The sequence below is a fragment of the Heptranchias perlo genome, chromosome 3, assembly GCF_035084215.1.
Source record: "Heptranchias perlo isolate sHepPer1 chromosome 3, sHepPer1.hap1, whole genome shotgun sequence".
Classification (NCBI taxonomy): domain Eukaryota; kingdom Metazoa; phylum Chordata; class Chondrichthyes; order Hexanchiformes; family Hexanchidae; genus Heptranchias; species Heptranchias perlo.
Window position 1 is genome coordinate 96238899 of NC_090327.1, and position 137159 is coordinate 96376057.

Consider the following 137159-nt stretch of genomic DNA (forward strand, 5'->3'; position numbering starts at 1 on the left):
AATCTCCTTACATATTTGCTCCTCAATTTCCCGTTGACTATTTGGGGGTCTGTAGTACAATCCTATCAAAGTGATCTCTCCCTTCTTATTTTTCAGTTCTACCCATATAGACTCAGTGGGCGAACCCTCGGATACGGCGGGGAATTTGGTGAGAGTGGAAATTAGGTGCAGAGGGGAAAGTAGGTGCTAAGTAATTTAAACCAAGGGGAAACAGTAAATAAGTAAATATATAATCAGAGTACTGTATGCAATTTTGGTCTCCTTACCTAAGGAAGGATATACTTGCCTTAGAGCCAGTGCAACGAAGGTTCACTCGATTGATTCCTGGGATGAGAGGGTTGTCCTATGAGCAAAGATTGAGTAGAACGGGCCTATACTCTCTGGAGTTTAGAATAATGAGAGGTGATCTCATTGAAACATATAAGATTCTAAGGGGGCTTGACAGGGTAGATGCTGAGAGGATGTTTCCCCTGGCTGCAGAGTCTAGAACGAGGAGACACAGTCTCAGGATAAGGGGTCAGACATTTCGGACTGAGATGAGAAATTTCTTCACTCAGAGGGTCGTGAATATTTGGAATTCTCTACCCCAGAGGGCTGTGGATGCTCAGTTGTTGAGTATATTTAAGACTGAGATCGATAGATTTTTGGACTCTCAGGGAATCAAGGGACATGGGGATCGGGCAGGAAAGTGGAGTTGAGGCTGAAGATCAGCCATGATCTTATTGAATGGCGGAGCAGGCTCGAGGGCTGTATGGCCTACTCCTGATCCTATTTCTTATGCTCTTATTATGTTCTTAGATCTAAGGGGGATAAAATTAAAATTAACTAAATAGACGATACCAACATTAAAGTGATGTTGCATTAAATAAAAATCTGGTATTCATAAATAATAAATAGGAATTAAGGGGATACTTAAATAAAGAAGTAAATAAACATAAAACAAGACTAATTGGTTACAAATTAATCAGAAATCAACCTCAATCCATCTACTAAATATAATCTAGATCTCAAGTAATTCTATTATATCTAGAATTAAATTACTACTAACAAATAAATAAATAAAAACTAGAAATGGCAGTGCAGGCTATGTGTTGGGACAGTGATATGTGGGAGTTTGTGGACAGTGAGACCGTCCCAGGTTGCCACGTCTGCAGGAAATGTCTCTGCCTTAAGACACCCCGGCTCAGAGTCCTTGAGTTGGAGTGCGAGTTAGAGACGCTCCGACACATAAGGGAGGGGGTGTAATTTTTGGATAGTTTTCTCCAAAGCACAGTCACACCTCAGAGGAAAGCACAGGTGTAGGAAGGGGAGAGTGTGACTGTCAGCCGGAATGTTGGGGAACCGAGGGGTGATAGAGGAGGAGGTCCTGCAGACACTAGTCCGATCCAACAGGTACAATGTACTTGATACCTGTGAGGATAAGGAGAAAGACTGCGGGGTGGACAGCCACAATGTGGACCTAGGCACGGTGGAGCAGAGAGCTGTCCAAAGAGAAGAGCGGAGCAGAGCTGTAGTAGTTATAGGGGATTCAATAATTAGGGGGTTAGATCCTCTGCAGCCATGATCGAGCCTCCCAAAGGGTGTGTTGCTATCTGGTGCCACGGTAAGGGATATCTTGATGCAGCCAGAAAGGAATTTGGAAAGGGAGGGGGGGGAAGATCCAGTTGTCATGGTCCATGTTGGGACCAAAGACATAGGGAAGAAAAGGAAGGAGGTCCTGCTGAGGGAGTATCAGGAGTTAGGAGCTAAATTAAAATGCAGGACCTCAAGGGTGGTAATCTCAGGGTTATTACTCGAGCCTAGGGACAAACAGATTAGGAAGGTGAACACGTGGCTAAAGGAGTGGTGAGGGAAGGAGGGGTTCCATTTCATGGGAGACTGGCACCAGTACTGGGACAGGAAGGAGCTGTACTGTTGGAATGGGCTGCACCTGAACTGGGCTGGGTCCAAGGTCTTAGCGGAAAGGATAAATATGATGGTAAAAAGGACTTTAAATGCTGGGGGGGGGGGCTCAGTCAGAAACAATAGCAAAAATTATAGATTAAAGATTTTTAAAAAGGGTTAAGAGCAGAGTTCAGGTCACAAGCAATGATATAGATACTCCAGGTGAAGGGAACTCTAAAATAACTAAAGTAGTTACAGCAGGAGAGACAAATAAGAAACAAATAAACGGTGTGAGAGAGACAGCATCAGGGCCGAAGGACAGGTTAGGGTCTCTTGCCCAAATAAGAGTTTTATATACTTACGCACGGAGTACAAGAAATAAACTGAGTGAATTAGAGGCTCAAATACAACTTAGAGTGAGACATGGCTGCAAACTGGTCATGATTAGGAGTTAAATATTCCAGTTTATAAGGTCGTTAAAAAGGATAGTGAAACTGGAAGAGGATGAGGGGTAGCCTTATTGAGTAAAGATACCATTACAATATTTGTAAGAGAGGATATAGGTAAGGGAAAGCAATCAGTGGAGACTTTATGGTTAGAATTGAGGAATAAGAGAGGACTTAAAACTGTAATGGGAGTTGACTACAGGCCTCCTGATAGCAGCAATGAAGTGGCAGAGTGTATTAATTCATAGATTAGAGAAGCTTGTAGCAAAAGCAGAGTTGTTTTAATGGGAGACTTTAATTTTCATATAGACAGGTAGTGAATTTCTCGAGTGCATTCAAAATAGTTTCCTGGAGTAATATGTTCTAGAACCAACAAGCAGGCAGGCCATACTAGATTTAGTAATGAGTAATGAGACAGACTTAGTTAATAATCTAACAGTGATCAAAATATGATTGAATTTAATGTTAGGTTTGAAAAGGAGAAACTTAAGATTCTAGATATTGGTAAGGCTAACTTTAACGGGATGAGTCAGAGACTGACGACAGCAAACTGGTCAAAACTGTTATCGGGTAAAACTGCAGATGAACAGTGGGAGGTGTTCAAAAAAGAATTTAGCTTAATACAGGACCAGTATATCCCCCTAAGGGACAAGAGCTCTACTTGCCAAAGCAAAGGAAGACAAAAAAGATAGTTAGAGCTGCAAAAAGGGAATACAAAAAGAAACTTGTGGGCGATATCAAGGTTAACACAAAAAGTTTTTACAATTATATTAGAAGAAAAGGGGTAGTCAAGGGTAATGTGGGCCCTTTAAAAAGATATGGGTAGTATTGCAAATGAAAATAAGGAAATAGCAGACTTGTTGAATAATTACTTTGTGTTAGTAGAGGAAGAGGATAATATACCTAACATTCCAGGGAATCTAATAATGAATCAATGAATCCATAAGCAAGAAAACAGTGTTAGAATAAATGGCACTAAGTCCCCAGGAACTGATGGTTTCCACCCCAGGGTTTTAAAGAAAGTAGTTGAGGAAATTGCAGATGCTTTAGCCATAATCTTCCAAAGCTCTCTTGATTCAGAAATAGTCCCTTTAGATTGGAAAATTGCAAATGCAACTCCATTATTTAAGAAAGGTGTGAGAAACCCAGAAATTATAGACTTGTTAGTCTAATATCTATTGTGGGGAGTTTTTGGAATCTATAATTAAGGACAGAGTGACTGAGCACTTGGATAAATTTGAGCTGATTAGAGAGAGCCAACATAGATTTGTAAAGGGTAGGTCATGTCTAACGAACCTAATTGAATTTTTTGAGAAAGTAACTATAGTAGACAGGGAATGCCTATGGATGTAGTTTATATGGACTTCCAGAAGGCATTTGATAAGGTTCCACATAAGGAGATTGTTAGCTAAAATTGAAGCTCATGTGATTGAAGGCAAATTACTGACCTGGTTAGGAGCTTGGTTAGGCGGTAGAAGACAGAGAGTATGGATAATGAGTATGTACTCGAATTGGAAGGAAGTGACCAGTGGTGTCCCACAAGGATCTGTGCTGGGGCCTCAACTGTTCACTATATTTATTAATGACTTAGATAACACAATAGAGAACTATATATCCAAGTTTGCCAATGGCACAAAGATTGGTGGCATAGTAAGTAGTGTAGACAGGAACATAAAATTATAGAGACATTGATAGATTAAGTGAGTGGGCAAAACTATGACAGATGGATTTCAATGCAGGTAAGTGTGAGGTCATCCATTTTGGACCAAAAAAAGATAGATCCAAGCTTTTTTTTTTAAATGGTGAAAATCTTGAAACAGTGGAGGTCCAAAGAGATTTAGGGGTCCATGTACACAGATCACTAAAATGTAGTAGTCAGGTACAAAAAATAATCAAAAATGCTAATTGAATGTTAGCCCTTTTAACTTGTGGACTAGAATACAAAGGGGAGGATATTTTCCTACAGCTATACAAAGCTCTGGTTAGACCACTGGAGTATTGTGCACAGTTCTGGGCACCACACCTTAGAAAGGATATTTTGGCCTTGGAAGGAGTGCAATGCAGATTCACCAGAATGTTACCAGGGCTCCAAGGGTTAAATTATGAGGGGGATTACATAAACTCTGCTTGTATTCTCTGGAATATAGGTTAAGGGGTGATTTGATTGAGATTTTTAGGATTCTGAAAGGAATTGATAGGGTAGAAAGAAACCTTTTCCACTGGTGGGGGTCTCTATGACAAGGGGAATGACCTTAAAATCAGAGCCAGGCCATTCAGGAAAGCAGCTAGGAAACACTTCTTCACGCAAAGGGTGGTAGAAGTGCAGAACTCGTTCCCACAAAAAGCAGTAGATGCTAGTTCAATTAATAATTTTATATCTGAGATTGATAGATTTTTGCTAGCCAAGGGTATTAAAGTATATGGAGCCAAGGCGGGTTGGAATTAGGATACTGATCAGCCATGATCTCATTGAATGGCGGAACAGACTCGAGCGAAAGCAAAATACTGCGGATGCTGGAAATACTCAGTAAGTCAGGCAGCATGTGTGGAGAAAGAAACAGAGTTAACATTTCAGGTCGATGACACTTCATCAGAACTGGAAGAAGTTGAAGATTAAACAGTTTGTAAGCAAGTGCAGAGCCGGGGGAAGTGAGGGGGGAGGGGGAAGGGGGAAGAGGAAGAAACAAAAGGGAAGGTCTCTGATAGGGTGGAAGGCAGGAGTGATTAAATGACAAAAGGGACGATGGTGCAAGACAAGGAGGGTGGTAATGGGACAAGTGAAGAAACAAAAGGTGGGTCTAGAGGAGCTGTAAATGGCAATTCCTTGAGCTGGAACAGCACCCTCTCTTTCGATTAGGCACTTTACAACCTCCGGACTCAACAATGATTTTAATAACTTCACATCATAACCACTGTTCCCCTTTTTTCAGACAGCCGGTGCTGGTAATGGTTCTGCTGTTGCCATTTACAGTTCTTCTAGACCCATCTTTTGTTTCCTGTCCCATTACCACCCTCCTTGCCTTGCACCATTATCCCTTTTGTCATTTAATCACTCCTGCCCTCCACCCCATCAGAAACCTTCCCTTTTGTTTCTTCCTCTCCCCCACCCTCACTTTCCCTGGCTTTGTACTAGCTTAAAAAACATTTAATCTTCAACTTCTTCCAGTTCTGACGAAGGGTCATCGACAGACGCTGAGTATTTCCAGCATTTTCTGTTTTTATTTCATTTATTCGAGTGACTGAATGGCCTACTCCTGTTCCTATGATAAATCTGCACCACCTGCAAAACAGAATGTTTGCCTACTCCTGTTCCTATGTTCCCAAGAGTACCACATACAGCCCAAGGTGCTCCTCCCAAGTCTGGTGGCCAATGTATTGGGCAGCATCCTCCCTTTCGTGCTCCCAGCACTACCTCTGTGTACTGGAGGTGGGAACTCTGATGAGAATACATTTCCTTCTTATCCAATAATTAAGTGAATAAGTCCTCCATCAAATTTGTCAATGCAAAAGACAGTAATTAATATTTGTAGTGCGGATACACAGTTCCTTAAACTATGCCTGACTGCTACTGCACTAGAACACCAGATTAGGACACAAGCCCCACTCCTGAAAATTGAGCACAAAATCCAGGCTGACACTCCAAGTGCAGTACTGAGGGAATGCTGCATTGTCGGAGGTGCTGTCTTTTGGATGAGATGTTAAACCTCTCAGCTGGATGTAAAAAATTCCATGGCACTATTCAAGTTCTCCCCAGTGACCTGGCCAACATTTAAAACTAATTATCTGGTCATTTATTTCAATGTTGTTTGTGGGACTTTGCTGTATGCAATTGGCTGCTGCGTTTCCTACATTACAACAATGACTACACTTCAAAACTACTTCATTGGCTGTAAAGCACTTTGGGACGATCTGAGGTCGTCATTTTTATTTCAGCAACACCACAAGAGTCTCAATTATATGAATATGGTTATAAAAATGTTGCAAACAGAACTACAAATACTTTGTAAGTGTTGAACCCTGCTTTATTCGCATTCAGTACGATAAACAAATCAATGAAAATCAATTTGAACTTTCATCAGCAAGTGTGTGCAAGGCATAGTAAACAACCAAAGCACTAATACGAATACTGCCCCACAGCTCTTTCGTGCACGTGCTACGCCGACCTTGTCTTTCGGCAGCCTGAATTGCAATCATCCTCAACATTTATTCCGTATCAATGAAAAGATAGAATAATCATCAACAGAATAATCATTGAGAGAGAGGATTTTACGAAGACTTGTTGGGGTTAGTAACTTGGTGCTTTACTTTAAGAACACAGTCACGCGGCATTGCAATGGACTTATCTTTTATTGAACCGGTGGAGAAACGTCTAGTATCTTCAATAGAGCGCCTGCTCTCTGATACTGCTGCAATAACTACACATTCTACTGAAAATAGAGAGGGCATTTTTATGGAATATATAAATGCACTGTATGTATAAACACAGCATTGCTCATGTACATTTAGCAGTCACACGGCTCTTGAAGGTGCAGCATACCATTTACAATATACATATAGTTACAAAAATATGCAAAGTACGCTGAAAAATTAAACCATGTGGAAGGACAGTTCTACTCAGGAACACTAAAAGGGATTATATTTTTCCATTACAATATTACTTAGAATTTTATTAAATATAGCAACAGGTAGCTACGTTTATCATTCCATTTTAGTTTATAAAGGATGTACTAGATTTAATAAGAACGAATTGCTGGTGGGACTGAGGCACACTCTTCTGCATCCAACGTTGTGTCAATTACAGGTCGGTACTGCAATGTAACCTAGAATTTAAAACAAAGTTACAAATAAATGCTCAAACAGAAGCATGTTCAGTGCCCTGTACCCTCGCCTCTGCCTGTACCTCTACTTCAATTCGAGCAACAAGTTCTAAGAATTGAGCACTCTCCGAGGCTTTCAATCTTTGGTGTGGAGAATGCCCCACAAATATGGACTTACTCCCCAGGACGCCCATCCACATTCAAAAAGACCAAAAGAAAACAATATTATTTCAGAAAGTGCCAATTAAATCAACAAATAGGGAATAAAATTAAGACAGTTCCACACAGACAGAATTCTGATTAATCCGCCCTCCCCCCCAGTTTGAAAACCTGTGCTGCACATCTAATTGGATAACTGTACACAAGCTGACTCAATGGAATGCAAGTTTAATGCTTCTCATTTACTTTTCACCTCTTATCATAAGCACATGCTCCTAATTAGTGTATTAAAGAAACCCCATGTGGAGTGCGATTAGAAACACTGCATTTCAGATGCTTCACTTTATTCAGACGCTCAACTGCACACGAGCTCTTGCACCGCAAGCCTTTGGCTCAATGGTAGAGTTCCCGCCTGAGTCAGCAGGTGCAGGTTTCTAACCCCACTCCAGACAGTCCGGGCGAGTGGAGACCAGAGCTCCAGCTCTGAATTCTGAATTGACATCCAGCGGGGTACTTACGTTTAGTGAGTGTGAGTGGCCCCCACCTCATCATATGGGTTATGGGAGCTGATAAAATCCTCCTGTCGTATATGACTAACCACCCTATCGGCTGGTATAAAGATAGTTACAGCCATGGAAGGAGAGTTTACGTTGTGGCCTGTCAGACTGTTAATCAGCTTGTGAATTCTTCTCAGATGGAAGAGTGTGAAGATATGAAAAACAAATAGCTTTACATTGCAGGGTTGATTTTACTAAGTAAGCTACTTGCGTGAAGCCTCACTGTGCATATCGTGCAGAGGTGCCCACGATTTTCTGACCATTAATTTTGATGATGGAAAGTCATGGGTAGAACCCCTGTAATTTCCCAGTTTGTGTGGCCAGCAAATGAGGGCTCTCAATGATAACGGCATTTGTAAAATTGACCCTTTAATGTCAAAAACTTGCAATTACAAAAGAAATGCTTTATCCAGATGCAAAAGTTCTTTCAGTAGTGAAGAACACTCAAGGAATCTGCTTGTGCAAACTCTTGTTTCAACAGTTCTCACCTTTCCAGTCTTGGGATCCACACACGAGAGTGTGTGCTTTCTCCAATGTTCATTGAATGTTTTTTTCTCTTGGCCTTGCAATGGTTTTGAAAAGTCATATTCATCGATTCGCACCTAAAATGAGAACAGAAAGAAAGAAAGAGAGAAAAAAAAATTGCTGCACTTTTCAGACAAACGTGTGCAGAAACATCCTTTAGATGAGACATTAAATCGATTTCCCATCTGTCATCTCAGGTGGACGTAAAAGACCACATGGCACTATTTGAAGAGGAACAGGGGAGTTCTCCCCAGTGACCTGGACAATATTTATCCTTCAACCAACATCACTAAAATAGGTTATCTTGTCATTTATCACGCTGCTTTTGTGGGACCTTGCTGTGTGCAAATTGGCTGCCGTGTTTCCTACATTACAACAGTGACTACACTTCAAAAGTACTTCACTGGTTGTAAAGCACTTTAAGATGTTGTGAGGTTGTGAAAGGCATTATATAAATGCAAGTTATTTTTTTTCTTTTCCCACTATCTAGTTTCCAGATACTCAAGGACTGATTTTCTGAATGCACAGTCCAGGGGTGGAACCTCCCCTGCCAGGAGCACATATTGGGAAATCACAGGCGCACTCCCCACAAATTTCCATCGATTCATTTTAAAGGATGGGAAATCACAGACAGCATGCTTGTGATTTCCCAATGTACACTCCCGGCAGGCAATGCTCTCTGTTAGGAGCCCACATCCTGAAAAATCGGCTCTCTAAAACAAACCTCCACTGCAATTTTAAAATGGGTTCTCTAAAATAGACGCCCATTATTTGAAAATCGGCCCTATAACACAGACTCCCCTCTATTTGAAAATACACCATTAAAACAGACCCCCACTGCTATTGGAAAATCACTCTCTAAAACAGACCCCCACTGCTATTTGAAAAGGTACCAAAACCAGAGGGGTAAATCTTTTCTCAGAACAAACAAAAACACAATTAGGAGGACTAGGACGCTTTTAGTAATCATTAGAAATTGACCCTCAGTTTGCTTTCTGTTGCAGTCCCCTCACCCTACAAAAGTGGAGCTTTCTCCCAACACCTTACTACAAGTTTTGTTCGAAATTATTCTAAATTTGTTTCTCTCCTCAAGATGGTGACTTGCACTGGGGCAAGGTTTCCTGACTTTGTGCAGCCCATGTGTATCTCACCCAAGTGAATAATCATCACGCTCGAACCTGGATGGTGCTGGCAGGCTGTTTGACTTTGTCGGGGGGGGGGGGGGGAAGGGCAGGAGACGAAGCACAGATAATAAAGTAACATTGAATTTGAAAGCATTCACATGGTTAAGGAAAAATCTCAATCCATTTATGGGTTTATAAATTCTTTAGATCAATAGCAATGTAGTGTAGAATTAAAAAAGAAAAAGGCTTGCATTTATATAGTGCCTTTCATGACCTGAGGATGTCCCAAAGTGCTTTACAGCCAATGAGGCACTTTTGAAGTAAAGTCACTGTAGGGAAACAAGGCAGCCAATTTGCTCACAGTAAGGTCACACAAACAGCAATGAAGTAATGATCAGTTAATCTGTTTTTGGTGTTTTATTGAGGAATGTTGGCTAGGATACTGGAAGGAGAATTATCTGCTCGTCTTCAAATAGTGCCAATGGATCTTTAAACAACCACCTGAAACAGGCAGATGGAGTCTCAGTTTAACATCTCATCTGAAAAATGGCACATCTGACAATGTAACATTCGCGCCAAACAAGTGCCAGGCAATGACCATCTTCAACAAGAGAGAGTCTAACCCCCTCCCCATGACATTCAACGGTATTACCATTGCTGAATCTCCCATCATCAACATCCTGGGGGTCACCATTGATCAGAAACTTAACTGGACCAGCCACATAAATACTGTGGCTACAAGAGAAGGTCAGAGGCTGGGTATTCTGTGATGAGTGACTCACCTCCTGACTCCCCAAAGCCTTTCCATCATATACAAGGCACAAGTCAGGAGTGTGATTGAATATTCTCCACTTGCCTGGGTGAGTGCAGCCCCAACAACACTCAAGAAGCTCGACACCATCCAGGACAAAGCAGCCCGCTTGATTGACACCCCATCCACACCTTAAACATTCACTCCCTTCACCACCGGCGCACCGTGGCTGCAGTGTGTACCATCTACAAGATGCACTGCAGCAACTCGCCAAGGCTTCTTCGACAGCACCTCCCAAACCCGCAATCTCTACCACCTTGAAGGTCAAGAGCAGCAGGCGTTTGGGAACAACACCACCTGCACGTTCCCCTCTAAGTCACACACCATCCCGACTTGGAAATTTATCGCCGTTCCTTCATCACCGCTGGGTCAAAACCCTGGAACTCCCTAGCTAACAGCACTGTGGGAGAACCTTCACCACATGGAATGCAGCGGTTCAAGAAGGCGGCTCACCACCACCTTCTCGAGGGCAATTAGGGATGGGCAATAAATGCCGGCCTCTCCAGTGACGCCCACATCCCATGAATGAAAAAAAAACAACGCAGCCTCCCTCAATGCTGCACTGAATTGTCAGCGTAGCTAGTAGGCTTAGGAGCTGTAATGGGGCTTGAACCTCAGGCAAGTGTGCACCAAGCTAACTTTTAAAATAATTTTACACACAGCCCTCAGTAAAGACAATATCTACACAACATGGTGCGAGGATTTCCCTTTTATCAATTCCCCATCTCAACCAACTGTTCCTAGCTGAAGAAATACTTTGCATGAAAGGTCAAAGGTGAGAGGTCAGCACTGTTTCATTGACACAGACAGTTATTATCAGTTTTCATAGCTGCCAGCTGCAAACTGCTCCTAAGCAAAGTCCCAATCTTAATTGAGACACCAAGACGACCAAGTAAAAGGTGAGTTACCTTCTTACACAAAGGGAAAGAAAAATCAAAGAAGAGTCAACTCAGTCCACTTTCAAATCAATAACCAGAAGTGAATCATTTGGAATAGGTTGCAAGTTTGAAGTCATCTGGGAAATGGGAAATGGCAGAGGGAGTCAGAAGAAAAGTACCGGGGGGCATGGGGAGGAATAATAACAGTTGGGTAGAGTGTGTAAAAGATGTAGGGTTCTCAGGAGTACTTACATTATGGAGGAATATTTTCACTGTTTGCTGCCGATGGCAAGATATCATGCTAATAAACAGTAGAAATGTTTCCCCATAGTTCTGAAATGATCAATCTTCTATTTGTATTACAGCTTTGAACCTAACCCTAGTTTACGCAGTTTCCCATGGTAGCTCTGTCCCTTTATCCCAGGTATCATCCTGGTGAATCGTTGCTGGACTTCCATAACACTAGTCACGTGGAGTAGATTTAATTATATCTGTTCGGGCTCTTTCTACTCATGGTAAACAGTGAAAAAACACATCTGCATTCAGTAACTGCCAGTAAGTCATTTGATAGTACAGTACTTCATGTACATTTGACCCAGCTAGTTTGTGTTGTACGATCCATAAAACCCAGCCAAACAGATTACTCAAACCTTGAAATCCTCCCTGGCATGTGCTCCCCTGCTCTCTTTGCGAGCTTCAGCACCATATATAGTCTGAACAGCACAGAGCATCAAATTCTGCAGCTCCAAGGTCTCGATCAGGTCAGAGTTCCACACAATACCTGAAACAAACAGCACAGCTCTCGTCAAACACAAAGTACTGGTTTAGTAAACTTGCTGCATGTTTGAACAGGACACAGATCATTGTTTAAATCTGTTCTCTGGTTGTGGCTGTTGCTGATAAAGCTGCACTTAATGCCTGACCCTTGTAACCCTAGTCAGTGGCTTGCTAAACCACTTTAGAGGGAACCAAAAATCAACCACACTGTGTGGTCTAAAGTCACATGTAGCCAGACCAGTTCCCTCGAGCTTTTACAATAATCTGGCAGCTTTCACGGTCTATTTGTTTTCCTGGTGCCAGCCCACAATTTACTAGATTTATTACATTCAATTTCACAATTTGCCATGGTGGGATTTGAACTTGTAACCTCTGGGTTGCTAATCCAGTACCCTAATCACTACACTACCATACCTATTTAAATGTGTTTCATTATGTGCTGTTATTAAAAACAATCACAATAAATTTAGGGCTTCTGAGATGGTGGGGATATATTTTGCCTATTTGAAATAAATATCAGCAATATTGCTCATGAGGCTCGACACCATCCAGTACTATGCAGTCCACTTGATCAGCACCCCATCCACCAGCTTAAATGTCAACTTCCTCCACCACCAACGTACCGCGGCTGCAGTGCATACTATCTACAGGAAGCACTGCAGCAACGCTTCGGCAGCACCGCTGAAACCTTCACCACCTAGAAGGACAAGGGCAGCAGGTGCATAGGAACACTGTCACCTCCATGTTCCCCTCCCATGTCGCACACCATCCCAACTTCAGGCGGTGTGGAAGCACTTCCACACCGCCTGAGGAAGGGGAAAGCCCCCGAAAGCTTGTGGGATTAAAAATAAAATCGTTGGACTATAACTTGGTGTTGTAAAATTGTTTACAATTGTTAACCCCAGTCCATCACTGGCATCTCCACATCATCCCAACTTGGACATATCTCGCCGTTCTTTCATCGTCGCTGGGTCAAAACCCTGGAACTCCCTACCTAACAGCACTGTGGGAGAACCTTCACCACATGGACTGCAGTGGTTCAAGGCGGCGGCTCACCACCACTGTCTCAAGGACAACTAAGGAAGGGCAATAAATGCCGGCCATGCCAGTGACGCCCACATCCCGCAGGATTTTAAAAAAAAGTATACTCATCACTGAAATAAAACAGATAATGCTTCGCAAAGCCACAAAATTGGAACTTGGTTCTGCATTAACTCTTGCAGCGCTGACATAGGCAGAGAATTCTGTGCACCCGGGGCTAGCATCTTTGTAAAAAGACCGAGGGGCTCAGGAATCACTTCTATTGCAGTAATACTAGAGAATTAAAAATTCTAATCCCAACCCTTCACATGCATACAATAAAACTCTTAAACAGATTCAATAATAATTGTGTGAATATCTAATAATAATTGAGGGGTAAATTTGAGTTTTACTGTTGATGTGGAGGCTCGCCAGCAGACTGAGCAGGTTGCAGAATTGGGACCAACACATAACAGCCCGGCAACAAATGTGTGTCATCCAACATTCTGATGGTAATTGCTATTGTGACAAATTAGTGAATTTCAGCAGGCAATAAAAAAGAAAAAACATCTACCTCTGTCAAATGTCTTGATGTCATCCAGAGAACCATACAAATCGCTCAACATCTCACAGCCTTCTTTTAGCACAGAGCCCGTGCGGAACACGGCTGCATGACTCTGCATGCACTGTTAATGGGAGGAATTAAGGGAACATCAATCTCCAGTCGCAAGTACAACCGTTGAAGGAGTAGCGTGAATTATTCGCATAACACGCCCTCTTTTGATCTCTTATTAGACAAGTTCGTGCTTATTAACAAGCAGGAAGATTTTATGTAAAGGATATCAATTTAAACAAAAAAACATTTTATTTAATTTAAAATGATCAACTTACCAGGTCAATTTACACTGAAATGTTTACATGAATTTAACATTTTAATATTGCATTCACTACTGAATATGACTTGATCTGACTTGAGCCAGGGTATCCAATACATGGCTTAGGATGCCAAGCCAAGAGAGGCTGAACTGGAACAGTGAAATGTACAAGGAGTTTATCAGAAAAACTCTTTTGGTAACCATACTTTGGGAGAAAAATTCTGCAGTTCAGCAAAGTGGATTGAGCCAATTTCACTGTATGGCCGGGCGCTGGGCAGCCTCTGACAGACTGAGGGAGATTCCATAATAAAACCTTCCAGAGCACCAGAATTGGCCAGCAAAAAGCTGGCATCTTATATAATGTTAAATACAACTTTTGTTTTTAGACACCAAGGGGTACATTTTTAACTTGCCACAAGTGTAAAATTGGCAAAGTGCAAATCGGCCACCCGTAATAGCAATTGCCCAATTTTCATCTCCATGTCTGGATGTTAGTCTACTTAAATGTTTTCTATTTGTACCTTTATCATGTCTAATATAAATTAATTTTATGTCAATTTCTAAATGTAATGTCAGTTTTCACTTGTATTTTATATCAGAATACCAGGGCTTAGATGATTAAATTATGAGGACACAAACTTGGCTTGTATTCCCTTGAGTATAGGAGATTATGAGCTGATCTAATCTAGATGTTCAAAATGACTAAGGGATTCAATAGGGTTAATACAGAGAAACTATTTCCTCTGTTGAGGGAATCAAGAACGAAGGGACATTCAGGAGTGAGTTCAGGAAGCACTTTTTCACTCAAAGGGTAGCAGAAATCTAGAACTCTCTTCCTCAAAAGGCTGTGGATATTGGGACAATTGGAGCTTTCAAGACTGAGGTAGACAGATTTTATTAGGTAAGGATATCAAGGGATATGAAGCTAAGGTGGGTAAATGGAGTTGAGGTGCAGATCAGCCATGATCTAATTAAATGGTAGAGCAGGCTCGAGGGGCTGAATGGCCTACTCCTGTTCCTAATGTCACTTTATGATCTCTGGATCACTTTAGAATAGACCTAGTTGCCTAAATTATAAGTTATACCACCGAAGAAATGTAAAACCAGAGTCAAATACTTCAGGTTCCTAGCTACACACACCAATGATTTCAAATCACAGTTCCAAACACCAAATGAAGTGTCTTCAATGAAGGCCTGAGATTTAACCAGATAAAATTCTCAGTAACTGAGCAATAAATTCTTTGACTACTTTGTGACAAGTTCTGGCACCTGCTCAATCATTCTGCAAATCATCTGAACTATTGTACTATTATTACATCTAAATCTTATCTAGAAAATTACACGAGTAATTTCTACATCTCAAATAAATGCACATACAACATCACTGAACACTGTGTTAACAAATCAAACATCCACTTATGATTTTAATATCTAAAGACTGGGTAGCACAATATGTTGAAAACTAGGTTTCAAAGGTGGAAGAACTGGGCTCTAACATTGTGCTTCCCAGTCGTTAACGATGTTACATGTATATTTAAAAAAGCACTAATACGCATCATCCTGATGAGCAGAATTTGTTAAAAAATAGCAAACTCTTGTACTTTTAGCAGTGGCATCAATTATCTTGTACAGCACAAAAATTGCATCAGAAATATATAAATTCTGAAAGTTGCTTCCCTTCCCTCACCTTCTGCATGTTAATTCGGAGCTCTGATGTGCGAGTGCCTCCATTAGCAAATCGCAGTCTGTCAAGATTAGCCACCGACTCCTCTCCAGCGTTTGGATTAATTGATGCGACAGCTTCACCTGGATTCAGAGCAATAAAATAAGAATACTTCAGATGCCAAGAACCAATTTCGAAAGCACAGGCGTGATTCAAATTCTATTAGGTAAGAAGAGATCTGAAAATAATTCTTCCACAAGGGAAATAATATTTTTTAGCTGCAACCTCCCCAAAATCTTTCAAACTTGAGCATAAAATGTATTAAGAACAGCAAAGAACTGATCTGTTCTCAATGTCAGAACTGGCAAGATGAAAAACTTGAGCTTACAACAATAAAATCAGTGCAATCACTGCTTGGATCAGTTGGTAAGCACTCTCACCTAAAGAGTCAAGAGGTTGTGGGTTCAAGCCCTTTTACAGACTCCGGCACGTAATCTAGTCAGATACTTCAGTGTATTAAAAGGGAGGTCTGCAATGTCGGAGGGGCTGTCTTTCAGGTGAAATGTCTTGCAGCTCACGGCACTATTTAAAAAGCCAGGAGTTCGCTCAATGTCCTCAACGAACATCAACTGTCTGGTCATCCATTAATTTACTGTTTGGGGTCTTTAATGTAAGCACATTGGCCGCCACATATGCCCATGCAATAGTGAATTCACTTCAAAAATTATTCATTGGTTATAAAGCTGAGGACGTGAAGGGCACTATACAAATGTAAATTTTTCTTTCTTATTGATGAAGCATACTGCTGCCGCCCCGACATTAGACATTGCAAATATATAGACCAATCGTGTGATACAGTAGCAAAAATGTACAGTACAATACCGAGAGCCACTTCTGAGTCAGGAATTTTCACTTACTGTAGGAAAAAGTACTTACGACAATTCTAACTGATTCCAGATTAATTTCTGATCAGTAAGGCTACTGACTGGTCAGGGGAAATATGTGTGAAGATCACAAGGCAGTAAAATTGAGGAAAAACAGTATTACTCGAAATGAAAAGTAATGGGGGGGGGGGAATAAAGGTTATTTGATATACTCCATTAGGAGAGGGGGGTAAAAATTTCACACTGTTCTCCCTCCACTGGTGCTGTCAGCAAAATCAGCTGCTCCTGCAGAAAATGACTCATCAACAATTTCAAAGTCTATTCCATGCTGTAGTTCTGTATAAGATGCTTGATTCATGCTTTGTTTCAATTGATTTAAGGTAATTGGCAAAAGAACCAGAGGGGAGATGAGGAGATTTTTTTTTACACAGTGAGTTGTTATGATCTGGAATGCACGGCTTGAAAGTAGATTCAATAGCAACTTTCAAAAGAGAATTGGACATATACTTGAAAAGGAAAACATTTCAGAGCTATGGGAAAGAGCAGGGGAGTGGGACTAATTGGATAGCTCTTTCAAAGAGCCGGCATAGGCACGATAGGCTGAATGGCCTCCTTCTGTGCTGTATGATTCTATAATTGATTACAGCGACCCCCCCCCACCGCTACAGAGGAGGGAGTCACAAAGGCACCACGTGCTCACCTCCAGCGACGTTGCATTCAACGTGGATTCCGGTGTCCAGCAAAGAAGACAGTTTAAACAGACAGGTGCTCTCTCGATTCTACGATCAGCTGAGATAGGTTTCCAAAGGAATGCCAGGACGTGAGCATTTGCTGCCTTTACGATTGAACTGTATGGCTGGAGGAAGGTGGGCTACAGATTCACTGATGGGACAGCTTCACCTGGCATCCACTCAGTTCAAGTCAAAATAAACTACATCAAGGAAGAGTATTCTAAAGTGTCCCATCTTGGGCATGTGGTATAGCTGGTGACTGGATTTTTTTTTTTGGTATTACTTGGGGACTACAAGTTTCTCTAGGTACCAAAAATCATGGGATGCCATGCTACAGCAAGTCACTCGGCCTGTAGTTCTGTTTCCAAACCATTGCCAATCAACACACTGGCTTAAATGATGTTCCTCAATATTCATGTTTGACAAGATGCGTAAAGATCAGACGTACTTTATTAGTTACCTGTCTGGTCAGCTAAATGACCAGTGCTAGCGGAGCGCCAGAGCAGCGACAAAAGGAGCAGCGAGAGAGGAGAGAGAGCACAGAGCGCGGGATCAGTGACAAAAGGAGGAGCGAGAGAGGAGAGAGGGGGGAGCGCGGGATCAGTGATAAAAGGAGGAGTGAGAGAGGAGAGAGAGGGGAGCGCGGGATCGGTGATAAAAGGAGGAGTGAGAGGAGAGAGAGGGGAGCTCGGGATCAGTGATAAAAGGAGGAGCGAGAGAGGGGAGCGCGGGATCGGTGATAAAAGGAGGAGCGAGAGAGGAGAGAGAGGGGAGCGCGGGATCAGTGATAAAAGGAGGAGCGAGAGAGGGGAGCGCGGGATCAGTGATAAAAGGAGGAGCGAGAGAGGAGAGAGAGGGGAGCTCGGGATCAGTGATAAAAGGAGGAGCGAGAGAGGAGAGAGAGGGGAGCTCGGGATCAGTGATAAAAGGAGGAGCGAGAGAGGGGAGCGGGGGATCGGTGATAAAAGGAGGAGCGAGAGAGGGGAGCGTGGGATCGGTGATAAAAGGAAGAGCGAGAGAGGAGAGAGAGGGGAGCGCGGGATCAGTGATAAAAGGAGGAGCGAGAGGGGAGCGCGGGATCAGTGATAAAAGGAGGAGCGAGAGAGGGGAGCGTGGGATCGGTGATAAAAGGAGGATTCGAGAGGGGGGAGCGCGGCATCGGTGATAAAAGGAGGAGCGAGAGAGGAGAGAGAGGGGAGCGCGGGATCAGTGATAAAAGGAGGAGCGAGAGAGGAGAGCGCGGGATCAGTGATAAAAGGAGGAGCGAGAGAGTGGAGAGAGAGGGGAGCGCGGGATCAGTGATAAAAGGAGGAGCGAGAGAAGAGAGAGAGGGGAGCGCGGGATCAGTGATAAAAGGAGGAGCGAGAGAAGAGAGAGAGGGGAGCGCGGGATCGGTGATAAAAGGAGGAGCGAGAGAGGAGAGCGCGGGATCAGTGATAAAAGGAGGAGCGAGAGAGTGGAGAGAGAGGGGAGCGCGGGATCAGTGATAAAAGGAGGAGCGAGAGAGGAGAGCGCGGGATCAGTGATAAAAGGAGGAGCGAGAGAGGAGAGAGAGGGGAGCGCGGGATCAGTGATAAAAGGAGGAGCGAGAGAGGGGAGCGCGGGATCAGTGATAAAAGGAGGAGCGAGAGAGGAGAGAGAGGGGAGCTCGGGATCAGTGATAAAAGGAGGAGCGAGAGAGGAGAGAGAGGGGAGCGCGGGATCAGTGATAAAAGGAGGAGCGAGAGAGGAGAGAGAGGGGAGCAGGGGATCGGTGATAAAAGGAGGAGCGAGAGAGGAGAGAGAGGGGAGCGCGGGATCAGTGATAAAAGGAGGAGCGAGAGGGGAGCGCGGGATCAGTGATAAAAGGAGGAGCGAGAGAGGGGAGCGCGGGATCAGTGATAAAAGGAGGAGCGAGAGAGAGAGAGAGAGGGGAGCGCGGGATCAGTGATAAAAGGAGGAGCGAGAGAGGAGAGAGAGGGGAGCGGGGGATCGGTGATAAAAGGAGGAGCGAGAGAGGAGAGAGAGGGGAGCGGGGGATCGGTGATAAAAGGAGGAGCGAGAGAGGAGAGAGAGGGGAGCGCGGGATCAGTGATAAAAGGAGGAGCGAGAGAGGAGAGAGGGGGGAGCGCGGGATCGGTGATAAAAGGAGGAGCGAGAGAGGAGAGAGAGGGGAGCGCGGGATCAGTGATAAAAGGAGGAGCGAGAGAAGAGAGAGAGGGGAGCGCGGGATCAGTGATAAAAGGAGGAGCGAGAGAGAGAGAGAGGGGGGAGCGCGGGATCGGTGATAAAAGGAGGAGTGAGAGAGTGGAGAGAGAGGGGAGCGCGGGATCAGTGATAAAAGGAGGAGCGAGAGAGGAGAGCGCGGGATCAGTGATAAAAGGAGGAGCGAGAGAGGAGAGAGGGGGGAGCGCGGGATCAGTGATAAAAGGAGGAGCGAGAGAGGAGAGAGAGGGGAGCGCGGGATCAGTGATAAAAGGAGGAGCGAGAGAGGAGAGCGCGGGATCAGTGATAAAAGGAGGAGCGAGAGAGGAGAGAGAGGGGGAGCGCGGGATCAGTGATAAAAGGAGGAGCGAGAGAGGAGAGAGAGGGGAGCGCGGGATCAGTGATAAAAGGAGGAGCGAGAGAGGAGAGAGAGGGGAGCGCGGGATCAGTGATAAAAGGAGGAGCGAGAGAGGAGAGAGAGGGGAGCGCGGGATCAGTGATAAAAGGAGGAGCGAGAGAGGAGAGAGAGGGGAGCGCGGGATCAGTGATAAAAGGAGGAGCGAGAGAGGAGAGAGAGGGGGAGCGCGGGATCAGTGATAAAAGGAGGAGCGAGAGGGGAGCGCGGGATCAGTGATAAAAGGAGGAGCGAGAGAGGAGAGAGAGGGGAGCGCGGGATCGGTGATAAAAGGAGGAGCGAGAGAGGAGAGAGAGGGGAGCGCGGGATCAGTGATAAAAGGAGGAGCGAGAGAGGAGAGCGCGGGATCAGTGATAAAAGGAGGAGCGAGAGAGGGGAGCGCGGGATCAGTGATAAAAGGAGGAGCGAGAGAGGAGAGAGAGGGGAGCGCGGGATCAGTGATAAAAGGAGGAGCGAGAGAGGAGAGAGGGGGGAGCGCGGGATCGGTGATAAAAGGAGGAGCGAGAGAGTGGAGAGAGAGGGGAGCGCGGGATCAGTGATAAAAGGAGGAGCGAGAGAGGAGAGCGCGGGATCAGTGATAAAAGGAGGAGCGAGAGAGGGGGAGCGCGGGATCAGTGATAAAAGGAGGAGCGAGAGAGGAGAGCGCGGGATCAGTGATAAAAGGAGGAGCGAGAGAGGAGAGAGAGGGGAGCGCGGAATCAGTGATAAAAGGAGGAGCGAGAGAGTGGAGCGCGGGATCAGTGATAAAAGGAGGAGCGAGAGAGAGAGAGAGAGGGGAGCGCGGGATCAGTGATAAAAGGAGGAGCGAGAGAGTGGAGCGCGGGATCGGTGATAAAAGGAGGAGCGAGAGAGAGAGAGAGGGGAGCGCGGGATCAGTGATAAAAGGAGGAGCGAGAGAGGAGAGAGAGGGGAGCGCGGGATCGGTGATAAAAGGAGGAGCGAGAGAGGAGAGAGAGGGGAGCGCGGGATCAGTGATAAAAGGAGGAGTGAGAGAGGGGAGCGCGGGATCAGTGATAAAAGGAGGAGCGAGAGAGGAGAGAGAGGGGAGCGCGGGATCAGTGATAAAAGGAGGAGCGAGAGAAGAGAGAGAGGGGAGCGCGGGATCAGTGATAAAAGGAGGAGCGAGAGAGGAGAGAGGGGGGAGCGCGGGATCAGTGATAAAAGGAGGAGCGAGAGAAGAGAGAGAGGGGAGCGCGGGATCAGTGATAAAAGGAGGAGCGAGAGAGGAGAGAGGGGGGAGCGCGGGATCGGTGATAAAAGGAGGAGCGAGAGAGGAGAGAGAGGGGAGCTCGGGATCAGTGATAAAAGGAGGAGCGAGAGAGGAGAGAGAGGGGAGCGCGGGATCAGTGATAAAAGGAGGAGCGAGAGAAGAGAGAGAGGGGAGCGCGGGATCAGTGATAAAAGGAGGAGCGAGAGAGGAGAGAGAGGGGAGCGCGGGATCAGTGATAAAAGGAGGAGCGAGAGAGGAGAGAGAGGGGAGCGCGGGATCAGTGATAAAAGGAGGAGCGAGAGAGGAGAGAGGGGGAGCGCGGGATCAGTGATAAAAGGAGGAGCGAGAGAGGAGAGAGGGGGGAGCGCGGGATCAGTGATAAAAGGAGGAGCGAGAGAGTGGAGAGAGAGGGGAGCGCGGGATCAGTGATAAAAGGAGGAGCGAGAGAGAGGAGAGCGCGGGATCAGTGATAAAAGGAGGAGCGAGAGAGGAGAGAGAGGGGAGCGCGGGATCAGTGATAAAAGGAGGAGCGAGAGAGGAGAGAGAGGGGAGCGCGGGATCAGTGATAAAAGGAGGAGCGAGAGAGGAGAGAGAGGGGAGCGCGGGATCAGTGATAAAAGGAGGAGCGAGAGAGGAGAGAGAGGGGAGCGTGGGATCAGTGATAAAAGGAGGAGCGAGAGAGGAGAGAGAGGGGAGCGCGGGATCAGTGATAAAAGGAGGAGCGAGAGAGGAGAGAGAGGGGAGCGCGGGATCAGTGATAAAAGGAGGAGCGAGAGAGGAGAGAGAGGGGAGCGCGGGATCAGTGATAAAAGGAGGAGCGAGAGAGGAGAGAGGGGGGAGCGCGGGATCAGTGATAAAAGGAGGAGCGAGAGAAGAGAGAGAGGGGAGCGCGGGATCGGTGATAAACGGAGGAGCGAGAGGAGAGAGAGGGGAGCGCGAATCGGTGATAAAAGGAGGAGCGAGAGAGGAGAGAGAGGGGAGCGCGGGATCAGTGATAAAAGGTGGAGCGAGAGAGGAGAGAGAGGGGAGCGCGGGATCAGTGATAAAAGGAGGAGCGAGAGAGGAGAGAGAGGGGAGCGCGGGATCAGTGATAAAAGGAGGAGCGAGAGAGGAGAGAGAGGGGGAGCGCGGGATCAGTGATAAAAGGAGCGAGAGAGGAGAGAGGGGGGAGCTCGGGATCAGTGATAAAAGGAGGAGCGAGAGAGGAGAGAGAGGGGAGCGCGGGATCAGTGATAAAAGGAGGAGCGAGAGAGGAGAGAGGGGAGGAGCGCGGGATCGGTGATAAAAGGAGGAGCGAGAGAGGAGAGAGGGGGGAGCGCGGGATCAGTGATAAAAGGAGTGGCGAGAGAGGAGAGAGGGGGGAGCGCGGGATCGGTGATAAAAGGAGGAGCAAGAGAGGAGAGAGGGGGGAGCGCGGGATCAGTGATAAAAGGAGGAGCGAGAGGAGAGAGAGGGGAGCGTGGAATCAGTGATAAAAGGAGGAGCGAGAGGAGAGAGAGGGGAGCGTGGGATCAGTGATAAAAGGAGGAGCGAGAGAGGAGAGAGAGGGGAGCGTGGGATCAGTGATAAAAGGAGGAGCAAGAGAGGAGAGAGGGGGGAGCGCGGGATCAGTGATAAAAGGAGGAGCGAGAGGAGAGAGAGGGGAGCGTGGGATCAGTGATAAAAGGAGGAGCGAGAGAGGAGAGAGAGGGGAGCGTGGGATCAGTGATAAAAGGAGGAGCGAGAGAGGAGAGAGAGGGGAGCGTGGGATCAGCGACAAAAGGAGGAGCGAGAGAGGAGAGAGAGGGGAGCGCGGGATCAGTGATAAAAGGAAGAGCTCGAGCAAGGAGAGAGCACGCAGCGCGGGATCAGTGATAAAGGAGCGAGAGAGGAGAGAGGTGAAAAAACACCTAAAGTGATGTCAGCACAAGGGAAGGAGCTAATGGTGTGTAGCTAGTGAGTGTTTTTTTTTTCCTGGTGAATGTTTTATTTTTGTTAAGTTTAGTTAATAATATAGAGGGCACCTCAGTCCCGTCGAATGCACATCCTGTGCCATGTGGGAACTCCAGGATGCTTCCCATGTCCTGCGCAAGATGGAAGGGTCAAAAACCAGAGGATAGAAATGTAAGGTGATTGGCAAAAGAACCAAAGGTGACATGAGGAAAAACTTTTTTTTTTTACATAGTGAGTGGTTAGGATCCGGAATGCACTGCCCGAGGGGGTGGTGGAGGCAGATTCAATCATGGTCTTCAAAAGGGAACGGGATAAGTACTTGAATGGAAAAAATTTGCAGGGCTACAGGGCTAGCTCGGGGGAGTGGGACTAGCTGGATTGCTCTTGCATGGAGCCTGCGTGGACTCAGTGAGCCGAATGGCCTCCTTCTATGCTGTAACCTTTCTATGATTCTATGAAAGGAAGATGTAGTAGAGGTACTGGATGGGCTAAAAATTGATAAAGAGGTATTAGAAAGGCTCGCTGTACTTAAAGTAGATAAATCACCCGGTCCGGAGGGGATGCATTCTAGGTAGCTGAGGGAAGTAAAGGTGGAAATTGCGGAGGTATTGGCCATAATCTACCAAACATCCTTAGATATGGGGCGGTGCTCAAGGACTGGAGAATTGCAAATGTTACACCCTTGTTCAAAAAAGGGCGTAAGGATAAATTCAGCAACTACAGGCCAGTCAGTTTAACCTCGGTGATGGGGAAACTTTTAGAAATGATAATCTGAGACAGAATTAGCAGTCACTTGGACAAGTGTGGATTGATTAGGGAAAGCCAGCATGGATTTGTTAAAGGCAAATTGTGTTTAACTAACTTGATAGAGTTTTTTGATGAGGTAACAGAGAGAGAGCTGATGAAGGCAATGCAGTTGATGTGGTGTATATGGACTTTCAAAAGGCATTTGATAAAGTGCCACATAATGGGCTTGTCATCAAAATTGAAGCCCATGTAATAAAAGGGGCAGTAGCAGCGTGGATACAGCATTGGCTAAGTAACGAGAAACAGGGAGTAGTGGTGAACGACTGTTTATCGGACTGGAGGAAGGTATACAGTGGTGTTCCCCAGGGGTCGGTACTAGGACCACTGCTTTTCTTGATATATATTAATGACTTGGACTTGGGTGTACAGGGCACAATTTCAAAATTTGCAGATATCACAAAACTTGGAAGTGTAGTGAACAGTGAGGAGGATAGTGATAGACTTCAAGAGAATATAGACTATAGACCAGGCTGGTGGCATGGGCGGACACATGGCAGAAAAAACTTAACTCACAAAAATGTGAAGTGATATATTTCGGTAAAAAGAATGAGGAGAGGCAATATAAACTAGAGGGCACAACTCTAAAAGGGTGTACAGGAACAGAAAGATCGGGGGTATATGTACACAAATTGTTGAAGGTGGTAGGGCATGTTGAGAAAGCGGTTAAAAAAGCATATGGGATCCTGGGCTTTATAAATAGAGGCACAGAGTATAAAAGCAAGGAAGTCATGATGAACCTTTATAAAACACTGGTTCGGCCACAACTGAAATACTGTGTCCTGTTCTGGGCACCGCACTTTAGGAAAGATGTGAAAGCCTTAGAGAGGGTGCAGAAGAGATTTACTAGAATGATTCCAGGGATGAGGGACTTTAGTTACATGGATAGACTGGAGAAGCTGGGGTTGTTCTCCTTGGAACAGAGAAGGTTGAGAGGAGATTTGATAGAGGCATTCAAAATCATGAAGGGTCTAGACAGAATAAAGAGAGAGAAACTGTTCCCATTGGCTGAAGGGTCAAGAACCAGAGGACATAGGTTTAAGGTGATTGGCAAAAGAACCAAAGGTGATACGAGGAAAAACTTTTTCACACAGCGAGTGGTTAGGATCTGGAATGCACTGCCTGAAGGGGTGGTGGAGGCAGATTCAATCATGGCTTTCAAAAGGGAACTGTATAAATACTTGTAAGGAAAAAATTAGCAGGGCTACGGGGATAGGGCGGGGGAGTGGGACTAACTGGATTGCTCTTGCATATTGCCGGCGCGGACTCGATGGGCCGAATGGCCGCCTTTCCATGCTATAACCTTTCTTTTTTTTAAACTCGTTTGTGGGATGTGGGCGTCGTTGGTATGGCCAGCATTTATTGCCCATCCCTAATTGCCCTCGAGAAGGTGGTGGTGAGCCTTCCCAAACCACTGCAGTCCGTATGGTGAAGGTTCTCCCACAGTGATGTTAGGTAGGGAGTTCCAGGATTTTGACCCAGCGACAATGATGGAATGGCAATATATTTCCAAGTCGGGATGGTGTGTGACTTGGAGGGGAACGTGAAGGTGGTGTTGTTCCCACGTGCCTGCTGCCCTTGTCCTTCTAGGTGGTAGAGGTCGCGGGTTTGGGTTGAAGAAACCTTGGCGAGTTGCTGCAGTGCATCCTGTGGATGGTACACACTGCAGCCATGGTGCGCCAGTGGTGAAGGGAGTGAATGTTTACGGTGGTGGATGGGGTGCCAATCAAGCCTGCTGCTTTGTCCTGGATGATGTCGAGCTTCGAGTGTTGTTGGAGCTGCGCTCACCCAGGCAAGTGGAGAGTATGATTTCTATGATTCTACATTTAGTCTCCAAGTAACTGACTCAGACATGCAAAGCACAAACCAACATATCCTGAAACAAATGGTTCTCTCTCTGGTAGTGACATTTCAGCGGTGAGGCTGGGAATCATCCACTGGAAATCCAATGTTAAGCTACAAAGCTGTAACTTCTCAAGTTTGTCGCATTGTATTTTGGCCAATAGAATTTGGAAAATGAAGTGTTATGAATTTGGACTCAGGGAAAGTTTTTATAAAATACTACCAATTAACAGGTTAAAGCTTTCAAAAAAATCACAGGAAAACAAAAATATCATACAGCCAACTTTTCCTTCTCTGCTCTGTCCCTGCAGATATTTTTTTAATATTTCTGCTTGCACACCGTGGCCTTTTATGAAGCTGGCCCTGTGGATCCCTGCCAGAAGTTCACTATCACCATCACCAAGGCAATTTTTGGATGTTTCACTGCTCTGCAAATTCAAAGCAACGGTTTTAGCTGTGCCCATATTACATTTATAGATTCGTTGGTAAGGAATACCCAAGGTTTGCAGCTTGAAAGTAGCAGTGTGAGACGAGGAGGTTGTCAAGTGCGGTGAAATAAATATGCACAAACACACACTGCAGTTTTCCAAAGTTGATAGTTTACCTCAGTAAAAACTTGCTAATAACCTACTGGTTGCCTGAAAGGGCAGAAAGTGTTGAAGGACAGACAGAAACCGAACCTTGCTGGTTGCCGGCCGCGCCTTTTTACAATGGAATGCAGAGTCAGGGAAAATGTGATTAAAATCCAATGAAATGATCTCTTGGGGAAATACTCTGCGAGGAGGCCCTACAATAAGCTGAGTAACAAGCCCTATATGAAAGTTAAAAATGGTGGCAATTAAACTCTGAAAAACATTTTAAATCAATGTAGAAGATACCATACGCACAAAGTTTTGCACAATCCACATACAACATCAACTTGCTCCTAGCAGGAGGTTGTATTAATTAACTACTTTATAAACAGAGGCCGAGAGAAACTGCAATTACTAGTAGTAACAGGTTTAAATTCCAAGGCAATCTAAATAAGCTAACTATCTACAAAATCTAAATTATATAGCCTAGTATTTGATCTGACCGTACACACCCCAGCCAACAAACATAGGAGATGAAAGCAAATGTAGGTAATTGCACTGGAGGGTAATACCAGTGAGAAATAAACGACCTATCTAACTGTCCTACTGCACTCTTTTTTTCCCCCCACTGTGGCTCCCAGTCAAGCATGGGCCTCGTTTTGCCACCATTCTTATCCTATATATAAATGCCCTGCTTTAGTAAGAGTCAGGATTGGAAGAGTAAAGGAGATCAACACTTGGAATTTGCTGACACACTTCTCAGAACAGTTCCAGCAAAGTTGGTTTCCTTCCCCACCACAGCACTTGGTTTCTCTCTCTCTCTCTCTCTCTTTTGTTCCTGCTCCTGATTAGGTGCACGTTCCAGGCCATTGAACAAAATAATTACCCTTAGCACTTTATTCTCCAAAACTCATCTTCACAATTTTCTAACACTCTGAGCTGCAGCATTTTGCGGTATTAGTTTTGGATTTTTAACATTTACAGTCTAGGTGTTGTATAAAGGTCTAAATGGAGATTTTTTATTTATTTGGTGCATCAGTCTCAGATTGGCACTGGGTTTCCTCCATCTTACCGTTTGGTCAGGATAAAAACTGGAGCTCTGTGCACACATCTCCACTCACCCACATCCTGTGTAGGTCCTTTTTTTAAAAAAAAACTCATTAAGATCAAAAATGAAGTTTTAGAAGTTTGGAGGGCTGCAAGACTACCTGCTCAAGTTGCTCTGGCACTGCTTGCTCCAGTGTGAAATAAATTACAAGGCTTACCGGGCATGCAATTTTCTGCTATGGTTAGGGCACAGGCACGACCGAACACTACTAAGTCAAGGAGAGAATTTGCCCCGAGCCGATTAGCTCCATGAACCGAAGCGCTGGCAGCTTCACCACAGGCATATAGGCCAGGTACCACGGCATCTTTACCATTTGCATGGTTAATCACCTACAAGATGCAAAATGCACATTTAAATACGGTGTACCACATTTTAATACTGCGAATCATAACATATTTTCACAAATTCCTTCAGGTAGGCAGTTTAAAAAACTTATGTTGAGTGAACGTTCTGAGAAGTAGTACCTATGGCAAGCTATGTGAGTTTTATTATTTAACCATGCCTCGCTCCAAATCACTGTCTCAAAGTGGGATCGGGAACACCACTGCAATAAATATATATATTGCTAAATAACAAAATGTTACATGCAGTTTTAGTTTTATTAGGGGAGGAAAGTTCTGATTCACACCTCTCAGGCTAGGTCCCACCAAAATGAATCTCGGGGCAGAACAGCAAAGGAGAACAAAGGAGGCACATTCCTTGGTTTGAGACTTGAGTCGAGTCTAATCTGACGTGGACTGAAAACTATAGGGTCAAGAAGAAAGGCATCTAAGGCACCCACATGGCAGAAATATTGAATAGTGACTTTGCCTCAGTATTTACCAGGGAGACTAACATGGTGGGCATGAAATTAGAAGAAGAGATCAAAAAAGGTATAAAGACATTTAAGCTGGAAAGGGGGTAGATAATTGATAAACTGATCAAACTTAGAGAGGATAAGAACCCTGGTCCAGATGGATTGCATCCGCACATATTATAGGAAGTTAGGGAAGAGATAGCATAGGCCCTATTATACGTAAAAATTCATTAGAAAAGGGAATAGTGCCAGAGGACTGGTTGGGAGCTAATGTGGCTCCTATATTTAAAAAGGGAAATAGAACCAGTCCTGGGAACTATAGACCAATTAGCTTAACATCAGTGGTAGGAAAGATAATGGAATCCTTACACAAAGATGTAATAAAAAAAATCAAGAAACCGAAAATATAATAAAGAGTAGTCAGCACGGATTTCAAAAGGGAAGGTCATGATTGACCAACCTTATAGAATTCTTTGAAGAAGTAACAGAAAGGGTAGACAAGGCTAATATAGTAGACGTAATATATTTGGATTTTCAAAAGGCCTTCGATATGGTACCGCATAGTAGACTCATGATTAAGGTCAGAGCATGTGGGGTCAGGGAACAAGTAGCAGAATGGGTAGCAAGCTGGCTACAAAACAGAAAAGTGAGTTGGAGTAGTTACTCAGACTGGCAAAAGGTGGGAAGTGGTGTTCCACAAGGATCGGTGCTGGGACCACTGTTGTTCATCATTTACATAAACGATTTGGATGCGGGAATTGGAAGTACAATTTCAAAATTTGCGGACGACACCAAATTGGGGGATATAGTTAATACTGAGGAGGACTGCAACAAAATACAGGAAGACATTAATAAACTCGCAGAATGGGTGTGTAATTGGCAAATGAATTACAATATAGATAAGTTTGAGGTGGTACATTTTGGTAGGGAGAATAAGAGGGCTACATACTGCTTGGATAATACGAGTCTAAAAGGGGTAGTGGAGCAGAGCGATCTCGGGGTATAGATACACAAATCACTAAAAGTAGCAACGCAGGTTAATAAGGCTATAAAAATAAGTAAACCAAGCGCTGGGGTTCATTTCTAGAGGGATAGAATTGAAAAGCAGAGGAGTTATGTTGAACTTGTTTAGAATCTTGGTTAGACCACACTTGGAGTACTATGAACAGTTCTGGTCTCCATATTACAAAAAGGATATAGAGGCACTGGAGAAGGTGCAAAAAAGATTCTCAACAATGATACCAGAACTGAGAGGTTATACCCATCATGAAAGATTGTACAAGGTGGGGCTCTTTTCTCCAGAAAAGAGAAAATGGAGGAGTCACCTGATAGAGGTCTTTAAGGTTATAAAAGGGTTTAATAAGGTAGTCATAGAGAAGATGTTTCCACTTGCGAGGGAGACCAGAACTAGGGGCCATAAATATAAGATAGTCACTAATAAATCCAACAGGGAATTCAGGAGAAACTTCTTTACCCAGAGAGTGGTTAGAATATGAAACTTGCTATCACAAGGAGTAGTTGAGGCAACAAGCATAGATGCATTTAAGGGGAAGCTAGATAAACACGTGAGGGAGAAAGGAATAGAAAGATATGCTGATAGGATTAGATGAAGTAGGGAGGGAGGAGGCTTGTGTGCAGCATAAATACCGGCATGGACCTGTTGGGCCAAATGGTCTGTTTCTGTGCTCTACATTCTACGTAATTCTATGCAATCAGTTATAATCAAGGCCCCTTTACGATCACGTACAGTACTTGAATCCAGTTTATCTGTTCACTATTTTAATGTCAGTGGTCCATTTGAATCAACCCACAAAAAATAAACTCCTTCTCATGCCACAAAGCATTTTCTGACAAATTATTCCAAACATTTGTTGAACATTTTTCTTTTTAAATACTTGAATTCTAGGACGTGGGGACATAGCCTAACATTTAGAGCCAGGATGTGCAGGAGTGAAGTTAGGAAATGTTTCTACATGCAAAGGGTGGGAGAAGTTTGGAACGCTCTTCTGCAAATGGCAGTTGATGCTAGCTCAATTGTGAATGATAAATCTGAGATTGATAGATTTCTGTGAACCAAGGGAATATATTAAGGGATATGGGGCTAAGGCAGGTATATGGAGTTAGGTCATAGGTCCACCATGATGTCATTGAATGGCAGAACAGGCTCGAGGGGCTAAATACCACTGCCACTTGCTGCCTCCTGATATGCGCCATCTTCTCCTACAAGAAAGCGGGGCGTGTGTCTGGGTGATGTGCCTGTCATGGTTGAATAGCTGTCAGTGTGTTTGGCCTGAGTTGTGGGTGGGCGGCTTGCAACAGTGGTAATGTGTAAGGGTGAGAGGAAGCATCTGATTGGAAGAGTTGAGTATTGATGGAGAGAGTTTGTTGGTATGTGGGTGATGGGGGGTGTAGTGCGTGGTGCAGTTGGTATGAGATGCCAGTTGACCTCACTCGCCTTGACCACTCATGTCAAAGCATTGAACTTCTTCCTGCACTGCATCCATGTTCATGATGCTGTGCGCCTGACATTGACTTCGTCCCCCGCTGCCTCCCACTGGCTTTTGGGTATATGTCTGGAGGGCCTCTTGTTCCCCCCACCCCATGGATATAGGATGTCCTTCCTTCGGTCCACCTCTTGCACCAAGGTCTCTACTGCATCAGCAGAGACCTTGGTGCATGCACTCTCACAAGCATGGTACCAACTCAGAGCAGCAGATTGGTGAGGTCTGGCATGCAGATTGGAGGATGTGGGATTTAGTAGTGCGTAATCTTTATTCAACATTTTAACATAACTCATCAGTTTGTAAACATAGGGACAGGAGCTGCATCTGTGTTTTACGTGTGCGATATCTGATCTCCGTTCAGACAGCAGACTGTTATTTTTAGCAAATAACTGGTACCAGCTACCTTTAAAAGATTGGAGCTCCCCCTGCTGGCAGAAAGTGTGAATTGCTTGGAATCCTCGTTCTACACTGATTTCCAACGCAGATTGCAGCTAAGTCCTCAGGCCTGGCGAAAGTTTAGCAGATCGCTCTACCTCCGCCCAAAAACAGGCCCTATCCAACTTTTCCCCCTTCTTCTTCAGAACTCATTTCCCCCTGCCAAAGCAGATCAGCCTATTCCCAGGAAGCATCCATAGTGTGTGGAGAATAGTTATGCTATTAGGTAACGGTTTGATTTTCTTTAAAACGTGTTTGGAAGAGGATACTGCCTCTTTACGGTGTAGTTATATAAAGCAATTGTTTTCTAACGTGTTCAAGTAATTAAACTGAAATACAAGCCTACTCATAATAGCTATTCAAAATGATATGACTGTACCCTGATGTCAGCCTTGTCTCAGTGGGCGCAATTTTGCCTCTGAATCAGAAGGTTGTGGGTTCAAGTCCCACTCCAGAGATAGTACTGAAGGAGCGCTGTACTGTCGCATATGCCGACTTTCAGATAAGACGTTAAACTGTCTGCCCTCTCGGGTGGATTTAAAGATCCCATGGCACTATTTGTAAAAGAGCAGGGGAGTTCTCCCCAGTATCTTGGCCATTATTTACCCCTCAATTACATCATTAAAACAGATTATCTGGTCATTTATCTCATCGCTCTTTGTGGGAGCTTGCTGTACTCAAATTGGCTGCTGTGTTCCCCTACATTACAACAGTGACTACACTTCAAAAGTATTTCATTGGCTGTGAAGTGCTTTGGGATGTCCTGAGGTTGTGAAAGGCACTATATAAATGAAATTTCTTTCGTTCTTTTCTTTCTTCTTTTAGTGATGTTGGTTGAGGCTTAAATATTGGCCAGGACACGGAGGAGAACTCCCCTGCCCTTCTTCAAATAGTGCCATGGAATCTCTTACAACTAACTGAGAGGGCAGACAGGGCCTCGGTTTACAGGCTCATCCAGAAGACGGTACCTCTACAATTTAGCACTCCCTCAGTGTTGTACTGAAGTGTCAGTCTAGATTATGTGCTCAGGTTGATGGAGGGGGACTTGAGCCCATGACCTTCTGACTCAGAGGTGAGAGTGCTACCACTGATCCACCTGTAGAGATCTGTCGAAAGTACAATCCAACAGATTGCAGTTACCTGTCCTTTGTAGTTGGTGGGGACACCTCCCATATTGTAATGCACTGTAGGAAGGACTGGAATAGGTTCTTTGGTGACATCCACACCAGCAAAAATCATGGCAGTTTCTGAAATACCGGGCAGTCGCATCGCCAGCTGCTCAGGAGGCAGATGGTGCAGTTGTAAGTATACATGATCTTTGTCAGGGCCGCATCCTCTGTTAAGAGAATAAAAGACAAATGTCAAAGGTCACAGGAAAAGACTCGTGAAAGTACAGTCCCCACTACCTATACCGCCCACCTGTCTATACTGGACAATTAAAGATAACCATTATCCATCGTCATAGGAGTCAATTACAAAGGCGCCACTTACAACTTATTGAGTGCGCGGCTCTTTCGGGAAGTTCAATAAGCTTTCTGCACCTCGTTAAAGTGTGATTACTTTAATTACTCAATCCTCTCTACTTACCGTTTTAAAAGCTCCTCCAATTTCAGGCACATTAAAGTGTTTAATAAAGGTCTTTCAGTTTGTACTGTTAAGTATTCAGCTGAGGGGCTGAGTGCCTCAGTGCTGCACAGCCAGTTTGTATCGGGGAGCGTGGTGAAACAGTGGCTGAGTGACGAGATTACATGCAAGAGCTGGTCATTGCTCAGGTTGCAAGATTTCATTGTCTTGTTCTCCATCATCTGTCAAAGTACTGTGTCCTTCTCCTCTTTAGGATGAACAAGATGTGGAGATGCCGGTGATGGACTGGGGTTGACAATTGTAAACAATTTTACAACACCAAGTTATAGTCCAGCAATTTTATTTTAAATTCACAAGCTTTCGGAGACTTCCTCCTTCCTCAGGTAAATGTTTCAGGAGCTCCTTGAAGCCTACGCATTTATACATATAGAACAATACATGGTGTTTACAGACTGCCCCTGCAACTGCCCGTTGCCAAGGCAATCACCGTGTTCAGACAGAGAGGTGTCACCTGCAGAACCCCCGAATACACATTCAACAAAAAAACAAACAGGGAAAAAAAACAGAGAAAAAAAAACAGAGAGAGGCAGAAACATCCGGAAGGCAGAGAGAGCCAGCAAATGACCCATTATATTAAAAACAGATAACATTTGTTCGCTGGTGGGGTAACGTGTAGCGTGACATGAACCCAAGATCCCGGTTGAGGCCGTCCTCATGGGTGCGGAACTTGGCTATCAATTTCTGCTCGACGATTTTGCGTTGTCGTGTGTCTCGAAGGCCGCCTTGGAGTACGCTTACCCGAAGGTCGGTGGATGAATGTCCATGACTGCTGAAGTGTTCCCCGACTGGGAGGGAACCCTCCTGTTTGGCGATTGTTGCGCGGTGTCCGTTCATCCGTTGTCGCAGCGTCTGCATGGTCTCGCCAATGTACCATGCTCTGGGGCATCCTTTCCTGCAACGTATGAGGTAGACAACGTTGGCCGAGTCACAGGAGTATGAACCATGCACCTGGTGGGTGGTGTCCTCTCGTGTGATGGTGGTATCTGTGTCGATGATCTGGCATGTCTTGCAGAGGTTACCGTGGCAGGGTTGTGTGGCGTCGTGGACGCTGTTCTCTTGAAAGCTAGGTAGTTTGCTGCGAACGATGGTCTGTTTGAGGTTGGGTGGCTGTTTAAAGGCGAGTAGTGGAGGTGTGGGGATGGCCATAGCGAGGTGTTTGTCCTCATTGATGACATGTTGAAGGCTGCGGAGAACATGGCGTAGTTTCTCCGCTCCGAGGAAGTACTGGACGACAGTACTTCCAAGGCGGCCTTCGAGACACACGACAACGCAAAATCGTCGAGCAGAAATTGATAGCCATTTGTTGAATGTGTATTCGGGGGTTCTGCAGGTGACACCTCTCTGTCTGAACACGGTGATTGCCTTGGCAACGGGCAGTTGCAGGGGCAGTCTGTAAACACCATGTATTGTTCTATATGTATAAATGCGTAGGCTTCAAGGAGCTCCTGAAACATTTACCTGAGGAAGGAGGAAGTCTCCGAAAGCTTGTGAATTTAAAATAAAATTGCTGGACTATAACTTGGTGTTGTAAAATTGTTTAGGATGAACAAGGTAGAGCTAGAAATTAGACTGGCTACTGACACTGTCTTTAGTTAGCCCTGGCCTTTATTTCTAGGGGGATGGAGTATAAAAGCAGGGAAGTCATGCTACAACTGTACAGGTGCTGGTGAGACCACACCTGGAGTACTGCGTACAGTTCTGGTGCCCTTATTTAAGGAAGGACATACTTGCATTGGAGGCAGTTCTGAGAAGGTTCACTAGGTTGATTCCGGGTATGGAAGGGTTGTCTTATGAGGAAAGATTGAACAGGTTGGGTCCATACTCATTGGAGTTTAGAAGAAAGAGAGGAGATTCTGAGAGGAGATTCTGAGGGGACTTGATAGGGTAGATGCTGAGAGGATGTTACCCCTCATTGGGGACTCTAAAACTAGGGGCATTGTCTCAGAATAAGGGGTCGCCCGTTTAAGATGGAAATGAGGAGGAATTTCTTCTCCCAGACGGTCGTGAATCTTTGGAATTCTTTACCCCAAAAAGCTGTGGAGGCTGAGTCATTGAATACATTCAAGGCTGAGTTAGACAAATTTTTGATCAGCAAGGGAGTCAAAGGATATGGGGAAAAGGTGGGAAAGTGGAGTTGAGGTAAAAATCAGATCAGCCATGATCTCATTAAATGGCGGAGCAGGCTCGAGGGGCCGAATGGCCTACTCCTGCTCCTATCTCTTATCTCTTATGGTCTTATGGGCTGTGCTAAATCAGTAGGGCAGAGAGCGAAAGACATGGGTTTCAAATTGTAACAAGACATGGTTTGGCTTCAGTCACTGTTATTTGAGAAAGCAGTTTTGGAAAATACCTGGGGACAGATTCTCCCCTTCACTGCACCCAATGCTCAGTCCCTAGGTGGAGGAACAAGGGGCGGAGACTCGTTACATCAGTTCTCCACCCCACTACGCTGCACTAGGATTTCTCCTAGCTTTCCCTGACTAAATATAACTGGGCCTGCAACTGTAGTAAGCATCCAAATCAGGCGACAGTGGGCGTGCGCCCTCGGCCTCCTGCCTCGTTTTCCTCACTGCATATTGGGTGCCTAAGAGGGAGGCGACTGGAAAAATCTGGAACTGGGACTAAGCCAGGTGTGCACCTGGGCTACATAAATGGTCCGGGACAGAAAGACTGAGCCTTTCCTTCCTCTTACAGGCTCAGCAAACATTAGGTAAACTGTGCCTGTCATACACCCAGTGACAGCCTGAAGAAGAAAAATCTATCCTATGATTGGTGATTGGCAGCATCTCCTGAAATTCTTTAGCGATTCATTCAGAATTATGATGCCTGTATCAACTGCATTTGGATAACGTACGTGCTCTAATATACTACAGGACATTCAGGCTGCCAAATAATTAGATTTCTCGAAAACAACTTTACACAGGAACACGATACAATGATAATGGAGTTGTTGACTAATCATAGCAATCAATCTCTAGCAATTAGTCTACAACAAACTCAGACATGAGGCGAGGAAAACCCCAGATGTGGAAATCTTTGGAAACCATAGGTCCAAAGTCACCTGTTCCTCCCAAGCATGCCACATATGTCATGTCTCACATTACTCATATACTGTATCCCAAGTGTTATTTTATGAAAGAAATCCAAGTAATTTGCATTTGAATGAATCAATACGAAGTGCTTCCACCATTTACAGTTATAACAAAGAATAATAGTTCATTTGTAACCACAAGTCTAAACTGTGCATACGAGCATAATTCACTCTTAGATGATTAAATCTTTCTCCTGGTTTTTTTTTAAAAGTCAGCAAGAAATTGAGTTAGCCCAGGGCAGAAACTGTGAAGCTCTGCTGCCAGCATGGGGCCCAGATTCTGGGCTACAATGTTTTAGAATCCCATTTCCGATCTGCACTTGCATCTAGATGGGATGCTGAGCCAGCAGCGAAGTCTTGCGAGTTCATGAAAAGTTATAACAACTTGCATTGATGAAGCGCCTTCAATGTAGAAAAACCTCCCAAGGTGCTTCACAGATGCGTCATCAGACAAAAATGGACGCCAAGTTAAAGGAGACCAAAAGGTTAGACAAAGAAATGGGTTTTAATGAGGGTCTTAAAAGAGGAGAGGGGAGGAGAGGGAAGTAGAGAGGCAGAGGGTTAGAGAAACTGCCTATTCAGCCAAACAAGGGTGCACTGGTGTTATTTTCCCCCATAAATCACCTAATTCAATCCCAACTCTTCTGCTCGCTCTCTATATCCTTTACTATTCCTCTTTTTCAAGCAACTATATAATTACCTGTTAAAAGATTTATGGCCTCTGCTTCAACAATGGTTTGTGGCACAGAATTCCAACTAGCCTCTGCCCTCTTGTCAAGAGGGTACCAAAAATCAGCAGTTTAAAACCTTCTTTCACCACCGAACCACCCCTTGCATAAACCAGGAAAATAGGGAGGTACAGTAACACAACCCTTTGGAACAGTTAACAAGCCATGTCAATGAAGGGAAAGGCATGTTCCAGATTTCAACCAATGCTGTGGGCAAGCCAGGTGTTTCACCAAAGAGAGTATAAGAAACTCAGATAGTCAAAGCCTGGCTGCATTTGCACATCCCCCTGGGTCTGGTTCAGAATGAGACTGGCAGAAGCCTGAGAGTAGGTTGCTTGCTGGCTTTTCTCCGTTGCAGGTGGTACATAACAGCAGGGAGGGGTGGGGGGGTAAGTGGTGTGAGAGAGAAAGAAAAATGCAAGTCTAACTCTCAAAAACAAACTAGAACACACAAAGTTAGATGATCTAAAGCTTACCGTCCTTCACGAATTTCAATGGTCATAGATCGTGAAACCACATCTCTTGAAGCAAGATCCTTTGCAACAGGAGCATAGCGCTCCATAAACCTCTCTCCCTCACTGTTGATGAGAATTCCACCTTCACCACGACATCCTTCGGTGATGAGGCAACCAGCACCATAAATTCCTAGAGGGTGCGACAAACAGTTTTCAGGTATTTCCTGATCTGACTTAGCAGGATTCAGGGTACAAGTCAAGCAGTTAAACATCTGACATGATCACCCTACAAGTAACCAACACAGATGTAACAGAGACGTAAGTATTTTGTGCAATAAAGCCAGCTTGTACTATAAACTCAACTCATATTAGTTTTTAAGTGTCAGCCTTGGCTCAGTGGTAGCACTCTCGCTTCTGAGCCAGAAAATTTTGGGTTCAAGTCCCACTCCAGACTCGAGCACATAATCTAGGCTGACACTCCAGTGCAGTACTGAAGGAGCACTGCACTGATGGAGATGCCATCTTTCGGGTGAGACATTAAACCGAGGCCCCACCTGCCTTCTCAGGTGGACATAAAAGATCCCACGGCACGATTCAAAGAAGAGCAGGGGAGTTCTCCCTGGTGTGCTTGGGCCAACATCTATCCCTCAACCAACACCTAACACAGATTATCTGGTCATTTATTTCATTTCTGTTTGTGGGAGCTTGCTGTGCACAAATTGGCTGCCACGTTTCTTACATTACAACAGTGACTACACTTCAAAAGTATTTAATTGGCTGTCAAGTGCTTTGGGACATCTTGAAGTCATAAAAGGTGCTATATAAATGCAAGTCTTTCTTTTTCCATTATTTGCAGACAAGGCCTTATATTTATTGAGGGGAACCAGCATGTACTCGACGGGCCGAATGGCCTCCTTCCATGCTGTAACCATTCTATGATTCTATGAAACCATCACAAAATCACATGGCCACTGACGTGGTTTGCACTGCAGATAGGCTTCCATTGGGAACTGGATCAAAACTTCCCACACTCGTTCATGTGGGACCTGCACAGGCAGCACAGAGGAGACTTTCAACCCATTAGTTATGGCTGGATTTGAAGCCAGGTCCCAAAAAAGAAAGAGCAGTGTGCTCGTGCACTGGGCCATGCTGTACTGCAGCTGGAAAGCAAATCAGCCAGGTGAGGCACAACTACGGCACCTCTGTTTTATTCCCCTCCCCGTTTTTGTTTCCCAGCTAATTATCATGTTGGCTATTATAGTCCACCTGATCTGAACAGTGGTACAACTAAACAAAGACAACTAAATTCTGTTGATAACCCTAGATAAGTGAAAATAAATCATCAGATGGATAATGAACTATTCCTATCTCAAAGCCATGATTCTGGCCTCTTGTGCATCCCCCATTCCCTTTGCCCCACCATTAGTGGCCGTGCCTTCAGCCTTCTAGGTCCTAAGCACTGGAATTCCCTCCTTAAACCTTTCTCTCATCCTTTAAGACGTCCTGTAAGACCGACTTTTGACCAAGCTTTAGGTCACCTGTCCTAATGTCTCCTTCTTTGGCTTGGTGTCAATTTTTGTCTGATTACGCTCCTGTAAAGCGCCTTGAGATGTTTTACTACATTAAAGGTGCTATATTTATGTAATTTGTTGCTAATATAAAAGGCCCACCTTCAAGGCATTCAGAGGGTACAAGTTAAGACCTCTCTCTCCTCCAAAACAACCTAACTTTATCGAACAGTATTCTGGGACATTTCATGAGAATCTAGTATTTAGTCTTGCACACTAATAAATTAAATACACGATTAAACACAACTCCTCTCAAATAGTGCATTGTTAAGCATCCGTTCCGCAGATAAAGTGCCCTGGCATCATTGAGTTTGGAAAGGAATTCTAGTTATGTCCTTTCTAGTTGCTGCCACAAAATCTTTTAGGACTTTTATTAAAAAGAATAAACAGAAATAAAGTCAAAAGTATACACTGGGCACATGTGGAAACAATTCAAGTACCTGTGGGGTGGAACTGGACAAACTCCAAGTCCTGGTTGGGTAATCCAGCTCGAGCGACAATGGCACTTCCATCTCCAGTGCTCGTATGTGCTGAAGTGCAGCTGAAGTAGGTTCTTCCATACCCACTGCCAAACAGAACAAATATTTACCCAACATCACAAATATTTACCCAACAGCTTAACTTCACATAAAGGCTACTCAGTCATATTGTTTACCTACAAACACACTCAATAGCATACTGCAAAAGTAAATATCTTGTGATCAAATTAAACTTCCTATGGGCAATTTATTGCTCCTTCAACTTTCAGTTTTAATTCAAATACATATCTATATTTTTTACCTGAAGTATCATTAAATTATCGTGGATTTTTAAGCCTGTATAAATTAAGTACATGGAAGGGTAGGCTTACCAACCCCTCCCTGCAGCTTTCCAGTGGACCTTCGGAGGTTTCAGTCTGGGGCAGCACGTCCCCACATCTTTTCTCTCTCTCTCTCTCCCTCCCCTCCCCTCCCTCCCCTCTCCCCTCTCCCCCCCTCCCCCCCTCCCCCCCTCCCTCCCCCCTCCCCCCTCCCCCCTCCCCGCATTTTCCCACAGCCAGCCTTGAAATGCTTTTGGGTGAGCGCATATAAACTGCAAGATAAGCAACACCTCCATCGTATTTCCCACATTTGTCCAGGGTGAATACTGGAGTCTAGCATTCCAAGGTGGACAAAGGGGACTTCAGGACGTTGAGAGAGAGAGAGAGAGAGAGAGAGAGAGAGAGAGGCCTGTGCAAGTGCTCTTGAAGCTCAGCAGTGCACATTATATATTCCACCCCTCTCCTTCCACACCCCCGAATTTTAGTTTCCTTCAGGCAGTTTAATGGCCACCTCTTTCTCCCCAAGTGGTATGAGGCCTGCCGCAGCAAGTCTCTGCCCCAGGAATGGCGAGACTCGTTGGCAGAGGCCGGGGAGCCTGACTCTGCTGTATAAACAACCCTGGGCAGGAAGTACAACTGATGTCTAAAAGGCAAGGCTGCTCCTACAGAAGCACTTTTCAAAATTCAAAATGCAGTGAGTACATGAACACTGGATGAAGCTGGCACCACAGTAAAACACAAATGTTACCACATTCCAAGCTAGGTAATGTGGCATCTGGAGACAGTGACAGCCCATGCTCTACCCATTCCTGGCTGGGGCAGAGATCACAACACACAAGAGGTGAGTATCAATTAGTACAAGTTATGGTCAAGGTGGTCTCCTGGGCTTGTTTTGATCACCTAGAGGAATCAGAGGAGTTTTCCAGATTTTTCCACCCATAATCGGCCTTGGGCTTTTGAACTGGTTTCCGCCTCTCCCAGGAGACTACATGACACCTAGGAGGTAGGGAATCTCTTGACCTGATGCATAAGGCATCACCATTGTGTGGAACAGGCTAGATGGACCAGCTGATCTTTCTCTGACAGACATTTTAGTGTGTTTGTATGTTCATTCTCCTGTATGCGCTTACTATTTAAGTGTCACAGAAACTTAGAACTTTTTAAGAACATAAGAAATAGGAGCAGGAATAGGCCATATGGCCCCTCGAGCCTGCTCCGCCATTCATTAAGATCATGGCTGATCTCCAACCTCAACTCCACTTTCTTGACCGATCCCCATATCCCTTGATTCCCCTAGATTCCAAAAATCTATCTCTTTCAGCCTTGAATATACTCAACGACTCAGCATTCAGTCCTCTGGAGTAGAGAATTCCAAAGATTCACAACCCTCAGTGAAGAAATGCCTCCTCATCTCAATCTTAAATGGCCAACCCCTTATCCTGAGACTATACCCCCTAGTTCTAGACTCTCCAGCCAGGGGAAACAACCTCTCAGCATTTACCCTGTCAAGCCCCCTCAGAATCTTATATGTTTCAATGAGATCACCTCTCATTCTTCTAAACTACAGAGAGTATAGGCCCATTCTACTCAATCTCTCCTCATAGGACAACCCTCTCATCCCAGGAATGAATCGAGTGAATCTTCGTTGCACCGCCTCTAAGGCAAGTATATCCTTCCTTAGATAAGGAGACCAAAACTGTATGCAGTACTCCAGGTGAGATCTCACTAAAACCCTGTAAAACTGTAGGAAGATATCCTTACTCTTGTACTCCAACCCCCTTGCAATAAAGGCCAACATGCCATTTGCTTTCCTAATTGCCTGCTGTACCTGCAAGCTAACTTTTTGTGTTTCTTGTGCCAAGACACCCAAGTCTCTCTGAACACCAATATTTAATAGTTTCTCACCATTTAAAAAATATTCCATTTTTCTATTCTTCCTACCAAAGTGAATAACCTCACATTTCCCCACATTATACTCCATCTGCTACCTTCTTGCCGATTCACTTAACCTGTCTATACCCCTTTGTACACTCTGTGTCCTCCTCACAGCTTACTTTCCCACCTAATTTTGTATCGTCAGCAAACTTGGACACATTACACTCGGTCCCTTCATCCAAGTCATTAATATAGATTGTAAATAGCTGAGGCCCCGACACTGATCCTTGCAGTACCCCACTAGTTACAGCCTGCCAACCTGAAAATGACGCGTTCATCCCTACTCTGTTTTCTGTCCGTTAACCAATCCTCTATCCATGCTAATATGTTACCCCCAACCCCATGAGCCTTTATCTTGTGTAACAACCTTTTATGTGGCACCTTATCGAATGTTGTTTGAAAATCTAAATATACTACATCCACTGGTTCTCCTTTATCTACCCTGCTAGTTACATCCTCAAAATACTCTAATAAATCTGTCAAAACACGATTTCCCTTTCATAAAACCATACTGACTCTGCCTAATCATATGATGTTCTAAGTGCCCTGTTACCACTTTCTTATGATGTGGAGATGCCGGTGATGGACTGGGGTTGACAATTGTAAACAATTTTACAACACCAAGTTATAGTCCAGCAATTTTAAATTGCTGGACTATAACTTGGTGTTGTAAAATTGTTTACCACTTTCTTAATAATGGATTCCAGCATTTTCCAGACGACTGATGTTCTCTCTCTCCATCCTTTCTTGAATAGCGGGGTTACATTTGCTACCTTCCAATCCGCTGGGACCGTTCTAGAATCAAGGGGATTTTGGAAGATCTTAACCAACGCATCCACTATCTCTGCAGCCATCTCTTTTTGAACCCGCGGATGTTGGCCATCAGGTCCAGAGGATTTATCGGCTTTTAGTCCCATTAGTTTCTCAAGTACTTTTTCTCTATTGATGAGAATTACTTTAAGTTCCTCACTGATAAGCCCCTTGGTTCCCCACTATTTCTGGTAAGCTTTTTGAATCTTCTACTGTGAAGACAGATACAAAATAATTGTTTAACATCTCTGCCATTTCCTGATTCCCCATTATAATTTCTCCTGTCTCAGCCTCTAAGGGACCAACATTTACTTTTGCTACTCTCTTCCTTTTTTTACATACTTGCAGAAACTCTTACAATCCGACTTTATATTTCTTGCTAGTGTACTTTCATATTCTATTTTTTCCCTTATCAATTTTTGGGTCGTCCTTTGCTCGTTTCTAAAACTCTCCCAATCCTCAGGCTTAGTACTCTTCTTGGCAACATTACAGGCCTCTTCTTTTAATCTACGACTATCCTTAACTTCTTTAGTTAGCTATCAGTGGATCACTTTTCCCATGGAGTTTTTATTTCTCAATGGAATGTATATTTGTTTAGAATATTGAAATATTTCTTTAAATGTTTGCCATTGCTTTTCAACCGTCATATCCTTTAAATAAATTTCCCAATCTACCTTAGCCATCTCGCCCCTCATATCAACGTAATTGGATTTATTTAAATTTAAGACTCTAGTTTCGGACTTAAGTACGTCACTCTCAAACTCAATGTGAAATTCTATCACATCATGATCGCTCTTCCCCACAGGATCCTTTACTGTCAGATTACTGATTAACCCTAGATCTAAAATAGCCTGTTCCCTGGTTGGTGCTATGACATATTGCTCTAAGAAACAGTCTCGAATCCATTCCATGAACTCATCTTCCAAACTACCTTTGCCAATTTGATTTGCCCAATCTGTATGAAGATTAAAGTCCCCCATGATTACTGCATTACCTTTGTTACCAGCTCCTATTATTTCCATGATTAATACTCTGTCCAACGGTATAGCTACTATTAGGTGGCCCTATAAACTACTCCCATCAGTGTTTTCTGCCCATTGTTATTTCTTATTTCCACCCATACTGATTCTACTTCCTGATCTTCCAAGCAAAGATCCTTTCTCACCACTGTCCTTATGTCATCCTTTATTATTAGGGCTACACCCCCTGCTTTTCCATTCTGCCTGACTTTTCTAAACGTCATGCACCCTGGAATATTTAATTCCCAATCTTGGTCACTTTGCAACCATGTCTCTGTAATGGCTATCAGGTCAAACCCATTTATCTCTATTTGTGCAATTAATTCATCTATCTTGTTACAAATGCTCCGTGCATTCAGATAAAGAACCTTTAATTTTGACTTTTTACCATTTTTTCCTACTTTGACCTCACTTGTTGATGCTCTATTATTGGTAAACTCTCTGTCCCTTCCTGCCACGCTCCGCTTATCTTTACACAAATCACTACACTGCTCTGTTGACTTGACTTTTCTCATTTGAGTTCTAATTTCCCCTCACCTGACCCCTCCCCTCCCCACCCCTTTTTAGATAATGCCCTAGTTATTCGATTCGCCAGGACGCTGGCCCCAGCCCAGTTTAAGTGGAGCCCGTCCCAACGGAACAGATCCCTCTTTCCCCAGTACTGGTGCCAGTGCCCCATGAATCGAAACCCGTGTCTCCCACACCACTCTTTGAGCCATGTATTTAACTCTCTGATCTGTTTGTCCCTATGCCCATTTGAGCGTGGCTCAGGTAGTAATCCAATGATTATTACCTTTGAGATTCTGCTTATTAATTTTTGTTGATTTTGATTCAATGTAGCGCATCCAGTGCTCATCAGGTTGTACGATCCAATGCAATAGTGACAAGCTCGCTGCTGTGAGTGAGGGTAGAATGAGGTACTAAGCAGAGAGGTTAGAAAAGGGATTGCCCTTAACACTTGAAACCTTGTTAAAATTTGGTGAAAATAGCGACATAATTCTGGATTTGATATTGTCTGGAGTTCTCCTTTAAAGAAACAATTATATTAAATTTATCCTGTAATATTGTAAGAACTGTAAATATAAGTTAAGATGGTGTGGGATCTTTCAACTTTGGGTTCCCAGCTCCAATGATTTCTCTTGACTGATTTTAACCTATCAGACTTGATGAATCATCTTTAATCAGTGAAGACAGCACAACATTATAATGTAAGGAGTCGCACAACACCACGTTATAGTCCAACAGCTTTATTTGAAATCACAAGCTTTCGGAGCTTTGCTCCTTCGTCAGTGAGTGAAGGATTACATAAAGGCACAGCATATATAGTCAGAGAACAATGCCTGGTGATTACAGATAATCTTTCCAACTGCCCTTTATCACACCTCGGCAGAAAGATAATCACAGCAATCAAAGGAGAGAATGGTGTTCAGACAGGTTGGTCAGGGAAACATTACATCCAAGAATACTGAATACACAAGGCGTCAAATCACAAAGACAAAGAGAGAGAGAGAGAGAGAGAGAGAGAGAGAGACGTGGTTGGCTTGTTCTCCATACACAGCGAAAAAAAGTTATGTGTTTTTAATACAACTGGTCATTCTCTCTCTCTCTCTCTCTGTCTTTCTTTCTGGTCTCTCTCTCTCTGTCTTTGTGATTTGACCCCTTGTGTATTCAGTATTCTTGGATGTAATGTTTCCCTGACCAACCTGTCTGAACACCATTCACTCCTTTGATTGCTGTGATTATCTCTCTGCCGAGGTGTGATAAAGGGCAGTTAGAAAGATTATCTGTAATCACCAGGCATTGTTCTCTGACTATATATGCTGTGCCTTTATGTAATCCTTCACTCACCTGACGAAGGAGCAAAGCTCCGAAAGCTTGTGATTTCAAATAAAGCTGTTGGACTATAACGTGGTGTTGTGCGACTCCTTACATTTGTCCACCCTAGTCCATCACCGGCATCTCCACATCAACATTATAATGGCACTGGTGCTGCTTGGTTCTCCAAGCACAGGATTTGTGCAGTGAGTTGCAAGGTAACTGCGATACCGCTGGGATTCTAGACCAGGAAGTGTTCCTAGTCTAGACTGCAGCCAGTCTCAACAAGTTCCAGTAGTTTTACATTAGGTTTGCTGGCTGTGCAAACCCCCCCAATTTAGGGAATTGGTGGCACTAAGAAAAATAACTTGTTTTTATATAGCATCTCATCATGTCCACAGCACTTCACAGCCAATGACCTACTTTTGAAGTGTTGCCACTATTATGTAGGGAAATGTGACAGCCAAATGGGCATAGCAAAGTCCCACAAACAGGAAACGAGTGAGCCATTAATCTGTTTCTGTGCTGTGGACTGAGGGACACTTGTTGGCCAGAACACTGGAAGAATTCCTTGCAATTCTTCAAATAATACCGTGGGATCTTTAACAGTCACCTGAACAGGCAGACAGGGTCTCATCTATAAGACTAGCATAGGTCTCCCACAATTTAAGAGTACCTGCTGATCATTTGCATTCGCAGTAAGGATCATTTTGCACCTACACAGGAGAAAATCAGTTTGTTTTTGATGACCATTCTTACCCAGTAGCAAGCACAGTGTTATTGGCTCTAAAGCGGTGAATAGAACCGTCTTCCATACACAAAGCGATGACACCTCGACACTCTCCGTTCTCCATCAGGAGATCCAAGGCAAAGAATTCAACAAAGTAGCTGGTGTCGTACCGCAGCGACTGTAGAGACACATTACAGCAACTCCAATTATCCAAGAGCAGAAAGAAGGCGCTTTACAGCTGCATTTTCTGAGAGAAATTTTCAGACAAGTTAGATTGTGCAAGGTCGCACATATTGCATGGCTAATTGGTTTGGGGAGCTATCCGTGCTGTCAGTTTATGGGCGTGAACATTTCCACAGCAAATCGGGAAGGTTTCCGAGGATAATATAGGCCTGCAGGTTTCCAGTGTAGTGTGTGAACTTGTTTCAAGTGGCTTCAGCACTTAATCAGACTCATTTCTCCTTTGTGTTTTTTTTAAAAACACAGTTTCTTATAAAATCAAACTGTAATGTTGGATGTCAATTTTCACACATTGTAAACAACTGTTTTAACCCTTTAATTTGGCTTGGGAGCAATAGTAAGTGTTCACGTGATTTTAAACATAACTCAAGCAACAAAGCTGATCTCTAGGGAGATGACTAGAGCAGGGATGTCGAACATCCGGCCCACGGTCCAGTTTCAACCGGCCCGTGGTATGCATAAGGTTGTTGTTTGTCATTCCGCAGAGCCGGGAGCAGCAGCAGCAATGTGGTGAATGGGAGTGGTGCTGAGTCAGGAGCAGCTAGTAAAGGGGTGAGTGAAACTTGGGGACCTTACTGTGGGTAAATAGTGTAAGATTGTTCCCACTGGTGGGCATGGAGAACAAGGGGATGGAGACTGAGGATTCTCATTGCATTCAAGAAGCATCACAAGCTCCAATACACAGAGGAGATGCAGGAGGGCCGAGTATGGCCAGCAGCACCTTTGGAACTGGTAGAAGCACTCCTGCTCTTCCTCCTCCTCCTCCACAGAAGGGGAAGTAAAACCCCCCCCCCCCCCCCAGCATTTCTTCAGCTGTCCCTTTAAGGACCGCTGTTTAGACAGCTGTAGAGCTGGAAAAACTAGTCGGAGCTTGCACGGCACATGCTCCACCTAGTTTTTATACATTTTCCTGAAATAGGCACAGGACCCTTCTTTGCATATTTAAATTGATCCCATACTGATTTCAGGCAGCCACCTGGTCCACCTAAAAACAGTGCAGATCAATACGGCAGCGGCCATGCTGTCAACACAGATCAGGTGCAGGACCTCGTACCCAGAAATTGGTATACATTACGCCTGATTTACGACCATTGAACAGGCGGAACACATTATAATTTCTACCCCCCCCCCGTGTCCGTGTGTCCAAATAACTTTTGCTGAATGTAGCCCATGCCAAGTGCCAGGATGTCAGATCAGGCCCACTGTGAAAATTGAGTTTGACACCCTTGGACTAGAGTGAGCGGCAGGCCTGCCATAGCTGGGCTGTTGGCACACTGCGGTATGACAGCAATTTGTCTTTTATTGCAAGGGGCAAGAATAGAAAGGACAAAACTAAATTGTTTAGGCAGTGATAGAAGTGGAATCGATAAGACTTTTACACCAAATTTTTCTTTTTGGGAGGGGAGGGGGGAGCAGAGTGGGTTAATTTGCAGGAGAGAATAAAAGGATTATAAAGCCCCATTTTAATCCCAAATCATGCAAAGCTTTTTGGATAATCATACCAACTTCTTTAAATCGCTGTGATCCAGGGATGTTGATTATAAAAGCCCCAGTCTTCTCTGGTCCCTATATTTAAACTCTTACACAGTAGAAGCCCACACTGGGTAGGTGGAATTTGAGGCAGTAACTGGAATTTGAGGCGGCAGCTGGTTAGGACGAGCTGCAGCCACGGAAACAAACACTGGCAGACTGAGAGTTGAGTATGAACGGCTGCTTACGGGTAATGGCCTGTGACAGACATTACAGAGTATCAGCAATCACACAAGATACTTTTTAATCCCTGCCAGTCTGTGCTCGAATCTCGCTAGTTTGCAACAGTATTTCAAGTGAAGTATGCACAGGTAAGGTACCTACTTAAAATCTGCAGCTTTGCGTGTTGTTACTGCAACAACTTGCATTTAAATAGCATTCCTCACATGCAGGAGGATGTTGTTTAAGGCTAAGAAAGCAAAAAAATACCAATTTATATATATTTTTTTTACACATACGGAACTTAATCCCATTCTTCTGAAGGGTCTACATCTGAAATGTTAACTCATCCCTTCTCTCCACATATGCTGACTGACCCGTTGAGTGTTTCCAAAATTTTGTTTTAATGCCATCTTACCCTGCCGTACAATGTATGCAGCAAAGAGTGTCCCGTCCGGTCTGCAACACAACAGCAGCGATGAGCCTGCCCCCCTTTTCCAAACTGCAGGCTTTGCCCACCAAATGCACGCTGGTAAATCTTGCCCGCCTCTGTCCTACTGAAAGGCATCCCATAGTTTTCCAGCTGGTGTGAAGACAAAAGAAAACACAAAACACAACTTTTGTCAACAGTTCATTCAGGAAAGGATTCAGGTTCACCGACGCCGATTTTCAAATCTGACAAATGCACATCGCTTTACAGACCCTTTCCTTACCCCAAACGCATCTCCTCAACATTCCCCATAATGTTCACCGCTCCTGATACAGTGTTTTCATTATAAAGGTGGATATAGGAAGTTATAATGGGAAAAAGTTGACAGTAAACGCACAGATGCAAGGTTTTTTAAAGACATTATAGCTATAGATACATGTTGAATCATTCCATCATCCAGTGTAAAGACTACAACAATCCTTACAGCGCAATTATGGCATCCTTGTATCCCAAGTCCAGCTACCAATTAGTGTGGCGATGTGGTTAGTTTCATGCTGTGCACTGACTCACAGGAACGGATTGAAAAAGCTCAAATTCAATTCATTACGGACTTTTATGGCTATCAGAGGGAGGATATAGGCATCCCATCAGTCTGGACTGGATGTGAACTTAGGTCCCAGAAGTGAGATGTCAACATGCTAAACTGCTACACCACCCAGTCCCTTGTCATGTAGAAACATTTCCCATTTACAGAGAACATAGGTATATTTTGTGTTTAAAAATCTTGTGGCCCTCTTACCTCAATCACAGCAGCTGGTGCCTGCTCAGTCATGTAGTGGATTGCATCTTGATCTCCCAGCCAATCAGATCCTTTCACCGTGTCGTAAAAATGCCACCTCCAGTCATCGCTCTCCATATTACCCAGAGCAGCGTTTATTCCACCCTGCAAATAGAACCAGAATGTTTCCTCCATCTGTTTCCAGGAAATTTAAACCTCCTTTTCTTTCATTGGGTATACATCAGTGGTTGTCACGGGAGGGAATCAAAACACATTGCACCCAGTGCACGAACCGAACACTCCCAGGTTAAGTACAGCACAAGTCAGATGAAGAGTACAATAAACCTCCTCTACTTTGCCCCATTGATGCCCCTTAATCTCAACCTCAGAGCACTTTAACTCACCAGAATCAATTTTTGACACAGAATAATAATGATTATCAATAGGGCAAAATTATGTGGAAAATGATGGGCAGTTTTTTGTGTTGTGCTGTAAACTGATATCACTAAGAACAGAGGAGTTTTGTTAAAAGTAGCAAACTAATTCAATGCAAGAACTCCCGATGTCCTGGCCAATATTTATCCCTCAACCAAAAGTAGATTATCTGGTCATTAATCTCATTGCTGTATATGGGATTTGTTCTGTGCAATCTGGCTCACTCACACTGCTCAATCGTCCCCCTTGCCCCAACCACGCACCCCACCTCTTGCACTGTCCCTCTCAATCACACCCACCATGAAGCTTTTGGGAAGAGTACGTACACATTTAAACACGAATCAGACAACATTTCTACTTACAATGCATGGAAGGAACATTAGTGCATCTCACCTGTGCAGCAACAGTGTGCGATCTGGTAGGAAAGAGTTTCGTAATACAGGCAGTGTTGAAACCAGCCTCGGATAAACCAAAAGCTGCTCGCAAACCAGCACCACCTGCTCCGACTACTACCGCATCAAACTCATGATCAACCACTGGGTACTGAGTGGAGATCTGTATTAGGGAAGCAAAACACAAACAGACACATAGTGGTTACCAAGTGCAATAGCACAGATCTCAGAAGTAAAGGATCAGAGGGACAACAAATATTTTCACTGGTGCACAAAAACAGAGGATTCAAGTGCAACTTTGAACAACTTTCATATTGCATATCTGGGAGACTTTACATCCACTTCAACATGGGTACGATAGTGTAGCAGTTATGGTATTGGACTACCAACCCAGAGGTCATGAGTTCAAATCCCAAAGTTACAGAAGGAAAAAAAATGACCATGAAAGCTGCTGGATTGTTGTAAAAACCCAACTGGTTCAATAATATCCAGCAGGGAAGGGAAGCCTATTCCCCTTACTCCAGTCCCACATTATGCAGTTGACTCTTAATGTCACTTAATGCTATGAGGCAATACAGCCTACCACTTGTGCAGGGCAACTAGGGACGGTCAATAAATGTGGCTGTGCCAGCATTACCCTCATCCTAAGAATAAAACAAAACTATAATCTATCAGCTTTTAGGATAAAGGACAGTCAAGTACGCTGCAAGTCGCCATTACACTTTAAAACTAGCTTTCACTTTCTATTGTAGCATTTGAAAATGATTTCGTAGGAGACCAAAAATTTCCAAACCATCAGATTTTACCTCTTCGTTCTACACTTCAACCTTGAAATTAGGAATTGATGGCCTACAGGTGCCTACCTTTTCTTTTTCCTTATTTTATAGCTTTGTGGAGGCAAATTAGTATTCTTAAAGGAGCCAACAGTGAAAGAACTAGAAGACGTCATTCACATGTTTTAAGATACACCAGCAACAAATCTATTAAAAATTATATGAATGTGCAGATTTGTTGTGAAACATAATATACAAGTGTTAGCTCAATTAAAATCCAATATCATCAATATTAGAAACACAATACATGTTAAATACTATTTATATTTTTGAGGTGTGGTATGGATATCCTAACAGATTCTTGCTATATGAGTCAATGCGGTAGATCTTGACTTTGAGAGATAAAATGGGTGATAACGAGTCGACAATCCGTTTTACGTCACTCCCGATTTTAATTTCCATTGCATCACCCTAATAAGTAACTTCTCAGGAAATATTTTCTTTCTCTCTCTCTGCAGCTGTTGCCTGTTCACTGCATGCCCTAGCGCTAGGCTGACCAGTCCACGCGAAATGTGCCTTTAAAAAGACGCTGCTCCCAGATTCCCCAGATTTCAAAAGGCCCAATAGCTGGCCAATCGCATTGTTACTCTGATTAGTGGCTGTGGCCGCTCCTGCTCTCAAAATCCAGCCTACTGCTGCTCTGCCACTATCCAGCTGGTGGCAGTGGAGTCCAAGGAGCAGAGTCCCTCTGTCATCCCTCATCCACTCCACTGACTGAAGTTTTAATTCACAGTCCATTTGGGGTCTTATGTCTCCACAGAATGCCTGGATGCTGACACCTAATGCTGCTCCTTTGGGCGGGTGTTGGGCCCAAAGATCCTGGTCACTATTTGATGGGATAATTTTTTTGTCTATTCTCTCCTAGCATGTGCCTCATCATCAAAAGCCCCATTTCCCAGGAGTCAAACGCTGAAACCATTAAACCGAAAAGAGGCTCCTACTAAAAATCAGCGGGCTTTAGGTGTCTGGGTTTTGAAATTCACCAAAATTAGCAAGTTGCATTTGAACATTTTTAGAATTTGCTGTCTCAGTATTGGGCATACATGATCAAGTAATGCAAGGAAGTTCAGAAACTAAATTAAAGGCTACAATAACAGACTGCAGGGTCGAGCTTTATGGATCTTCACTTACTGTATTTGAAACTTTGGCTGCATTTTTGTTACGTTTCCCATTGATGGCAAAGTGGAAACTGCAAGCTCCTGTTTGACACACTGCAGGGATCTGTGAAGATACAAAACCCAATTAATTAAAAATGGTTGAAGGCCACCAGACTAAAAATGCAAAGATGAATATGGTAACATGTAAAATAAAACCATCTGCAAAATCAATGATAGATCTACACAGCTATCACGAGTGAAGGCACATTTCAAGTTGCCAGAAAAAGTGATCTCACAAACTCAATTTGGAAGGAAAGAGACTTGCATTTATATAGTGCCTGATCTAGCCTAGAAATGTCTCAAAGTGCTTCCATTATAATCAATTACTTTGAGGTGCAGTAACCCTCATATAGGTAAACTTGGCAGCCATTTTGGACCCAGCAAGATGAATTACTAATTAATCTGTTTTTGCTGGTATTGACTGAGGAAGGATTTATGACCAGAACATCAATCTTTAATAGAAGTGGTAGCAGAAGGTTGGCACAACAGGACAAACAAAGAGATGATGAAGCTCTAAGTTTTTCAACACAGAAAAAAAGGGAGAATAGATGGAAAGGAGCTTTCGGGTGATGGCTCAAAAATGAGGAAACCCATAGCAGTGTTCACCTGTATTCTTTCAAATTCCACAAAATGTATCATTTTAACATGGGAATTGCTGTACGAAAATGGCCAAGGTCCATCTAGTTCGCCTTCTACCATCCTGACAGTCACATGATACAACAATAATGGAATAGTTACCAATCATGGTAATCAATCTCTATCAATTAGTCTACAACAGACCCAGACATGAGGCAACGAAAACCCAGTGGTGGAAAGCTTTGCGAACCATAGGTTCAAAGTTCCTCCCAAGTATGCTACACTTACCACGTCATGTCTCAAATTACTCATATACTGTATCCCAAAATCTTTTTTTCTGAAAGAAATCTATCTAATTTGCATGTGAATAAATCAACATTATTTGCTTCCACCGTCTCCCTAAGGAGCTTGTTCCATCAATTTACCACTTGCTCACTGAAATAATGTTTCCGCAGATTAGTTTTGAATATGCCACTGTGTTCTACTGTTATGGACAAGGTGAAACAGCTTGTCCTGGTTGAAACTGTAGTACAGAAAGAAAGGTGCAAAGATAATTTGGAGGCCTACTTGAAACAGTATGAGAAGGTCAACAAGGTAAGGAAACAAAAGTTTGCCAATGACTCCAAAATAACATTTTAAAATAGTTTGAGGACAGAGGTCCCATCAGGTAAACTACTGACTACAAGAGAGATTTTAACTATAGGCTTAATTAGTGTGGGCCTGCACGCATTGGTTACAATCACTTTTTAAATCCTAGTTAGTACCTCCTTGAATTAGTATAACCCTGCAGGGATTACAATAACCAGTTGCACCACCATACCTCTCATAATGTGGCGATGCCGGTGATGGACTGGGGTTGACAATTGTAAACAATTTTACAACACCAAGTTATAGTCCAGCAATTTTATTTTAAATTCACAAGCTTTCGGAGGCTACCTCCTTCCTCAGGTGAACATCATTATTTAAATTAAAATTGCTGGACTATAACTTGGTGTTGTAAAATTGTTTACAAATACCTCTCATAGGTTACACTAACCTGCATAAACATAGACCCCCCCCCCAGTAAAGACTAGAAAGAACTTGCATTTATGTAACGCCTTGCACATCCTCAGGATATCCCAAAGTGCTTTACAGCCAAAGAAGGACTTTTTAAGTATAGACACTGTTGTAATGTAGAGAAATGTGGCAGCCAATTGGCACACGGCAAGGCCCCACAAACAGCAGGGAGATAAATATTAGCCAGGGCACCGGTGGTACTCTCCTAGTCTTCTTTGAATAATGCCATGGAATCTTTTATGTCTGGAGAGGACAGAAGGGACCTCAGTTTAATACTGAATCTGAAAGATGTCACCTCCAACAGTGCTGCACACCCTCAGTACTGCTTTGAAGTGTCAGCATAGATTATGTACTCAAATTTCTGGCATGGGGCTTGAACCCACGACCTTCTGACTCAGGTGAGAGTGCTACAACTGGGCCACGGCTGACACCTTCACACAGTTACGAGCAGCTCTATAACTCTCAAAGGTTACAGTGACACCTATGACCACTGACCTCCAGTAGCTAGTATCACTAAAATACTCACAGGTTACAATGACCAGGCTAACCCTGATGTCTAGTAACTAGTATCACCAGTACAACGCTCAAAGATTACAATGACCAGTATAACCTTAACTCAAGTAACTAGTATCACTGATATAACTCTCACCAGTTACACTGACCAGTATAACCTTAAGTAAATAGAATCACGTTTATAACTCCCGCTAGATGCACAACCAGTATAACCTTGAGGCTAGTAACTTGAATCATCAATATAACTGGTTACAATGACCAGTATAACGCAGACCCCAATTGCTAGTCTCACTGGTTACAGTAACTAGTATAACCCTGACCTGACTCACCGATCGCTTCAACAAACCCGACACCAGGCAAAGCGCCGCCATCTTGGGAACAACTGGCGCCTGCGCAGTGCGCGTCACGGTGTGGAGCGGCCCATTCCAGGGGGGCGAATAAAGTGTCTGTCACTCCGCGCCACTTAATGTCTTCGATAATAAAACCTCGGGCATCAGACAATCTGGTGAAACCGGGTCGATCCGCAACACCACCCACACGGGAATCCGCTCCAACGGGCTCTCCTGGGAAACAATCAAACTCTCCCCGTGACATCGCTGGTAATGGCCGCTACTCGGTAAAGAAGCGCGTCACCGAGGAGTGAAGGTGAGAAAGGATAAATAGAGAGATAGATAGAGAGAGAGAGAGGGACAGGCCGGAATAAATAGAGAGAACAGGCCGGAATAAATAGAGAGAGAACAGGCCGGAATAAATAGAGAGAGAACAGGCCGGAATAAATAAACACACACACACACACACACACAGAGAGCGGGATAGATAGAAGGAGAGAAACTCCGGAATAAATAAGCAAAGAAACAGACACACACGGGACGGGGCGTTGGGAGGGAGGGGGACGGGGCGTTGGGAGGGAGGGGGACGGGGCGTTGGGAGGGAGGGGGACGGGGCGTTGGGAGGGAGGGGGACGGGGCGTTGGGAGGGAGGGGGACGGGGCGTTGGGAGGGAGGGGGACGGGGCGTTGGGAGGGAGGGGGACGGGGCGTTGGGAGGGAGGGAGGGGGGGAGGGAGGGGGACGGGGCGTTAGTGGGGAGGGAGGAAGTTAGGAGGGAGGGGAGGGGGGGGGGAGGGAGGGAGGGGGTGGAAAACGGGGAGTTAGTGGGGAGGGGGGGAAACAGGGAGGTAGTGGGGAGGGGTGGGGGAGAAACAGGGAGGTAGTGGGGAGGGGAGAAACAGGGAGGTAGTGGGGAGGGGAGAAACAGGGAGGTAGTGGGGAGGGGAGAAACAGGGAGGTAGTGGGGAGGAACAGGGGGGGGAGGTAGTGGGGAGGGGGGGGAGGTAGTGGGGAGGGGGGGGAGGTAGTGGGGAGGGGGGGGAGGGGGTGGAAAACGGGGAGGTAGTGGGGAGGGGGGGGAAACACGGAGTGAGGGGGGTGGGGAGAAACAGGGAGGTGGGGGGAGATACAGGGAGGTAGTGGGGAGGGGAGGGGAGAAACAGGGAGGTAGTGGGGAGGGGAGAAACAGGGAGGTAGTGGGGAGGAACAGGGAGGTAGTGGGGAGGGGGGGGAGGAACAGGGAGGTAGTGGGGAGGGGGGGGAGGAACAGGGAGGTAGTGGGGAGGGGGGGGAGGAACAGGGAGGTAGTGGGGAGGGGGGGGAGGTAGTGGGGAGGGGGGGGAGGTAGTGGGGAGGGGGGGGAGGTAGTGGGGAGGTAGTGGGGAGGGGGGGGAGGTAGTGGGGAGGGGGGGGAGGTAGTGGGGAGGGGGGGGAGGTAGTGGGGAGGGGGGGGGAGGTAGTGGGGAGGGGGGGGGAGAAACAGGGAGGTAGTGGGGAGGGGGGGGGAGAAACAGGGAGGTAGTGGGGAGGGGGGGGAGAAACAGGGAGGTAGTGGGGAGGGGGGGGGAGGTAGTGGGGAGGGGGGGGAGGTAGTGGGGAGGGGGGGGGAGGTAGTGGGGAGAAACAGGGAGGTAGTGGGGAGGGGGGGGGAGAAACAGGGAGGTAGTGGGGAGGGGGGGGGAGAAACAGGGAGGTAGTGGGGAGGGGGGGGGAGAAACAGGGAGGTAGTGGGGAGGGGGGGGAGAAACAGGGAGGTAGTGGGGAGGGGGGGGGAGGTAGTGGGGAGGGGGGGGAGGTAGTGGGGAGGGGGGGGAGGTAGTGGGGAGGGGGGGGAGGTAGTGGGGAGGGGGGGGAGGTAGTGGGGAGGGGGGGGAGGTAGTGGGGAGGGGGGGGAGAAACAGGGAGGTAGTGGGGAGGGGGGGGGAGAAACAGGGAGGTAGTGGGGAGGGGGGGGGAGAAACAGGGAGGTAGTGGGGAGGGGGGGGAGAAACAGGGAGTTAGTGGGGAGGGGGGGGGGAGAAACAGGGAGTTAGTGGGGAGGGGGGGGAGAAACAGGGAGTTTGTGGGGAGGGAGAGAAACGGGGAGTTAGTGGGGAGGGGGCGGAGAAACAGGGAGTTTGTGGGGAGGGAGAGAAACGGGGAGTTAGTGGGGAGGGGGAGGGAGAGAAACGGGGAGTTAGTGGGGAGGGGGGGGGGAGAAACAGGGAGTTAGTGGGGAGGGGGGGGAGAAACAGGGAGTTAGTGGGGAGGGAGAGAAACGGGGAGTTAGTGGGGAGGGGGAGGGAGAGAAACAGGGAGTTAGTGGGGAGGGGGGGGGGAGAAACAGGGAGTTAGTGGGGAGGGGGGGGAGAAACAGGGAGTTAGTGGGGAGGGGGGGGAGAAACAGGGAGTTTGTGGGGAGGGAGAGAAACAGGGAGTTAGTGGGGAGGGGGAGGGAGAGAAACAGGGAGTTAGTGGGGAGGGGGGGGGAGAAACAGGGAGTTAGTGGGGAGGGGGGGGGGAGAAACAGGGAGTTAGTGGGGAGGGGGGGGAGAAACAGGGAGTTTGTGGGGAGGGAGAGAAACAGGGAGTTTGTGGGGAGGGAGAGAAACGGGGAGTTAGTGGGGAGGGGGGGGTGAGAAACAGGGAGTTAGTGGGGAGGGGGGGGAGAAACAGGGAGTTAGTGGGGAGGGGGGGGAGAAACAGGGAGTTAGTGGGGAGGGAGAGAAACGGGGAGTTAGTGGGGAGGGGGAGGGAGAGAAACAGGGAGTTAGTGGGGAGGGGGGGGGGAGAAACAGGGAGTTAGTGGGGAGGGGGGGGAGAAACAGGGAGTTAGTGGGGAGGGGGGGGAGAAACAGGGAGTTTGTGGGGAGGGAGAGAAACGGGGAGTTAGTGGGGAGGGGGCGGAGAAACAGGGAGTTTGTGGGGAGGGAGAGAAACGGGGAGTTAGTGGGGAGGGGGAGGGAGAGAAACGGGGAGTTAGTGGGGAGGGGGAGGGAGAGAAACGGGGAGTTAGTGGGGAGGGGGGGGGGAGAAACAGGGAGTTAGTGGGGAGGGGGGGGGAGAAACAGGGAGTTAGTGGGGAGGGGGGGGAGAAACAGGGAGTTAGTGGGGAGGGAGAGAAACGGGGAGTTAGTGGGGAGGGGGAGGGAGAGAAACGGGGAGTTAGTGGGGAGGGGGGGGGAGAAACGGGGAGTTAGTGGGGAGGGGGGGGGGAGAAACAGGGAGTTAGTGGGGAGGGGGGGGGAGAAACAGGGAGTTAGTGGGGAGGGGGGGGGGAGAAACAGGGAGTTAGTGGGGAGGGGGGGGGAGAAACAGGGAGTTTGTGGGGAGGGAGAGAAACTGAGTTAGTGGGGAGGGGGAGGGAGAGAAACGGGGAGTTAGTGGGGAGGGGGGGGAGAAACAGGGAGGTAGTGGGGAGGGGGGGGGAGAAACAGGGAGGTAGTGGGGAGTGGGGGGGGGAGAAACAGGGAGGTCGTGGGGACGGGGGGGGGAGAAACAGGGAGGTAGTGGGGACGGGGGGGGAGAAACGGGGAGGGGGGGGAGAAACGGGGAGGGGGGGAGAAACAGGGAGTTTGTGGGGAGGGGGGGGGAGAAACAGGGAGTTTGTGGGGAGGGGGGGGGGAGAAACAGGGAGTTTGTGGGGAGGGGGGGGAGAAACAGGGAGTTTGTGGGGAGGGAGAGAAACGGAGTTAGTGGGGAGGGGGAGGGAGAGAAACGGGGAGTTAGTGGGGAGGGGGGGGAGAAACAGGGAGGTCGTGGGGAGGGGGGGGGAGAAACGGGGAGGTGGGGAGAAACAGGGAGGTAGTGGGGAGGGGGGGTGGAGAAACAGGGAGTTAGTGGCGAGGGGGGGTGGGGAGAAACAGGGAATGGGGTGGGGAGGGGGGGGTAGAAACGGAGTTAGTGGGGAGGGGGAGAAACGGAGTTAGTGGGGAGGGGGATAAAAAGGGAGGGAGTGGGGGGGGGGGGGAGAAATAGGGAGTTAGTGAGGGGGCGGGGGGGAGAAACAGGGAGTTAGTGGGGGGGGGTGGAGAAACAGGGAGTTAGTGGGGGGGGTGGAGAAACAGGGAGTTAGTGGGGGGGGTGGAGAAACAGGGAGTTAGTGGGGGGGTGGGAGAAACAGGGAGTTAGTGGGGTGGGGGAGAAACAGGGAGTTAGTGGGGAGGGGGGGTGAGAAAGGGAGTTAGTGGGGAGGGGGGGTGAGAAAGGGAGTTAGTGGGGAGGGGGGGGTGAGAAACATGGAGTTAGTGGGGAGGGGGGGTGAGAAACAGGGAGTTAGTGGGGAGGGGGGGGTGAGAAACATGGAGTTAGTGGGGAGGGGGGGTGAGAAACAGGGAGTTGGTGGGGAGGGGGGGTGAGAAACAGGGAATTGGTGGGGAGGGGGGGTGAGAAACAGGGAGTTCGTGGGGAGGGGGAGAAACAGGGAGTTCGTGGGGAGTGGGGGGAGAAACAGGGGGTTAGTGGGGAGGGAGAGAAACACGGAGTTTGTGGGGAGGGGGAGGGAGAGAAACGGGGAGTTAGTGGGGAGGGGGAGGGGGGGGGGAGAAACAGGGAGGTAGTGGGGAGGGGGAGGAGAAACAGGGAGGTAGTGGGGAGGTGGGGGAGAAACGGGGAGGGGGGGAGAAACAGGGAGGTAGTGGGGAGGGGGGGGTGGAGAAACAGGGAGTTAGTGGCGAGGGAGGTGGGGAGAAACAGGGAATGGGGTGGGGAGGGGGGGGAAAGAAACAGGGAGTTAGTGGGGAGGGGGAGAAACAGGGAGTTAGTGGGGAGGGGGAGAAACAGGGAGTTAGTGTGGTGGGGGGAGAAACGGAGTTAGTCGGGGGGGGGAGAAACGGAGTTAGTGGGGGGGTGGAGAAACAGGGAGTTAGTGGGGAGGGGGGGGAGAAACGGGGAGGGGGGGGAGAAACGGGGAGGGGGGGGAGAAACGGGGAGGGGGGGGAGAAACGGGGAGGGGGGGGAGAAACGGGGAGGGGGGGGAGAAACGGGGAGGTAGTGGGGAGGGGGGGGAGAAACGGGGAGGTAGTGGGGAGGGGGGGGGAGAAACGGGGAGGTAGTGGGGAGGGGGGGGGAGAAACGGGGAGGTAGTGGGGAGGGGGGGGAGAAACGGGGAGGTAGTGGGGAGGGGGGGGAGAAACGGGGAGGTAGTGGGGAGGGGGGGGGAGAAACGGGGAGGTAGTGGGGAGGGGGGGGGGAGAAACGGGGAGGTAGTGGGGAGGGGGGGGAGAAACGGGGAGGGGGGGGAGAAACGGGGAGGTAGTGGGGAGAAACGGGGAGGTAGTGGGGAGGGGGGGGGGAAACAGGGAGGTAGTGGGGAGGAGGGGGGGAGAAACAGGGAGGTAGTGGGCGGGGGGGGGAGAAACAGGGAGTTAGTGGGGAGGGGGGGGAGAAACAGGGAGGGAGTGGGCGGGGGGGTGAGAAACAGGGAGTTAGTGGGGAGGGGGGGTGAGAAACAGGGAGTTAGTGGGGAGGGGGGGTGAGAAACAGGGAGTTAGTGGGGAGGGGGGGTGAGAAACAGCGAGTTAGTGGGGAGGGGGGGTGAGAAACAGGGAGTGGGGTGGGGAGGGGGGGGAAAGAAACAGGGAGTTAGTGGGGAGGGGGAGAAACAGGGAGTTAGTGTGGTGGGGGGAGAAACAGGGAGTTAGTGGGGGGGGTGGAGAGACAGGGAGTTAGTGGGGAGGGGGGGGAGAAACAGGGAGTGAGTGGGCGGGGGGGGGGGAGAAACAGGGAGTTCGTGGCGAGGGGGGGTGGTGAGAAACAGGGAGTGGGGTGGGGAGGGGGGGGAAAGAAACAGGGAGTTAGTGGGGAGGGGGAGAAACAGGGAGTTAGTGGGGAGGGGGAGAAACAGGGAGTTAGTGGGGAGGGGGAGAAACAGGGAGTTAGTGGGGAGGGGGAGAAACAGGGAGTTAGTGGGGAGGGGGAGAAACAGGGAGTTTGTGGGGAGGGGTGGAGAAACAGGGAGTTCGTGGCGAGGGGGGGTGGTGAGAAACAGGGAGTGGGGTGGGGAGGGGGGGGAAAGAAACAGGGAGTTAGTGGGGAGGGGGAGAAACAGGGAGTTAGTGGGGAGGGGGAGAAACAGGGAGTTAGTGGGGAGGGGGAGAAACAGGGAGTTAGTGGGGAGGGGGAGAAACAGGGAGTTAGTGGGGAGGGGGAGAAACAGGGAGTTTGTGGGGAGGGGTGGAGAAACAGGGAGTTAGTGGGGGGGGGGGTGGGAGAAACGGAGTTAGTGGGGTGGGGGAGAAACGGGGAGTTAGTGGGGAGAGGGGTGAGAAACAGGGAGTTAGTGGGGAGGGGGGGTGAGAAACAGGGAGTTAGTGGGGAGGGGGGGTGAGAAACAGGGAGTTAGTGGGGAGGGGGGGTGAGAAACAGGGAGTTAGTGGGGAGGGGGGGTGAGAAACAGGGAGTTAGTGGGGAGGGGGGGTGAGAAACAGGGAGTTAGTGGGGAGAGGGGTGAGAAACAGGGAGTTAGTGGGGAGGGGGGGTGAGAAACAGGGAGTTAGTGGGGAGGGGGGGTGAGAAACAGGGAGTTAGTGGGGAGGGGGGGTGAGAAACAGGGAGTTAGTGGGGAGGGGGGGTGAGAAACAGGGAGTTAGTGGGGAGGGGGGGTGAGAAACAGGGAGTTAGTGGGGAGGGGGGGTGAGAAACAGGGAGTTAGTGGGGAGGGGGGGTGAGAAACAGGGAGTTAGTGGGGAGGGGGGGTGAGAAACAGGGAGTTAGTGGGGAGGGGGGGTGAGAAACAGGGAGTTAGTGGGGAGGGGGGGTGAGAAACAGGGAGTTAGTGGGGAGGGGGGGTGAGAAACAGGGAGTTAGTGGGGAGGGGGGGTGAGAAACAGGGAGTTAGTGGGGAGGGGGGGTGAGAAACAGGGAGTTAGTGGGGAGGGGGGGTGAGAAACGGAGTTAGTGGGGAGGGGGGGTGAGAAACAGGGAGTTAGTGGGGAGGGGGGGTGAGAAACAGGGAGTTAGTGGGGAGGGGGGGTGAGAAACAGGGAGAGTTGGTGGGGAGAGGGGGGGGGCAGAAACAGGGAGAGTTGGTGGGGAGAGGGGGGGGCAGAAACAGGGAGAGTTGGTGGGGAGAGGGGGGGGGAGAAACAGGGAGAGTTGGTGGGGAGAGGGGGGGGGGAGAAACAGGGAGAGTTGGTGGGGAGAGAGAGAGAGAGAGAGAGTGTGTTACTGGGGGAGGGGGGAGAGAGAGACGGGGTGCCACTGGGGGAGGGGGGAAGGGGGAGACCAGGGAGGGAAGGGAGGGGGGAGACAGGAGAGGGAGACCCGGGGGGGGGGGTGGGGGGAAGGGAGAGAGGGAGACCCTGGGGGGGGGTGGGGGGGAGGGAGAGGGAGCGAGGGAGACCCTGGGGCGGGGGGGGGGGGGGGGAGAGGGAGCGGGAGCGAGGGAGACCCTGGGGCGGGGGGGGGGGGGGGGGAGAGGGAGCGGGAGCGAGGGAGACCCTGGGGCGGGGGGGGGGAGGGAGAGGGAGCGAGAACGAGGGAGACCCTGGGGCGGGGGGGGGGGGGGGGTGGAGGGAGCGAGAGCGAGGGAGACCCTGGGGCGGGGGGGGGGTGGAGGGAGCGAGAGCGAGGGAGACCCTGGAGGGGGGGGGAAGGGAGCAAGGCAGACCCGGGGGTGGGGGGGGAAAAGGAGCGAGGGTGACCCTGGGGTGGGGGGGGGGGAAAGGGAGCGAGGGAGACCCTGGTGGGTGGGAAGGGAGCAGAATAGAGAGGCACTAGCGTGGGAGGGATTGGTAGAGAGTTATGGGGGGTGGAAAGTGAGGTGATAGAAGCAAAGAGATTGAGGATGACTGTTTGGCATGAGAAGTAGTGGGAAGGGGTTGGGATGGCACTGGGTCGAAAGAAGAGGTTTGTTGTGGGGCTGGGAGAGTCGCCATGTGAGAAAGGGGTTGGTGCTCCACCCCCTTCCAGTGCAGCCCTGCTCCACGGCCATATCGCTTCACCTACCCACAATCCGAAAATCAGCTCATGGCTCTGAAATTGTGACCCAAATATCACCCTGCAACCTGCTACACCAAAGCAAGCATGTGGCATTGGCTGGGTCCCCCACCAGTATCCTGCCCATAAACAGTGCCCTGCACCCACCAACTGAAAATACAACATTCCACGGCTTCCTTCCTGACCCACTGACTGCCCTCACCCGTCAATGGAAATCATTGGCTGCAGCCCACAGGTACTCCCTTCTAGGCCATGCGACCTAACACAGCCCACCCAAAAGGAAAGGGGGATCAAACACAAGCAGAAGAGGACTGAGGAGGAAAGAAGCAGATGAGACATGTAGAAAGTTGCAGAAGAGAGAGAAGCAGCAACACAAAGAATGACGGAGGCGGGTGGAAGAGAGGCCACATGCTCTGACTTATCACGAGAATCCACTGAAATATATGATGGGTCAGAAATCAAGCAGAGCAGCGAAGCAACGCTAACCGCCGCAGCTCCTGCAAATTTAATTAACGAATTTACTTACTGCGGGCTCTGTGGCATCGAATTGCTTAAATTCAAACTTTAAACAAAGTGTGTGTTATCATCCCAGCCTCTGCGCAATGCAAGTTGCTGCGCGGCAAGGAAAAAATCTGAGAGGAGATGACACGCCCATAAAATCTGTCAGGAAGAGAAGTAAACCCACAGATTCAGGCTGCATTGCTCAAGCAGGCAAGCAGACTTCATTCATTTAAAGTTAGTATTCTGGATGTCATTGTAAATAATTTTAATTTTTTTTAATAAAAAGCTAAAGAAATAATCAAATTAAAGAGACAGAAGGGAAAAGTTTTTTAAAAATTTTAAAGTTTTTTTAAATAACGAAAAACTATTAAAATAAGGAGTAATATGAGACTCCACATTTTTAAAAAGTTAATTTTTAGTTGTTTGGCTGTCATTAAGACTAACCGCGCTGTTAAAATTAGTTTAGACCTGGTATTTTTAAGCGCACCTGTTTGGTGGCGTAATTAGTTACTTTCCAGCTGGGCAGATAAGCAAATTGATGCTTTTTCAATGATTTCTCTGATTGCAGCGTGTGATGGCCCTTTAATTCGAAGCTGTCATATCGCTGGCAAACCACTAGGAACAAGTTCACAAATTCTGCGTTGTACTGCGCATGTGAAAACGTAGCAACTTGCTCCTTGAATTCGTCACTAAAAACGGAGATCTCTATTGAGCTCCTCCGTTATTTCGGGAGCGATTTCTGGCCCAATACATTATTTATACCATAAAAAGTCTTGTGCATGGTATGCACTTCCTGTCCACATTAATCTCAATTCCTGTGTCATGATTTTTGAGTTATTTTGCCAATGTTTGTAGTGGGAAAACCCTATGTCAACATTTGCCTGTCACACTAAAATTCCGGTCTTCCCGCCACAAGGTGGCAAGTCGCCCAGCTCCACCTGCCATTTTGTTGTTTAACCTGATTTTTTTTTGGTTATTTTTAACAAATTTTAAACCCCAATTTCAGAGCAGCCAGAACCCCTTTACTCATCCAATCTATTAAGGCTTCCCCTCCCCCCAACCCAATTTATTGGATCGCAGCCTAACTGCCCACCCACTCTGTTTTCTTTCCTCATTAGTAATGGGACAGCATCAAATCCAGTGCTAGAGCCTATTTGCCTGACCTGCTTTCAACCCACCTGTTTCCAGCTGCTGGATTAGTGTTAGGGCCAACTCGCACCACGTTGCCCTCAAATTCACATCCCCAGTAGTATTAGTTGGACCTCAGACATCGCACGTCCCCAGCCACCTGTGGTCCTCAGCCTGCAACAGCTGTCTCTTTGAAGTTTATTTTTCCCCAGGCTTGCTTCTTCCACCCTGGCCCATATGACTACCTGCAGTTTTGTTTTTCTCTTTTTTTTTTCCCTCTAGCTCACCCTTTAGCTCCTCCCAACAACCAAGGAGATTTTCTAGAATAGTATTGACTTTTCAAAGTGTCATACAAACTGAAAATCTGTTTTCACCGTAATAAACTTTAAATGGGCTTTTCGCACTTTATTTATTTTAACATGCCTTTCACGTTGAATAAGACAGAATTCTGGACTCTCCTGAAGGTCATGTGTCATGGTGTCTCTGCTGCACTGAGAATTGTAAATGGGGAGGGATGGGGCTGGAGTCTGAACTCTGGATGATTTTGAGGGTGAGTCTTTTGGCTTGGTGGTGGGGGGCAGGCTTTTGTTCCTGTGTTTTCTTCAAGAAACAACTTGCATGGCATCCCATATTTGATGCCTAGGCGTTGTTTGTGTCTCACCTGCAGAATGGCAGCGAGCCTTTGGCTCAGTGTTAGTGTTCCCGCCTCTGAGTTCAAACCCGCCTCTGAGTTCAAACCCCACTCCAGAAAGTCCCGGTGAGTGGAGACCAGAGCTCTGGTTTTGAATTCTGTGTTGACATCCAGCAGGATACTCATGTCCGGTGGGTGTGGGTGGTTCCCCTATCCCCTCAATGTATGGGTTATAGTGGTCCATAAAACTCTCCTGCTGTCTAAAGATGGTTACGGCCATGGAAGGAGCCTTCATGTAGCAGCCTTTCGCTTTGAATCAGCCTGCGCATCCATTCAGTACTTCACATTATTCTCTGAGGGAACAGTGTGAAGATATGAAAATGACAACCACCTACAAAATATTGTGAAATTGAGATGTTTTGGCCACCGGGTGGCAGTGTTGAATGGAAATGCTCGTGGAGAATAAAGTCACTAATATTTTGTAGTGCTTTTAAAACTGTGTCTCTCAGCTCAGTGAGCATATTGGTACAGAGCAGCCAGATTTTCACCCCTGAGCCCCAGTACATGTTGAAGTCACTGCTTCAGCACAAGCAATGCAGTTGGCCTTAGCTGTTCTGGTTCCTGCTGCTCATCCCTGACCACCGACAAGTGCTGGAACATGCCTCGATGTCAGCTGTGCCAGCTCTTTGAAAGAGCTATCCAATTAGTCCCACTCCCCTGTTCTTTCCCCATAGCCCTGCAAATTTTTCCTTTTCAAGGGTGGTTGTAGAGGGTTGTTTTTCAAACTGGAGGCCTGTGACCAGCGGTGTGCCTCAGGGATCGGTGCTGGGTCCGCTGTTATTTGTTATTTATATTAATGATTTGGATGAGAATTTAGGAGGCATGGTTAGTAAGTTTGCAGATGACACCAAGATTGGTGGCATTGTGGACAGTGAAGAAGGTTACCTAGGATTGCAACGGGATCTTGATAAATTGGGCCAGTGGGCCGATGAATGGCAGATGGAGTTTAATTTAGATAAATGTGAGGTGATGCATTTTGGTAGATCGAATCGGGCCAGGACCTACTCCGTTAATGGTAGGGTGTTGGGGAGAGTTATAGAACAAAGAGATCTAGGAGTACAGGTTCATAGCTCCTTGAAAGTGGAGTCACAGGTAGATAGGGTGGTGAAGAAGGCATTCGGCATGCTTGGTTTCATTGGTCAGAACATTGAATACAGGAGTTGGGATGTCTTGTTGAAGTTGTACAAGACATTAGTTAGGCCACACTTGGAATACTGTGTACAGTTCTGGTCACCCTATTATGGAAAGGATATTATTAAACTAGAAAGAGTGCAGAAAAGATTTACTAGGATGCTGCCAGGACTTGATGGTTTGACTTATAGGGAGAGGTTGGATCGACTGAGACTTTTTTCCCTGGAGAGTAGGAGGTTTAGGGGTGATCTTATAGAAGACTATAAAATAATGAGGAGCATAGATAAGGTAGTCAAAATCTTTTCCCAAAGGTAGGGGAGTCTATAACGAGGGGGCATAGATTTAAGGTGAGAGGGGAGAGATACAAAAGGGTCCAGAGGGGTAATTTTTTCACTCAAAGGGTGGTGAGTGTCTGGAACGAGCTGCCAGAGGCAGTAGTAGAGGCGGGTACAATTTTGTCTTTTAAAAAGCATTTGGACAGTTACATGGGTAAGATGGGTATAGAGGGATATGGGCCAAGTGCAGGCAATTGGGACTAGCTTAGTGGTATAAACTGGGCGACATGGACATGTTGGGCCGAAGGGCCTGTTTCCATGTTGTTGTAACTTCTATGATTCTAAGTACATATCCAATTCCCTTTTTGAAAGTTGCTATTGAATCTGTGACTACCACGCTTTCAGGCAGTGCATTCCATATCACAACAACTCGCTGCATAAAGAAAATTCTCTTCATCTCCCCTCTGGTTCTTTTGCCAATTACCTTAAATCTGTCCTCTGGTTATTGACCCTCCTGCCAGTGGAAACAGTTTCACCTTATTTATTCTATCAAAGCCCTTATAATTTTGAACACCTATTAAACCTCCCCTTAAGGAGAACAATTTCAGTTTCTCTGTTCTCTCCACATAGCTGAAGTCCTTCATCCTCTAGTAAATCTCCTCTGCACCCTTTCCAAGGCCGCAACATCCTTCCTAAAGTGTGGTGCCCACAATTGGACACTACTTCAGCTGAGGCCTAACCAATGATTTATGAAGGTTTAGCACAGCTTCCTTGCTTTTATATTCTCTGCCTCTATTTATAAAGTCTAGGATCCTGTAAGTGACAGGTTAGCTTATGCATTAACAGCCTTATCGACTTGTCCTGCCCCCTTCAAAGATTTGTATATGTGAACCTCCAAGTTTCTCTGTTCCTGCACCCCCTTTAAAATTGTGCCATTTAATTGATGTTGCCTGTCCTCAATCTTCCTTCCAAAATGCATTACTTCACACTTCTTACATAGAATCTACAACACAGAAACAGGCCATTCGGCTGAACTGGTCTTTGTCGGCGTATAAGCGCCACATGAGCCTTCTCTCACCCCTCTTCATCAAACCCTATCAGCATATTTTTCTGTTCCTTTCTCCCTCGTGCTTATCTAGCTTCCCCTTAATGCTTCCATGCTATTCACCTCAACTGCTCCTTGTGGTGGAGAGTTCCACATTCTAACCACTCTTTAGGTAAAGAAGTTTCTCCTGAATTCCCTGTTGTATTTATTGATGACTATCATATTTATGGCCTCTAGTTTTGGTCTCCCCCACAAGTGGGGTCATCTTCTCTACGTCTACCCTATCAAATCCTTCCATAATTTTAAAGACCTCTCTTAGGTCACCCCTCAGCCTTCTCTTTTCTAGAGTTCAGCCTTTCCTGATAAGTGTCTCCTCTCAGTTCTGGTATCATTGTAAATCTTCTTTTCACCCTCTCCAGTGCCTCTATATCCCTTTTATAATATGGAGACCAGCACTGTTCACAGTACTCTAAATGTGGTCTAACCAAGGTTGGATACAAGTTGAACATAACCTCCCTGCTTTTCAATTCTGCCCCTCTAGAAATGAACCCCAATGCTTTGTTTGCTTTTTTTATGGCCTTATTAACCTGCGTTGCTACTTTGTGATTGTGTATCTGTACCCATAGATCCCTTTGTTCCTTTGCCCCATTTACACTCTTATTATCTAAGCAGTACGTGGCCTCCTTGTTCTTCCTACCAAAAGGTAACACCTCACACTTACGTATATTGAAACTCATTTGCCAATTAGACACTCATTCTCCAAGTTTATTAATGCCGTCTTGTATTTTGTCGCCGTCTTCCTCCGTATTAACTGTGTATCCCCTAATTTGGAGTCGTTTGCAAATTTTGAAATTGTACTTCCGATTCCCGAGTCCAAATCATTTATGTAAATTGTGTACAACAGTGATCCCAGGACTGATCCTTGTGGAACACCACTTCCCACCCTTTGCCAGTCTGAGTACCCTTAATCCCTGCTCTCTGTTTTCTGTTCTGTAGCCAGTTTGCTATCCATTCTGCTACTTGACCCCTGACTCCACATGCTGTGACCGTAGTCATGTGTCTACTATGTGGTACCTTATTGAAAGCCTTTTGAAAATCCAAGTATATCAAATCTACTGCAATACCCTTGTCTACTCATTCTGCTTTTACGTCAAAGAATTTAATAAGGTTGGACCATTCCATGACCTTCCCTTTTGAAATCTGTGCTGACTACTTTTTTATATTTTTCGGTTTCTAGATGTTTTCTGTCGGATCTTTCAGTAAAATTTCCATTATTTTTCATACCACTGATGTTAAGCTAACTGGTCTATAGTTCTCTGGACTTGTTCTGTCTCTTTTTAAATATAGGAATAACATTAGCTGTCTGCCAAGCTTCTGGCACTATTCCCTTTTCTAATGATTTTTTATATATTTCATCTTTATTAAATTTCGCCCGCCATGTGTCAGCCCATTTCACCAGTCTCCTGAAGTCTGTGACTACCCTCGCTGTTTACCACATTAATTATTTTTGGTGACAAAGGCCTCGGCAAAGAACAGACCTCACCTAGCGGAGAAATCACCATGAGTAAACATAGTTAAAATGTGCAGTGGAGCCACATTAAATTAATGTTAAAGGACTAAAGGCTACAAGTTCAGCTTTTGGAGCAGAGGTGGGAGACTTTTTTATATATATGTCAGATTGCCTATGTTATTTATGACTGGAGAGGCAACAAAATTGAGTGACAAAGGGAGGGCTGGTTGCAAAAACTTCTTGCGGAAATAAACTAGTATGGTCGATGCATAACCAGCCATGGAGTGTCTATTTTATTAGTCAGGGAAGTATAATATGCAAATACTTTAATTGCAGGTGTTTTTATTGCGTCTTTGCTCTGTGAAGAGTTTTAAAACTAAATGACAAGTTGGTTTATGATGAGGTTTTGTTTTTTGGTTTGCTGTACCCAGGTCTGAAGTTCAAAGACAAGGATCCTGACCAGAGAGCCTGGATAGTGAAGAGCCCAGCAAGGTTGGAGCTGTCTCAGGTAGTTAACCCTCAACAAGGGATCAGTAGGGGTGGGGAGGAGAGAGCGAGCTCAGATTTTGTAGTATGGTCCAGGTTTGCCAAGCCATTTTACCCAGCTCCTAAGTGACAGGGTAGCCTTGTGTGTCTTGCCTACTCAAGGGAAAGGTACAACAAGTGTAGGAATTCTATTCCACCAGGATTTGTGGACCCAAGCGATAGAGAGCCAAATAATACGATAAAACAGATTGGTAAACTAAACTACTGTTTTTATTTTATAAACAATAAAACACATAACCTGTTCCTTTTGAGAGTTCCGTATCAAGGCAGTGGAGTGATCAGTTCCTCGGTGCTTGAGGTTTTCCTTCTTGGACATCCTCCAAGATGGGGCTTCTGTCTTCCCCACCGACTGCAGTGGCGAGTGTCCAGATAAGGATTTTTTTCCATCTTTCTGATGCAGGCAGGCGTCAATTGATTGACGTGCCTGGTTGCAAAGTCGTTTTGCTACAATGGCAACAACCTGTCTATCAAGGCCAGACATTATGTCTCCAGAATCTGTAAGTTGCTTCGTGCCCAGTCTCAAAGTTTCAAATATTATGTTTATTTGGATTGCAATGTTCTGTTCATGTGGTTTCCAAGAAATGTTGATCTGCCAGACAATATTGCATATTTCCCTTTACAGGTCACTTGATCCATATTCTAGCTGAGGGCAGAGTAAAGTTTAAAATTCTGTGGATGATTGACAGCCTGATGCAGTTTTGAGAGATTCACATTTTAATTTCCTTTGTTTCAGTCAGAGAATTGAAGTCAAACTTCAATTCTGTAAACTGCTGTAATTGCTACTGCTTTATTAATAAATCTGGTCGATAGTTTGTAGCCTAAATCATGGTCAATAGTGTTAATCACTTTCCGAAGTCTGGGAGATCGAACAGAGGCTCTTGATATATCCAGTAAGCCTAAGTGATGAGTTTCTGTTCAACCCCCAAACTTGTTGCTTTACTCAGATATTGAGCATATACAGGCACCCTTCAGTTCTTCAACAATGCAAGCTCACCTAAGGGAGTGGCTTTTGGCCCTGAACATGAGGAAACTGAGTTTAAAAACCCAAAAACATAAGAAGTTGATGAGGTAGTGAGTTGTGGCCTGACATTCTGGTGTAGGCAGCAAGACATAAAAGTTAGCAACCAGCTTGTTGATCTTATTGGGGTGTGAGGTCAACTTACCCTTTGTGTCCTTAATAGGGTCCACAGTTCACTGTCACAACGTACCACTAATAGACTCCTCGGATAGTGCCCCCACTTATAATGTTTTGCCCTGGTGTTTTGAAGGAGCTATTCATCTCTCACTACGTAGCTGAAAATAAAGAGAGAAAGAAAGAACGAACTTGCATTTATATAGCGCCTTTCACAACCTCAGGGCATCCCAAAGCACTTTACAGCCAATGAAGTACTTTTGAAGTGTAATCCTTGTTGTAATGTAAAAAACATGGCTGCAAATTTGCACATTCCCCGGGGAGAACTCCGCTGCTCTTCATTGAATAGTGTCATGGGATCTTTTACGTCCCCCTGAGAGGGCAGATGGGGCCTCGTTTTAACGTCTGATCCGAAAGGCGGCACCTCCGACAGTGCAACGCTCCCTCAGTACAGCACTGAAATTTCAGCCTGGATTATGTGCTCAAGTCTCTGGAGTGGGTCTTGAACCGACAACCTTCTCTGGAAAGCCACCAAGGCAGAGCTCAGGCCATGTTATTGCCCTCTACTCCACCAAACCAGAGTGACCTGGAACAGAGTATATATAATGGAGTTAGAAGCCCAACATGAAAGACACTGATCCGAGAGCAATGAGTGGGCCCCAACACAGGCCAGAGTTGAACTGAAAAAAAGTTTGTAAACTGTCCCTTTTTGCTTATGTTTCTTGGTGTCCATGTTGTTGATGTTTGGCACATCACGTTTAACGATCTTTGCAAGGGGTACAGATTAATACTGTGGCTCCAGTGTTTACCTTGTCTGGGATATAGTGGGGGGGGGGGGTGCTGGACAAATGTGGGCTGAACTTCGAAACCCAGCTTCCAGGGAAGTTTTAAAAGGAAAAATGACATACTTGCATTTATATAGTGCCTTTCATGACCTCGGGGCATCCCAAAGCCAATGAAGTACTTTTTGAATGTAGGAAATGTGGCATCCAATTTGTGCACTGCAAGGTCCCAGCAATGTGATAAAGACCACGTAATCTGTTTTTAGTGATGTTGTTTGAGGGACAAATATTGGCCAGGACACCGGAGAGAACTCCCCTGCTCTTCTTGGAATAATGCCATGGGATCTTTTACATCCACCTGAGGGCAGATGGGGCCGCGGTTTAACATCTCATCCGAAAGACGGCACCTCTGACAGTGCAGCACTCCTTCAGTACTGCACTGAAATGTTAACCTAGATTATCGCTTCCACAAAATTCATCCATCTGTTTCTCTCATTGCTGCAGGAGTTCCTCAGGGCAGTGTCCTAGGCCCAACCATCTTCAGCTGCTTCATCAATGACCTTCCCTCCATCATAAGGTCAGAAATGGGGATGTTCGCTGATGACTGCAGTGTTCAGTTCCATTCGCAACCCCTCAAATAATGAAGCCGTCCGAGCCCGCATGCAGCAAGACCTGGACAACATCCAGGCTTGGGCTCATAAGTGGCAAGTAACATTCGCGCCAGACAAGTGCCAGGCAATGACCATCTCCAACAAGAGAGAGTCTAACCACCTCCCCTTGACATTCAACGGCATTACCATCGCCGAATCCCCCACCATCAACATCCTGGGGGTCACCATTGACCAGAAACTTAACTGGACCAGCCACATAAATACTGTGGCTACAAGAGCAGGTCAGAGGCTGGGTATTCTGCGGCGAGTGACTCACCTCCTGACTCCCCAAAGCCTTTCCACCATCTACAAGGCACAAGTCAGGAGTGTGATGGAATACTCTCCACTTGCCTGGATGAGTGAAGCTCCAACAACACTCAAGAAGCTCGACACCATCCAAGATAAAGCAGCCCACTTGATTGGCACCCCATCCACCACCCTAAACATTCACTCCCTTCACCACCGGCGCACTGTGGCTGCAGTGTGCACCATCCACAGGATGCACTGCAGCAACTCGCCAAGGCTTCTTCGACAGCACCTCCCAAACCCGTGACCTCTACCACCTAGAAGGACAAGAGCAGCAGGCACATGGGAACAACACCACCTGCACGTTCCCCTCCAAGTCACACACCATCCCGACTTGGAAATATATCGCCGTTCCTTCATTGTCGCTGGGTCAAAATCCTGGAACTCCCTTCCTAACAGCACTGTGGGAGAACCGTCACCACACGGACTGCAGCAGTTCAAGAAGGCGGCTCACCACCACCTTCTCGAGGGCAATTAGGGATGGGCAATAAATGCTGGCCTCGCCAGCGACGCCCACATCCCGTGAACGAATAAAAAAAAACAACATTCTCGATGAATTTTTACTTTCAGTTCTGTGTTCTGTCCTGACAATGATTCCACCCAAAACCTTAACTGGTTCTTCCTCTTTATAGATGCTGACTCACCTGCATTTTCTGCTTTTGTTTCATATTTCTCTCAGTTCTGGTATCATTTTTGTAAATCTTATTTTCACCCTCTCCAGTTCCTCTTATAGCCCTTTTATAATATGGAGACCAGCACTGTTCACAGTACCCTAAATGTGGTCTAACCAAGGTTGGATACAAGTTGAACATAACTTCCCTGCTTTTCAATCTGTCCCTCTAGAAATGAACCCCAGTGCTTTGTTTGCTTTTTTTTTAATGGTCTTATTAACCTGCATTGCTACTTTGTGATTTGTGTATCTGTACCCATAGATCCCTTTGTTCCTCTACCCCATTTACAGACCTCACCTAGCAGAGAAATCACCATGAGTAAACATAGTTAAAATGTGCAGTGGAGCCACATTAAATTAATGTTAGTGGACTAAAGCTACTAGTTCAGCTTTTGGAGCAGAGGTGGGAGACTTTTTTATATATGTCAGATTACCTATGTTATTTATGACTGGAGAGGCAACAAAATTGAGAATGACAAAGGGAGGGCTGGTTGCAAAATCTTGCAGAAATAAACCAGTATGGTTGATGCATAACAACCCAAGGAGTGTCTGGTTTATTAGTCCAAGAGCGGGAGGAGAGTCCGAGAGGTGAGCGCAGTGTAAAAGGAGAGAGCGAGAGGTGAGCGCAGTGTAAAAGGAGAGTCCCGAGAGCAGGAAGAGAGTCTGAGAGGTGAGCGCAGTGTAAATCTAAGGCAAGTCATGGCAGCAGAGTTCGCACCCGTGATATGCTCCTCCTGCACTATGTGGGAAGTCATGGACACTACAGGTGTCCCTGGCGACCATGTGTGCAGGAAGTGTGTCCAGCTGTAGCTACTGGCTAACCACATTTCGGAGCTGGAGCTGTGGGTGGATTCACTGTGGATCATCCGTGATGCTGAGACTATCGTGGATAACACTTTCAGTGAGGCGGTCACACCGCAGGTGAAGGTTATGCAGGCAGAAAGGAAATGGGTGACCGCCAGCCAGAGTAAAAGGACTAGGCAGGTAGAGTAGAAGTCCCCTGGGGCCATCTCCCCCTCAAACAGATATACCGCTTTGGATAATGTTGGGGGAGATGGCTTATCAGGGGAAAGCAGCAAGAGCCAAGTTCATGGCACCACGGGTGGCTCTGCTGCACAAGAGGGGAGGAATAAAAGTGACAGGGCTATATTGATAAGGGATTCAATTGTAAGGGGAACAGGTAGGCGTTTCTGCGGCCGCAAACGTGACTCCAGGATGGTGCCTCCCTGGTGCTAGGGTCAAGGACGTCACGCAGCGGCTGCAGGGCATTCTGGAGGGGGAGGGTGAACAGCCAGTAGTCGTGGTCCATATTGGTACCAACAACATAGGTTTAAAAAAAAAAGGGATGAGGTCCTGCAAGGTGAATTTAAGGAGTTAGGAGATAAATTAACCGGTTCTTCCTCTTTACAGATGCTGACTCACCTGCATTTTTTGCTTTTGTTTCATATTTCACGTATTTGCAACTTGTTTCACATTTCTTGCTACCCTGGGTAAATCTGTAATAAAATAAGTGTGCATTTTCTGTTTCCGGTTACATTTTTGCATTGATAATTGCAAATCTCACAGCAAATCCTATTTTTAATAATCAGTCCTACCATATTTGAGGATGTGCTTACATATTTTTAAAGGTTGAGATCTTTTGATGCTGGAATCAGAGAGCCCTGAAAACTAAAGCTGCAGGAGATGCCAGTTGTGACTCATTTCTGAGTGGGGGATATGCAGGCTTTTTTTGGGTCAACAGTCAACCATCCTACCCTCCTGTATCGGGATGCATTTACATTAAGTATAACATTGGTGCGAAGCAGTCCTGTGATATTTGAAATTAGAAAATTCCCCAATGATTTTTCTCCCGAGTCATTCACAGCAGTGCCCGGATTAATCTTTAATTTTGGGAAGCTCCAGGACAACCAGGGAGGTTTCACAACCTTAAGTGTAAATATACCCCAAGAGTAATGTATAGGGAGTCACAAATGTGTTTTTTATTCATTCTTGGGATATGGGCATCGCTAGCAAGGCCAGCATTTATTGCCCATCCCAAGTTGCCCTTGAGAAGGTGGTGGTGAGTCATCTTCTTGAACTGCTGTATTCTGTGTGGTGAAGGTACTCCCACAGTGCTGTTCGGTAGGGAGTTCCAAGATTTTGACCCAGAACAAAATGCAAAAACTCAGCTGCAAACAGAAGATAGACACTTATTATTACAGGTTTACCCACGGTAAAAAGACTTGCATTTATTTAGTGTCTTTCACAACCTTGGGTTGTCACAAAGTATTTTGTAGCTAATGAAGTACTTTTGAAGTGTAGTCACTGTTGTAATGTAGGAAGATGCATTAGCTGTTCTTGTTTTGTGTTTTAATTTGACTTCTCAAATGCAGTTACTTACAAACGTAGGATATTTCAGATTATAGCTGAGGTTTCTCAGTCTCAACAGAGAATCAAAACTATACATTCTTTTAGCAGTCCAGTTCTCAACTTGCTGCCGTAGGAAGTACTGGCTGTGATTCAATGTCGGTAGGTTATTGGATTGTACAGTTTATAAGGATTAAGGGCAGTTTGCAATTTTGGAGCTAAATGCAGCAGTGACCTTCTGTCACATGTGCTGTGATATTTTAGTGAGACATCTTTCTATTTTTTTTTAGTGTGCAGATTTGACAATCCAGGAATATTAGCTGTAATTTTTCCATTGCAGAATCTTGGGTTATTAAAAAAAATTAGTACCAAATAACTTCTTCAGGTAGTCATTGTGAGCGTAGGGGTCTATAAAGTTATCAGCAGTTACTGATGTGTTTTTTTTTCCCCCCTAGTTTAATGTTGCATGTTCCAAAGTAATTTAGCAGTATTGGAGGGGGAAAATGCAACAAATAAGGAGGGAAACAGCCAGTGGCAGTAGGATTGGAGGCACAGAAATATGCTGGTCTCTTGAGATTTGTACAAATCATAGAATGATACAGTAGGAGGCCATTTGGTCCATCGTGCCTGTGCCGGCTCTATGAAAGCTGTCCAATTAGTCCCACTCCCCTGCTCTTTCCCCATAGCCCTGCAGATTTTTCCCCTTCAAGTATTTATCCAGTATGCTTTTAAAAGTTATTATTGAATAACTCTCGTAATGCTGAAACCCTCATCCATGCCTTTGTTACCTCTAGACTGGACTATTCCAATGCTCTCCTGACTGGCTTCCCATTTTCCACCCTCCGTAAACTTGAGCTCATCCAAAATTCTGCTGCCGGTATCCTAACTCGCACGAAGTCCCGTTCTCCCATCACCCCATGCTTGCTGACCTACATTGGCCCCCAGTCTGAGAACACCTCGATTTTAAAATTCTCATTCTTGTTTTCAAATCCTTTCATGGCCTCGCCCCTCCCTATCTCTGTAACCTTCTCCAACCAGTTACCAACCCTTCTGCCACTGGAAACAGTTACTCCTTATTTACTCTGTCAAAACCTTTCACTATTTTGAACACCTAATCTCCCCTTAACCGTCTCTGCTCTAAGGAGAACAACCCCAGTTCCTCTAATTGCTCCACGTAACTGATGTCTTTCATCCCTGGTACCAATCTAGTAAAGCTCCCCTTCACCCTCCCTAAGGCCTTGTCATTCTTCCTAAAGTGTGGTGCCCAGAATTGGCCATAATACTCCAGCTTAACCAGTGTTTTATAAAGGTTTAGCATAACTTCCTCGCTTTTGTACACCATGACTATTTATAAAGCCAAGGATCCAGTATGCCTTTTTAACAGTACAAGTTGAGAAGGCTGTCACCTTAAAATATTTGTCTATGTACACCCCCAGGTTTCTTTGTTTCTGCACCCCCTTTAATATTATACCATTTAGTTTATATTGCCTCTCCTCATTCTTCCTACCAAATGAATCACTTCACACTTCTCTGCGTTAAATTTCATCTGCCATGTGGCTGCCCATTTCACCAGTCGGTGTATGTTCTCCTGAAATCTGTTATTATCCTCCACATTGTTTACTACATTTCTGAGTTTCGTGTCATCTGCAAACCTTGAAATTATGCCCTGTATACCCAAGTCCAGGTCGTTAATATATATCAAAAAGAGCAGTGGTTCCAACACCAACCCCTGGAGGACACCACTGTATACTTCCCTCCAGTCTGAAAAACAACCGTTCACCACTAATCTCTGCTTTCTGTCCCTTAGCCCATTTCGTATCCAAGCAACCACTGCCCCTTTAATCATGGGTTTCAATTTTGCTAACAAGTCTATTATATGGAACTTTATCAAACTCCTTTTGAAAGGCCACGTACACAACAGCAACCGCACTACCCTCATCAACCTTCTTCGTTACTTAATCAAAGAACTCAATCAAGTTAGTCAAACACTATTTTCCTTTAATGAATCCGTGCTGGCTTCCATTTATTAACCCATATTTTCCAATTGCCAGTTAATTTTGTCCCGGATTATTGTCACTAGAAGTTTCCCCACCACCGACATTAGGCTGACTGGCCTGTAATGTCCGGGTTTATCCCCCTCCTTTTTTTGAACCGGGGTCTAACATTTGCAATCCTCCAGTCCTCCGGCACCACTCCCATATCTAAGGAGGATTGGAAGATTGTGGCGAAAGCCTCTGCAATTTCCACCCTTACTTCCATCAGCAACCTAGGATGCATCTCATCCGGATGGGTGACTTTTCTACTTTGAACACTGCCAACCTTTTAAGTACCTCCTTTATTTAGTGTCTTTTTTATATTGAATTTTTTCCTACAAAATCAATTTGCACCATGTCTTTACACTAGTTTGACTAGGAATAGTATGTACAGGGAGGGAGTTTCAATATTTGGGCACATAGGCATGTACAGAACAACAGGGTGTTTCAATATGTGGGAGCATAGGCATGTACAGAACAACAGGGCGTTTCAGTATGTGGGAGCATAGGCATGTACAGAACAACAGGGCGTTTCAGTATGTGGGAGTATAGGCATGTACAGAACAACAGGGCGTTTCAGTATGTGGGAGTATAGGCATGTACAGAACAACAGGGTGTTTCAGTATGTGGGAGTATAGGCATGTACAGAACAACAGGGATAAAAACTGAAAATGCTGGAAACACTCAGCAGGTTAGGCAGCATCTGTGGAGAGAGAAACAGAGTTGACATTTTAGGTCGATGACCATTCATCAGAACATTAAGGAGGTTAGGGCAGGGCACTTAAAAAATCTCAATGCAATCAGGCAGTGTCAACACAGCTTTGTGAAAAGGAAATTGTGTTTGACTAATTCATTAGAGTTCCTTGAGGAAGAAACAAGCAACGTGAATAAAGAGGATCCTGTGGATGTGTTGTACTTTGATTTCCAGAAGGCTTTTGACAAGGTGCCACGTCAAAGGCTACTACACAAAATAAGAGCTGTAGGGGGTAACATATTAGCATGGAAAAAGGATTGGTTAGCTAACAGGCAACAGAGTAGGCATAAATGGGTCATTTTCAGGTTGGCAAGATGTAATGAGTGGAGTGCCACAGGGATCAGTGCTTGGGCCTCAACTATTTACAATCTATATCAATGACTTGGATGAAGGGACCGAATGGTTGCTAAATTTGCAGATGACACAAAGGTAGGTCGGAAAGTAAGTTGTGAAGAGGACATGAGTCTGCAAAGGGGCAAAAATTTGGCAGATGGAGTATAATGTGGGAAAATGTGAATTTGTCCACTTTGGCAGGAGGAATAGGAAAGCAGTATATTTAAATGGAGAGAGATTGCAGAACTCTGAGGTACAGAGGGATCTGTACAGAACAACAGGGTGTTTCAGTATGTGGGAGCATAGGCATGAATCACAAAAAGTTAGAATGCAGGTACAGCAAGTGATTAGGAAGGCGAATGGAATATTGTCATTTATTGCAAGGGGAATGGAATATAAAAGTAGAGATGTTTTGCTACAGTTGTACAGGGCATTGGTGAGACCACATTTAGAATACTGTGCAGTTTTGGTCTCTTTATTTAAGAAAGGACATAATTGCTTTGGAGGCGGTCCAAAAAGGTTCACTCAACTGATTCCTAGGATGAGGGGGTTATCTTATGAGGAAAGGTTGGACAAGTTGGGCCTGTATACATTGGAGTTTAGAAGAATGAGAGGTGATCTCATTGAAACATATAAGATCCTGAGTGGACTAGAAGGGCTAGATGCTAAGAGGATGATTCCTCTTGTGGGAGAGACTAGTACCAGGGACCACAGTTTAAAAATAAGGGATCTCCCATTTAAGACTGAAATGAGGAGAAATTTTTTCTGAGGATCGTGAGTCTGTAGAACTCCCTTCCCCAGAGAGCGGTGGAGGCAGGGTCATTGAATATTTTTAAAGCTGAGTTACATAGATTCCTGATTAACAAGGGAGTCAAAGGTTATAGTAGGTAGACGGGAAAGTAGGGTTGAGGTCGCAATCAGATCAGCCATGATCTTATCAAATGGCAGAGCAGGTTCGGGGGGCTGAATGGCCTACACCTGCTCTTAATTTGTATGTTCGTATGAGCAGCTTGTAAGCAAGTGCGGAGCCAGCGATCAGGGGGAACAGGAAAAAAACAAAAGAGGTCTGTGATAGGGTGTAGGGCAGGAGTAATTAAATGACAAAAGTGATGATGGTGCAAGGGAAAAGGAAGTGATAATGAGACATGTACAGAAACAAGAGATGGGTCCAGAGAAGGTTTTTTTTTAAATTCGTTCATGGGATGTGGGCGTCGCTAGCAAGACCAACATTTATTGCCCATCACTAATTGCCCTTGAGAAGGTGGTGGTGAGCCGCTGCCTTGAACCGCTGCAGTCCGTGTGGTGAATATTCTTCCACAGTGCTGTTAGGTAGGGAGTTCCAGGATTTTGACCTACCGCCGATGAAGGAACGGCGATATATTTCCAACTCGGGGTGATGTGTGACTTGGAGGGGAACATGAAGGTGGTGTTGTTCCCATGTGCCTGCCTGCCTTTGTCCTTCCAGGTGGTAGAGGTTGCGGGTTTGGGAGGTGCTGTTGAAGAAGCCTTGGCGAGTTGCTGCAGCGCATCCTGTGGATGGTACACACTGCAGCCGCAGTGCGCCAGTGGTAAAGGGAGTGAATGTTTAGGGTGGTGGATGGGGTGCCAATCAAGCGGGCTGCTTTGTCCTGGATGGTGTCGAGCTTCTTGCTTTTGTTGGAGCTGCACTCATCCAGGCAAGTGGAGAGTATGCCATCACACTCCTGACTGGTGCCTTGTAGATGGTGGAAAGGCTTTGGGGAGTCAGGAGGTGAGTCACTCGCTGCAGAATACCCAGCCTCTGACCTGCTCTTGTAGCCACAATATGTATGCGGCTAGTCCAGTTAAGTTTCTGGTCAATGGTGACCCCCAGGATGTTGATGGTGGGGGATTTGGCGATGGTAATGCCGTTGAATGTCAAGGGCAGGTGGTTAGACTCTCTCTTGTTGGAGATGGTCATTACTTGGCAATGACCATGTAAATGGTTACAGCAGAATAGCAGAGGGGAAGGGAAGCATGGAAAATCTGACAAAGGAGAAGGCTCCCATGGCCTGGGAATGTGTCGGAAGAAAGGCAGGTAGACTCAGTGGAGCAGACTACCCCGCCTGGTCTGTCCTGATAGGGGACCCCCACCCTAAGCACTAGCCCACACCTCCTCCACTCCCAGTGGCTCTGGTGCAGCCATTCTTCATTACCAGCACCTGCTATCCGAGAGAAAATGAGAGCGGTGGTTAAGATCTAAAGTTTTTAACCTCACTGTTAAGGCCAGAAGGCCTAGTAGAAATGTACGGTACTGTTCCTCGAGCTTGCGTTGAGCTTCATTGGAACAGTGTAGGTCAGAGTGGGGTGATGAATTGAAGTGGCAAGCAACCAGAAGCTCAGGGTCACACTAGTGGACTGAATGGATGTGATCGTCAAAGCAAACACCCAATCTGCGTTTGGCCTCTCCATCTATGACTCTATTGCTGGAATATGGGATTAGAGTAGACAGGGCTCATGGCCGGCGCGGACACAATGGGCCGAAGGGCCTCTATCCGTGCTGTAACTCTATGACTCTATGTGTGCAGCAAATACAGTATACTAAGTTGGAAGAAGTACAAGTAAATCGCTGTTTCATCTGGGATGAGTGTTTGGGGCCCGAATGGTGGGAAAGGAGGAGATGAAAGGGCAGTATGTAGGAGCGTAGGCATATACAGAACAATATGGTGTTTCAATATGTACACTATTTGAAATTCATTCTGTCTGGGGAACGGTGCAGTCTTTCTGCCTTCTTGTATTCTTATATGTTGACAAATTAACAAAAATGATTGAAGAAGTTGGTAAGTATATGGAGAAGTACTTTCAGTGCAAGATACAACTCTTCACTTTTCCTTATGTGGTTTGCATAGACTTGTTCTTAACATCATCAGCCTTGCTCAGTGGTACCACTCTCGGCTCTGAGTCAGAAGGTTGTGGGTTCCACGCCAAAGACTTGAGCACGTAATCCAGGCTGACGCTTCAGTGCAGTACTGAGAGATGCTGCGCTGTTGGAAGAGCTGTATTTCAGATGAGACATTAAACCTAGTCTGCCCTCTCGGTGGACGTAAAAATTCCATGACACTGTTTTGAAGAAGAGCAGGGAAGTTCTCCCTGGTGTCAACTAACATCACTAAACCAGATTATTTGGTCATTATTTCATTGCTGTTTGTGGACCCTTGCTATGTGCAAATTGGCTGCCGCATTTCCTACATTACAACAGTGACTCTACTTCAAAAGTACTTCATTGGCTGTAAAGCACTTTGGGACGTCTTGAGGTCGTGAAAAGCGCTATATAACTGCAAGTATTTCTGTACCCATGTGCTGTAATTTTGCATAAAAGTTCATGGAGGTTGGTTAAAAATGTCAGTTTCTCAGCCGCTCTGACCGATAAACAAACTTGGCACAACAAGCCACTAGCCCCTCGATATAAAAGAGGCCGAGTATGCTTGCTAACTGTGTAAATGTTGCATCCACGCACTCATTCTCAGCCTGCATGCCCTTTCTTAGATATTTAAAGTTTTGCAAGTACAAATTACTTTGCCTAAAGATCAGAATGTCCTTGAAATGGAGCCAGGATGTAGATATTTAGTCAGGACAGCTTGATAAGAGACACGTCATTAGAGGCATCCAGCAGACAGCTATGTTACAAAGCTTGTAAACCCAAGTTCATTTCTACACATCATCAACTTTCAGCGGTGAGGGCATTTGCTGGCTTTTGAAAGAGTTCAAATATCATATGTAATTTCTTCCTGTAACGTCCATGTGACCTAATAACAAGCTCTGAATTATTTTAGCCTAGCAAGTATTTCTTAATATAGAGAAAAACTGTTTGCATAAGGACTTCATTTCCAGTTACTATGGGGCAGTATGATGCAGTAATCTAGATTTTATAGGTCATTGCAATTATTCTATAACAACTGTGTTTTCCAATACATACTAGCTGCATTTGGTTAATTAGGAATCCAGATGTGGCTAATTGCATTTCTAATTAGTAAATAAAAAATGGGTAATCGAGTTAGCCATTTGATCTTAATACTTATATTCACACGATGTATATAACGAGTCTATAACGAGGGGACATAGATTTAAGGTGAGAGGGGAGAGATACAAAAGGGTCCAGAGGGGCAATTTTTTCACTCAAAGGGTGGTGAGTGTCTGGAACAAGCTGCCAGAGGCAGTAGTAGAGGCGGGTACAATTTTGTCTTTTAAAAAGCATTTGGACAGTTACATGGGTAAGATGGGTATAGAGGGATATGGGCCAAGTGCAGGCAATTGGGACTAGCTTAGTGGTATAAACTGGGCGACATGGACATGTTGGGCCGAAGGGCCTGTTTCCATGTTGTAACTTCTATGATTCTATACATGCTTTAACTTTTTTGTGCGTTTGTTGGTAAAATGGTAATATGAAAAGGAGTGTGTGCGAATGTTTTATGATCATTGAGTGTTTTACTTCCTTGGTTACTGAATGATGGTAGATGTTTAATTAAATATACACATGTGAAGTACATTTACCTGAATTGCGTGAGTGTATGTATGGCATTTTCTATTAAATTTAGTGCATATGGCGAAAACGGTGTCGCTGTAGCCATACATGTGGCTAGTCAGCGATTTCTATTGGACAACACTGGTTTATAACTATATTTTAAAGCATGTCACTGTTTCTCCATGTATACACTGAGGTTAACAATAACAACTTGCATTGATGTAACACCTTTAACTTAGTAAAACGTCCCAAGGCGCTTCATGGGAGCAATTTTCAAATAAAATTTGACACCGAGCCACATAAGGAGATATTAGGACAGGTAACCAAAAGCTTGGTCAAAGAGGTATGTTTTAAGGAGCGGTTGAGAGGTTTCGAGAGCGAGGTGTAGAGGTTTAGGAAAGGAATTCCAGAGCCTAGGGCCTAGACAGCTGAAGACACGGCCGCCATCGTTGGAGCGATTAAAATCGGGGATGCGCAAGAGGCAAGAATTGGAGGAGCGCAGAGATCTAGGAGGGTTGTAGGGCTGGAGGAGGTTACAGAGATAAGGAGGAGCGAGGCCATGGAGGGATTTGCAAACAAGGATGAGAATTTTAAAATCGAGGTGTTCCCAGACTGGGAGCCAATGTAGGTCAGTGAGAACGGGTGAATGGGACTTGGTGCAACTTAGGATACGGGCAGCAGAGTTTTGGATAAGCTCAAGTTAATGGAGGGTGGAAGATGGGAGGCCAGCCAGGATCCCCTCTTTTACACTGGTGCTCAGACAGGAATGAAGCCCCCTGCACTGTCATGGAAACAGAAATAATATTGTGCTAACTTCAAGCACTGCTTCATTCACTGTGAGCTATATCATATTTACAAAATCAAACCTGTCATCACTTGACGGGAGGAGTTGCTACAATCTGGTGATGCTTTTTGCAGAGCAAGAGAAAATGATATAAGGGAGCTGTACACTCTGCCTTGAAGGGTTCAGATCTGTTTTTAAAAAAAAAGTACACAATAATTAGTAGTCTTCTGTTCAAAATCTTGCTTGTAAGTGGCATTTGCGTATTTTACATTGAAGTTCAAATTACGGGACTACTATTTTGGCCATCTACTTGTAAATTAGTGCAACTCCATACCCTATATGAAATGAACATCCTTACTACAGGGTATATGGGCCAGATCTTGCTGGAGCGGGGCATCTCGCAGGGTGCGCTGTTAGTTAGACTTTTTTCTGCACCCTTCAGCTCGAAAAATTTTTGCACGTAACTTGCTGGAAGTGCGAGCTGATAAGAGTGGCGAGGGCAACAGGACCTCTGGGACCTTGGTGAACAGCAGGACCAACCAACGTGATTTAAAGATTGAGGGAAAGAGAGGAAAGACGGAGAAGGAAGGTGAATTAGAGATAAATCAGATACAGAAAGAGAAATAGAGAGGGAAAGAAAGATTGGATTAAGAGAGAGGAAAAGTAAGAAATTTTTAAAATTTTTTTGATATTTAACATTTTTAAAATCTATCAACAATTGACTACATGCAGGAAAGAGATTGAACACTTTAAATTGTTCCCATTTTGGGCCAGAGAGGTTGATTGGCATTGCATTAATAATTATCACATCGTTAAAAAGGAACTTGCACTCTTAATTACGAGACTTAACTTTCTGTGGTGAGATTAATGGACAATTAATGTGCAAATCCAGCATGTTCTAAACAATAACGGGGAGGCTAAGGGCTAGATGCCGTTTGTGCGAAGCAAACGGCGGAGCGGCGTAAATCAACCAGCAAATTCTGAAGATTCACAACTCATGGCATATCTCTTAATCCCCTGAATTTGCTGGCCGATTTGCACATTGATTGCGTCGTTAACACACCATTATTTTTCCAGTAAGATCCGATCCTACGATGCTAAAATCCATGCATGAAATATTTTTCTAACGTAATAGTATTTATTTCAGTTGGCCGGAATATAACGTACTGGCGTGGTCCATTTTGATAGTGATCTGACGTTAAATCAACCAAATGAGCCACGTTTAGTTAAGTTTTCATCATTGTGCCTGTCCCAGTCAGGCTGCAAGAGAAAGAAAGAAAGAACTTTGCATTTATATAATGTCTTTCACAACCTCAGGACGTCCCAAAGCGATTTACAGCGACTAAAGAACTTTTGAAGTCCGTTTTTGCTCTCAGTATATGGATGATTTGGACTTGGATATAGGAAAACAACTTGCTGCTGACACAAAAATAGGTTTGGTAAACAGTAAAGAGGACTGTAAAGACTTCAGGAAGACATAGGTCAGCAAAATGGGCAGACAGATGGCAGATGCAATTTAATGTCGATAAGTGTGAGGCAATACATTTTGGCAGAAAAAAACAAGGAATGGAGTATACACTTAATTGGAAAGACATGAAAGGGTGTGGATGAAGAGAGATCCACGGGTTTAAATACATCATTCCTTGAAAGTGCAAGAGCGGGTAGATGAAGTGCTATTGGCCTTTTAATGGCTTTGGGTTTTATAAATAGAGGCATAGAGTAGAAGAGCACCGGTGAGATGCAGAGTAAAGCTCCCTTTATTACAGCTACATCAAGCACTCCCAGGTCAGGTACAGCATGAGTTACATAAGTATAATTTCTTTTTTTTGACAATATGGTGCTGGTTTTAACAGGAGGAGCAGACAATGCTACAAAATACAAATAGTCCATCAGCTTCTTCAAAATGCAACCTATTGACCAGGTTAAATTGTTGGTTGAGTTGGCTTCACCTTGATCACTTTTAGAATTAGGGAGCTACAATTCTGGATTTGATATGACTGTGTTATTGTGCTTTGAATCATACTTGTGATCAGGGAGTCACGAAGGTGGTTCCTGTCTCGAAAGTGTTTTTATTTTAAATATCATCCCACAGTGCTGCTTGTAAAGATATTTTAGCAAAAGTCACTGCACTTCTGTTAGTTGTAATATCCTGGATCGCTTGCTGGAGAATAATTTCCTTTTTGTGCTTCCTGCCACCTGTATCCAGATCTCATTGCTGTCGATCCCAGACTGCGACTCCATGAATAACCTCAATGAGCCGATGCAGAATTGGAATATCTTGCCCAATCGCAGAGGGGATGGAGGTGATGGAAGCAAATGGAATTATGCTTTACTGGTGCCTATGTTGGGTCTGGCCGCCTTCCGTAAGTGTTGTGAATTTACATTTACTTTACATGTTCTGGCTCTACCACTTTTTCTCAACATTGTAAAATGATACAGATGTGTAATGTACATCTGGAGTAAAAGAAAGATAATCTTTTTAGAGCAGGGGAGTTACCCCTAGTGTCCTGGCAAATACTTGTCCCTCATCCATCACTTTTTTAAAAAAAAGACAATCTGGTCATTATCACATTTCTATTTGTGGGACCTTGCTGTGCGCAAATTGACGGCCACATTTCCTACATTACAACAGTGACTACATTTCAAAAATACTTCATCGGCAGTAAAGCACTTTGGGATGTCCTGAGGTCATGAAAAATGCTATTTAAATGCAAGCCTTTTTTTTTCCCCGCTCCACCTGTCCCCACTGCCCCGTCCCTAATGATGTAGCTGTCGAATGATGCAATGTACGCAACTTGAAACTTATTTATTGATATTTGCTATCTAAAAGAGATGAATCTGGTCTATAGTTGAAAGTTTGCCTCCTGCAGTTTTTAAAAAAAACAAATTAGAATGAAAATTGTCTTCATTTTGTTTTTCAAGGTTGGATCTGGTCCAGAGAATCACAGAAAGAGATCGAGCAAGTAAAAGCAGCATGTAAGAACACAATAGACACTACAGAGAAAGATCTGAAATTGAAATACCAAGACGTCATTGTTCGGAATCGACGCTCGCTCGCACATTGTGAACTAGAGCAGGAGAAGCTCAAAAGTAAAGTACAAAGTTACCGCGAAGCCCTTTTGGCACAGAGCCGGCAACTAGTTGAAGAACGCAGACAGCTGGAGCAAGATCGTATAAATATCGAGGAGAAAAAACGTTCACTGCAGTATTCTGGGGCAGCAGGAGCTTTGTATCAGGATATGATGGAGAGAGAAGCAGTGTGGCAGAGCCAAGCCAGAGCACTAATAAAAGAATTTGAAAAATCCCTGGTCAACAGGCAAAATCTGTTTTGCAGTTACTTTAGACCACGACAAGAGCGACTGGAATTAGAGGAGAAGATGCTTAGCCAAGCTGTTATAAACCCAGTTGCTGAAGATTTGGGCATCAAAGCTGACTTGAAATATATCTTTAAACATGAAACGCACTGTGCGAATGTGCAAAACACGGACAAAGCACAAAACGGCAGATTAATGTGGGTGTATCTCGCGTATTGGGAGCTTCGAGCCGAACTGCAGAAATTTAAGAAAGTGGAAGCAGCCTTACTGGGGAAATAAGCCAACTAGAACGTTGGCGATTTTTTTTTATAAAAAGAGGTAGTCATTGGCACAGAAATTGCTGGAAAATAATGGTGAATTAACGTCGCCCTTATTAGTTCATTAAATATCCAGCAATTTATGGAGAAGAAGAGATATGACCTGAGTTCCGATTCTCCACAAATTACTGGATGATTTGCTGTTAGCCATGCAAAAAATGAAAAATTGCAACATCACCGTGCGCCTCTCCGTTGAAATTAATTGCATGTCATGAAATTACTGGATTTGCTCCGTAAATGCGAATTAATCTCACCGCTGCTTGTAATTCATGTCCTGAGGACCCTGTTAATGATGTGATTTATGGACTTGACATGAAACTCAACCTTGGAGGCCCTGAATGGGAACAAATGAAGCTGTGGTCCCTCACTTTAGCAGGTAGTGAATTATTCCTAGAAATTTAAAAAACTTTTTAAATCAGTCTTGGCAGTATTTTTGTGCCAGTCTTGCCATCCACACTCCTGTCAGTGTTGGAAGGCAAGAATTTTCAGGTGCAAAGCTGTTTTGACACTCATAAATGCAAATTAGATGGATTTCTTTCAGAAAATAATTTTGGTATACAGTATATGAGTAATTTGAGAGATGACGTGGCCAGTGTAGCATACTTGGGAGGAAAAAAGTGACATTGGACCTATAGTTCCCAAAGCTCTCCACCACTGGTGTTTTCCATGTGTCATTTCTGAGTCTGTTGTAGACTAATTGATAGAAATCGATTTTTGATTAGTCAACAACTGCATTATCGTTGTATCATGTGACTACCAAGATGGTAGAAGGTGAACTAGATGGACCTTGGTCTTTTTTCGTCTAGCAATTCCTATGTTCCTACGAAAGCAGTTCCACTGTTCCTGATAGTGAAGGATGGAGCTGCTGGTTCTATACTTCATGCATCAAGATGTTTGTGTATTTTGCACACCTACCCTGCCATTCACTCATTATTAACTTCTCAAAGACCAATACAACAATTCCCAAACACAACTGGGTTACAATGTGCTCTTCTGCTTATTCCTTTTAATTTTTTTCTTTCTTTTTCTTTCTGTCCCTTTTTTGTCTGTTAATCCACTCTTTCTTTCCCTTTCTTTATTTCTCGTTCTGTATCTAATTTGACTCTTCACCCTATTTCCTTCTCTGCCATTCACTTTGATTCTTTATCCTTTTCTTTCATTGGCTAAGGAGATAGACTATTGGACATGGGGTTCACGCGGTCTCAGATGCGATGTTGACATCGCTGCACCATTATCAATTCTCATTTCTAGCAATTTGCAGCGCAAATATAGTGCAATCTAAAGGGTGAGGTAAAGAATCCAATTCACGTCGCTCATCGCGCGATGCGCCATTCCAGCAATTTCTGGGCCATTGTGTCCTGCTGTAGACCCAGCTGGTGACTGTTGCACCATTCACTACTAAAGCAAACGTTCAGACGACTAAAGTAAAATCCACTGGAGCTTCAATTATCTATAAGGAAGGAATCTCCGTGGATAATGGGAATTGGCAGATAATCCACAAATCTCCTTTCAACGGATGTTTGACATGAACTTCGTGGATTTTCTATTTCATTTTAAATTGAAAGCTTTTTCTTTTTGTTTAAATACATTTTGGTGAGCCCCCCCCCCCCAATTCCCATTGGTCTCCCAACCCAAAGCCTCCCCAAACATGTTGGAGGAATAATCGAGAGTGCTGATAACTGGGATAACAGACACGGTATAAAGATCTCCATTTTCTGGTTGAGATTGTGTTTGTCATCCTGCTCAGTTACACTTCATGCTGAATTCTTTGGGCCATCTCTTCCAGAATAATACAAGTCAAATGCTCGGGTACAGTAATAAGGGGAAGAGCAAACATACAAATCAACAGTATAGGTAACTAAATCAAAGTGTGATCAATAAATCTGTAATCAATCAATTTAGAACAAGTGCCGATATATTAAACACTTCCATGGTCGATCTGTTGCTCAATTTACTCCCGATTACGCACTGCCTCACATCAAGGACAGAGGGAGTGTGAAGTGCACACAGAGTGGATTTGACTGAGTAACCCCAAGTGTGACATAATTCAGGAGTTCAGTAGGTGGGTCCATGAGTGTGTTTTTAAAAACATGATGCCGCACACAGGACTGTGGTGTGTTGGTTTAAATAAAGAAATGGAGAATCACGGTGAAGAGATAAATGCAGATTTGTAGGATTTTGGATATTGTGCAAGGGGGTTAAAATCAGCTAATTTTGGATTATGTGTATGGGATTTGGAATCAACTGATTTTGGATTACGTGTAAGGCATTGGAACTATCTGATTTTGGATTATGTACAAACGGCTTGGAATCAGCTGATTTTGTTGCGTCATTTTTTTTTAAGGGTTTTTAGGGAAAAACTGTTGTGCTTGTTTGAGTATTTCATTGTTATGCATATTTTTGGAGGAGTATATGTGTCATTTTTTCCCCATGAAATTTGAGTGCAGGAGAGCAGGGGTACAGCTTGGGACTGATGAAAACTGTCCTGAAAAATAAAACTCATCACCGTGCTCTCCCGCCCATATCTGTTGTATAAACAAAATCTCTTTTAAAAATAATTGTATTCCTCTTGTATCTGTCCCGAATTTCCTCCTTGTCATGTTCTCACTTGAAAAGAGAAGGTTGAGATATGATTGCTGTTCTTAGGATTCTAAAGCGACTAGATAATGTAGACCATGACAAGCTATTTCACCTTGTCCAGAAGCGTAGAACCAGAGGACATGGCCTGCGCTTGAAGGGGATAAATTCAAAACTAATCTGCGGAAACATTCAGTGAGTGAGTGGTAAATCTCTGGAGCAGATTCTCTAGGGAGATGGTGGAAGCAGTTAGTATTGATTCATTCAAATGCAAATTAGACTGACTTCTTTCAGAAAATAACATTTTGGGATACAGCATATGAATAATTTACGACATGACATGGTAAGTGTAGGAGGCTTTGGAAGAACTGGTGACTTTGGACCTATGGTTTCCAAAGCTGCCCACCACTGGGGGTTTCCTTATCATGTCTGGGTCTATTGTAAACCAATTGATAGAGATTGATTGCTATGATTAGTCAACAACCTCATTATTGTTGTATCATGCTACTACCAGGATGGTAGAAGGCGAACTAGGTGAACCTTGGTCATTTTTTGTCTAGCAATTCCTATGCTCCTATCTGTCCTGATTCATTTTTTCTGCCCGAACCCCCCAAATCAACTAAGTGGCCATTATTCATGTGTGAGCCTTAACAATGAGTGTCAGCAGGCTATTTGACTATGGAGAGCAATAGAGCCAAACCTGAGCCTCTTCTTGCCCAACATGCCCACATGTACGTTTTAGTGGAAGCCAGTAGATAACAATTGGGAGCTCGAACCATTTTTGTTTTCTCTCTCTCTCTGCTTCCTAGGACAGGGTGACTGAAGCCTATTGTAGTCACAGAATCTTATAGCACAGAAGGAGACCATTCGGCCCATCATGCCTGTGCCGGCTCTTTGAAAGATTGTCTCTACTGCTTCCCCAGCTGAGATTACAGACTGAGAATCAAACTTAGGGGCCATCTAGTCTTTGGCTTAATGTTACATTGGGCAGTGCCTTTACCCACTAGGCCAACATACTTGTGTAGATAGCCCAAGGACAGTTTGCACAGGGTGGTGGTGTGGGGTTTTGTAGGAGCACGGTTAGGGAGAAGCTCGGGGGAGGCAGGGATATCAAAAGAACAAAGGTTGGTAATGAAGAGAATTGCGTGCAGTGGGAGTGTGTGTCTGGGTCGATTGCTAGCCATCGTTTGAGAAAGGGTTCGGGCCGAATGACTGCAGGGCATGGGGGATGCCCACTGAAGCCCCGCACTGACACTCCCAACACTGGCCCCCAGGTTGAGCAGTAATGTTATAAGAACTGAAACTATAAAGATACACAATACTTTATGACCCGCATAGTGGGAGAAGCAGTGTTTTTTTGTTTGTGATATTGAGTAAGATGTGCCTGTTTTAATGTGCACCATTGAGTTTTTTTACAATTATGACGTGCCCTGTTTAACAGTCACTTCAAGTATGTTACAGAGCTGTTGTCAAAATGATGTAGAAAATAATGAATCTCCACATGCTGCAGATCAGGAAAGTAGGAAGACTGATTATTGACTTAATAATTTTAACGTAACCCGTCCAGCGGGAAAGTTGACGAGATTGGGTTGGCTGCCATCACTTGTGCATCGCGCACTTCCTTTGCCCAACTACTGGCGGCCATGCCTTCGGCCGTCTAGGTCCTAAGCTCTGAAATTTTCTCCCTAAACCTCTCCATCTCTCATTTAAGACACTCCTTAAAACCTACTTCTTCGACCAAGCTTTCGGTCATTTGTCCTAATGGCTCCATCTTTGATTCAGGTTCATTTTTTGTCTAAGTATGCTCCACTGAAGCACCTTGGAACTTTTACTATGTTAAAGGTGCTATATAAATGTAAGTTGTTGTATTTTACACTTAGCCTGATATTACTCTCCATTGACAATGACCGAGAGTAAAATCCGACGGGGTGTAAAATGGGCGCCGTTCAGATCACGTCAATCTGCCGCTGGGCGGGTTAAGTTAATATTACCTCCCCGAATTACAAAACAATGCAACTTGACAATTTCCACCAGTTCAAGCAGGTCCATTATTAAACATTAAAAACAAAGATGGTAAACAACAACAGTTTGCATTTATATAGTGCCTGTAACAGTAAAATGTCCCAAGGCTCTTCACAGGAGCGACTTTCAATCAAAATTTGATACCAAGCCACATAAGGAGATATTAGGACAGGTGACCAAAAGCTTGGTCAGAGGTAGGTTTTAAGCACTGTCTTAAAGGAGGAGAGGGAGATAAAGAGGCGGAGAGTTTTATGATGGGAATTCGAGCTAAGGGCCTAGGCAGGTGAAGGCACGGCTACCAATGGTGGAGCGACTAAAATGGAGGATGTGCAAGAGGCAAGAATTGGAGGAGTGCAGAGATCTCAGAAGGTTGTAGGGCTGGAGAGGATACAGAGATAGGCAGGGGCGAGGCCATGGAGGGATTTCAAAACAAGGATGAGAATTTTGAAATCGAGGCATTCCTGGACCAGAGGCCAATGTAGGTCAGTGAGCACAGGGGTGATTGGAGAACGGGACTTAGTGCGAGTTAGGACACTGGCAGCAGAGTTTTGGATGAGGTCAAGTTTATGTAGGGTGGAAGGTAGGGGGCCAGCCAGGAGAGCTGGAATAGTTGAATCTAGAGGAAACACAGGCATGGATAAGGGTTTCAGCAGCAGATGAGCTGAGGCAGGGGCGGAGATGGGTGATGTTACGGAGGTGGAATTAGGCAGTCTTGATGATGGAGCGGATATGTGGTTGGAAGCTCATCTCAGGGTCAAATAGGGTGCCAAGGTTGCGAACTGGGGAAGAAAGTAGGTCTAAAAGCTTTGTAATCGTCTCCTTTCTTGCAGCATTAGGTAAGGAGAACCCGAGAGAAAGGCACGGTGGTGTGCACAGTGACCCATGACTAAATGTTGTACAATTGTAGGAGTGCCTTCACCACAAGGAAAGTAACGATTCAAGAAGAGGCAATAAATGCTAGCTTTGCCAGCGATGCCCATATCCTGAGAATGAATATGTAAAAAATAAAACAGATTTTCCTCTTGTGCTGATGGTACAAACACAATGGAGATAAGATCAGCAATATTAAATTAGCTCGAAAGGAGCTCCTGCAAACCAAGTCAGGCGCTTTGACCATTCCCAACCCCCAGGGAGCAGTGAAATGGATTCCAGCTCTCAATTCTCCAACTGTCAATTTTGTTGTTAACAGATGCGCAGTTAGGGAAGAAATGGAGTGCTCTGTGTTCACAGGGAGCTTTACCCTCCAGCTCTCCTGTGCTGCACCTGCTCTGGGAGAGCATGATGCTGGTAAAATGTGGGTCCAGTACTGACCCACCTTATCAGCACAACGTTGAGAAAAGTTCTTAATTGATTTTTTGCTGTACATTGTTATGATGCAAAGAGTAAATTTATTTTTCTATAAAGTGGTGCAATAATAGAGTGCAAGTATAATGAGGACAGAGCTCTCTCAATATTGATCCTGGTGATTGCTGGGAACACAAAGGTTTGGAGAAATGGTAGTGGGGTGCCAATGAGATAGTCGAAGACTTACACGAAGACTGACCCCAACAGTCCTGATGGGAGGGTGTATTTGAAAAGTGTTAACTTTAGGCTGCATTTCCATTTTGTTTTTCCAGGTGGAGGTGTTAGAGATGCACTTTACTGTGAAAGTGGATGAGAGGTCCGTGGATTCACACCTTTATTCTGATTAGTCATGTAGTTAGTGCAGTACGTGTGGTATATCTGCTGGCTTAAAAGGAATGTGACGCACAGTTCATTAGTGTTGTATTGCACATTATGTTTAATAAAGATTTTACAATCTGAGCAAATGTCTGCTGGCACTTTGATCTTGGGGTGTATTTCGGATGAGACATTAAACCGAGGCCCCATCTGCTATCTCAGGTGGACGCAAAAGATTGCATGGTACTATATTGAAGAAGAGAAGGGGAGTTCTCCCCAGTGTCCTGGTCAATGTTTATCCCTCAACCAACATCACTAAAACAGATGATCTGGTCATTATCACATTGCTGTTCGTGGCACTTTGAGTGCAGATTGGCTGCCGCGTTTCCCTACATTACAACAGTGACTACACTTCAAAAGTGCTATAAAGCACTTTGGGACATCCTGAGTTCATGAAAGGTGCTATATAAATGCCAGTTTTTCTTTCTTATTTTGTTATTGGGAAGAATAACTAAAGTGTTGCAGACCTATTTAACTCTGCAGTGAGCTGCTGTTCAGAGATTGACAGACATGGTGTTTGAGCGGGTTTGCTGTTGGCAAAATAGCAAGCAAGGCTGGCACAGAAGTGACTGAACAAGTGCCCAGTGTGCTAGTCTAGAAGAGCTGGAGTACATAACTTGAGCAACAACTGGACCCATTCACAAGCAAAGTCAGTTTATTAATTATTTTCTGTTCCCAAACCCAATTTTAATATCTTGGTATAGACCGTTCTTTTGCAGAACAGTGGCGAGAAACATCTAGAAATCATGTATTGTGGTATCTGACTTACTTCTTAGCATCAGCTTCACAGTGTCAGCCAGCATTTACATTACAAGCTTAATATCAGTATGAAGTGGTTTCAGCTCCGCACCAATGATAAATTTGGGTGTTAAGGCCTGAACCAACTTCGAAACAGAATGGAGTGAGATTCTCTTTTCAAGGGAATTTTGCTCTGATTCAGACCTGGAGTACTGCATTCAGTTCTGGGCACTGCACCTCAGGAAGGATATATTGGCCTTGGAGGGGGTGCAACAACAACAACTTGCATTTATATAGCGCCTTTAACATAGTAAAATGTCCCAAGGCGCTTCACAAGACCGTTATCAAACAAAACTTGACACTGAGCCACATGAGGAGACATTAGGACAGGTGACCAAAAGCTTGGTCAAAGAGGTGAGTTTTAAAGAGCATCTTAAAGGGGGAGAGAAAGGCGGAGAGGTTTAGGGAAGGAATTCCAGAGCTTAGGGCCTAGGCAGCTAAAGGCACGGCTGCCAATGGTGGAGCGATTAAAATCGGGGATGAGCAAGAGGCAAGAATTGGAAGAGCGCAGAAATCTCGGAGGGGTGTAGGGCTGGAGGAGGAAGGCCATGGGGGGATTTGAAAACCAGGATGAGAATTTTAAAATCGAGGCATTCCCGGACTGGGAGCCAATGTAGGTCAATGAGCATAGGGGTGATGAGCGAATGGGACTTGGAACGAGTTAGGATACGGGCAGCCGAGTTTTGGATGAGCTCAAGTTTATGGAGGGTGGAAGATGGGAGGCCAGCCAGGAGAGCATTGGAACAGTCGAGTCTAGAGGTAACAAAGGCATGGATGAGGGAGTCAGCAGCAGATGAGCTGACGCAGTGGTGGAGACTGGTGATGTTAGAGGTGGAAGTAGGCAGTCTAGGTATTGGATTGGATATGTGGTCGGAAGCTCATTTCTGGGTCAAATAGGATGCCAAGGTTGCGAATTGTTTGGTTCAGCCTCAGACAATGACCAGGGAGAGGGATGGAATCTATGGCTGGAGAATGGAATTTGTGGTGGGGACCAAAGACAATGGCTTCAGTCTTTCCAATATTTAGATGGAGGAAATTTTTGCTCATCCTATATCAGATAAGCAGTATGAAAAATGAGAGACAGTGGAGGAGTCGAGGGAGGTGGTGGTGAAGTACAGTTGGGTGTCATCAATGTACATGTGGAATCTGACGTCGTGTTTTCGGATGAGATGGTCAAGGATAGATCCTTGGGGAACTCCAGAGTTAATGGAGCGGGAAGAGAAGCCATTCCAATTGATTCTCTGACTAGATAGATAAGAATGGAACCAGACGAGGGCAGTCCCACCCAGCTGTACGACGGAGGAGAGGCGGTGGAGGAGGATGGTGTGGTCAACCGTATCAAAGGCCGCAGACAGGTCGAGAAGGATGAAGAGGTATAGTTCACCATGGTAACAGTCACATAGGATGTCAGTTGTGACTTTGATAAGGGCCATTTCAGTACTGTGGCAGAGGCGGAAACCTGATTGGAGAGATTTAAACATGGAGTTGTGGGAAAGATGGGTACGGATTTGGGAAGTGACAACACGTTCAAGGACATTGGAGAGGAAAGGGAGATGGGACAGTAGTTTGCAATGACAGAGGGGTCAAGGGTGGGTTTTTTGAAGACAGGGTGATAACAGCAGATTTGAAGGGGAGGGGGACAGTACCTGAGGAGAGGGAACCGTTAACAATATCAGTTAACATGGGGGCCAGGAAAGGAAGTTGGGTGGTCAGCAGTTTGGTGGGAATAGGGTCGAGGGAGCACGAGGTGGGTCTCATGGACAAGATGAGCTTGGAGTGGGCATGAGCGAAGATAGGAGAGAAACTAGAGAAAAATGCGAGTTCAGGGCTTGGGTAGGGGGAAACTTAGGAGAAGTTTGGCTTGGTGGGCTAGGGGGAGGGAAGGAAGTGGCAGAGGCAGCTGAACGGGTGGTCTCAATCTTAGTGACAAAGAAGTCCATGAGCTCCTCACACTTGTTGGAGGTGAGGGTGGAGGGGGCAGGGGAGAGGGGTTTAAGAAGACGGTTTATGGTGGAGAAGACAAGCGTCTTTGCATTCCAGGATGATTGTAGAATAGTGAGCCATTTTGGCAGAGGAGAGCAGGACCCGATAGTGCTTTGTGTGGACCAGCCAGATCTGGCGATGAATGGCTAAATCAGTAGTCCACCCATAAACGTTCTGCATCCCTTGGACTTAAGAGAGCGAAGATGAGGGCCATACCAGGGGGAATGACCAGGATGAGAGAGAGTAATGGTTTTAATGGGACAAGGGCATCAAAGGTAGAGGTGAGGCTGTGATTGAGCAGATCGGTAGCTGCAGAAATGTCGTCGTGAATGGAGGGCCAAAGACTAGACAGTTGGGAATTTGAAAGTGCTGTTGTAAGTGACTTGGGGGAGAGTTTTTTCCAGGGGCGGAGGGATGGAAGTGGGGTTGGGAGGAGGAAGGGAGATGTGGATGGAGAGGGATACAAGGAAGTGATCAAAGATGGCCTTATCCATGATTGACATGATGGGAGTAAACAGGCAACATGTGATAACAAGGTCAAGGGGGTGGCCGTGAATATAGGTAGGGGAGTTTATATGGAGGGAGAGATTAAGGGAGATAGGAGGGCAGTGAACTCTGAGGAGAGAGAGCATAATGAGTTGAGATGGAGGTTGAAATCACCGAGGATGAGAAGTTGCTCGGTGCAAAGGCTGAGAGAGGAAAGCAGTGACGATATCTCGGAGAGAAACTTGGCGTGATACTTGGTTGGGCGGTAGAGATTGAGGATTCTAAAGGATAGGTGAAGGTGAGAGGGGTGAAACATGGTGAGACGCTCAAAGGAGGAGAAGGTGCCAGAGGAGCAGTGCAGATTTACCAGAATGATACCAGGGCTAAAAGGGTTAAATTATGATGACACGTTGCATAGACTAGGCTTGTATTCCCTTGAGTGTAGGTGATCTAATTGAGGTGTTTAAGATAATTAAAGGATTTGATAGGGTAGATAGAGAGAAACTATTTCCTTTGGTGAGGGCATCTAGAACAAGGGGGCTTAACCGTAAGATTATAGCTGTCCCGTTCAGGGACGATGTCAGGAAGCATTTCTTCACACAAAGGGTAGTGGAAATCTGGGTTTTATAAATAGAGGCATAGAGTACAAGAGCACAGGTGAGATGCAGAGTAAAGGTCCCTTTGTTATTGCTACATCCAGGTCAGGTCAGGTCCGCTCCCAGGTCAGGTACAGCATGAGTTACATACAGCGTAAAGTCCCTTCTCTTCTATCCTCTAATTAACTCTTACAAAATAGAGTCTTCTGTGAGAGGGTATTATTTAAGCTGCTCTCCTTTTTGTGTCTTGAAGGACAGGTTACACTGGTTTCCAGCCACCTCTGGGATAATGTCCAATCAGAGCAGAGAAGTAATCAACACTGCAAGTAAAATGTTTAATGACTGCTCAAATAAATTATGCACAGACCGCCCATTTTCCATTGTTGAGAAGTATTTAATTTATATTTATTCCCGTCTTTTGACAGCAGTTCTTATACCTACCGTGCAGGAGATCTTGTGAACTCGTGTGTACTGTGTAAAAGGAAAGTGTGTGGAAGCTGAAGAATAGTAAGTAATTTTTTGCGGTAGGGCTGCCATTCTACTGCATTCTCTCCCTGTTATCTTTATAAACCAGCTTGAAGCCTTTGAGGGTTGTGGTAGCATTTTGGCAAGTGGTGTAAACATAGATCTGCATTATGGTTGAGCATTCAAAATTTGGAACACTTGTATTTGGAAAGTGCATAAGTATTTGGAAACTTAATCCCGCATCACTGAAAAAGATCAGGCTCCATTTTAGCACCCGCTATCAGGTGCATTCCTGGCGGGGGGGCTTCAAAAATTGGGCAATCCCGGAGCGGGTCGGGAGCCCGGCTCCAACCCACCCACTTCTGGGTTCCCCAGTGACGCGCTGACTTGCGCGCACAGCCCCCGCATGTGGGACTCCCGCCGGCAATTAAAGCCGGTGGGGTGCCACTTAAAGTATTTATTTAAGTATTTCAGGTCGTTTAGAGACCTGATTAAGGAGATATTTTACAGGGGGTGGGATTTTGTAAACAACTGGGACTGTTTCCCGTACTGGGGGAAACACTCCCAGTTCAAATGGACGTGTTGCAGCTATCAGCCTGTGGCAGCTGCAAAGGTCCATTTGACAGGTGGAGGGAGGGAGACCCTCATTCATTGCAGGAGGCCACTCTGTCACTTTGGACAAAGTTTGGCCTCCACCACCCTCCTCCTAACAACAAAATTCACCAACTTGCACACTTACCCCGGGGTCCAGAGACATGTACCTACCTTGCAGACCCCCTCAGATGTACATCTTTCGGATGGGGGCCGTCGTAGCTGCAGTCATGACCTCCTCGGAGGGCGAACAGCATCACCAGCCAAAGTGAGTACACTTACTCATTCCCCTACACTCCGTCTGTCACATCACCGCCCCCACCCCACATCTCCTTCTGCACTGCCAACACTACTCTGTCACATCACCCCTGTCCACGCTGTCCACCTCTGACACGTGGAGCCCCACAACAGTGCTGTGACACATCCACCTGCACAGCAGGAGGGAGGGCAACCGCAGAGAGAGATGCGTCGCAGAGGGCACTACCCTCGCCACAGGGTCTACAGACAGAGGCTCAGCTTCCTGGACCTCTCTGAGCAGCAGTACACATGGAGGCTCAGAGTCACTTGACATGTAGTCGTGGACATCTACAGCCTCCTTCATGCCGAGCTGCTCCCGGCGGGCCCGAGCACCATCTTCTTAACTGTCGCTGTCAAAGTCACCACTGCCCTCAACAACTTCTCCTCCGCATCCTTCCAGGGTGCCACCGGGGACATCGCCGACATCTCTCAGTCGTCTGCACAAAAAAGCCCTGCAAATACACCTACAACCACTCTGCAGTGACACAATAGGTGGCATCAGGTGTGGGTCTTCATTGTGATCCTCAGGAAAGGGCATTATTGCACAAACCAGACAAGATTTGCAAAGACGTGGCAGTAGTGGTGACAATATAATATGTTATGTGAGTTAATCAGAAATTAAATATAAGTAAAAACCATGACAAACCCTTAAAAACCCTTGTGCATCCCCTTCATGCTCATGACACGTTTGCCTTACGCTTCCTACTGCACATATGTGATGCATGCCCTGTGGCTGCAGCACAGGTAGTGGCAGGTTGGGTGAGGCTGACCGTGAAAGAGATGCATGAGAGGGTGAGTATGAGATAGATCCATGAGATTGTATGAGGATTGGGTTGAGTGGTAGTGGCGGGATGAGTACTGGCGAGGTGAGTAGGTGCAGGTAAGATGAGGATGAGCTTTGAGTGGGTGTGAGGGGTGATGTGACAGAGTAGTGTTGACAGTGCAGAAGGAGATGTGGGGTGGGGGCGGTGATGTGACAGACGGAGTGTAGGGGAATGAGTAAGTGTACTCACTTTGGCTGACCTACTTAGGTCATTGAAGCGCCTCCTGCACTGTATGCAGGTGGGCGATATGTTGGTGGTGCAGGTGACCTCCTCTGCCACCTTGAGCTAGGCCTTCTTGGTGGCAGAGGCAGGCCGCTTCCTCCCGCCCGCCGGGGAGAAGGTCTCTGTCCTCCCCCTCCCCCTCACCCCATCCAATGATACCTGGAGTGAGGCATCATTAAACCTGGGAGCAGCCTTCCCCCTGGGCTGCTCCATGCTGTAATTTTTCCTATTTCTTGCAGCATCAGTCAGTGGAGGACTGCCCCTTTAAATAGAGCTTCTCCAGCTGACAGACCTTACTGCGCATGCGCAGTCTGGGTGCTAAATTGGGCCCTGTAGCGTCCGTTGTTTCAGCGCTACACGGCATCTCCGACATCCAAGATAGCTTCTTGGATGCGCACGCATGTTTCCTGCATGACATGCGCCAGATGCCATCTTGGTATAGGAGTTTGCGCAGGCGCAGATAATGAACGCTGGAATCATGTAAAGTAGGGGGAAAATGGTTTCAATCAGTGTGCAACGCTGATTTGAAGTGATAGACACCATTTTGGGACTTAACGCTCGACTCAACGCACAGTGCCTGGAGGACCTCTCACCAGCGCTATTTAAAGGGACCATGCAGGATTTACAGGTTAGTGGCTGGATTATTGCCTCTGGCTGCCAAGACATTTGTAACTGTTTTTGGAGGTCTCCTAGACTTCAATACTAGGATGCTGGGACATAGCCTAACATTTAGAGCCAGGACGTACAGGAGTGAAGTTAGGAAATGCTTCTACACACAAAGGGTGGGGGATGTTTGGAACGCTCTTCTACAGACAGCAGTTGATGCTAGCTCAATTTTGAATGTTAAATCTGAGAATGATAGATTTCTGTGAACCAAGGTATTAAGGGATATGGGGCTAAGGCGGGTATATGGAGTTAGGTCACAGGTCCACCATGATCTCATTGAATGGTGGAACAGGCTCGAGAGGCTAAGTGCCACTGCCACTTGCTGCCTCTTGATATGAGCCACCTTCTCCTGCAAGAAAGCGGGATGTGTGCCTGGTGATGTGCCTGTCATGGTTGAATAGCTGCCAGTGTGTGTGGCCTGTGAGTTGTGGGTGGTCGGCTTGAAACAACGGTAATGAGTAAGGGTTAGAGGAAGCATCTGATTGGAAGAGTTGAGTACTGATGGAAAGAGTTTATTGGTATGTGGGTGATGGGGGTATAGTGCGTGGTGCAGTTGGTAGGAGACGCCACTTGACAGTTGACCTCACTCACCTTGACCACTCATGTCAAAGCAATGAACTTCTTCCTGCACTGCATCCATGTTCATGATGCTGTGCACCTGGCATCGACTTTGTCCCCCGCTGCCTCCCACTGCCTTTTGAGCATATGTCTGGAGGGCCTCTTGCCCCCCCCCCCCCACCCTGCGGATATAGGATGTCCCTCCTTCTGTCCACCTTTTGCACCCAAGGTCTCTAGAGCATCAGCAGAGAACCTTGGTGCATGCACACTCGCAGGCCTGGTACCAACTCAGATCGGCAGATTGGTGAGGTCTGGCGTGCAGATTGGAGGATGCGGGATTTAGTAGTGAGCAACCTTTATTCAATGTTTTAACATAACTCATCAGTGTGTAAACATAGGGATGGGATCTGCATCTGTGTTTTAAGTATGTGATGTCTGATCTCTGTTTAGACTCCATGCAGACAGTAGATTGTTATTTTCAGCAAATAACAGGTACCAGCTACCTTTAAGAGATGGTCAAGAAACATCCTCCCTTTAAGAAATTGAGCTCCCTCTGGTGGTGGAAAGTACAAATTGCATTGATTCCACGTGCAAGGCCTGGAAAGAAACGCCGATTGCAGGTAAGTGCTCCCGTGGGTCCAAACTTGCATCCTGCCTGCGCAGGGTCCGTCAGGCACGGGGTGATAGTGCATCACGTTACCACTGCCCAAAACGGACCCTTATCGAATTTTTCCCCATGGTCTCTATTTATAAAGCCAAGGATCATGTGTACCTTTTTAACAGCTTCTTAACTTGTCCTGCCATCTTCAAGGACTTGACAACCCCCAGGTCTCCCTATTCCTGCACCGCCTTTAAAATTGTACCGTTATTGCCTCTCCTCATTCTTCCTACCAAAATGAATCACTTCACACTTCTCAGCATTAAATTTAATCTCCCATGTGTCTGCCCATTTCAGCAGTCTGTCTATATCCTCCTGAAGTCTGTTACTATCCTCCTCAGTGTTTACTATATTTCCGACTTTCATTTCATCTGCAAACTTTGAAATTGTGCCCTGTATACTTAGTTCCAGGTCATTCACATATATCAAAAAGAGCAGTGGTCCCAACATCGACCCCTGGGGGATACCATTGCACACTTCCATCCAGTCTGAAAAACATCCTTTCACTGCTAATCTCTGCTTTCTGTACCTTAACCAATTTCATATCCATGCAGCCACTGCCCCTTTACTCCCATGGGCTTCAATTTTGCTAACAAGTCTGTTATGTGGCACTTTATCAAATGCCTTTTGAAAGTCCAACATTAACTGCACTACCCTCATCAACCCTCTCCATTACTTCATTAAAGAACTCAATTAAATTAGTCCAACACGATTTGCCTTTAACAAATCTGTGATGGCTTTCATTTATTAACCCATATTTTTCAAAGTGCCAATTAATTTTGTCTTTAAAAAAAATGCCATGGGATCTTTTACATCCACCTGAGAGGGCAGACGGGGCCTCGGTTTTAATGTCTCACCTGAAAGACAGCACCTCTGACAGTGTAGCACTCCCTCAGTACTAGTACAGTGTCAGCCTAGATTATGTGTTCAAGTCTCTGGACCTTCTGATTCAGAGGCGAGAGGGCTACCACTGAACCATGGCTTACACCTAAGATAGTGTAAAGTAGAAGTCCACTGTAACATTTGCTAAGAGCAATACTACATCAGATTTCACATTTGTTGTATCAAGTAGCTGAGACATGACAACAAGAATAATGAGAAGGTGCATAGTATGGGCCTGTAACTGGATGGTTGATGGGGGCCAGTAGCTTAAAGGACAATAACCACTAGGGGGCAGATCCATTGACTAAGGAACAGCACAGCATTGAACAAATTCCAGGCCTGTCTCACAACATGATCATTTCAATACCACACTATTCTTGTATTATTAAGCATAGCCAAAACTGACATTTTTGTTTAGCAGTTGCTATTATTTTTGTGGAAAGATTTGAGGCTAGCGAATGCCCAGTATTGGGTTTACTGTAGTTCTGCTCCGGTTATTGGTGCACATAACATCTTTCTGGAAGGAATAGTAGTACTGAAATAAAGGTTAAGGGGATCTAATAATGGGAGAGTAACTAGTGAAAGATTGCTTCTACTGGTTGGCGAATCGATAACAGAGGGACAGAGACTGAGGATTATCAGTAGAATATTTAAAGGGGAAGTTAGAATTGTTTGCACACAGAGGGCTATTGGAAGATGGAATGCTTTACTATGAGGGGCTATTGAGGCAAAGAGTATGATAGCATTGGTTAAGTATTTGAAAAGGAGTAATATAAAAGGATACAGGTAAATGGGATTAGAATAGACAGTTCCAGTTGAAGAGCTTGGCACAGGCACAAGAGTCTGAATGCCTCTCTCTCTGCTGCAAATTATATTCTATGAAAATAAGGAGTGTTATGAACTGATATGTGTGGTATGTGGTGCTGATAAACGTTGATGAATTTCAATTACTAATGGTTAATATTTTGGGGTCTAAACTTGTATTTAGTTCCTCTTTGGTTTTCAAAAAATGAACTATTTTAGTTAAGAGAACACAAAACCATATATTTGTGTCCCTTTCCCTCTTTCCGTCTTCCTCTTTTCCTCTCCTTTCCCTTTTTCCATCTCCCTCTTTCCCTTTCCAGCTTTCCCTCTCCCTCTTTCCCGTTTCTTCTTTCCCTCTTTCCTTCTCCCTCTTTCTCTCTCCTATTCGTGACCCCAATAATGTAACTGCCGTATGATGCAAAGAACACAACTCGAAAGTTATTTTATTGATATTTGCTGTCCAAAAGGGATGAATCTGGTCTATAGTTGAAAGTTTTCCTCTTGCAGTTAAAAAACAAAACAAATTGGAATGAAAACTGTCTTCTTTTTGTTTTTCAAGGTTCGTTCTGGTCTGGTAAATCACAGCAACAGATTGAGCAAGAACGTATAAATAAGGAGAAAGCAGTGTGGCAAAACCAGGCCAGAGCACTAATAAATGAATTTGAAAAATCCCTGGGCTACAGGCAACATCTGTACTGCAGTTACTTTATCCCACGAAGACATAGATTCGAATTAGAGGACAAGATGCGTAGCCAAGCTACTAAAAATCCAGTTGCTGAAGAGTTAGGCATCAAATTCGACTTGGAATATATGTTTAAAAACGAAACACACTGTGCACATATGCAAAACAATGACAAAAGGCAAAACAGTAGGATAATGTGGGACTATCTCAAAAAATGGGAGGATCAAATCGAACGACAAAAATTCAAGAAAGTGGAAGCAGCTTTATTGGAGGAAAAGGGCAACTAGAATGTTGGCGATTTTTTAAAAAAGTGGTAGTCAATATGTCCTGCTGTAGACCCAGTGGGTGACTATTGCACCATTCACTACCAAAGCAAACGTTCAGGTGACTAAAGTAAAATCCACTGGAGCTTCAGTTATCTATTGTAAGGAAGGAACCTCCGTGGATAATTGGAATTGGCAGATAATCCACAAATCTCCTTTCAACGAGTGTGTGAAATTAACTTTGTGGATTTTCTATTTCATTTTAAATTGAAAGCTTTTCTTGGTGACCCCCCTTCCCCCCCCCCCCCAATTCCCATTGGTCTCCCAACTCAAAGCCTCCCCAAAAATGTTGGAGGAATAATTGAGAGTGCTGATAACTGGGATAACAGACACGGTATAAAGATCTCAACTTTCTGGTTGAGATTATGTTTGTCATCCTGCTCAGTTGCGCTTTCTTAATGCTGAATTCTTTGGGCCATCTCTTCCAGAGTAATACAAGTCAAATGCTCAGGTACAGTAATAAGGGGAAGAGCAAACGTACAGATCAACAGTATAGGTAACTAAATCAAAGTGTGATCAATAAATCTGTAACTAACTAATTTGGAAACAACAGTGCCAATATATTAAACATTGTTCTGATTGAGCAATATGCCAGGCATACGTTCTGTTATTTTCCATTTACATTACCTGGACTTCAGAGCAATCACTTGTTTGCAGAGGTTTTATTTTTGAACTGGGACTCCTATGGAAGATTCAATGTTGATCTGTTGCTCAATTTACTCCCGATTACTCATTGCTTCATATCAGGGACAGAGGAACTGTGAAGTGCACTCAAAGAGTGGATTTGACTGAGTAACCCCAAGTGTGATATATTTCACGTGTTCAGTAGGTGGGTCCATAAGTGTGTTTTTAAAAAAAACATGATGTCGCACACAGGACTGTGGTGTGTTGGTCTAAATAAAGAAATGGAGAATCACGGTGAAGGGATATGTGCAGATTTGTGGGATTTTGGATCATTTGTAAGAGGTTTGAAATCATCTGAGTTTGGATTATGTGCAAGGGGTTTGAAATTGTCTGATTTTGGATTATGTGCAAGGGGCTTGAATTCAGTTGATTTTGTTACATCATTATTTCTGATGGATTTTCAGCACAAAAAATGTTGTGCTTCTTTGAGTATTTCATTGTTATGCATATTTTTGGAGGAGTATATGTGTCATTTTTTCCCCAGGAAATTTGAGTGCAGGAGAGCAGCGATATGTACCTGGCCCAGGGGTACAGCTTGTGACTGATGAAAACTGTCCTGTAAAATAAAAGTAATCACCGTGCTCTCCCGTCCATATCTGTTGTATAAACAAAATCTTTTTAAAAAAATAATTGTATTATTTCTCTTGTGGTTTCTGTCTCCAATTTTCTTCCACGTCGTCTTCTCACTGGAAAAGAAACGGTTGAGAGGTGATATGATTGCTGTTTTAGGATTCTAAAGGACTAGATAATGTAGTCCATGACAAGCTGTTTCACCTTGTCCAGAACACCCTCGTGTTCAAATCTCTCAATGGCCTCGCCGCTCCCTATCTCTGAAACCTCCTCCAGCCCTACAACCCTCCGAGAACTCTGAGGGAGAACTCCCCCTTCGGAGGGACCGGGCAAACAAGTAGGTCCAAAAGCTTTGTAATCAGCCCCTTTCTTGCAGCATTAGATAAGGAGAATCCAGAGAGAAAGGCACGGTGGTGTGCACAGTGACCAACGACTAATTGTTGTACAATTGTAGGAGTACCTTTGCCACAAGGGCTGCAGCAGTTCAAGAAGAAGGCCCTCCACCATCTTGCCAAGGGCAACTAGGGATGAGCAATAAATACAGGCTTTGCTAGTGATGCCCATAACCCACGAATGAATATTTTAAAAAACCACAATGGAGTTAAGACTAGAAAGATGGAATTAGCCCGAAAGGAGTTCTTGCAAACCAAGTCAGGCGCTTTGGCCGTTCCCAACCCCCAGGGAGCAGTGAGCTGGATTCCCGCTCGCAATTCTCCAACTGCTAATCCAGTACTGACCCACTTTATCAGCAGAACATTAAGAAAAGTTTTTAATTGGCTTTTTTTGCTAAGCATTGTTATGATGTAGAGTAAATTTATCTTGCTATAAGAACATAAGAAATAGGAACAGGACCAGGCCATACGCCCCCTCGAGCCTGCTCTGCCATTCAATAAGATCATGGCTGATCTTCTACCTCAACTCCACTTTCCCGCCCTATTCCCATATCCATTGATTCCCTTAATGTCCAAAAATCTATCAATCTCAGTCTTGAATATACTCAACGACTGAGCATCCACAGCCCTCTGGGGTAGAGAATTTCAAAGATTCACAACCCTCTGAGTGAAGAAACTTTTCCTCATCTCGGTCCTAAATGGCCGACCCCTTATCTTGAGACTATGACCCCTAATTCTAGACTCTCCAGCCAGGGGAAACAGCCTCTCTGCATCTACCCTGTCAAGCTCTCTAAGAATTTTATATGTTTCAATGAGATCACCTCTCATTCTTCTAAACTCCAGAGAGTATAGGCCCATTCTACTCAATCTCTTCTCATAGGACAACCCTCTCTTCCCAGGAATCAATCTAGTGAACCTTTTGTCCACCCCCTCTAATGTAAGTATATCCTTCCTTTGGTAAGGAGACCAAAACTGTACACAGAAGTGTAGTCTCACCAGAGCCCAAATAATTGCAGCAAGATCTCCTTACTTTTGTACTCCAAGCCCCTTGCAATAAATTACATATTATTTGCCTTCCTAATTGCTTGCTGTACCTGCATGTTAACTTTCTGTGATTTGTGTACAAGGACACCCAAATTCCTCTGACCACGTATATTTCTTAGTCTCTCACCTTTTAAAAAAGATTCTGCTTTTTTATTCTTCCTACCAAAGTGAATAATTTCCCCACATTATACTCCATCTGCCACCTTCTCGCCCACTCACTTAACCTGTCCAGACCCCTTTGCAGCCTCTTTGCGTCCTCCTCACAGCTTACTTTTCCACCTATCTTTATATCGTCAACATTCTTGCATAAATTTGCTATAAAGTGGTCCAAGAATAGGGTGCAAGTATAATGAGGACAGAGCTCTCTCTGATCCTGGTGATGGCTGGGAACACAAAGGTTTAGAGAAATGGTACTGGGGTACCATTGAGATAATTGGAAATTTAGTGATCCATTAGTGTTGTATTGCATATATGTCTAATAAAGATTGTATGATGTAAGCAAATGTCTGCCTGCGATTTTATTTTTGGGATGTATTTTGTTAATGGGAAGAGTCATATCATTGGTAAGCAGAGGCCAGCCATGGTCTGACTGTAGCATTTTGCTTGTTTATTGCTAATGACTAATAAGATGCTAAAGTGTTGCAGGCCTGTTTAACTCTGCAGTGAGCTGCTGTTCTGAGATTGAAACAGACTTGGTGTTTGAGTGGGTTTGTTGTTGTAAAATAGCAAGCAAGGATGGCACAGAAGTGACTGAACAAGTGCCCAGTGTACTGGTTGGGAAGAGTTTGAGTACTTCACCTCAGGGCAACAACTGGACCCATTCACAAGCAAAGTCAGTTTGTTAATTATTTTCTGTTCCCAAACCAGATTTAACATCTTGGTACAGACCATTATTTTTCAGAACAGTGGCGAGAAACGTCTAGAAATCATGTATTGTGGTATCTGACTTACCTCGTAGCATCAGCTTCACAGTGTCAACCAGCATTTACACTACAAGCTTAATGTCAGTATGAAGTGGTTTCAGCTCGGCACCAAAGGGAAGCTTGGGTTAAGGCCCGAACCAACTCCAAAACAAAGTGGAGTGAGATTCTCTCTTCCAGGGAATCTCGCTCAGATCCATTACGGTGTCAGGTCAGACTTCGACCCTGGATTCAGACTGCATTTACTCCATAACTGCAGTGTCAGTGCAAAGCTAAACCACCTCAAGGGTATCAAGGGATTTGGAGCTAAGGCAGGTAAATGGAGTTGAGATCCAGATCAGCCATGATCTAATTGAATAGTGGAGCAGGCTCAGGGCCTGGTCCTGTTCCTATGTTCACACCAACACTACAGCTGTGGTGTAAATGGACCCTTAAACAAATATACTGGAGCGTTGACTTGTCATCATCCAGTCAGCACCCAGCATATGTTTTGGAAACTTCTACTTTCTTTCAAGGTACTATCACTGGGTATTTCCATATTGAGGGCATTTGCTAGTCTGATTCATGCAGTGGAGCTTGACTTTATTTGTATTTCTTCAGCGTGTTGTAAAACTACAGCTGCACATGCAAATTGCAGTGTGGTAATAAGGGGACATAATTCCCTTGGTGTGTTAGTTTGGATGCAAAAGTAAAGGGGATAATGGGAGCAACATCGATTTTTAAAAGTAGCAACAAATTGAACCTGGCTGTACCATTACTGAGTCTTGATCCCATTGTAAAATGTGCCCATAGAAATTAATGGGAAAACATTTGTTTAAGACCTTCTGAGGAAGACTCGAGCACAGTTGTGTGGGAGTGAGAAAGTGTACTCCCACCACTTCTATACTTCCTGCTTTTGCAAGGCCGAGATGAATGCATGGTACAACCTTGGTTGCTACCACATCACAACTTTCATTTATATAACACCTTTAAGGTGGGAAAGGTCCCAAGATGCTTCACAGGAGCGTAATAAGACAAAAATTGACTCTGAGCTACAGAAGGGGATATTGGGAGAAGTGACTAAAAGCTTGGTCAAAGAGGTAGGTTTTAAGGCGTGTCTTAAAAGAGGAGAGGCGGTGAGATTTAGGGAGGGAATTCCAGGACGAGGGTTTAGACAGCTGAAGACACGGACACCAATGGTGGGGTGAAGGGAGTGGGGGATGCGTGAGAGGCCAAAATTGTAGGAACGCAGAGTTCTCAAAAGGTTGTAAGGTTGGGGGAAGTTACAGAGGTAGGGAGAGAGGAGGCCACAGTGGGATTGAATCTAATAGGGTCTATTGTATTTGTTTATATTCCCCATTTATGAGGCTCAGATCAAAAACATATCAGCAGTATTAAATCATCTGTTTAATTTGATTTTAATAACCGGTTTGTTGCTTGGACAATGCCACTACTACAACATAGAATCATACAGCACACAGAAGGAGGCCATTCAGCCCATCGTGCCTGTGCCAGCTCTTTGAAAGAGCTATCAAATTAGTCCCACTCCCCTGCTCTTTCTCCGTTGCCATGTAATATTTTCCTTTTCAAATATATATCCTATTCCATTTTGAAAGTTACTACTGAATCTGCTTCCATTGTCCTTTTAAGTAGTGCATTCCAGATCATAACAACTCGCTGCATAAATAAAATTCTCCTCATCTCTCCTCTGGTTCTTTTCCTAATAACAACGGTTGTTATTTGGACCGGAGGAAGGTGTACAGTGATGTTCCCCACGGGTCAGTGCCAGGACCACTGCTTTTCTTGATATATATTAATGACTTGGACTTGGGTGTACAGGGCAAAATTTCAAAATTTGCAGATGACACAAAACTTGGAAGTGTAGTGAACAGTGAGGAGGATAGTTGTAGACTTCGAGAGTACATAAACAGGCTGGTTGAACGGGCGGATAAGTGGCAGATGAAATTTAATGCAGAGAAGTGCGAAGTGATACATTTTGGTAGGAAGATTGAGGAGCGGTAATATAAACTAAAGGGTACAATTCTACAGGGGTTGCAGGAACAAAGAGACCTGGGGGTATATGTGCACAAATCGTTGAAGGTGGCAGGGCAGGTTAAAAAAGTGGTTAAAAAAGCATACGGCATCCTGGCTTTTATAAATAGAGACATAGAGTACAAAAGCAAGGAAGTTATGATGAACCTTTAGAAAGCGCTGGTTTAGCCATAGCTGGAGTATTGTGTCCAATTCTGGACACCGCACTTTAGGAAGGATGTGAAGGCCTTGGGGAGGGTGCAGAAACTATTTATTAGAATGGTTCCAGGGATGAGGGACTTCAGTTACGTGAATAGACTGGAGAAGCTGGGATTGTTCTCCTTAGATCAGAGAAGATTGAGAGGAGATTTGATAGAGGTGTTCAAAATCATGAAGGGTCTAGACAGAGTCGATGGAGAGAAATTGTTCCCATTGGCATAAGGGTCAAGAACCAGAGGTCACAGACTTAAGGTGATTGGCAGAAGAACCAAAGGTGACACGAGGAAAAACTTTTTTACGCAGCGAGTGGTTATGATCTGGAATGCACTGCCCGAGGGGGTGGTGGAGGCAGATTCAATCATGGCTTTCAAAAGGGAACTGGATAAGTACTTGAAGGGAAAAAATTTGAAGGGCTATGGGGATAGGGCGGGGGAGTGGGATTAACTAGTTTGCTCTTGCAGAGAGCCGGCACGGGCTCGATGGGCTGAATGGCCTCCTTCCGTGCTGTATCCATTCTATGATTCTAATTATCATAAATCCTTGACCTCTGGTTACCGACCTGCCTGCCAATGGAAACAGTTTAGAACATGATTTTATTTTTAAAATATTTTGATATATCTTCTGTTTCACAATAAATGTCAAAAGCCAGCTATGATTTATTCATTTTGGAACACTTCTAATGCAAAAATAATTGGATGAACACACTTCATAAAATGATAGAGCCTGTCATTTATCAACTGCAAGTAAACGCCCAACCCCATTACTTGTTTTCTAGAGCCTTTATTTAATACCCTATAAACCAAACCACATGATACAACAGAAGCAATTATCAAAACTGGACAGAAATTCAGCATTTATACGGTAGCAACTCGCATTTCAATAAAACATAAGTGATAGCCCCACCAGGGGTAGTGGAGCTAGTGTTGCTGGGACTGGACAAGCAGTGAATCTAAGTACTTAGTAGTGTCACAGGCTAGGCTGCATTAACCTCACCAGTTCACCTCATTTTAAATGCAAAGTTTCAGGTTTAAATAAATTGCTGTTGATGGACAGTCAGACTGGTCGTCTACCTTGTGCACTTTAACCTATGGCTGTTCGACCTGGGGAGGGAACCATCCTGGATTTAATGGGGTAAAAGCATTGGTTAGAGAGGCAAGGTAGCTGTCGAGCACATCGAAAGAGGTACCAAGGTGAGTGTGGATGGAAGGCCAGAGGAAAGGAGGTTGAGAAGGCAGTGATAAGGTAGGGGGCAGTTTATTCCAGGAGCAGAAAGAAAGGCTGGCAGGCACAGGGACTGGCAAGTAGGTGTGTATGGTGCAGGAGAGAAAGAAGTGATCAGAGCATATAATGGTACACTACAAAGATATGATGGAGAAGTATTATGATAGAGTGGTGGATTATTCAGAGGATACAGAATGGTGGATTAGAATTGTAGTATCATAGAAAGTTACGGCACAGAAGGAGGTCATTCAGCCCATCGTGTCCGTGACGGTTATTCTGAGGATATAAAGTGGTGGCTTATTATATTGCCATAATGGTTGGATTATTCTGAGGATTGAATGGTTGGATTATCCTGAGGATTGAATGTTGGATTATCCTGAGGATTGAATGGTTGGATTATCCTGAGGATTGAATGTTGGATTATCCTGAGGATTGAATGGTTGGATTATCCTGAGGATTGAATGTTGGATTATCCTGAGGATTGAATGTTGGATTATCCTGAGGATTGAATGTTGGATTATTCTGAGGATTGAATGTTGGATTATTCCGAGGATTGAATGAATGAATATTATGAAGATAGAATGAAGGAATATTATGGGGATGGAAACCTTCACCAGGGATGAGTGGCAGCCAATAAGTAAATTATCCAAACATATTTTACTGACTTGTCATCTGGTAATGTACAGTTCTAGCTCTGTGACCTGTTTAATGGCACAAGATTTAAGGATTTACAATTTTGCCATTGATCTTTGCAGCTCCCAGCTTCACCAGCTCAGTGGAACCTGCTGTGCACATACGGCATAGAGCCCAGTTTACAGTGACAGCTCTGATTGGTGAAAACAGGATCCTAAACTTTGTTTCTACTTAAAAAAAATATTAAGAGGGATAACAAAAGATAGAGCTAAAAATTTAAGCTGTGAGAGTAGCTCGTGGGCCATGACAATGATAAAAAGGTACTCGGTGCCTATAGCTGAAGTATCACAACCAGGCAAACAATGAAATGATTTCCATTGGATTAAAACTGAAAATGTCCTTTTACCCCAACTAGTAGAACTTTCTCATTAGTCTATTTTATCGTAAGGACAGAAAACAAACTGGCATTACTAATGAACGTGTGCCTGCTTACTCCATACTCAGCTTCTGTGCACAGCTTCAGGCTGTGAGTACATGTCGGGAGGAGACAGAAGAGATGAGGCCCTGAAGTTCACCCTTGTTGGCTGTATAATTCGAGGCAACTCCTTCTTCATCTCTGAACCTTCCTGCTTGTCAGGGCATGACCTCCTGGGATTTAGTGCCCTCTCAAATTTCTCTACGGCTCTCAATTCCTCAGGAGTCAGAGAATGCTCAGCCATGAGGTCTTCTTTGGCGACCGATGGTATTTTGCTTGGCACAAAGACTGGCACCGGCAGGACATTCCTGTACGGGAGCTGATACTCTGACGCCTTCTCTCCAAGCCTGCCCATCCTCATTCGCTGATCAGGCGATCTCTGCACAATGAACGTAGCCCGTTGATTCTGGACATAGTGCTCTTTCCTAGTGCTACTGTCTTCAGCCAGAGCCGTTCTATTAAATCAAGCACCAAGTGTAAGTGTGACAAAACATCTCCAAACTAAAATAAATCAGCTAACTAAAAGCATTATAATCTATTTGAATTCATATTGTACTTTAATTTTTCATTGATTTTTAGGGAAATTATATTGCTACACTTGGAATATTTAATTTACAATCATCAGATTCTCTTTCACAAAAACCTTTAATCAAAACCTTTAAATCGGAACAAACAGTTAAATATATTTTAGTAGTCTAGGGCTTGAAATAAATCTCCAGCAAGGAGCACCTATTAGTGGAACTGCTTTCATTTATAGGTGTGTAAGGAAACTATAACATAAAAGCCCATGACACAGAAATAAAGCTACTGATTTCCAGAGTGATTTGCTGCTTCCAATACCTGTTACACTGGCAGGTTAGTTCTGAGCAGATTTGTGAACTGTTGGAACCAGTTGACCTCACAGAGGGATTCTTGACCCTTGTGGCACAATGTTCTATCACAGTGCAATCAGGGTGTATTCCTGCACCATTACAGACATGAGTGCCCATCCCAAACATTCAAACGAGCCTGTCCCTGGGTTTTGGGCCTGTCCCTGGTCCTGCCTAATGTCTCCCTCTGCTGCCAGTTCTGCTCAATTTCTACCTTAATTTCTTTTTTGTAACCACTTGACTGGTGCAATCAAATAAAGTTAAAGTCAACCACAAACGAATCAGTTCAACTCGTGCTTAGAACAAAAATAAACAAAAATTTTAGTCTTGTTAAAGATTCCTCAAGATACCTATCACCTAATTTCTTCAAATGTTTGTTAATCTAATGTGATATACAAAAAACACAAAATGATTCCGGAAAATTCTATTCTCTAACTTGCAAAAGAGCCACATTTGTAACAGGTGCCATCTAGAATATAATACTGTTTAAAAATGGATATTACAAGTGAGTCCATTTTCACATTTCCTGCTGCTTGCCCCAGCACCAAATGTCCTATCTGTCACACACAATACTGAGATCACAATAAGAAGTTACAGTTCACAATGCAAAATCGTGCTGAAAGAACCTGTAAGGAGAATATCCTGTACCTGCTCGCTGGCTTTGTTACCATTATCAGATCCTCCCAGTAAGCAGTAAAACGCTCTCTCTTTGTTGAATTGTCTTCCTTTATGTCACAGCTCAGGGCAGTGAAGAGTAAACCACCGCCGAGTGTCTTAAGTTCAGAAACTGAAGACATCTTTAAACAGAATCTGCAGAAATAAGGGAAAGATCCTATGCGTCTTCTTTCAGTGACTTGGTATCAAAGCCTAAGTCATTGACTGATGTCATGCTGTAGGGCACCAGCTTAAATAAGTTTGTGCTCCTATTTCTGTTTAAGTTGCATCACCTAATTATTGAGTTACAAGCTTGGCAGAGCGCTATGGACTGAACCAATTGCGATAACGACACAAAAAAGTACAGGAGGCCGTGAAAGGCCGGTTTGTTTTCTCACTGAAAGGGTTCCACGTAAACTACAAATGAAGCTAGTCAGGACAGATTGCAATATCCCTCCACACATTTAATAACCATATGCGCACATAGGATATGTGTTGTAATGACGTGCATTGTTACTCAATTTTGGCCACTAATAAAAACCTAAATATTCTTAACATGTGGGAACAGATCCACTGGTATAAATCTTGGAAGTGAGGACCAAGAAGTTGGGACTTGACGATCTCACCGAATCCCTGCTCCTTTTGTTCACCGTGAAATTTTCCAACTCAGGGCCGCAACTATGCAGCTCTCACACAGGAAATAAAGGTCTCATTATACATGCTAAATGGGGTAAAATGAGGCCTCTATTTTCTGTTTTATGGGCATAGGTTCCAGCCAACATTTAAAGGGAAGCCATGTTCTGGGATGTTGAGAAATGAGCTCTTAGAGGCACACAGCCTTTTATTTGAATGGCAACTTTTAATTAAAAATGAGAGGCTAGAAATTGGGCCGTATAGCGCCCATTTTTCAGGCGCTAAGCGGCCTCCTAAGGTCCCAAAATGGCATCCAGAATGCGTGCGTGCGGTTCTAGCGTGACGTGCGCCAGATGCCAATTTTGGTAAAGGCGTTTGCACAAGCGCAGATAATGAACGCCGGCATCATGTAAAGTAGGGAGAATGGGCATTGGATCAGTGTGCAACGCTGATTTAAAGGGAAAAACACCATTTTGGCACTCAAAGCTCCAGCCAATGAACTTTCTTAACCACGAACAGCTGAACATATCTTAGACGGCCTGGAGGACCCACCCCCACACCAGTGCTATTTAAAGGGATCATGCAGGTGTTGCAGGTTAGTGGCTGGATTATTGCTTCTGGCTGCTAGTACAACTGTACATGTTTGTTGAAGCTTCCTATACTTGGATAGGGTTGCTAGAGTATATAAAGAGTGGTTTGGCAGGTCCTGCATCACTGTTGGTGTCATTTGCAACAGTGCTAAACAAGGTTCCTGGCAACCATGGGTGTCCTGCTAGGGCTCCCGTTGGGCATAGATCACAACTGGGAGAATGCAGAGAGGCCATGCAGAGCACGTCAAGCTGCGAGGAGAGGAAAGAGGAGGTGGCGGCAGCGCAGGGCGCTGAGCAGGAGGCCATATCCAATGAGGGCCTTTGGGGAACAATATTCTAACCTCAACCTAGAATCATAGAATGGTTACAGCACAGAAGGAGGCCATTCGGCCGGTGCTGGCTCTCTGCAAGGCCAATCCAGCTAGTCTCACTCCCCCACCCTTTCCCCGTAGCCCTGCAAATTAATTCCCTTCAAGTACTTATCCAGTTCCCTTTTGAAAGCCACAGTTGAATCTGCCTCCACCGTCCTTCCAGGCAGTGCATTCCAGATTGTAACCACTCACTGCATAAAAAAGCTTTTCCTCATGTCGCCTTTGGTTCTTTTGCCAAGCACCTTAAATCTGTGTCCTCTGGTTCTCGACTCTTCCGCCAATGGGAACAGTTTCTCTCTAACTACTCTGTCTAGACCCCTCATGATTTTGTACACCTTTTTCAAATCTCCTCTCAACCTTCTCTGCTCTAAGGAGAACAACCGCAGCTTCTCCAGTCTATCGACATAATGGAAGTCCATCATCCTAGTAAATCTTTTCTGCACCCTCTCTAAGGCCTTCACATCCTTCCTAAAGTGCAGTGCCCAGAATTGGACACATTACCCCAGTTGTGGCCGAACCAGTATTTTACAAAGGTTCATCATAACCTGCTTGCTTTTGTACTCTATGTCTCTATTGAAAAAGCCCAGGATCCCATATGCTTTTTAAACCAGCCCTGCCACCTTGAAAGATTTGTGCACAAATACCCCCAGGTCTCTCTGTTCCTGCACCCCCTTTAGGATTGTACCCTTTAGTTTATATTGTCTCTCCTCGTTCTTCCTACCAAAATGTATCACTTTGCACTTCTCTGCATTACATTTTATCTGCCACGTGTCCGCCCATTCCACCAGCCTGTCTGTGTCCTCTTGAAGTCTATCACTATCCTCCTCACTGTTCACTACACTTCCAAGTTTTGTGTCATCTGCAAATTTTGAAATTGTGCCCTGTACACCCAAGTCCAAGTCATTAATATATATCAAGAAAAGCAGTGGTCCTAGTACCGACCCCTGGGGAACACCACTGTACACCTTCCTCCAGTCCGAAAAACAATCGTTCACCACTACTTTGTTTCCTGTCACTTAGCCAATTTTGTATCCACGCTGCCACTGCCCCTTTTATTCCATTGGCTTCAACTTTGCTGACAAGCCTATTATGTGGCACTTTATCAAACGCCTTTTGAAAGTCCATATACACAACAACAACCACATCGCCCTCATCAATCCTCTCTGTTACCTCATCAAAAAACTCAATCAAGTTAGTTAAACACGATTTGCCTTTAACAAATCTGTGCTGGCTTTCCTTAATTAATCCAAACTTGTCCAAGTGACTGTTAATTTTGTCCCCGATTATCATTTCCAAAAGCTTCCCCACCACCGAGGTTAAACTGACTGGCCCATAGTTGCTGGGTTTATCCTTACACCCTTTTTTGAACAAGGGTGTAACATTTGCCTCTGCAATTTCCACCCAAACTTCCCTCAGCAACCTAGGATGCATCCCATCTGGACCGGGTGACTTATTTACTTTAAGCATAGCCAGCCTTTCTAGTACCACCTCACTATCAATTTTTAGCCCATCCAGTATCTCAACTACAGCTGTACAGGGTGCTGGTGAGACCACACCTGGAGTACTGCATACCGTGCTGGTGCCCTTATTTAAGGAAGGATATACTTGCATTGGAGGCAGTTCAAAGAAGGTTCACTAGGTTGATTCCAGATATGGAAGGGTTGTCTTATGAGGAAAGATTGAACAGGTTGGGTCTATACTCATTGGAATTTAGGAGATCTTATTGAAACATAAGATTCTGAGGGGACTCAATAGGGTAGATACTGAGAGGATGTTACCCCTCATGGGGAATCTAAAATTAGGGGGCATAGTCTCAGAATAAGGGGTCGCCCATTTAAGATGGAAATGAGGAAGAATTTCCTCTCCCAGAGGGTCGTGAATCTTTGGAATTCTTTACCCCAAAAAGCTGTGGAGGCTGAGTCATTGAATACATTCAAGGCTGAGTTAGACAAATTTTTGATCAGCAAGGGAGTCAAAGGATATGGGGAAAGGGCGGGAAAGTGGAGTTGAGGTAAAAATTAGATCAGCCATGATCTCATTAAATGGTGGAGCAGGCTCGAAGGGCCAAATGGCCGACTCCTGCTCCTATTTCTTATGGTCTTACGGTCTACCTCCTCTTTCACTGTGACTTTGACAACATCTTCTTCCTTGGTAAAGACAGATGTAAAGTATTCATTTAGTTCCTCAGCCATCCCCCCTGCCTCCATGCGTAGATCTCCTTTTTGGTCCCTAATCGGCTCCACCCCTCCTCTTACTACCCATTTACTATTTACATGCCTATAGAAGACTTTTGGAATCCCTTTTATGTTGGCCCCCAGTCTATTCGCATACTCTCTCCCAGTTGCCAGGATCTGCTATTTTTTGCATTTTTGTACACTTTTTCTTTTAGTTTTATGTTGTCCCTTACCTCTTTTGTCATCCATGGCTGTTTTTTTGGCAAGTAGAGCTCTTGCCCCTTAGTTGTATAAACTGGTTCTGAATCACGTTAAATTCTTTTTTGAACACCTTTCACCAATCTTCTGTCATTTTACCCATAAACAGATTTGCCCAGTTTACAGTGGACAGTCTTTGTCTCATCCTGTTGAAGTCGGCCGTACCTAAATTTAGAATCTTAGTTGATATGGATTTCTCCCTTTCAAACACAATGTTGAACTCGATCATATTATGATCGCTATTAGATAAATGTTCACGCACCGTTAGGCTGTTAACTAAATCTGGCTCATTACTCATTATTAAATCTAATATGGCCTGCCCCCTTGTTGGTTCTAAGACATATTGTTGCAGAAAGCTGTCCTGAACACACAAGAAATTCGCTACCTTTCTAACATAAGATCATCTGCTTAACCCAATCTGTATGAAAATTAAAATCCCCCATTAAAACCACTCTGCCTTTGTTACATGCTTGTCTAATCTCTGCATTTATACATTCTGCCACTTCACAGCTGCTACCAGGGGGCCTATACACAACTCCCACTATGGTCTTAAATCCTTTTCTATTTCCTAATTCTACCCGTAAAGTCTCCACTGCCTGCTTACCTCGCGTTACATCCTCTCTTATCATTGTAGTAATTTCATCCTTAATCAATCATTGTGGCTATTCCTCCCCCTCTACCAGTTTCCTTATCCTTCCTATAGATGTTATAACAGGATAAGGACAGGGACAGTAGTTCCAGTATCAGTAAAGGTCAGCTTCTCCCTCAACTGTTATGCCTCTGCTGCCCTCCAGTCTAGCATATGGATTGTTTGCACTATCTTTATCTTTCTCCTCCGCGCCTAATGGCACATGAGGCAATCCATTTCTTCCACTGCTTGACATCCAGCATATCATGCTCTGGGTTGTTTATGTAATGAAGTCCCTTTTTCCCATGGACAGACCATTAGCCTGACTCACATCCCTCCACCAGAAGAACCGTTTAAATGTGATGGGTGGGTGGTGGGGGGGCGGGGGTGGGGGGGGGGGGGGTGGAGGTGGTGGTGGGATGTCAACCCAGTATTCAGAGACTGGAACACTCATCTCTGCCCACTGGGATTGTCTGGACTGGGGCTCACACACATAATCTTCTGTTTCAGAGGCGGGAATGCTACTACTGAACCAAGGCTCACTCCAGTATCAGGCAATTTGCTGCCTACAAAAGCATCCACCAATTTGGATTATTTGTTCAGCACAGCGAACACTTTCACCTCCTTTTGCACTGAATAGTAAGTCCAGCACAACATGGCTGGCCAATTTTAGTACACTGCAGCATTTCACAAAGTACAGAGGGTAACTGATGTTATTCTATAGCCCATCCTGTGCATGAGTAACTGAACGTGCGTCATGCTGCTAGCATATGTTGGAAGAATTTTCTGTTGAAGCACTACTACAATGTCAGTGTGACAACAGCTCCAAATGTAACTTGTGTCCTGTGTGCATGCCATGTTGCTGTATAGCTATACATGGTAATGCCATGTTGCTGTATGGCTATACATGGTAAGTATTGAAAAGGCTATAAGTTTGATTGACAGCTTTGGAGCAACATGCAGTACAAGCATAGCAGGTTGTGAGGACACTTTTTGGGGCATGCATACTTGGTGGCTGCCCCATTAAATCCATGCAAAATACATAATGGGGGCCAAAATTGGATCTTGTTGCATCCGTTTCCTGGGCAGAAAAGGAAGCATCAACATCCAATTTAGGGGGCCAACCACCCATGCCCCAACAGTATTGGAAACAGTTGAGGCCCAATTTTGGGTGAGCCTCAGGCCTCCCAGTTGGGGCGCACAACCGGGTCTTAAACTTACTCAGTATGTTGCTGGTTTCCTCAGTTCTCTGCAAAGCTTGAGGGAAGAGCCAAGCTACAGTCAAATAAATGCAAACTGTTCAGTTATGTTAGTTATTTTTGAATGTGTCATCTTGTCTTACAAGCAGTTAACAAGTTATTCAAATTTAACAGGCCTTGGCAACTTCACTGGGGGGTTTTAAGGAGATAGCAGAGTTGAGTTTAGATGAGAGAGAGTGAGTTGCTTTGGAACTGCCAAGAGATATAGTTCAGACTAGCACAGTCCCTGCAATGATAAGAAATACAAGAAACAACTGCAAACTGTAAAAAATTATTTCCAAAATAATAGCTTAGCATATAGATTTTGAACTTTTATTGTTTTCCTTTCCAGAAGATAGATAATGTAATTGTTATTGCAGATATATATGTATTATATTGCTGGTATATGTTCATCATTTGTTTACTAAATTCACTTAACAGTTTAAACCTAAAATGAGTTGTGATGCTCTGCCGCTCATTGAAAATTAGGGCTAGTGAACTAACTCTGAGCCATAGGGAATAGGGACTCATCTATCAGAATAATCAAACATTCAGAAGTTTAAAAAGTCTAGTTTAAAAATAGTAGAAAACCCCACAAAAAACATGACAGGCACCTTTCCTCATGCCTATTATTTTCTTCCACATTTGCAGTCAGATGCACAAGGTGTTGGAAAGAGCAATCACCCTGCTACCTATCTCCTGCCAGACGTGATATTACTAGATCTGAGCTTGGTGAAGGCCTCCACTTTTGCCATCCCGACTCCCTCGACGTTCCTGTGCCTTATGACATCCAGGATGGCCTCCTCAAATGGACTCAACACCTTGTACTGCCTTATAGCTTCTCCAGATCTTGATTGCTCCCTTCTACCATGTGCCATCTTGTCTTGCAAGCAGCCTTGAGATAGACAGAACACAGCAAGTGTCGTGCAGCTGCCCACCCTCAAAGCCATTCTGTCTGATATTAAATGAAAATGCATCATGCAGTTAGGTTGGCTCACAAGGATTTCTTGTGTGAATTCAGTTCAAACTTTTTGGTGCCCAAATAGTTTGGCTTATACAGTTGCTCATTGTATTTCAAGGCATCAGCCTTGGCTCAATGGTAGCATTCTTGCCTCTGAATCAGAAGGTTTTGGCTTCAAGTCCCATTCCAGAGACATGGGGATAAATTTTAACTTCTATCCAGGAAGGAAGCGGAAGGGAAGATTTCTGGGTGCGAAACCCAGAAGGTAAGTGGGATAATGACCTTAATGAGGCTCATCAATGGCACTTCCGCCTGGCAGCCAGCCTGGCTGCCTATTGGTAGTGAAAGGAGCTGCACATCAGAGAGGGCGGTGGGATGGAGAGAGAGATCATTAGGCTTGGAAAAAAATCAGAGGGCGGTGGGGAGGGTGGGGGGAGGAGGTTGGGGGTCATGGACGACATCGGTGGGGGTGGGGGCAACAAGCATCGTGGATCGGGGTGGGGGGGGGGGGTCGGCCGATCACGGGGGTCCTGTCGACCAGGTGATCTTGTTGGGCCTGGATAAAGCACTCCTGCTCCTCTGGGCCCACAAGCAATGCAATAAAGGCACTCTCCTCATGGATCTGGCCCTTCCCGTCTTGCTTTCACCTGACGTGATTCGGAAGCAATGGGAAACCCAAACAGGGAAGGTTAAATTCATTTTAAGTGTCCAATGCACAAAATATTAAGTACCTCAAGTATCTCAATAAGGTACATTGCCTTTTTTTAATATCGGCCTGCCGGCTTTAAGTGGGAGCTGGACTTCCTGGTGTCTGCTCTCCACGGGCAGATAAATCTGCCTGGGTTAGGAACATAGGAACATAGGAACAGGAGTAGGCCATTCAGCCCCTCGTGCCTGCTCCGCCATTTGATAAGATCATGGCTGATCTGTGATCTAACTCCATATACCTGCCCTTGGCCCATATCCCTTAATACCTTTGGTTGCCAAAAAGCTATCTATCTCAGATTTAAATTTAGCAATTGAGCTAGTATCAATTGCCGTTTGCGGAAGAGAGTTCCAAGCTTCTACAACCCTTTGTGTGTAGAAATGTTTTCTAATCTCGCTCCTGAAAGGTCTGGTTCTAATTTTTAGACTGTGCCCCCTACTCCTAGAATCCCCAACCAGCGGAAATAGTTTCTCTCTATCCACCCTATCTGTTCCCCTTAATATCTTATAAACTTCGATCAGATCACCCCTTAACCTTCGAAACTCCAGAGAATACAACCCCAATTTGTGTAATCTCTCCTCGTAACTTAACCCTTGAAGTCCGGGTATCATTCTAGTAAACCTACACTGCATGGCCAATATGTCCTTCCGAAGGTGCGGTGCCCAGAACTGCTCACAGTACTCCAGGTGCGGTCTAACCAGGGTTTTGTATAGCTGCAGCATAACTTCTGCCCCCTTGTACTCTAGTCCTCTAGATATAAAGGCCAGCATTCCATTTGCCTTCTTGATTATTTTCTGTACCTGTTCATGACACTTCAATGATCTATGTACCTGAACCCCTAAGTCCCTTTGGACATTCACTGTTTTTAACTTTTTACCATTTAAAAAGTACCCTGTTCTATCCTTTTTTGATCGAAAGTGGATGACCTCACATTTGTCTACATTGAATTCCATCTGCCACAGTTTTGCCCATTCACCTAATCTATCAATATCGCTTTGTAATTTTATGTTTTCATCTACACTGCTTACAATGCCACCAATCTTTGTGTCATCGGCAAACTTAGATATGAGACTTTCAATGCCTTCATCTAAGTCGTTAATAAATATTGTGAAAAATTGAGGCCCCAAGACAGATCCCTGCGGGACTCCACTAGTCACATCCTGCCAATGTGAGCACCTACCCATTATCCCTACTCTCCATCGCTTTTGCTCAGCCAATTTCCTAACCAAGTCCGTACTTTTCCCTCAATTCCATGGGCTTCTATCTTAGCTAACAGTCTTTTATGCGGGACCTTATCAAATGCCCTCTGGAAGTCCATATAAATAACATCCATTGACATTCCCCTGTCCACTACTTTAGTCACCTCTTCAAAAAATTCAATCAGGTTTGTCAGGCACGACCTACCTTTCACAAATCCATGCTGGTTCTCTCTGATTAACTGAAAATTCTCGAGGTGTTCAGTCACCCTATCCTTAATTATAGACTCCAGCAATTTCCCCACAACAGATGTTAGGCTAACTGGTCTATAATTCCCCGTTTTCCCTTTCTCTCCTTTCTTAAAAAGCGGAGTGATATGTGCAATTTTCCAATCTAGAGGGACAGTTCCTGAATCTAGAGAACTTTGAAAGATTTTAGTTAGGGTTAAACCCAGAAGTGGGCGTGTTGGAGCCAGGATGCGGTTCCGCTCCAAAAACTTAGCATTTTCACTGCCCACCCGCCCCCAACCCACCTGCTCTTGGGGGTTAAAATTTACCCCCATCAGTACATAATCTAGGCTGACACTTTAGTGCAGTACTGAGGGAGTGCTGCACTGTTGGAGGTGACGTTAGACTGAGGCCCCCTCAGGTGAATGTGAAAACTCCCATGACACTATTTGAAGAAGTGCAGGGGAGTTCACCTCCGTGTCCTGGCCAATATTTATCCCTCAAACAACATCAGTAAAAACACCTTATCTGGTCATTATCTTATTGCTGTTGTGGGACCTTGCTGTGCGCAAATTGGCTGCCGCATTTCCCTACAATACAACAGTGAAATGTAATATGACTACATTTCAAAAGTATTTCATTGGCTGTAAAGGGCTTTGGGATGTCTTGAGGTAATGAAAAGCGCTATAAAAATGCAAGTTCTTTCTCCCATTCTGCAGTGTGGCCATGCATGGTTAGCATTCAGTGCCTTGTTTCTCCAATGGCAGTACTGCACCAGGGAACCTTCTATTGCTGATTAGTATGGCTCTGCATAACATGACTTACAGGTTTGGAGGACAACTTTGTGAAATGTCTATTTGTGGCAGGTACTTGAACATTCCAGACAGTACTTCAGCTTACCTTTGCTGCCTCCTTCAGGTCAGCCATCTTCTTTCTGACACCAATCTTGATTCCCTGTTTGCAATCCATTCCCAAACCTGTGCACCAGGTGCTTATGGGCAGGGCACTCATCAGTACAATAAGGATTTTACCTCCTCTCCCTGTCTCCTTGGATGAACACATCTAGTGCCTGGGCTTCTAAATTGATCTCCTGTGGCCTCGATGCCTGCGTTGTACAGCAATTTTGCAGGAAAATCATCTGCCCTTCTCTCCCCTACACTAATGCTGGAGTTTAAATGGTTCCTTAGTGCAGTTAACAGCTGCTGCACCTCATTGTTTGTGCTGCAGTCCATTGGTCACTCTACTCTATTAGAAACTTGTAAACAATTTTACAACACCAAGTTATAGTCCAGCAATTTTATTTTAAATTCACAAGCTTTCGGAGGCTTCCTCCTTCCTCAGGTGAACGTTTGTTGGAAAATAACTCTATTAGAGCCCACAATCTACTCCTGCTACAAAAGCCAGCAGTATTGATGGTTAATGAGCAGACAGAATCTTTACAACAACTTGCATTTATATAGTGCCTTTAACGTAGTAAAATGTCCCAAGGCGCTTCACAGGAGTATTATCAAACAAATTTTGACACCGAGACACATAAGGAGGTATTAGGACAGGTGACCAAAAGTTTGGTCAAAGAGGTAGATTTTAAGGAGCAGAGAGAGGTAGAGAGGTGGACAAATTCAAGGAGAGAATTCCAGAGCTTAGGGCCTAGGCAGATGAAGGCACGGCCGCCAATGGTGGAGCGAATAAAATCGGGGATGCGCAAGAGGCAAGAATTGGAGGAACTCAGAGATCTCGGAGGGTTGTAGGGCTGGAGGAGGTTACAGAGATAGGGAGGGGCGAAGCCATGAAGGGATTTGAAAACAAAGATGAGAATTTTAAAATCGAGGCAAAGGTGTAATAGGAAAATATCTAGAAACAGAATATATAATAAAGAATGGTCATCACGAAAGGTCATGCTTGACCAACCTCATTGAATTCTTTGAAGAAGTAACAGAAAGAGTAGATAAGGGTAATGCAATATATGTAATATATTTGGTTTTTCAAAAGGCCTTCGATAAGGTACTGCATAGTAGACTCATGACTAAGGTCAGAGCATGTGGAGTTGGGGACAAGTAGCAGAATGGATAGCAAGTTGGCTAAAAAAACAAATAACAGAGAATAGGGGTTAAAGGTAGTTACTTGGATTGGCAAAAGGTGGGAAGTGGTGTTCCACAGGGATCGGTGCTGGGACCACTGTTGTTCATCATTTACATAAATGGTTTGGACTCGGGAATCTGAAGTACTATATCAAAATTTGCGGATGACACCAAATTAGGGGGTATAGTTAATATTGAGGAGGACAACGTCAAAATAGAAGAAGACATTAATAAACTTGCAGAATGGGCATGTAAATGGCAAATTAATTTCAATAAATGTGAGTTGGTGCATTTTGGTAGGAGCAATAAGGGGACCACATACTCCTTGGGAAATTATAGTCTAAATGGGATATAGGAGCAAAGGGATCTAAGGGTACTCATTCACAAATCATTAAAAGTAGCAGCACAGGATAACAAGACCATAAAAAATACAAAGCACTGGGATTCATTTATAGAGGAATAGAATTGAAAAGCAGGGCAGTTATGTTAAACTTACATGGAACTTTGGTTAGACCACAATTAGGGTACTATGTACAGTTCTGATCTCCATATTACAAAAATGACAGGGGCTCTGGAGAAAGTGCAAAAAAGATTTACTAGGATAATACCAGAATTGAGGGGTTATAACTACCAGAATAGACTGAACAGGCTGGGGCTCTTTTCTCTAGGAAAGAGAAGGCTGAGGGGTGACCTAATATAAATCTTTAAAATTATGAATGGGTTTGGTAGGGTAGACATAGAGAAGATGTTCCCACTTGTGGGGAGTCTAAAACTAGGGTCCATTAATATAAGATTGTCACTAATAAATCCAATAGGGAATTCAGGAGAAACATCTTTACCCAGAGAGTGGTTAGAATGTGGAACTTGCTACCACATAGAGTAGTTGAGGCAAATGGCATAGATGCATTAAAGCTAGATAAGTACATGAGGGAAAAAGGAATAGAAGAGTGTGCTGATAGGGTTAGATAAAGAGGGGTGGGAGGAGGCTCGTATGGAGCATAAACACCGGCATAGACTAGTTGGGCAAATGGCCTGTTCCGGTGTTGTTAATTCTATGTAATTAATAATGCTCAGTTAAACCCTGAATAATGCACAAACCGCAATTTCTATATTTACATATCACATCTCTGTGGATAAGGCACACCCTATCTACTAAAACATCGTCAGAAATCCATGGTTCAATATTAAATGTGCAGCATCCAAACAAATGAAGATCAGGCACAAGAATCTAAACATCTTCTTTAAAAGCCTTATCACAGGAAAATTACCAGACCAGATCGCATAGGTGCTGATGTGCTTATGGCTTTATCCAGGGGTTAGAAATTACTTTAGGCCCACTTTTGGGCCTGAAACAGGCGGTGCATTGGGAGCACACACCAGAAGCCAGAGGCCCGATGCTCACCTATCATATCGCCAGTGAGCTGCGGGTGCAAATCGAGTGTCCAGAGTCAGCTTGCCAGTTTGATGACAACGCATGTGGACTGGCTGCTTCACTGGCAGTGGCCAGCAGGTAGGTCCTGGGAGAGGGGTGGAGAACAGGAGGGAGGGCCATCGCAGGCCAGCAGCGGTCTTCAGGTACTGTGGAGCTTAAAATAATTTGCTCACCTTTTTGGCGATGGCCTCCAGTGGTCCCTTTAAGGATGACTGGTTAGCCTGCATTAGAGTGGGATGCCTGTTAAGCTGCCTTTACCAATATGGCGACGCGCATAACGCAAGCGCAGATTGGCCCTTTATGCCCCCGTTATCCGCCAGGAAAGCGGGCGCAATGAACACCGATTTCTACCCCTAACCATTTTGTTTATTCATGAGTGGAAAGCATCAAGCATTACACACATCCACAGGAAGCAGGCTCACATCCTGACAGAACAGACTAATGTGCCGATGGGCAAAACCACAAGGAAAAAGAAAGCTATTGACTGACTGCTTTGTAAGTGGCAGCTAATATTGAATTGGCCGATCGTGCTGCTTGAATGGATTTACGTGGATTGTACAAATGAGCGGGATTTAAGCTGCAGGAGGCCAGTGGAGTGAGAAGGCAGTAGAGTGAGTAGAGAAAATATGGCCTGATCTGGAGTTTGGTGCTTAAGTGTAATTGTTTAGAAGCTGCTTTTTAAAAAAATAACTACGTTTCTGCATCCATTTACTATGGTCAGACTAAAGAAACCAGTATTATGTGGAACATGCATAATATGGGAGCATCTAGAAACCATGAATGGCCAGTACAACTACAGAAGCAACAAGTTATAGAATTACATAGAATCTACAGCACAGAAACAGGTTCATTCGGCCCAACTGGTCTACGCCTGTGTTTATACTCCACACGAGCCTCCTCCCATTCTAGTTACCTCTTCTCATCAAGCCCTGTATTCCTCTATTCTCCCTCATGTATGCATCAAGTCTCTCCTTAAATATATCAATACTATCTGATTGAATCACACCATGTACAGCGAGTTCCACATTCTCACCACTCTGTAAAGAAATTTGTCCTAAATTCTTTATTTGATCTGAAATGGTTTCATCACATCCACTCTTCATAATTTTAAAGACCTCCATCAGGTCTCCTCTGAGTCTTTTTTCCAGAGGAAAGAACCCCAGCCCGCTTAATCTTTCCTGATAGTTGCATCCTGTCAATTATGGTAACATTCTTGTAAATCAAAAGTGCCAGGTAATGACCATCTCCAACAAGAGAAAGGCCAGTCATCTTCCTTTGACCTTAAATGGTACCACCATCGCCAAGTCCCCCACCATCAACATCTTGGGGGTCACCATTAATCAAAAGCTGAACTGAACCAGCCATATCAACACCATAGCTACAAAAATAGGAGAGAGGCTGGGTACCCTATGATGAGTGGCTCATCTGCTGACCCCTCAAAGTCTCTCCACCATCTACAAAGCTCAAATCAGGAGTGTGATGGAATACTCACCACTCACCTGATGAGTGCAACCACAACCAAGCAGCCAAGAGGACAAAATCATTTGCTTGACTGGCACCCCTGAACTCAGTATCCAGCCAATTTATCACTGGCTCACTTTGGCTGCTATATGTACTATCTACAAGATGCACTACAGCAACTCACCAAGGTTAGTTCAACAACATCACCTTCCCCTGTAACCTCTACCACCGAGAAGAAGAGAAGCATTGTTATGGGAATATCATCATCTCCAAGTTCCTCTCGAAATCGCATACCATCCTGATTTGGACATATACTGCCGTTCCTTCATCATCACTGGGTCAATATCCTGTAATACCCCACCTAATACCATTGTGGGAGCATCGTTGCCACAAGGACTGCAACGGTTCACGGGAAAGGCCCACCGCCACCATCTCAAGGGCAACTACGGATGCACAATAAATGTGGCCTTGCCAACATCGCCCACATCCCGGGAACAAATAAAGAGAAAAGTTAAATGGGGTAGTACAGATATTGACATCAATTTTCCACTTTAACAGAATTGGGGCATATCTTCTGTGTGATGGGAGTTTTGCCCACCACAAAGATACACCCCTGAACTTGCATATTTTGGGGGAGAACAGCTGTGCCAGGTCTCAGCAACATGTCACAGTGTGGTGTTGTCGGCAGCCACAGTGCTGCTGGTATACATTTGAAATTGAAAAAAAATGTTTTGTATTTGACACCTGTGATCAATTGCACAGACTTTATGGCAATCTATATTTTAACACCAGGCACCAAGAGGCAGCCCATTCATCCAACGTTGCAATGGCACCAATCACGGAAAATATGTCAGATAATGTATTCCCATTATTTGTATATTAAATCATTGGCAAAAGAATTAGGGGAAGATGGGGAATTTTTTATGTAACAAATTCATATGATCTGGAATGCACTGCCTGAAAGGGTGGTGGAAGTAAATTCAATAGTAACTTTCAAAAGGGAATTGGATATAAAATTGAAAGGAAAAATTTGCTGGACTATGGGGAAAGAGTAGGGGAGTGGGACCAATTGGATAGCTCTTTCAAAGAGCCGGCGCAGGCATGATAGGCTGAATGGCCTCCTTCTGTGCTGTATGATTCTATGATCACAATATACCTATCCATACATGGGCATCCATATTGATGGTCACTAGCAGAAAATCCATCGGCAGTGTAATCTAATCCAACTGTCCACCCAGAAATTGGCAGACAGAGGACAGAAGATCCCAGCCAACATTCCTCCCTCAACCAACATGACCAAAAAGCAGATTAACTGGTCCTTCAAATTATTTGATGTTTGTGAGCACTTTGCTGTGAGTAATAGTGATTGTGCTTCAAAAGTAATTCATGTAGTAAAGTGCAGAGAGACATCCAGACGATGGGATGAAGTGCTTTATCAATGCAGGGCCTTTCCTTTCTAGCTAGCTCTACATTATATTGATTCTAGCAGTGTTCTCAATTGTTTGGAGTCTTGACTACCTCTTTACTGTATTGATCCTTGAGTGTTCCTATATTGTGCAGGTTCCTCTATAGCTCTCTATTATTTTAGGTTCTTGGCTGCGTAATTGTATTTCTTTATTGTTGGTGTTGGTATTGATTTCCTTCTAATCTAGCTGTTCATTGTTTGTGGAGTAAAAATGTTGCACAGGCCACCACATTAAAATATATCAGAAAGACATCATTCCGTTTTGCAGGTGGTGCAGTTTTATCAGAGGAACAGGAGTAGGCCGTTCAGCCTCTCGAGCCTGTTCTGCCATTCAATGAGATTATGGCTGATCTGTATCCTAACTCCATCCACCTGTTTGGCTCCATATCCTTTAATACTCTTGGCTAGCAAAAATCTATCGATCTCAGATTTTAAATTATTAATTGAACTAGCATCTATTGCTTTTTATGGGCGAGAGTTCCACACTTCTACCACCTTTTAAGTGAAGAAGTGTTTCCTAACTTCTCTCCTGCATGGCCGGGCTCTGATTTTAAGGTTACGTCCCTTTGTCCTAGACTCCCCCACCAGCGGAAAAAGTTTCTCTCAATCTACCCTATCAATTCCTTTCAAAATCCTAAAATCCTCAATCAAATCACCCCTTAACCTTCTATATTCCAGGTATTACAAGCCTAGTTTATATAATCTCTCCTCATAATTTAACCCTTGGAGCCCTGGAATCTGTGCTGCACTCCTTTAAAGGCCAATATATCCTTTCTAAGGTGCAGTGCCCAGAACTGTACTCAGTACTCCAGATGTGGTCTAACCAGGGCTATGAATAACTGCAGCAAATCGTCCTCCCCTTTATATTCTAACTCTCTAGTTATAAAGGCAAACATTTCATTAACCTTTTTGATTATTTTTGTACCTGATTACTATATTTTTAAATCTGTGTACATGAACCCCTAAATCTCTTTGGACCTCCACTATTCCTAGCTTTTCACTATTTAAAAATTACTTGGATCTATTCTTTTTTGGTCCAAAATGGATGACCTCACACTTAACTGCATTGAAATCCATCTGCCACAGTTTTGCCCACTCACTTAATCTATCAATGTCTTTGTAATTCTATGTTCCCGTCTACACTACTTATTATGCCACCAATCTTTGTGTCATTGGCAAACTTGGATATGTGGCTCTCTATTGTTTTATCTAAGTCATTAATAAATATAGTGAATAGTTGAGGCCCCACTTAGTCACTTCCTTCCAATTCGAGTACATACTCATTATCCCTACCCTGTCTTCTTCCGCCTAACCAACCTCCTAACCAGATCAATAATTTGCCTTCAATTCCATGAGCTTTAATTTTAGCTAACAGATTTTATGTGGAACCTTTTTGAATGCCTTCTGGAAGTCCATATAAACTACATCCATAAACATTCCCCTGTCTACTACTTTAGTTACTTCCTCACAAAATTCAATTATGTTCGTTACTCATGACCTACCCTTTTCAAATCCACATTGGCTCTCTCTAATCACCTCAAATTTATCTAAGTGCTCAGTCACTCTGTCCTTAATTATAGATTCCAATAACATCCCCACAATAGATGTTAGACTAACATGTCTATAATTTTCTCTCTCTCACCCTTCTTAAATAATGGAGTTACATTTGCAACTTTCCAATCTGAAGAGACAATTCCTGAATCGAGAGAGCTTTGGAAGATGAAGACTCAAGCATCTGCAATTTCCTCACCTACTTCCTTTAAAACCCGAGAGTGGAAACCATCACGTCCTGGTGATTTGTCTGTCTTCAGTGCCATTATTTTTTCTAATACTGTTTTACGTTAGCTTTAGTGAGTTCCAGTCCTTGATTCATTATTGGTTTCCCTGGAATGTCAGCTATATTATCCTCTTCCTCTACTGTGAAGACTGACACAAAGTAATTATTCAACAAGTCTGCCATTTCCTTATTTTCATTTGCAATATTACCCACATGTGTTTTTAAAGGGTGACTATGACTCTTGACTACCCTTTTTCTTCTAATATAATTGTAAAGCCTTTTTGTGTTAACCTTGATATCCCTCGCAAGTTTCTTTCCGTGTTCCTTTTTGCAGCTCTTACTATCTTTTTTGTCTTCCTTTGCTGTTCTTAATATCTCTCCCAGTCCCCTGGATCTACACTGTTCTTTGCACTTTTGCATGCTCTTTCCTTTAGTTTTATGTTATCTCTCACCTCTTTTGTCAACCATGGCTGTTTTATTTGGTAAGTAGAGCTCTTGCCCCTTAGGGGGATATACTGGTCCTGTATTAAGCTAAATTCTTTTTTGAACACCTTCCACTGTTCATCTGTAGTTTTACCCAATAACAGTTTTGACCAGTTTGCTGTCGTCAGTCTCTCTCATCCCGTTAAAGTTAGCCTTCCCAAAATCTAGAATTTTAGTAACTGTTACGTTTCTCCTTTCAAATCTAACATTGAATTCAATCATATTTTGATCGCTGTTAGATAAATATTGCCTTACTGTTAGATTATTAACTAAGTCTGTCTCATTACTCATTACTACATCTAGTATGGCCTGCCCTCTTGTTGGTTCTGGGACATATTGCTCCAGGGAACTATCTTGAATGCACTCAAGAAATTCACTATCTTTTTGACTTGAGCTATTCTGCTCTTCCCAATCTAAACGAAAATTAAAGTCTCCCATTAGAATAACTTGGCTTTTGCTACAAGCCTCTCTAATCTCTGAATTAATACACTCTGCCACTTCATTGCTGCTATCAGGAGGCCTGCAGACAATTCCCATTACAGTTTTAAGTTCTTTCATTCCTCAATTCTAATCATAAAGTCTCCACTCATTGCTTTCCCTTACCTATATCATTAATCAATAAGGCTATCCCTCATCCTCTCCCAGTTTTCTATCCTTTCTAAAGATCTTATAATCTGGAATATTTAACTCCCAATCATGACCAGCTTGCAGCCATGTCTCAGTGATGGCCACCAAGTCATTCCCTCTAAGCTGTATTTGACTCTCTACTTTACTCAATTTATTTCTTATACTCTGTGCTTTAGTATATAAAACTCTTATTTGGGCAAGAGACCCTTGTCCTTGTGCCCTGATGCTGTCTTTCTCACACCGTTTAATTGAACATGTTTCTTATTTGTCTCTCCTGCTGCAACTATTTTAGTTATTTTAGTATTCCATTCACCTGGAGTATCCATAACACTGTTTGTGGCCTGAACTGTGCTCTCATCCATTTAAAAAAAATCTTTAAACTATAATTTTTACTATTGTTTCTGACTGAGCCCTCTCCCCCATTCATTAGTTTCAAGTCCTTTTTACCACCCTATTTATCCTTTCTGCTAGGACCTTGGTTTTAATGTCTCTATCAATAAAGAAGCATTAAAACCACTAGAAAGGGGAACTGAAACCCCTATAAAGGGCAATTAAAACCCCAACAATGGGGCATTGAAACAATAACTTGTAATTATATAGCACCTTTAATGTAGAAAATATGTCCCATGGTGAGACTGAAAGATATCAAGGAATCTCGCTGATATAAGTAGCAGGTAAGGTGGTTCTTTGGGTTGTCATGACATGTATATTAAATGCTTTGGTGGCATTTTGATCTCCTGAAGAATATTTAGTGCATGTGACTTTATACAAGATTGCTGGGCATAACAAAACTCAGAAAATGCACTTCCATTGTTTTAACCAACTTAAAAAAAAATCTTTTACCTCTTGTGTTATGCAGCCCTTTCACAAAAAAGCTTTGGAATAGAATTATAGAATGATTCAGGATAGAAGGAGGCCATTCAGCCCATCGTGCCTGTGCAGGCTCTTTGAAAGCGCTATCTAATTAGTAACACTCTATGTTGTTTCCTCATAGCCCTGCAAATGTTTCCACTTAAAGTATTTATACAATTCCCTTTTGAAAGTTATTATTGCATCTGCTTCCACCACTGTTTCAGGCAGTACATTCCAGATCATAGAAAGTCGCTGTCTAAAAAAATGTTCCCTCATGTTTTGTACTCTATGCCTCTATTCCAAAAAGCATTTGATAAAGTACCACATAATAGAGTTGTTAGCAAAATTAAAGCCCATGGGATTAAAGGGACAGTGGCAGTGTGGATAGAAAATTGGCCATGGGACAGAAAGCAGAGAGTAGTGGTGAACAGTTGTTTGTCAGACTGGAGGGAAGTGTACAGTGGTGTTCCCCAGGGGTCAGTATTAGGACTGCTCTTTTTAATATATATGTTAATGACCTGGACGTGGGTAAAGAAGGTATAATTTCAAAGTTTGCAGATAACATGCAACTTAAAAATGTAATAAGCGATGTGGAGGATAGTAACAGACTTCAGGAGGACATGGACAGACTGGTAAAATGGGCAGATACATGGCAGATGAAATTTAACACAGAGAAGTGTGAAGTGATACATTTTGGTCGGAAGAATGAGGAGAGGCAATATAAACTAAATGGTACAATTTTAAAGGGAGTGCAGGAACAGAGAGACCTGGGGGTTCACATACACAAGTCTTTGAAGGTGACAGGATAAGTTGAGAAGGCTGTTAAAAAAGAAAATGGGATCCTGGGCTTTATAAATAGAGGCATAGAGTACAAAAGCAAGGAAGTTATGCTAAACCTTTGTAAAACACTGGTTAGGCCTTGGAGTATTGTGTTTAATTCTGGGCACCACACTTTAGGAGGATGTCAAGGCCTTAGAGAGGGTACAGAAGAGATTTACTAGAATGGTACCAGGGATGAGGGACTTCAGTTATGTGGAGAGACTGGAGAGTCTGGGGTTGTTCTCCTTGGAGCAGAAAAGGTTAAGAAGAGATTTGATAGGTGTTCAAAATCATGAACGGTTTTGATAGAGTAAATAAGGAGAAACAGTTTTCAGTGGTCGAAGGGTCAGTAGCCAGAGGAAACAGATTGAAGGTGATCGGCAAACGAGCCTGAGGCGACATGAGGAAACATTTTTTTACGCAGCGAGTTGTTATGATCTGGAATTCACTGTCTGAAAGGGTGGTGGAAGCAGATTCAATAGTAACTTTCAAAAGGGAATTGAATAAATACTTGAAGGGAAAAAATTCATACGGCAATAGGGAAAGAGGAGGGGAATGGGACTTATTGGATAGCACTTTCAAAGAGCCGGTTCAGGCACAATGGGCCGAATGGCCTCCTCCTATGCTGTACTTACTATGATACTATGAAGTTCAGTCAAGCTCATGTCCCACTACACTCTCAGTTGAACAACTTATTTTTACATATCGTAGGTATAGCCTTTGGGTTTGGGTTTTTATAGGATAACTGGCCAAAGATAAAACATGATCTCCAAAACATTAATAAAAATCCTAATATCTCATGTAATAAAAATCAAATTTAACTGATTTAGTCACCTTATAACAATGACCTTGGTCACAGGCCAAATATTCAGGGCTGTTTTCAAGTTTTCTGAATTTACATGTCGGTCTGCATAACAAAAATGTCTGGCCACTTACGTCAAACTTTACAGGGACTGATACTGCTGGAGCGTTTGAAATGTGTTTTTGTTTTATCACCTTGGTTTTAAGTGCAAAGCCATGTAAGGAGCTCCAAGATTCAAACATAAAATCCTGTCCAGGTACAGAACCTTTTACATTATATACCGATATCATTTGAACAACATTGCAAGAATGTTGTTCAAATAATACTGGTGCCTCTTTGTTTTACAGCAACTACAAGCTGTAAAGTGACACCTGGTGGTTTTACATAAGAACATAAGAAATAGGAGCAGGAGTAGGCCAATCGGCCCCTCGAGCCTGCTCCGCCATTCAATAAGATCATGGCTGATCTGATCCTAACCTCAAATCTAAATTCATGTCCAATTTCCTGCCCGATCCCCGTAACCCCTAATTCCCTTTACTTCTAGGAAACTCTCTATTTCTGTTTTAAATTTATTCAATGATGTAGTTAGTGCAACGGTTACAATCTTCCAGAGCAGTTCAGCAACTTCCAAACTGAAAGTGACTGCTTCAGTGCTCAAGGCTGAGAGGGCTTCGAGTCTCAGATCATTAACACATCTTCACAGGACGGATAATGCGGCCCCAAATAGTGGCGGTGGGACTGCTGCTCCTTATATGTGAGGTCTGCTTATTTACATGAGATTGCAGTGCTTCAGGTGCAGCGGAGGGTAGGTTATTTGGTGCCAGCACCTTTTAAAGGGCTGCTGCTCACCCTTAACAAAAAGAACTTGCATTTCTATGACCTCAGGACGTCCCAAAATGCTTTACAGCCAATGAAGTACTTTTGAAGTGTAGTTACTATTGTAATGTAGGAAGCGCGGCAGCCAATTTGTGCACAGCAAGGTCCCACAAATAGCAATGAGATAATGACCAGATAAACAGTTTTAGTGATGTTGGTTGAGGCATAAATATTGGCCAGAACGCCCCTGATCTTCTTCAAATAGTGCCATGGGGTCTTTTACGTCCACCTGAGAGGGCAGGTGATGTCTCAATTTAACGTCTCACCCGAAAGACAGCACCTCCGACAGTGCAGCACTGCGTCAGTACTGCACTGAGGTGTCAGTCTAGATCATGTGCTCAAGTGGCTGGAGTAGGATTTGAGCGCACAACCTTCTGACTCAGAGGTAAGAGTGCTACCACTGAACCTAGGCTGACATTTTGACTATAGATGTCCTGATCTTGAAAAGAGGAAGATCTGGCTGCAGCAAGTGCACATGCTCAATTTAATGGGGCAGCTTTTAAGACGTTGCAAGGAAGACTAGTTCTTTTTGGGGCTAAAGGCCACCACCAGCAGAGAGCAGGGCCAGCGTAGCTGAAGGAAGGTGGTGTCTGAAAAAAAAATGAGTGTTCACTTGTACAGTGATCCCAGGAGGAGGTGAGCAAGGAATTTGCTGATCTGAAAGGCTGCATAGTTAAGTATGCTCACTTTGCTTGATTTTACAATTATGCTGTACAAAGTATTTTGTCAGCACTTGACTATAAGCATGCTGAAGCATCACAGAGGGAGAATGCACATTCTGGCAACTGTTTACCTATTTTCCAAATGCATAGGGATGCCCACTTTTTAACAGCATGCCCTCCTTTGCTGCCATATCAATACATTTGCCCTGAGGCCTATTAAATGTGGCAAGCAACAAACAACTACTTGCATGTCCCATAGCGTGACACCGAGCCACGTAGGAGATATTAGGACAGGTGACCAAAAGCTTGGTCAAAGAGGAGAGGCGTTGTGGTTTAGGGAGGGAATTCCAGATCTTAGGGCCTAGGCAGCTGAAAGCACGGCCACCAATGATGGAGCAATTCAAATCAGGGATGCGCAAGAGGCATTCTCATTCCCACATTTCTTCCCCACCCCTCTGACTTTTCCCCTCCCCAATACCCCCTCCCCAATTCCCCCCTCCCTTTCATTCCTCTCCCCACATTCTCATCCACTCTCCCCTCTCATTCCACTTCCCTTGTCCACCCTCCACTTATGCCCCGTCCTCATCCACTCTCCCTTCTTATCCCCTTCCCTCATTTCTCAAGTTCTCTCTCAATCCCTCCATCTCCCTCTCCTCATTCCCCTATCTTTTCAACTCAGTCCCCCCATGCTCTCAAAAGCAAAAAACTGTGGATGCTGGAAATCTGAAATAAAAACAGAAAATGCTGGAAATACTCAGCAGTTCAGGCAACATCTGTGGAGAAAGAAACAGTTAACGTTTCAGGTCAATGACCCTCTATCAGAACTGGAAGAAGTTGAAGATTAAACAGTTTTTAAGCAAGTACAGAGCCAGGGCAAACAGAAAGCAATGAAGGTGAATAAGGTAAAAGAAACGGAGATCCCATTGAAGTGACTTCTACCACCTAGAAGGACAAGAGCAGCAGGGACATGGGAACAATACCACCTGCACGTTTCCCTCCAAGTCACACACCATCCTGACTTGGAAATATATCGCCGTTCCTTCATCGTCGCTGGGTCAAAGTCCTAGAACTCCCTACCTAACAGCACTGTGGGAGAACCTTCACCACATGGACTGCAGCGGTTCAAGAAGGCGGCTCACCACCTTCTCAAGGGCCTTGCCAGAGACACCCACATCCCATGAGTGAGCAAAAAAAAGAGCAGAGTTTCTTCAGAACTTCGACCTGAAATGTTGGGGTTGACTTCAAACCCCAAGAATGGGCGGGTGGGAGTTGAAAATAGTTGTTTTTTGGGTCGCAACCACAACCTGGCTTTATTTCCTGGTTTAACGTCGGTGCGTAAAAGTACAGGCTTCCCACTGGGAATGCCGAGTCCAAAGATT

General features: G+C 44.7%; 3 protein-coding genes across 6 annotated transcripts; 1 reads left to right on the forward strand and 2 right to left on the reverse strand.

Moving 5' to 3' along the window:
• Positions 1 to 6330: 6330 nt before the first annotated feature.
• sdha (succinate dehydrogenase complex, subunit A, flavoprotein (Fp)) lies at positions 6331 to 54082 on the reverse strand. 2 transcript variants are annotated; one of them, XM_067980917.1, is made up of 15 exons: positions 53976 to 54082; positions 51476 to 51565; positions 49513 to 49674; positions 48706 to 48849; positions 47895 to 48059; positions 45577 to 45725; positions 38880 to 39004; positions 36893 to 37061; positions 32094 to 32289; positions 27376 to 27547; positions 15561 to 15679; positions 13573 to 13684; positions 11852 to 11982; positions 8352 to 8465; positions 6331 to 7150 (listed from the first exon to the last, which is right to left on the reverse strand). In XM_067980917.1, exons 1-15 carry the CDS (start codon positions 54015 to 54017, stop codon positions 7064 to 7066), a joined length of 1977 nt encoding a protein of 658 aa, XP_067837018.1. In that variant the 5' UTR covers positions 54018 to 54082; the 3' UTR covers positions 6331 to 7063. The 2 variants fall into 2 exon arrangements, with proteins under 2 accessions (XP_067837018.1, XP_067837012.1); XM_067980911.1 differs by having other exon boundaries at positions 53967 to 54032.
• Positions 54024 to 93026, forward strand: LOC137317925 (coiled-coil domain-containing protein 127-like). Of its 3 annotated transcripts, XM_067980935.1 has the most exons (5): positions 54024 to 54291; positions 62484 to 62626; positions 68604 to 68680; positions 85195 to 85351; positions 85911 to 93026. In XM_067980935.1, exons 4-5 carry the CDS (start codon positions 85228 to 85230, stop codon positions 86579 to 86581), a joined length of 795 nt encoding a protein of 264 aa, XP_067837036.1. In that variant the 5' UTR covers positions 54024 to 54291; positions 62484 to 62626; positions 68604 to 68680; positions 85195 to 85227; the 3' UTR covers positions 86582 to 93026. The 3 variants fall into 3 exon arrangements, with proteins under 3 accessions (XP_067837036.1, XP_067837028.1, XP_067837040.1); XM_067980927.1 differs by lacking the exon at positions 62484 to 62626; XM_067980939.1 differs by lacking the exons at positions 62484 to 62626; positions 68604 to 68680.
• Positions 93027 to 110371: 17345 nt separating this feature from the next.
• LOC137306946 (telethonin-like) lies at positions 110372 to 113671 on the reverse strand. The gene is made up of 2 exons (XM_067976327.1): positions 113458 to 113671; positions 110372 to 112395 (listed from the first exon to the last, which is right to left on the reverse strand). Exons 1-2 carry the CDS (start codon positions 113604 to 113606, stop codon positions 111966 to 111968), a joined length of 579 nt encoding a protein of 192 aa, XP_067832428.1. The 5' UTR covers positions 113607 to 113671; the 3' UTR covers positions 110372 to 111965.
• Between the last annotated feature and the right edge of the window lie 23488 nt (positions 113672 to 137159).

Excerpts from the sequence above, each read along its gene's own strand:
- sdha (XM_067980911.1), bottom strand. The coding sequence starts at position 54,017 with ATGGCGGCGCTTTGCCTGGTGTCGGGTTTGTTGAAGCGATCGGTGAGT. Across the intron at positions 37,062-38,879 it reads TGTCCAGTTCCACCCCACAG|GAATTTATGGTGCTGGTTGC; the intron begins GTACTTGAATTG and ends CGCACCCTCTAG. Across the intron at positions 11,983-13,572 it reads CATCAAGACATTTGACAGAG|GTATTGTGTGGAACTCTGAC; the intron begins GTAGATGTTTTT and ends TGTTTGTTTCAG.
- LOC137317925 (XM_067980935.1), top strand. The coding sequence starts at position 85,228 with ATGAATAACCTCAATGAGCCGATGCAGAATTGGAATATCTTGCCCAAT. Across the intron at positions 85,352-85,910 it reads GTTGGGTCTGGCCGCCTTCC|GTTGGATCTGGTCCAGAGAA; the intron begins GTAAGTGTTGTG and ends TTGTTTTTCAAG.
- LOC137306946 (XM_067976327.1), bottom strand. The coding sequence starts at position 113,606 with ATGTCTTCAGTTTCTGAACTTAAGACACTCGGCGGTGGTTTACTCTTC. Across the intron at positions 112,396-113,457 it reads GTAACAAAGCCAGCGAGCAG|AACGGCTCTGGCTGAAGACA; the intron begins GTACAGGATATT and ends TTGATTTAATAG.